This window comes from Trichomycterus rosablanca, chromosome 16 (assembly GCF_030014385.1).
Source record: "Trichomycterus rosablanca isolate fTriRos1 chromosome 16, fTriRos1.hap1, whole genome shotgun sequence".
Classification (NCBI taxonomy): domain Eukaryota; kingdom Metazoa; phylum Chordata; class Actinopteri; order Siluriformes; family Trichomycteridae; genus Trichomycterus; species Trichomycterus rosablanca.
Genome location: NC_086003.1, coordinates 5,126,254 through 5,255,409, shown reverse-complemented (window position 1 = coordinate 5,255,409; position 129,156 = coordinate 5,126,254). Strand labels below are relative to the sequence as shown.

The window sequence follows — 129,156 nt, the reverse complement described above, 5'->3', positions numbered from 1 at the left end:
CACTGGGCACCACTCAATATCATCTTATTATTCACTAAGGACAATTTGCTATTTTATTTAGTCAACCAGGCTGCCTCAATGCATTTCAGGGTTAAGATTGTGATAAATGGCACCAGTGGGCACCAATGGGAACCACTTGGCACCACATAGCCACTGTGATTACACTATTCGATTACGACGCGCCTTTGTTGCCCCAGAGGTGTTTTTGTACTAGCACTCATTGATCACTTTGTCAGGTACTGACCTTAGCTCCAGGCAACATCCAAAGTACTTCTATTAACTATAATATGCATTAACCATGTCCTTGTGCATAACTGGTACCACTGGGCAGCACTTAATAGCATCGTATTATTCACTAAGCACAATCTGGTATTTTATTCTGTACTGTGAGCCAACCAGAATGAAAGGCTGTCATAAATGGCACCAGTGGGCACCACCGGGAACCACTTGGCACTATATAGTCACTTGATTGTATTACATTATTCAATTACATTATCTTTAATTAAAGATTACATTCTTTAACCATGGTGTTTAACAACGTGTCTTCGTTGCCCCAGTGGCGGTTTGTGTACTAGCACTCATTGGCCTCACTAGCACACCTCGTCATCCTGTCCGTTAATGACTGTCCAGAATGTGGATTGCTGTCACTATGTATTCAACATGTAGCAACCTCCAGGCAACAGCCAAAGTAATTATATTATATTATTATTATTATTATTATTATTATATGCATTAACCATGTCCTTGTGCATATCTGGTACCACTGGGCAGCACTCAATAACATCTAAGGACATCTAAGGATCACTAAGGACAATTTGGTATTTATTCAGTACTGTAAGCTAACCCCAACGCATTTCAGGAATAAAGTCTGTGATGAACGGCACCAGTGGGCACCACCGGGAACCACTTGGCACTATACGGCCACTTGATTATATTATTTTATTCAATTACACAGTCTTAAATTAAATATTACATTCTTTATCCATGGTGTTTAACAACGTGTCTTTGTTGCCCCAGAGGCCTGCTTGCACAGACGCCCCATTTGGCTGGAACTTCAAGGTTTAAGGTTGTGCCAAGATTCTTTCATTTCAAAATGATTTAAAATCACTGTGGTTCTGGATACACTTAAAGCCTTGAATGTTAATGATATCCTTGCTCTGATCTATGGCTTTAATTGTGAAGATCTACAGACAGATCCTTGGTCTTCATGGCTTGTTTTGTGCTCTGACTTTGCAGTGTAAATTGTGGGTCATTATAGACTCAGGTTTGTGCCTTTCCAAAATATGCCCAACCAATTCAAACTGCAACAGATGGACTTCAATTGAGTTCTAGCCACTCAAGGATAATTAAAGCAAATATGAGACACCTGATGCCAATTAGAAGGTGTAAAACGGCAATTTTTTAAATATTGATTTAAACTAAAATCTACAATAGAATGAAGTGTGCAAAGGAAAAGGGGTCTGAATACTTTCTGAATCGACCGTACAGTGCATAGTATGACTGGAGGCATTGGACATTAAAAATGCACAGTTAATGTGATAAAACAGCTTGAGTAGAGAATATAAAAATAATAAATAGGTTCTTAAAAGAAAACCCTACACATAAGTTGAAGTTTAATTAACTAGCCCTGAGTAGATATCCATGTAAAAGCATTTTGGATTCTAATGAAAATATGAGTCTAATTAGAGAAAAGGAAAGAATAGCTCTTTAATCTTTTTTTATCTCCGAGTCTTTTTTCGTATTTAAGCCCTCGAGACACAAACACCCACTCAAGAATGCCGGCGTGATTACAGACGAGAGGTATTTCACTTTTCATTGTTCACTTTCTCTCTGCCGAAGAGATCAACTAAACAAACATCTCAAAAGGTCAAGAAGGCATTCGTGTAGCGATCTGGCTTTCTCAGCCCATACAGAAACATAATATGGTGCTGTCCATTCATATTGAATGATGTTCGTCAATGTTTACGGCTGTGAATATTAAATGTAATAAACTAACACTTTTCAAACACAGAAAAACTCAGTGGTATACCCAGTGGTATGTATTTGTACATTTAGAACGTATATTTTTTACTTACAAAGTAAAATATCTCTTACAGTAAAGCATTGTAGAAAGTTGAACCATTAGTGCAGCCAAGCAACCCAAAGCAATCATGGTGTAGTCACATGACATGACAAATTATATTTTATACATTTTTAAGATAACTAAGATAACTGAGATAGTTTATTTGGTGACAATTGGTGATGCTTAAAAGTCCATAATGTCATTTAACTTTGTAGCCTGGTCTCATAATTCCAGTTGATTATAACCAGTAACTTCTCTGTGACCATATGACTAGGGCTAATTTGATAGATTGATAAACTTCCACCTTTCCATTCTAGTATTTGTCTGGATGGTAAAATGTAATTTGTGAACCACCACATGAAGAGTTTTCACGAAGAGTAATCTTTCTTGCAAAGCAGCCTTTAAGTTCATATAAATGCAAAGCTTGCTTGACTGTGGACAAGGTCGCCCATGTTCTAATAGCCTCTAATCTTTAGAAAATCTGACCTGGCGGTTTTAATTAAAAGTTTAAAATGTGCATAGTCAAACTAATAATACATTTTAAATGCTACATTTTAAAGAGCATTGATCTGTCATCTTAGCCTTGTTTGCTGCTGTTCCAGCATGGAAATTTATTACATTAACTTGGACCGTCATTGATTTCAGATGCAGGTTGAAACCAGGTAATGAGTGTTCGGCAAATGAGAATCAATTATTTTCATGCGCTATATAGTTTAGCACCTTCCAAACGAAAGACAGCAAACATGATCAGCTAAATTCTTTGGCTAAACTTCCAATACTGATTTGAGAGTCTAATTTTAGTAAATAAGCATGGCTGTAACTTCATAAGTGTCTTCACTGGGTCTTCCGTGCCAAGAAATCAGTCATGTGGAGGAAAAACAATGGAACTCTATTTATCCTGTTTTAGGTTTTCCTACTTTTCCACCAACCTACTTTCCTAGTGATGTAGCCAGAATAATACATGAAACAGAAAGTACACACTTCATCATCATCATTAGATAGATAGATTAGATAGATTAGATAGATTAGATAGATAGATAGATAGATAGATAGATAGATAGATAGATAGATAGATAGATAGATAGATAGATAGATAGATAGATAGATAGATAGATAGATAGATAGATAGATAAGATAGATAAGATAGATAGATAAGATAGATAAAATAGATAGATTAGATAGATAGATTAGATAGATAGATAGATAGATAGATAGATAGATAGATAGATAGATAGATAGATAGATAGATAGATAGATAGATAGATAGATAGATAGATAGATAGATAGATAGATAGATAGATAGATAGATAGATAGATAGATAGATAGATAGATAGATAGATAGATAGATAAGATAGATAGATAGATAGATAGATAGATAGATAGATAGATAGATAGATAGATAGATAGATAGATAGATAGATAGATAGATAGATAGATAGATAGATAGATAGATAGATAGATAGATAGATAGATAGATAGATAGATAGATAGATAAGATAGATAAAATAGATAGATAAGATAGATAAGATAGATAGATAGATAGATAGATAGATAGATAGATAGATAGATAAGATAGATAGATAGATTAGATTAGATAAGATAGATAGATAGATAGATAGATAAGATAGATAAGATAGATAGATAGATAGATAGATAGATAGATAGATAGATAGATAGATAGATAGATAGATAGATAGATAGATAGATAGATAGATAAGATAGATAGATTAGATAAGATAGATAGATAGATAGATAGATAAGATAGATAGATAAGATAGATAAGATAGATAGATAGATAGATAGATAGATAGATAGATAGATAGATAGATAGATAGATAGATAGATAGATAGATAGATAGATAGATAGATAGATAGATACTTTATTGATCCCGAAGGAAATTAGAGTCAACATCAAAGCCTTCTAAGTCAACATCAAAGCCTTCTAAGCCTTTATAAAGAGATTATAAGAATTTTTTTTCAGAGACCTGAGGTGTACATCTCATTAGCCAGATAAATAAGCTGTTTTTTTCACAGACACCCTTGTCCATGAGTCACAGACACATCCACACACCTTCACTCTACGCATGATCATACGCCCAGTCACTTCAGATAAAATACTATAAAAATACAAGCTTTACTACTAAATTCTTCTAATGAATGACAAAATTCTTCGTCTGAATTACAGCTATTTTAGCTTAATACTGTTTAAGAATGTTAAATGTTAAAGTAAAATGCAATATTAAATTTTTATTTCAAGTTTAAAAGCTACATCAGCCATTTTATTAGGAACACCTACTCAAAAATATAATATACCACTAGCATTGGATCAAATCCACTATGCCACAGCCTATGCCAGTGTCAACCCATAAAAATGTATATGAAAAAAAGGTCTGTTACCCAAATAATAACTGATAAGCAGCCAAAAAGGAGGCAATCGAGAAAGGAAACAAGAAAAACACAAGTGAAAAAAGCAATGATAGAAGCAATACAGGGAGAATGCAGGGACAGAAGGACTACCTAACATCAAACATACATTGGCAAGCTTGATCATAAAACCATGTCTCTCTTAGCCTAAATAACAAACACATATAAAGACAACTGCTGCTTTTTAACCCTAAATGGCAGTAATAATAATAATAATAATAATAATAATAATAATAATAATAATAATAATACTGTAATGTAAGTATGTAATAACATACATAAAAGATGCAAAGCAGAAATGGCAAAGTAATTCATTTATTCATTCCTTGTTTTGTTTTACCATCTCTTTATCCTGGTCAGGGTTGCAGCAGGTTCATTGACTGCTTCACTGGGCGAAAGTCAGGAAACACCACAGACAGGTCACCCGTCTATCACAGGGTAGACACACCCACACTCACTTTTATGGCAATTTTTTGTGGCTCCAATAATAATAATAAAAATAATACTGTAATGATAATAATATAATAATAATAAAAATAATATTGTAATGATAATAACATAATATATAAAAAATATATACTAATGTAATAATAATATATAATAATATTATAATGATAATAATATATTTATAATAAAAATAATTTTGTAATGATAATAATATATTTATAATATAATAATAATATAATAATATTTGTCATTAATACACATATTACACACAATATACACATGCACAGTACAATAACATTCCAGCTTGTTTGGATTTCTGCAGCACCCCCAAAGCCATCAAAATTAAGGGCCTTGCTCAAGGGCCCAACAGATGCTGCACACCAAAGCCAGGATTCAAACCCACAACCATCCAATTGATAATCCAAAGCTTCACCCTCTAGGCATCCACTGCCTAGAAGCAAATAAAGAAGCAAATAAAGGCTTTATACATAAAATAAAGCAAGAAAGGACAGAATGAATTAAAGGGAAAAAGCAGCGAATAAAACCACAACGAAATGGTGAAGAAAAAGAGCCAAATATCCCTTTGTGGAAATTGTGCATGCATACAGACAGGCTTACAAATAATGTACCTAATAAAATGGCCCATTTATTCAGGCTTACCTAATAAACAGAAAATCTGTGTAATAAGCCCAACAAAACAAGTAAACGTTTTCTTAATATACTGAAGGCCACACTGGGGCCGGGCAGCCTCAGATCAGAGTACTCATTATATCATGTTCGAGTGCTCTGTACTATTAGAAAAGAGAACAGATTGGTGCAGCCAATCACAGCAGTCCCAGCTCCAAAGAGCACAATCTCCCATCTACTGTTCTTAATCTGACTGAAATAGACTTCTTCCACCCTACCAAACACAAAACACATCAGCCAGAGCAGAACACTGGATCAAATGCTGCTGTGAATAAAAGATTACTGTGATACAAAAATGCAAATGCACACCTGGGACAGAGCATTAAGAAAAGATGAATTATTAAAACAGCTGATTATTGGGGTGTGAAGAGAGTACTGCAGGAACTGTCTGTCTTCCTGTGATCAAAAACAAGTAAAAAGAGATCTCCTTCCTTAGTATTTCTTGTAGAAATAAAAATATAGTTCCTTCAAGACACCACTGAGCTAGATTAAACAAAAAAGACATTTTTACTTAGCAAAAAGATGCAGGTCATCCTAAAGGCACATTCACATGAGAACCATTTTGTTCAGCGCTTGGCTTGAGCAGTGGGGTAAAACGTCATCAAAGTGCGAATATGAGACAAATCTGCATTTGTGTGGATTGACTGTCAAATTCACTCTGAAAGCTCCACATGTATCTGTATTTTCTTCACTGTTTCACTTTTAAATTTGTGTTACAGCTCTGGGTGCTGAAAAATTGTGAGCATCAGCTTTTCAGAGAGTCTAAAACACTTATTGTTAAAAAAAAAAAAGCTTGATATGACCATGTATTAAAAGAAACACAGGAACAGTAAACCTCTCTTAATTATTACTGCTCATAACTTCTCTCCACTCATTGAATTCCTTGGTCTTTGTTTTAATACAATCTATCTATTCCCTCGGCTGCTCCCGTTAGGGGTCGCCGGTGGATCGTGATCCGCATTACTGATTTGGCACGGTTTTTACGCCGGATGCCCTTCCTGACACAACCCTCCTTATTTATCCGGGCTTGGGACCGGCACTACAATGCACTGGTTTATGCATCCTAGCGGCTGGTACCTATAGGACAATTCAGTGTCTCCAATTAGCCTGGCTGCATGTTTTTGGACTGTGGGAGGAAACCCACTCCACAAAGAAAGGACCCGGACCGCCCCACCTGGGAATCGAACCCAGGACCTTCTTGCTTTGAGGCGACAGTGCTACCCACTTAGCCACCGTGCCGCCCTTTTGTTTTAATACATTAAGTCACGTTAATCTTTGTTTCATGTTAAGCATTGTTCATACGGCCTGAGTCGCTTTTACCGCCTCATATTAAACAGTCCGTCTCATTGGAGGCGCTTTGAAAAGGTCAGTGGCAAACTGGGTCAAAGTTCAATCAGGTGAGCTTTGAGCATCACTATGGAGTCCAATGCAGCGGCCAGCTAAGCAGCACCGCCACAATCACATGTGAATGCGCCCTAAGTGTCAGAAGAGTTTGGAACAAAGTCTCAAATAAAGTTCAGATTAGCAACATAATCATTCTTATGTTTATCTACTAATGCAAAAAGTCAGACATGAACCCAAACATTACAAATGTGATGTTATGTCTACCGGAACTTTGATTAGAATCTGATCTATAATCTGAATTAAACACAGAGAAGAACCTCATTAAAATGGCATCATATGGTGGAGAATCAGTGAGACTCTTATTACTTTCTTCAAAAACCTAAGGAACATTGTTTTAATTCATGGCATTGTAGACTTCATGAAGCAACAGGCAGATAAAAAATTATTTTAATTATTCTCCAGGTCTCCCAATGAGAATGGAGGTCCCTGCTGAGTCTGGTTCCTCTCAAGGTTGTTCCTGTAATTGTAAAGGAGTTTTTCCTTGGCTTGCTCAACAGGGGTTTTTGGTCTGTCGGTCCAGGATGCTGTGACATTGCTTTGAGACAATGTCTATTGTAAACAGCACTACGTAAATAAATTTGACTTCACATGAGTTGTGGTACATCAGATGTTGTACCACATTAAGGTTGCTGGTAAGCTTCTGGTTCAAGCCAGAACTGTTGGGCCCTTGAGGAAGGCCCTTTACTCTTAATTGATTAAATAATATACTGTCATAGTACTGTAAGTCGCTTTGGATAAAAGCGTTTTCTAAATGCTGAAAATGAAATTGTAAGTGTTTGACATTAAACTTGTAAACTGATGAATCTTGTGTAACGAGTGACTACCTGTTCTGTCATGAAGGTAACCAAAGTGTAAAACATGTTAAAATCAATCAATCAAAATAAGGCCAGAGAAGCCAGAGAAAACCTACTCTTGAAAACTGTTCACAGACAGTGACTGGAGATAAGAACTTAACCCAGGTCCCCAGGACCCATGTTGTTTTGCAGCATTGCTCTCAGCACCCAGCCATTAGTACCTTATTTGAAGTATTTCACCCCTATCTGAACAAATGTGGTTACAAACGTTTCCCGAACCGAGAAGACATTTCCCCATCACGCTAAATGACTCTGACTCGAAACGACTCCATCAGTATCGTTACTACTGCAGTCCCAGCACTACCGGCATTAAAGTCATTACACGCAGGCCTATTGAATTAGCCTGCAGGAGAGAGAGGAAGACCTGGGCCCGTACGTGACGTCCATACCTACAGCCTCCTTGCCTCACCTTGCCTCCTCCTGCATGAGCAGCTGTAGGAGTCGCGGACGCGCCGCGGAGTGTGAGAGTAAAGTGCTAGCTGCTCGTATCTCGCTCGGATGACGTCAGCCCGGGGAGTGATGTATTACGCCTGCTGCCTATTACTTTCCCCTCATTCACCTCATTCCGCTCGGCTGTTGGCTGCAGATGCGTGGCCTGATTCCTGCGAGGGGGAAACGGGAGCCAACAGCTGACAAAGGAGGATACAGAGAAATGATTGGAAAAGATGGAGATAAAAGAAATACAAAGGTACAGGTGAAGTCAAAAATGCACAGCCGAGGCAGGCTGGGAATTTTAAGTAATTTTGAATAAATTGTATATATTTATACTGATCAACCATTACATTAAAACCACCTCCTTGTTTCTACACTCACTGTCCATTTTATCAGCTCCACTTGCCATATAGAAGCACTTTGTAGTTCTACAATTACTGACTGTAGTCCATCTGTTTCTCTACATACTTTTTTTTACCCCCTTTCACCCTGTTCTTCAATGGTCAGGACTCCCCACAGGACCACTACAGAGCAGGTATTATTTGGGTGTTGGGTCATTCTTAGCACTGCAGTGACACTGACATGGTGGTGGTGTGTTAGTGTGTGTTGTGCTGGTATGAGTGGATCAGACACAGCAGCACTGATGGAGTTTTTAAACACCTCACTGTCACTGCTGGACTGTAAATAGTCCACCAACCAAAAATATCCAGCCAACAGCGCCCCATCGGCAGCATCATGTGACCACTGATGAAGGTCCAGAAGATGACCGACTCAAACAGCAGCAATAGATGAGCGATCGTCTCTGACTTTACAACTACAAGGTGAACCAACTAGGTAGGTGTGTCTAATATAGAGTGCACAGTGAGTGGACACGGTGTTTAAACTCCAGCAGCACTGCTGTGTCTGATCCACTCATACCAGCACAACACACACTAACACACCACCACCATGTCAGTGTCACTGCAGTGCTGAGAACTATCCACCACCCAAATAATACCTGCTCTGTGGTGGTCCTGTCAGGGTCCTGACCATTGAAGAACAGGGTGAAAGGGGGCTAACAAATTATGCAGAGAAACAGATGGACTACAGTCAGTAATTGTAGAACTACAAAGTGCTTCTGTATGGTAAGTTGAGCTGATAAAATGGACAGTGAGTGTAGAAACAAGGAGGTGGTTTTAATGTTATGGCTGATTGGTGTAAATGTCATGTATCTGCAGAAGTATTACATTGTGAAATGAAGAGACGAAAACCAATAAAGTATAAATCATTAAGATAAAAAACAAGAACGTTGCAGATAAAGCAGGTTTTGTATAATAGGTAGAATATTACGAGGGAATACACAAAATAATAGACGGTTTGTTTATCTTGGCAGGTGAAGGTCAGTCATGTCCATGTATTACAGCTGCACTGCCGGCTTGAAGTGCAGCTTAATAGACCTTTGACATTTAAAAAATCAATGAAGCAAACTAGCAGCAGCCAGCTTGCATTAATATTCATGGCTGCTACATGCTAGAGACGAGTGTCTGAGAGTAGGAGTTACGTGCCTATAATAAAAAGATGTAAAATGATTGTGGGTTTTACTTGTCTGGTAAGTGATGGTGACAAATTAAAGAAAATTAAAGTTAATTAAAGACTCAGAGGGCTTCGAATTCTCTGCACTGCCCTTGTAATCTGTAATATCTGGAATAACTTTAGTAATAATATGAATGTATAAAACAAAATCTTGACCTGGGTTGAAGTAGGTTCATGGTTAATAAAAAGCATGACATATTGTACAATTAAAAATGATCTAATGTTTAAGGGAAACCATAAGCTTTACTGCGACGACAGACACTTAACAGGATCGCTGCGAAATGTCCCAAAAGTACAAGCCTTAAAATACCTCTTTCAGCCGCTCAGGTGGTGCAGCGGTAAAAACACACGCTGGAACCAGAGCTGGGATCTCTAATACATTGTATCGAGTCTCAGCTCTGCCTGCCGGGCTCTGGCACAAGTGGTGGAGGATTCACATGGGGCATAGCATGTCTCTCCACTGGAAGTACAATACACAGCAGAGTTGGCACCAGCTAGTTTAAGGTTCTTACAGTGAGGCATAAACGATAAAGGAACATGCTAAGCTCTCTGTATTCCTTCACCTCGCAGCAGCAAGGAGGTGATTCCTAAGAATTGACATCTGTTAAGCATCTGCCCAGTCCGAGAGCCTGAGACCCTTCTGTGTGGCCAAACAGATTTATTTAAATCGACTTATTTCCATTCTGCTGTAATACACAGTGTATCTCACTGTCAGTGCTCAGCGCCGAGACCTTTTAATATTTTGTCAGAAATACTATCCCAGACCTTCTTCATTTCAGTCTGACCTTAAGCACACGTCTACTCACTGACCTCACCCATTCCTAACCTAATCTAGTCAATCGGATTCTCATCTGTACTGATGTTCTGTCAGTGTACCGCGTCAGGACCGGGCCGTTCTGTCCGACTGTGACGACGCACTCAGGTCTGAGAGAGACGAACTGCAACTGTATGAAAGTCAGGCCGCTTTCCGAAATGATGACGGATGAATTATTGAGGCTGTTGCTATTTCATTCAGACTGGAGGGCAGGATGGTTCAGAGATGCGGTGCATCTGCCACCACACACCGAGCTTACCAGACTGAGACGAGAACAATAATGTAACGATTAGCATTAAAGCCAAGCAATCATTACTAGACATGATTATGGGTTTGAAAAACAGTTAACCCTTCAAACACTACATGTGATTAACACATTTTATACCTGAAGGCTTTTCGAGTATGAACTGATGAGCTAAACCACCAAAATGTGCATTAAAATATACTTAATAACATGTTGGGCTGGTGGTAATTACTCTTCATTTACATGTTGAATGTAGCAGATATGATCAGCTATGAAGACCTGAGTGAATCTGATAAGGGTCAGATCATTATGGTCAGATGACTGGGTTGAAGCATCTACAAAACAGTCACAAGGGCCTACAGCCACCCCCAAGCCAGGAACCGCTGGCAGGTTGTTGGGCAGCCAAAACCCAATGATGCCAGAGGACTTTAAGACTATGGTATCTGGTACAGGCCAACATAAAAGTGTTAGTGTGTCTCGTGCTGGTATGAGTGGATCAGACACAGCAATGCTGCTGGAGTTTTTATATACCGTGTCCACTCACGGTCCACTCTATTAGACACTCCTACCTAGTTGGTCCACCTTGTAGATGTAAAGTCAGAGACGATCGCTCATCTTTTGCTGCTGTTTGAGTTGGTCATCTTCAACACCTTCATCAGTGGTCACATGATGCTGCCCACGGGGCGCTGTTGGCTGGATATTTTTGGTTGGTGGACTATTCTCAGTCCAGCAGTGACAGTGAGGTGGTTAAAAACTCCAGCAGCGCTGCTGTGTCTGATCCACTCATACCAGCACAACACACACTAACACACCACCACCATGTCAGTGTCACTGCAGCGCTGAGAATGATCCACCACCTAAATAATACCTGCTCTGTAGTGGTCCTGTGGGGGTCCTGACCACTGAATAACAGCATGAAAGGGGGCTAAAAAGACATGTAGAGAAACAGATGGACTACAGTCAGTAATTGTAGAACTACAAAATGCTTCTATATGGTAAGTGGAGCTGATAAAATGGACAGTGAGTGTAGACACAAGGAGGTGGTTTTTAATGTTATGGCTGATCGGTGTATATTATATGGCCAAAAGTATGTGGATGCCCAGCCATAAGTTAAATTCCCCATTCTAATACCTGGGTGTTGATAATGCAGTAATAATCTAAAACCTTCAGGGAAGATTGTACACACGATTTCTGCCCATAAAGTCAAAGGAGCATTTATGTGGTATGTGAGATGTGAATACCAGATCCACAATCACACAGTTGATGTTTTCATTCATCCCAAGGGAGTTCGGTGGGGTTGAGTTTAAGGCTTTGCACTTTTCTCACTATGATTTTATTGACAATGCAATGTATCGTTTTATGGTAAAACGTAAAAAGGACTGTAAAACCTATAATCTATAATAAAATGATTTCTGGTATTAAAAAACTCCCATATTTAGTTCAGGTTGTGATGGAGCAGTGTGCTCCTTCGGCTAAGCGAGGTGTGATAGGAGCACTGCAGATATACTCTATGTTTCCTCTACAGACCAACGTCATGCCCCTGGTGACCCATCTTATCTAAAGACACAAGGCAGAGAAATGACAAAGGCCACAGTAATCACATTACATCTGGACCCCATTCACCCCAACATAAAGACCGGCATGTTTTCTTCTTTTCTCATATTTTTTTTGGCTAGTCCTTTCAGTCTCGTCTTTTCTGACGTCCTTTTCTCCCCGTCTGTAAACATCTGAAGTGGATGAGACGGCCAAAACAAACATGAGTACATCCAGTAACAAGCTTAAGATGCTAATCGAATGTGAGTACACTGATTTAAACTCAGTAACCTCGCGGGACATGAACGAAGGTCAACGAGAGAGATTCTACCCGTCAACAGTCAAGCCAACAGAGAGAACAAAATGCTAATCAAAAGTTATAAATATACACCCATCAGCCATAACATTAAAACCACCTCCTCGTTTCTACACTCACTGTCCATTCTATCAGCTCCACTTACCATATAGAAGCATTTTGTAGTTCTACAATTACTGACTGTAGTCCATCTGTTTCTCTGCATGCTTTGTTAGCCCCCTTTCATGCTGTTCTTCAATGGTCAGGACCCCCACAGGACCACCACAGAGCAGGTATTATTTAGGTGGTGGATCATTCTCAGCACTGCAGTGACACTGACATGGTGGTGGTGTGTTAGTGTGTGTTGTGCTGGTATGAGTGGATCAGACACAGCAGCGCTGCTGGAGTTTTTAAACACCTCACTGTCACTGCTGGACTGAGAATAGTCCACCAACCAAAAACATCCAGCCAACAGTGACCTGTGGGCAGCGCCCTGTGAACACTGATGAAGGTCTAGAAGATGACCAACTCAAACAGCAGCAATAGATGAGCGATCGTCTCTGGCTTTACATCTACAAGGTGGACCAACTAGGTAAGAGCACTACAAAGTGCTTCTATATGGTAAGTGGAGCTGATTAAATGGACAGTGAGTGTAGAAACAAGGAGGTGGTTTTAATGTTATGGCTGATCAGTGTATAAATATACATTGTCAAACGATTGCTACCAGCAGGCTGGGCGCCCATACAACCAGTGATTGGCTTGTTCATAGGCAGGCTGCCAGAAGGGATTCCTCATAACTGATGCAATTACGACCTCTGCTGGCTGATCGATGGAGGGATAATGGGATCAGTGAGTGACTCGGCTACTGCACACGTGTGTGTCAGTCACAGCTCTCCTCAGTCAGGAGTGGAGGTCAACATCAGTATAAAGGAAGCGTAATGCAATCAGGTAATTGGATACAGCTAGATTGAGAGGACAATCCACTGTACTGCACCAACACATTAAAACTCAAGCAGCAACTAACAGTAAACTGTCGACATCACACACAGTCATTACGTAAATCCAGCCTGCGTTTATAATCAAGCATAACGAGCAAATGACGTTATTCTTGTGTTGCATAACCATCAAACATAATTAAAAGCTTTGAAAACCCGACATCTCTTCATTTTAATTACTCCTTAACTAACTCACCTTCCGATCTAAGCCTGTGAGTAACCTGAAATATTTCCACAGGAACCTAAACGAATAGACGGCGGCGTAAGAATCATCCAATTAAAATGTGAAAGAAGTCTGATCGGATTGATTAGAACAGTTGAGGATAATTTCCTAGTTTTTTCTGGTGCTACAACGACTGAGAGAAAGAACTTTTACTGTGATTAATTACCTTAATCTTTCCAATAAATGTCTCAGTAATCTCATTTTTAATTAACATACATTTATAATTGATTGATTTATTTATATCATTTTACTAAGCGCTTTATCGTGCACTGGGTCTGGTGCTGCTCAGAAACACTGGGAAAACTATAGAAAAGACCATGCACGGCAACAAACTAATGCCAATTTAAAGTAGCCAGTTCAGTACCTATGCCTTGAATTTGCATGTTCTCCCTGTGTCTGTATGGGCTTCCTCCAGATGCTCCGTTTTCATCCCACTGTCCAAAGACATGTAGTCAGGTTCATTGGAGCTACTACAATTGTCCTAGGGGTGTATGAATGAATGTTTACCCTGTGATAGACTGGCAACCTGGCTGGGGTGTTTCCTATGTTTCGCCCAGTGGGTTGGACCCACCGCGACCCTAAATAGGAAAAAGCGGTGGTAAAACAGACAATGAAGGAATGTTATAGCACCAAATGAGAACCCAACTCCATATGAGTGCCCATGTTTATGGAATAAGATGTCCAACAAGCACATGGTTGATATACGTATGAGTGTCCACATGCTTTCGGTCGTGTGGTTAATAATATATTTAAATCATCTAGAAACTCTTTTCAGTTCATCAGACGAATATTTGCACTTTTAAAGGTGCTAAAACGTAACGATCATGTGATGTAACACTTTAGTTCGACCTGCGAACATCTGGGAGGAAAATAGACCTGATATGTCGTGGCTCTCACATGACGTGCAGGGTGTGAATAGAGTCACAGGTACAGCAGAACTTCTGAATGACGTGAATAACAATCAGTTCTAACCCAACAGCCTGAGACAGTCTCTAAAATATGTTTTAGTGTTCTTGATTTATTAAACACAGCCTGGTTAAAAGAGTTCAGTGGTTCTTTATACACCGTACAACCAAAAGTTGTATTTGGACGCTTGACCATGAGCTTGTTGGACATCCAAACACAATTCAAAAACAACTGGCATTAAAATAAAGTGACCTCTTAAAGTAAAGTGATCTTTTCAGCTATAAAAACATCTCTTCTAAGAGGACCTCTCACAAAACTTTAAAGTATGTCTGTGGGAATTTGTGCCCTCTCAGTCAAAAGAGTATTTGTATGGCTGGGCACCGATGTTGGTCAAGAAAGCCTCAATTGATGCTTCCACTTTTTCTGTACATATATATACAATATACAGTATATACAGTATATATATATATATATATATATATATATATATATATATATGTGTGTGTGTGTGTGTGTGTGTTTACACACATATATATGCATAATTATCTATCTCTGTAATATATATATATATATATATACACAGTATATATATATACAGTATATATATGTAAATACATATATGTACAATTATCTTCTTCTGTATTATATATATATAAATATATACTGTATATATATATATACACAAACACACACACATATATATATATATATATATACACAGTATATATACATACGTGTGTGTATATATACAACAGAAGATGATAATTATAACTTACTTAATATTTGTCGCCAGAAGTGTCACCCCAGTTTTAATTTGCATGCACTCTAGAGGATGCTCCTCAATTCTTACCAGTCTACCCATATCTGCCTCCGAGATGCATCCCATAACAAGATTCTACCACCACCACGTTTCACTGTACATATGGTATTAGCTAATCAGTGTGAGGTGTCTTTTTTTTACCACATACAGTGCTTGCTGTTCTGTCCACAGAGGCATGAGACATGCAGACATGTCCGTCCAACAGATTTCTGCATCTCTGCTCAGGACTAGTGGCTCTCAAGTTCTTTCTTCCCTCTCTGACCAGATCTTGCCCAGATGGCCAATTTGGCCAGACAGCCAAATTGAAAAAGGTTCAAAACAGAGCCTAGCCTCTTCAATTTAAAAATGATTGAGGCCACTGTCATCCAGGGAACACTCAAGGCCTTCTATACTGTTTTATATCCTTGCCTTGATCTATGCCCTGCCACCGTTTGATTGCAGAGATCCAGAGTTCCTTGGACTTTATGATACGGTTTTTATCCTGACAATACAATGTTAGTTCTGGGCTCTTATAGACCCGGGTGTGCACCTTTTCAGACTATGTCCAATCGATTAAGATTGCAGCAGGTGGACTTAAACACAAGGTAGCTGACCACAATGTGGAGCGCCATAGCAAGGGGTCTGGTTTTAAAGCACTGTAAGTGTGTGTAAAGAAATGCCTTGGACATCTGCGTAGCCTTTTTGGAATCATCAAAAATATTTGAATGGTTGTAAATGAAACATTCATCTACATTCATCTAAACATCCTGTTTTAATGGAAATGAGTAATAATCAATAAATCTGATTTATTTTCAGACGTTGGGCTCAACAGGTGGATTGCGTGCCAAGTCACATTATATGAAGCTTTAGAATCATGCTTCTCCTTCCTGTCTCCTCTTATTATCTCAGTTTGGCACATTTGCTATTTATAAAGGTTTCGTGTACGCACTTGTGCTCTCTGTGAATCTGATGTGACGTGACATTTTCCAGAAAACAGCTTGAAGACCCTCCAGTAAAGAATCTGAACTTATGCAGAGCAAAGAAATTAATTTGCTTTCTGTTTCTGAAACCTTTAAGTCTTGGATTTTGCATCAGGACTTTCTCTAGGATGAGGAAAAGGATCTGACTGTTTTTGGGAATATTGCAATGATTACATTGTGTATTATGGTTTGAATTTTTGTTCATGCTGAAAAGGTGTGGAATGGAAATGAGGGTAGAAACTAAAACTTATTTGTAGACTTTGACATCTTGGATATTTTGACTAAGCCATTACTAACCAAATTGCCGTAGGATTGCTAGGACCACCTTATACTGCAAATTAACCAGTAAACATGAGGCACAACAGTTAATACAGGTAAAATAAATCAATTATATAAAGGAATGGCATGCGTCTAACTTTACAGCAACAGTTTAGGGAAGGTTCTTTTCTGTTCCAGCATGACTGTGCACCTGTGCATAATGCAAGCCCTATAAAGACGTGAAGAAAAGCTCGGTTTAAAGAAACTCCAGTCTGCACAGAGCCCTGACTTCAGCCCCACTGATTAGCTTTGGAATGAACTGGAACATCAATTGAAGCTTTCTTGATTGACATCAATGTCCAGCCATACATATGCTCTTTTGACTGATTGGGCACAAATTCCCACAGAATTGGGAGATGGTACAGCATAAAAGATCACATTGAAATAGAATGTCCAACAAGTACATGGTCAGGAGTCCAAATACTTTCGGTCATATAGTGTATAAAGACTTTGGTATGTATTTATAGTAACAGTTGTAGGTGAGATAGGTACACTATATGGCCAAAAGTATGTGGACACTCCTTCTAACTACCGAGTTCTGGTGTTTCAACCACACATTATTAACAGGTGACTAAAATCAAGTATATAAAACATTTACATGTTCTTTTGTGGTAAATCAGAGAAGACTCTCTTATGTTCCAGCATGACTGTACCACTGTGCACAAAGTTAGGTCCATAAAGACATGATTTGACACTTTGAAACTTAACCCTACTGAACACCTTCTGCATGAAGTAATACATCCATTGTAAGCCAGGCCTTCTCATCCAAAATTAATTCTAATTCTTGAGGAAGCCATCCCAGTAGAATAGAGGCGGTCATACCAACAATGTGATGGCTGGGGTACTTTGTGTTGATTCACGTGGTTTTGCTGGGCAGTTGTAGCCTAGTGGTTAAGGAACTGGACTAATAATTGAAACCTCACCAGTTTAAGCCCCACCACTACCTGTTTGCCATTGTTGGGCTCTTGAGCAAGGCCCCCAACCCTCAATTGCTTTGAGTGTATACTGTCACAGTACTGTAAGTCGCTTTTTTGCTCATTTAAAGGTTTAGCCAAACACATCACACAGCATCTGTCACTGCCTTGTAGCGGTGATACAAAACCAAACTAAAAAAAGACACTGAACAAGTCTGGGCTCATCGAATAAATCAAGAATCATGTGTAAATGAGATTTTTCACCTGTTACTGTTATATATCGCTTAAGGGAATGTCAGGGTGACTCAGAGGATTGATCTTTCACAGCAAGTCCATCATCTATCACTCAACTACAGCCTTACATAAACACACAAACACAGATCGATTCCTCTTCTGTCAGAATGACCCAATTTTCCCCCTGAAGAATCATTTAATCATCTGGAATGTGTGATAAGAGTAGCAACCTTTAATGTGGTTGCTGGTTGTCGCTGTTCTAAAAACTTACACATTTCAGGCAAAATTAAGGATTTTATGTGGAACATTTATGTGGAACAGCAATCTAATACGCAACCCCACCACCTCTTAGATCAGAGTTTGGAACTCAGTAGTGCCGTTAGATGGTCACATGTAATCAAAAACTATTAAAACAGGTCTGCTGGAACATGGGTGACATGGGTGATTTCTAACGCAATAGGATTACATGCTGGGATGCTTTAACTGTATATTTTGTCATGTTTGGCTAATATAAAAAAAATACAGTAGATATTATGACTTAGACACTGAAATCAGTGTTATCTCTATTTGGAAACAAGCTAGTTTAATAGCTATTAGTTAGCTGAGTATATAAAGGCATTTTCAAAAAGATAATGTAAGATGACTGGATGTGCTAGACGGATACAGCTGGTCTGAGAGAAAGAAGACCGGATGGCAAATTACCACTTTGTGGGTGGTCAAGGTGCTGGAGTAGCAAGTGGTAAAGGAATATGGAAAGCATAGCACGATCCGTTGTACGTGTTAGGTAAAGGACACCACCACTGGACTCACAAGCATTAGCGATGTGTTTTTATGATTAAGGGGTATTTGACTGTGGGTGAATATTTATGATTAAGGGGAATTAGCAAAGATACTTCTAGCTGAGCAAAACTCAATATAATTATAGATATATTGCTAAGGGGTTAAGAAAAATGAAGAACGGTAGAAGAACCGGCTCTTGGTAACCACTTAATCTTTTTATTCATGTAGCAGGGTCTGTCTGTAGACCACAGGCCACAAAAGCACCATTGAGTTTCCATATATGGAAATAAAAGTGGCTCTTAATCAAAGTCCAGATTGTCAGTGTAGGCTGTGATCAGACTGTGCGAGCCTGATAAGTTAGTTTGCATAAACACCTCATTAAAAAGACAAATGCAGATTTGAAAGCATGATGATATATTCAACACATGTACTGTCTACAGAGAGGCAGAAACAAGTGATGTCCAGATGAGTCATCCTTCAGCGTATTAATGATACAGAACTGAATGCTTGACCTGTCACAAAGTATTTGGAACCCAATTTTACACACATTTGTGTAAATGTAATTTTTACCCATCAGTCTACACATGATCTCTTATAATGACAAAGTGAAAACCTGTTTTTGTCACTCCATAAATTAGGTATTTATGGTACAGAGTGGCATTCTGGAAGCCACTGTTGAGTAGATGCTATATGAAGGCATGTAAAGGCAAAAGATGAAAAATAAACTCCTCTGGCAGAACAGCAAGCACAAAGTCTGGATAAATACCTGATTAAGACTATCACTACAGTGAAACATGGTGGTGGCAGCATCATGCTATGGTGTGCTTCTAAGCAGGAGGGATAGGATGACTGGTCAGAATTCAGGAACGGATGAATGCAGCCAAATACAGAAAAATGCTTGAAAATAAGCTAATTCGCTTTTAACACAACCTGAAGCCTCCAGTTAAACAACAATAGAGCGGCTTCAAAGAGGCTCTGAATGTCCGTGAGTGGCACAGCAAAAGCCCAGTTGATAAACCTTATCAAACATCTGCAGACAGACTTCAAGATGGCAGTTTAAAGAGGATCTGCCATAAAGAATGGGATAAACTGCCTAAATCCAGATGTGCAAAACCTGTAGATGGATTCGAGAAGACAAGGGAACTTCTACAAAGTATTGAAAATGGTGTCTGAAGATGAAATAATATAAAAATGTTTTATAAATGATATATATACATAATTAATATATAATTTTTTTGTATATATAATACAAATATAATATATAAATATATTAGATGTGTTATATACTATTTATAATATATATATTCTTTGTTGTTTATTATGTGTGTATATATATATATATATATATATATATATATATATATATATATATATTTATATATAATTAATATATAAAATATTTTATATTATTTAAAATATTATTAAAAGAATATATATATATATATATATATATATATTATACTCACAATTTCTTAAATAATTAATATATTTATATAACTTATATTTATATATTATATTTGTATACCTACAAATACTTTAAGATATAAATAATGCATATATATAAAATATATATTTAAAATATTTAAAAAAGAATATTATATATATACATATCATAAATAATTTATATATTTGAAAATCTAAATATATTTGAAACAAATATTTTTATATATTAATAATGCATAATATATACACATCATATATCATTATTATATAAAATATTATTAAAAATAATGTATATATATAATTATATTTATAATTATATATAATACATTTATTTATATATATATATATATATATATATATATATATATATACTGTATATATATATATATATATATATATATATATAAATTTTATATACAAAATTTTTATAATATATACAATGATTTTTATATATTAACAATATAATTCTGCCAGGAACTTTATATCAAGTTGTATAAGGACATGAAAAAGCATCTCAGCGACCATATGTTGGGTTGTGACCCCAAGGTCAGACTGTAAAAATGCAGCAGCAATCACTTCAGAATTGTCTACAGTCGTCCACCAGTAATAACTCCACTCACAACCTACTTGGAAGTGTGAGTGTCCACGCAATGATCTATATTACTAATTTATCTCACAGAAACACAGCAAACACTTCACACATGAACATGAAACACACTAATCAGCTCGGGTGTATCAGCCATGCATTAAATTAAACATGTCCCGCCTTCCAAATCTCACACGCTGTAGTAAATCATAACCACGACACTCTGCATAAGCAGCTCTGATCAAAATGAGTGGGTGCACAGCAGACAGTGATTGAATCTCTCAGAGTTTCTATTAGGCAGCGTGCCCACTGCTTTTCAGAGGAACCCAGACATTCGTCTCCATAGCGCTGGGCTCACATGGCTCCTGGCGTCTGCTGTTACGACAGGTCAGGCAAGCAACAGTCTTCCATCATCCTGCTACACATTAAGAGTCCTGCTTAACTAGAATAAAAACAACTAAAGAGCCTGACTCTTAAATACACTGCATGGTCAAAAGTATCTGAACACCACTGATCTAATGAGGTGTTTGAGTCACACCTATTGGTAAAGGGTAATTAGTCTTACCTTGGTAGCAACAGTTTGGGGAAGGGTTTTTCTTGTTCCAGCATGACAGACCGATCTCAACCACAATTAAGACCTTTGGGATGACTTGGACTGCCAATTGCGAGCCTTCTCGTCCAGCATCACTGACCGACCTCTTCATTCAATGGGCACAAATTCCCACACAGTCAAAAATGTTGTGTAAACGATTACAAAAAAAATAATAAAGGCTGTTCTTTACACAAAAGGAGACGTTTAGATATGATATTAATGCATATGGGTTTGGAATGGAACGTCCAACAAGCTCACAGTCAGGTGTCCATATACTTTTGGCAACCGAGGCTATTTTAATTCACTGTATATAGTGTATAACAGTTTATCATTTGTATGAATACTGATCATAATAATAAAACCTTACATGAGTCAAAGTTCGTAAACATTCGTAAATATTGAAAGTTTTTTATTAGTAAATTAGTGTCTTACATACAGATAACAAAAGACAGATCACTGCTCTGGTAATCAAAAACGGCTGTTTGTCCATCGTGTGAACGTGAAATGTAAAGAATCTGCACACGAACAATCAGTGGTTACTTGGTGACCAACCTACTCTGCACAACAGAGCCGCTGGAAGACTTGTATTTTCAAAAAGAGTCGAGAATCTACAGGGACATGGAGGGATGTGACCGCAAGTAGTGCTAAGCTCGGCTAACATCTGGCCAGGCGCCTACATGGACAATGATTGGCTCGTCCGAGTGTAGAAGGACAATGAGGATTCCTCATGACTGCTGCATTTACGTCCAGTTGCTGGCTAATCAGTGGCACTGCACAGAGATGGAGGATAATGGAGATCAGTGCGTAACTCTCAGTGCATGATATGAGTCTCTATATAAACCAGCCTGGTGCAGAAAGAAGCCGTCAGTACTGCACACGTGTCGACTGGGAAGGAAATTGGGGGGAAATGCAATAGAACAGAATAGAACACAACAGAATAGAATACATTTACCAACAAATACAAAACAAACATGACATACATCAGACTGTTAGAATGTTTACATTAATTGGTAGAAATACTAAGGAATTGTAATTTCAGTGCTTTTATATTAACCCCTTGGTGCACCCCCTTAATGGTACATGAACTGGTGTTTTTTTTAAGTATAGATTTAAAAAACCATGCTTTAACCAAATATTATTATTCTGGTTAAAATAACTCATGATAACTTGTTTTTTTCCCCCATTTTTACCTGTTAAATGTTTTGGTGAGGTGGGAGGGAACTAAAGTACTCCTTCATCGTGTGGTACAGACACTCAACTTACCTGATAACACCAAGCTTGTTTGCAAAAACACAACAAATTGAACCTGAACTCATTTCCTCCAATTATACACTTCCTGTGCTTATATTATATGGTATGTGCTAACTGGGATGTTTCACTAACATTTCTAATCCCTTAAACTCTAGAAATGGGCCAAGTGACTCTTTACACTCCTCTCACTTCTACAAAATCTTCACACTACAAAGTGGCGTAAGTATTTAATTTAAGTTTTGCTACCCAGTACAAATTGCTGTGTAACACCTGATATTGGTACTAAACTCCCAGAAGGGAAATATATATACAGACAGACATGACCAGTATTAGGCTTGTGCACCAAGGGAAAAAGATGAATTAAGGCACCACGGCTCACAGGAATCACATAAATCCACCACAAACATTTACACAAATATATATAAAAAAATTGCATTGATCGACTTGCTTGCATTTGTATATGCAGGCAAATAATCCTTCACTTAATAATCAGATTCAATCCGACATTCAACAAGCTGCAGTCGGTTGAGATGAAATCAGTCTTCATTTGAACGCAGATATAAACTGGTTAACCAACCAGCAGCTGTAAACTGTGTGTTTGTGCTCTGAAATGCATATTGGCTGCACAGGTGACAACAAACATCTGTCATACACGTGGAGTGAGTGAATGTCTGGAATGCTGTTAAGTTTTGCATTTTTATATAATATGGGGGGCGCTGCAGAGGCACAGAGATCTATCACGCTAGGCCACTACCCCTTATTTGCATTATGACCTAGCAAAGGTTTTGTTGACTTTATTGGACAAAGACGTGTTTTTGCCTAAATCAGTTGCAAAAATCACCATAATCCCACGATTGCCATGACGTACACTCACCGAGCACTTTATTAGGTACACCTATCTGGTACGTACGCTCATTATCAGCCAATACTCATTTCCACAAAGATCATCTGTATAATAGGTAAAGCTTAATAATCAATAATCAATGCCTGTGTGCCCAGGCTCCTTGGTTCGAAACTCTGCGTTGCCACCGGTCGGCTGGGTGCCATCTAGCAGGCATAACTGGCAGTGCCTGCAGCAGACATGGTTCTGCTAGGGGGGGATGACCAGACCATGTGGGTGGGGACTTCTAATGCAGTGTAAGGTCCCTGATTGGCAGACAGAGAGGCGCAGGTGAAAAAGGGTTCCGCTAAGGGCTGTGTGCGGGTCGGAGGAGGCGTGAGCAGCAATAAACCCACCTCGACTGCAATCAGGGATCCCCCAGCAGTGGAAGACAAATTTACTACATTAAATTGGGAGAAAATGCAGAAATAAAACAGAAAATTATTATTTTTTAAAAGATAGGTGTACCTGCTTGGTGAGTGACCCTGACTGTATCTGAGTATTCTTAGTTGAATATTTATACTAAAATGGCAGGCAAAACAAAGTCTTGCCTCTTAAACCAGCCATCTGTTGTACGAGTACTTGGTGCTGATGCTCATAAATAAACGGCTCGGCACTGTTACACCATTACACAGTGCTGAGAGACTAATTGACTAATCTTGCTAAAATGTCAAACATATATTGGTCAGGGGACCAGGAAATGGGGGGGCTAAATTCAGTCTCTCATTAGTGCTTTAAGGCAGTGACGTGTTTACAATCCAGAGAATTGACATTCACATTAAACCTTTCAAGAGCATCACCTAGACTGGAAAAAGCAAATGTTGTTCCCAAATGGAATCTGAAACACGTCCATGTCTGTCTGTCAGTGCAGACTTAACAAAACCACAGTTAATAATCAAATCCAGATTGAGTAAAGGCTGCCGAACACTGATTTGTCCGCCAGAAGAGCCCCTGTGACTGGACAGAAAAGCAGCTCTTCTAATAACAGGTGCATTACAGAAGGTCAGTAATGGTCCATTTCTTGCCTGAGGTCAGGTTAAATCTCACAGTTCAAAGCAGGCTGGTCACTGCCCACGCACCTTTCTGGCTCTTACGTTTGGAGAGTAAGTCTGTGTAGGACTGTGTGGTGCCTGAGAGGAAGATTCAGGACCCAAATCTTCTAAATTATACTGACAGTTTCGAACTCTCTCCGGCTCTTCATCCTGAAAATGAGTGATTATTAGATTTTATGCTTAGTATAATCTGTATGTTAGTATTATGCAGACATACTAGCAACATGTCTGTCGTTAAGCTGTTGTAAAATGTTGTAAGCAGATAAGAAACAATGATTAGCACAGAATGGAGGTTCCAAAGTCCAACGCCCAAGTGTTGAAATTGTAATGTGACTAGAGCAATATAAAAAGAGGACCCACAGTTCTGTTCCTTGTTCTTCAGCGTACATATTGCTGTAAGAACCCACAATTGTGTTTGAATAAATCTTCTTCAATCCAGTCTGTTGGTACCGTTTGCTTCTTTTGAATTCTCACCATATTATCCGTGACATGGGTGTTAGTACATTTTATCAGCATTGCTCTGGTTTGTGACTTCAAACTAGCAGGAGTGCAAATCTTTGTCTGAAACAGCACCTTAGCTCAATTATATTTCAAAATGATTTTTTAGAATAAGAGCTTGCTGCTGTTTTAGTCACATCTACATAGAATTAGAGTTCAAAGCAGGCTGGTCACTACTTCATTTCTAACATTCTTCATTTTTAACATGTGCAATTTTAGAGTTAATGTGCAATTATTTGTAAATATTGTTTTTTTACTTTTCTTATTGATAATTGTCTATATTGTTATACATTTGTACTGTTTATTTGTCTATTTTTTTGTACTGAGTGCCTTGCTATCCCTTTGCTGCTGCAACACTGTGAATTTCCCCACTGTAGGACTAATAAAGGATTATTTTATCTTATCTTAGAGGAAGAGTAAAGCAATCAGAGACAAACACTGGCAGTCGAAATGCAATCTCCCAGGGTGTGATAGTTGTTATGCATTTAACATGCAAGATATGGTGGAGGAAGAATAAGTCTTGTCTTACTGCACACCTTACAATTTATACCAATTACATCTCCATATGTACCCACAGGCCCTGTTGTTGTAGTGTGTTGTTGTTATTGTGTAAGTACTTGTTTGTACACTGTGAATCTTTATAGTGCATACTATTACATTTGATGTACGTAACTAGCTACTGAGGCCTTAGTTGTCTTGGGGATTAATAAATTATATCGGTCTGTTTGTCTGTCTATCTATCTATCTGACTACCTATATACAGTAGTAGTGCAAGACATGTTGTGTGGGACTCACAGTATCAGCGGTGAGGTCCTCCTCTGTGTGCTCACTGTAGTGACTGGGAAACTCCATATCCGACAGAGCACTTCCCACCAGCTCCTCCTCATAATCCGTGTGATAGTCCGACTCCTCTATAAGGAGAAAAAAGAAGCAGAAAGGAAAAAGCTAAACCATCTAGCCAGCAATCTCTTTGTAAATAAAATCTTTATTTACTCCCAATCTCACTTCAGAGGAGTTTCATTTGCTGAGCAGTTTACTACCATTAGGAATTCATGCCAAAATCCCTAAAGCAGTCTATCGAAATGCCCCAGGAGTGCTTTAAAGCATATCTAATTAGTTAAAGGTCTCAATCTGTTTTTTCCCCCACTTACCATCCATGAGAGCTTGTTTGACAGGTTCAATACGGGAGACAATCTCTGCCAGGTCAGTAAAAGAGGCATTGGGACAGGTCACCATCTAAAACAAAAAAACAACAAAACAAAGACGGATCAGATTCCAGCTTCTGTTTTGGCTTAACCTCTTTTATAGCATATTTAAAATACACACCAGATCACATACAATCCCTATAAAAATAATCAAATCATGTCCAAATTCTTAGTGTTTATATACTGTATATATACATATACAAACAGCTACAGTAATATATGTGTATATACTGTATATATAAAAATGCTATAACCACAATATATAAATGATATCACCACATCAGGCTACTTGGCCCTCACCTGACATTAACTGTGTGGTTGACTACATTAAAAAGAAAACCAGCTGTTCCTTGAGGTTTCCACTACTAATAGTGCATGTTAATGCAAAAAATTCATCATGGTTAGAAAGGCACTTTCAAAAGGGATCAGAGATAAAAAGGTAGAAATGCACTAGTTAGACAGAGCAATAAAAGTGTTAATTAGGGAAGCTACCAATACCCCCCCTGACCAGACGACAGGGTTGAACAAGCAGCCATTATGGTACCTAACAACAACAGTCAGAGGGGGAACAAGCCACAAACTGCTGACAGGTTGTTGGACAGCCAAGATGCGTAGATGCCCAAAGACTCGAAGGCTATGGCACCTGGCACGGACCAACTGAAAGGCTACCTTGGCCAAAATTTGCAGGCCACTCAAAGTGTCCATGCCAAGTCCGGTCCCTGTGGCTTATTGGTGTATCTATGGGAAATGTGCACTAGAGGCAAAGCTGTAAAAGTGAAGCATTGTGTAATCGCTCACATTGTTGCTGTGGGTGTTGTGAAACTCCTCCTGACGTCTGTCCTTCAGCATCTTTTCCACCACCCCACTCCTGCACCACACGTCAAACACGGTCTTCCCATGCTGGTAGCCCACCTCCTGCCAACACAGGGAGCACAAGCACAAGATTGGTCTGCCACTAACACTGTGGCTAAGTTTATACACCTGTACAAAAAGTTTGTGAACCCCTCTTAATTACCTGGAAGTTTGTGTTGATTGCTTATTTTGAACAAATTAATTATTTATAGTGTAGGTTTAATTAGGGGCGCAAGGGTGGCGCATCAGTAAATCACTGAAACTCGGTGGTGGTATCTGTGCCTACACAAACGGCTGTGTCTGTAGGGGGGGAGGAAGAATAGTGGAAAACGGACTGCCCTGCTGGCCAGTCGGTGCGCCTGCACGAGAAGTGTTTGGTCGTGGATGTCAGGGTGTGGCTCTCTAGATACAATACTGCTAACAGAGGTTTAAGCAATTATTAAATATTAGGAATCACATACATTTAATATTCATTTAAAAACACATGAAAAGTAACATTATTTTTGTGAAGATGCTATGCAAAGGGACCACACCTGAAAACCATGACATTTTAAAGGGTTCACAAACTTTACTTAGCTAAAAAATTAAAAAAATGAAGAGGGTGAAACTAGAACCACACTCACAGCAATCTCATCAAACTTGCTGAACTCCAAAGTGCGGTATCGGTTGATGGGAGGTCTGATGTATTCACAGTAATTGCTGTTCTTGACTGATTCCAGCTGTCTTACGCAGCACACGTACGCCAATCGGGTCTGGATCTCAGCCATGTTCAACACCTAAACACACACACACAAAACATGTTCACATGGACAGAGAGTTCATCTCACTGTTATCTGACACGTGGCCGGAATGCAATTCTCCTTACTTTGACTTTCTCTGCCAAAGGGTTGAGTCGTTTCCATAGCAGCCACCAACCAGACAGGGCATCTCCGTAGTTGGTGAGATTGGTTTCGTCCTGGCTGCCCACATCGATGGCTATCACCACCTTAGCTCCCATGGAGCGTGCGACATCGGCTACAACGTGAGGAGAAATCAATAAGTTATACAGCTCGGCGTGAGGACGACGGTAGAGGACACCGCTTACTTTCACTCAAATTAAATAAACACCGAGTCTGAAAACTCGCAGTCGGTGACATATGACAAAGCATTAAGCTGTAACCGTCTAATTCAATTCCAGGTGCCAATTCTGTTTGCAGTTCTGCCAAGACAAAGTGGAGCTCTGGGAACTAACAGAATGATACTAAGACTTCTTGGCAAACACCTCTAAAGACTTCAAACATTTATAGACAATTTAATGATTTTGGCTCTGGTTACTATTCTGTGGCTGAACCCTGGAACACCTACTTTCTTTCATTCATTCATTCATTTTTTATGACCATTTTATCCTGGCCAGGGTTGCAGTGGGCCCAGCTTACTCGGAATCAGTGGGGACAATGCAGTAACACACCCTGGAGAGGACACCAATTCACCATTGAGCTTTGGCCATTCCCCTTGACAATATAATCTATATGTACCCTGTAGATATTTAACTACAGAAAAAGACTCAGCTGTTTGAACAGTCCAGGAAAGTTCAATCCTTGATGCTTGTCTTCCTTGAGTTCTGAGGTGTATTGAAACAAGCCAGATTTGTGGTTTGATGGGTAAATGATACAGACCAAGGTTTGAGAAGTGTGGACTCAACAGCGGAGAGAAACCTAACAGTGCAAAGTGTTTACCAGTATGCCTACATCAGCTGTGAAACTGTATGGCTGGGAGAGGTAGGACAGACCTGGTAGGTTGTTGATGTAGCCTCCATCCATGAGCAGGTGTCCATCTTTGGGGTCGCACAGAGGGGGGAGATAACCGGACAGGGACATGCTAGCACGAACGTACCTCCACAAAGAGCCTGAGTAATGACGAGAGTCTGATTAGGTTCAAGTCTCGGATTAAAGGTGGGTTGGAACAAACACTTACTATAAAATTGAATTGTATAAACCAATATATGCCTCCTTAAGGAGGATCTTAAAGTTACAAGAGCATTCAAAGCTGCTGTGTCTTAGATTGCACACTACTGTACTAAACAGTATGCACAATTAACGGACCTGAAATGGTTAAGCTACACGACATGTAGGACATAGGACGTGATTTGGGATGCAGCCAGGAAATCGCTTGTAAACTATAAATAGTAACATTACAGTAATTACATAGTAATAAAATAACATAGGGTATATTCGTCTGCCCCACGCCCCCTCCGAGACGTGTGCAGTCCCTCGACCCCTTCTTACTCGCCCGTGCTCGCACATGAGGCCGGATATAGCGCACGAAGAGACACACATCGATCTCCATGCTCCTACACTTTTGTACAGGCACCTTAGACTGCTAACCAGGGTCCGTACACAGCATTTGAAGACCCCGCCCACTTATTAGTTCGGTCTTTTCCCACCCAGCAGACTGATGGCCAATTTAGTCTGCTGCAGGCACTGCCGCCAGCCGACCAATAGCAGAGCTGAGAGTCGAACTGGGGAGTTCATCTGGGCACCATGAGTGTACATTTTTAAGGCTGGACTAGAACCCCTCTCAGATGTGTATAGACTACTAAAACAAGCAAACGAGAAAAGTTGGCCAACCAACCATCAGTGTGAACTCTCATGGTGGAAGCAGTGATGTCAGTGGTGATGTTGAAATAAGGAATCCAGAGATCCTAAAAAGAACCAAACAGAACAGTGATGTCAATATGCCTCCCTTTTCCAAGGTCTCTACATCTAGCTGGAAGCCCATCTGTACCTCAATCTGTTTATTCTTGAAGACAGCATTGATGCTGGAATTGAAGGCCGCGCCTGAGAACATGGAGGTGATGGGGTAGGTCAGATCCAGAATCTTCTTAAACACCGAGGTCATCTCCTGTGGTAGAACGTTGACAGAGTTACATCAGACATGGCTAAAGTATTGAAGTATACTGCGCTTGATTTTCGATTATGTAAAAGCAGACTGACCATGGCCCACTCTCGGGCCCGAATCCTCATTCTGCTGTAGCTGTGCTCCTCGGCATACAGAGCTCCCATCATCGCACCAATGGAGGTGCCTCCCACCAGGTCCACAGGGATCCCGGCTTCACTGAACGCTCGCAGTACGCCCACCTGAGAACAGCCCCTGACAAAAAACAAGATGTTCGATATTTATTACTCCACAAACAGTTGTATGCAGACGACTAAGCACCTCTGATATTTCATTTTAAGGGATATAAGTTATTTATTTATAAGGATTTTAACATCATGTTTTACACATGTTGGTTACATTCATGACAGGACAAAGTCATGGACAATTTTGTATCTCCAATTCACCTCACTTGCATGGTTTTGGACTGTGGGAGGTAACCAGAGCTCCCGGAGGAAACCCACACAGACACAGGGAGAACATGCAAACTCCACACAGAAAAGACCCGGACCGTTCCACCTGGGAATCGAACCCTGGACCTTCTTGCTGTGAGGCAACAGTGCTACCCACCGTGCCACCCATATTATTTTTCTGAGTTTTGAACATGTAATGTAGCTACACTGTATGGACAAAAGTATTGGGACAGCCCTTCTAATTACTGAGTTTAAATATTTCAAACACACCCATTCCAATCAGATGTATAAAATCAATTATGTAAAATAAATCATATGCCTCCAGTGTGAATGTTCCCCTGTGTGCAAAGCAAGGTCAATAAAGACGTGGTTTGACAAGATTGATGTGGAAAATTATACAGAGCCTGAATGGTAACCCTGTTAAAAACCACTGGGCTGATTTGGACAGTTGATTGCGAGCATGGTCCCATGTTTAACAGGCATACAACAGGTAACTTTACCCAAAGAAGTAAAGATTGTCAATGCCTTAAACAAGAGAGTGATGGTGCCACCATATTAAAGCCAATGGTTTTGGGATGGAGTGTCCAACAAGCTCATTGTAGGGTGTCCGTATACATTTGGCCATATAGTGTATGTATTAACATTGGCAGAAAACAAACACAATAAGTCGTTTGGTCAGGAGTGCTTAAACATTTGCATAGATTAATATAAATAATAGAAAGTTTATTTTCTGATCACTAAAGAACTAGTCATTAAGGTTTAAACCAACAAGCTACCTAACAAAGGGGCTAATATAAAAAAAGAATAGCAAACCAACCTGTAAGCAGCTTCTGGACAAGGTAAAGAGAGCCAGAAGAGAAGAATAAAGAGACTGTCAGTACGACACAGTGTTACAGTGAAAAAGTGGGTTAAAAGAAAGGCAGGCCTAGAGTGAAGTAAATGTCCAAATCAAAGGGGGGTAAGGGGAGCTTTGTAAGATGATGGGTCTTTTGAAAGAGACATGCTCAAACAGAAAGTACATCAAAAAGCACATTCATTTTAACACCCAATGCCCATTTCCATTCCATTTCCCCTTTTCCCTACCATACTCAGGTATATTTAGAGGTTGCCACAAGAAATTTTGTCTGCATATCCAACTTGGCACAGTTTTTACTGACCCTGTTTTTGCTATCCGGGCCTGGGACCAGCACTGAAAGCACACTGACAAGTGCACTTCTCAATGGCTGGGCCGCTTCGGCAACTTGTGCGACTGGCACAGGTAGGCAGAGTGCACAGGAGAATTAGGAGCATCCAAACTGAAACAATGTAAAAATTAAAGAAATAAGAAAAGAGGTGTAGAACATGCTGGTCATCTTTCAGACGTTCTTTATGTTCATAACAGAGCTCAGATCATGAATATGACTTGTGGATGTCTTTTGTCAGGAGAACGTGTGGGTCAAGTCAAATCTGGTCCTAAAGCACATTTGGACACTTTAATTTACACAAAACCGTTGCTTTAAACAACCTGACTATAAGCAGAATGGTATTTTAAAAAGGCGAGTACCTGGCCCCTCCTCCACCCAGTACCAAAGCGATGGCGTTGCCAGTCAGGACTCGTGCCAGGCGGGAGAAGTCCGAGTGCCGATCTGCAGGCTTTTGGAACACTCGCTGGTACATCTCTCTCTGAGGAGGAAAAAGAGGTCTGTTAAACATATGCCACGGTGCTTGTTTTGTTACTTGGCTATGTGGCTGCAAAACAATGGTGTGAGCCGACGCCAAGGCCTTTCAGCCAGCTGTTAGATTTAGGAGAAGGCGTGGCTTCATGTTTAAAAACCTGGTGGGAAGGACTGATGGATACAGACAAAACATACTGACAAAGGTTACTGTTAAGAATGCAGCTTGTTTATAATCTCTTGTTTAGTTGTTGAGATTAACTAAGCTTTGTGCTCAGCTTGTATTCTCTTGTAGAAACAGCTGGATTCACAAGACTGTATTGTATGACTACTTTTGTGGATTCTGAACAGGTGAGTAGGGGTGTGCCTATACATTATTACACCATGTAGGTACGGTAACATTTATGTGTTCTTGTAATGGCAAACAAAGCCCAGAAACTACTTGCGCAGCAGAAAAAGTGCTGGATGTCCAACAACACTGCTGATCGCCTACATGCTGGCAGCCAATATGAAGACGCACTACTGTAGAGGCACATTCAAAGTGTATGGGGTGCGTTTTTCAGGGGTTATAACTAGGGTCCTACTAAATTCACAGGAAAATGTGCTTAATTACACGGACCTTGTTCTTTTGAGGCGCAGCACAGACCACACAGAGAAGATCACGTGTGTAGAGAAGCACACTTTTCCACTGATTATGGAAAATCGTATTTTTAGGGACAAAATACACTCAATACGTCAACACACACATCTAACATTGTCAGCACACTAAAGCACAGAAAAGTCGGTTACACTAACTTGATCGCTGTATGATTGCTAGGGCCGCCTCATATTGCATATTGTGTGTCATATTTCATACGCCACACTAATGAAAAATGGTAAATCGTTAAACACAATCAAATTTCACAGTAAATTGCATATTACGGCTGTGAATTAGGTACGAGTTGGTTATGAGTTCAGATTGTAATGCTTACAACATTTACATTAATTGACTCGACAATGACGTGTGTCAATAGGCCAAACTGATCTGCTGTTTTTTAAATATCATCCAAGAGCTGAGAGCTTTACCAGTTTGGGCAGGCTCCGCTTGGAGAAAACCCGACGGGGGCAGGACAGGTGCAGGTGTCTGGAGATCCAGCTGCGCATGTTAAGCCACTCTGCAGTTCCTGTGGGCGGAGGTCCGTCCTCACGGTGCAGCAACACCAACTGTTTCTGAGCCCTGACAGCACTGCCCTCCAGCATTCGCTCCAGCTAGACATGAAAATCACAGAAAGGTCAGGTATTACACCAGGAGCTTGCAAATGACAGGGTTTCAGAGAGGTGGTTCAGACACACTGCCTCTTTTTAGTATCTGGTGTCTGTACTTTTTGTATTTTTCAAAAAAAGTGGCTGGGGGGGTGATCAGTCTATCCACAGAGCCGCAGTGAAAAACAAATTAATTTTCTTACTCGAGGTGTGATATCTGAGTCCAAACATCGATCTATGCTTCAGGCTTTTGTCCACAAAAGAGAACACCTGGTTCTGGTTTTCAATGGGTGCTTACTGATATGTATTTGCTCTACACCAGAGAGACTGAGAAAACCACATGGAATAAACTTTAATAAACAATTCATTCATTCATGAATTGTTTCAATATTGTGAAGTGAATGTTATCTGATGCATACAGTTTATGTCAAATATAAGTGTTATATAAGTGTAAAGGGCTGGAATGTCATGGGAACGTTGGGATTTTAATGATTTATCCAACTTTAGGTCCCAAGATCATCAGTATTTATTCATTTGTTAGGATTTATTGTCATGCTTTACACACTTTGGTTACATTCAGGACAGGACAGGTAGATTCATCAGTTCAAGTTTTTAATGTCAAACACAATCATGGACAATTTAGTATCTCAAATTCACCTCCCTTGCACGTCTTTGGACAGTAGGAGGAAACCGGAGCTCCTGGAGGAAACCCACACAAACACGGGGAGAACATGCAAACTCCACACAGAAAGGACCCAGACTGTTCCACCTGGGGATGAAACCCAGGGCCTTCCTGCTGGGAGGCGACAGTGCTACCCACCGAGCCATGAAAGCTCATCAGTACAAACAACTGTCTGTAAGTATCAAGTTCCTGTACAGGAACAGTGGTCTCTTCACCATAGTGATGAAAAAAATCTAAAACTGTTCCCTTATTCCAAGAGGACATTTGTCCACAGGGTCAGATCTAAGACTCTAATCTAAGATCTGATCTAAGAACCACCAAAAAAACTGATCTGCCCTTAGTTAGAATCTGCTGGAACACAGGTGCTACTGTCCATAGTCAAGTAGGCTTTACATCCCTGTGGGCTTAAAAGCGGCCAAGCAAAACTGAAAGCCCTGCTCCTAAATAAGCACCTTAAAGCTCGACTGAAGTTTGTTGCTGATCCCATTAATGATTAAAGAAGCCTCCCGGAGGAGCATTTTATGGTCACAAAAATGCCACAAAGCCACAATTACTAGAAGTATATTTGGAGTAGAAAAGGAAAGACATTCAAACCCAACAACACTGTATATACTGTTGTAGTGGTAATAAAACTTACTGAAGAACTCAAAACATTGTTGCTATGATTATTTGAAATACAATGAAATATGTGTTTTGTTTTTCATGTGTGTGTGTAAGCCTTTGCCATCAACTAGAATAATAAATATTGTTTCATGCTTCTGCTGTTGCTTATGTGTGTTTTAAACACCTTGTTCCATGAGGTCTTGATGGTGCTTCAACAAAACCCAAATCAACATCTTTAAAAACATTAATATTAAATTAAATACACACCTGTATTGAGTGTTCTCATCAGCCAATTGGACTTTAATTACTCCAATTTTAAAGAAATGATTATGCCAGTGGGTCACATATTTATTCCTAACAATCCTGATTGAGTAAGACATTCCATAATACCAATCAAACTTCATTGTCCTGATCATGCTTGCATTAGGTCCTGATACATTTTTCCTATTTGCAGTTTCCTCTTAAATAACACATTCACAACAGCAGCTGCTGAACTAGTGCTGCCAGTCACTTTGGGAAAACAAAGTAAGATATAATAAAACAGCTAAAATACAAACGAATCCCAAGTAATACTCAGAAGCAAATTCAGGGAACGTTTGTGACTGGCTTGTGTCTGGTTTGTACCTCCCCGACAGCAGGATCTTGCTCCCCCAGTCCTACAATGATGATGCAATCAGCCTGGCGGATGCAGCGCTGGGTCCAAGGTGTGAGAGAGCCGTCGGTCTGGTATAGGACGATACGGTGAATATCTTCCTGCTGGCCAAGCCAACTCGACAACCTGTATTCATGCACACTGGAAAGGAAAAGTATCTCAATCAAGTTTTCTTTATTAGGATTGTACTGTCCTGTTTTACACACTTACAGGGGTTGGACAATGAAACTGAAACACCTGGTTTTAGACCACAATAATTTATTAGTATGGTGTAGGGCCTCCTTTTGCGGCCAATACAGCGTCAATTCGTCTTGGAAATGACATATACAAGTCCTGCACAGTGGTCAGAGGGATTTTAAGCCATTCTTCTTGCAGGATAGTGGCCAGGTCACTACGTGATGCTGGTGGAGGAAAACGTTTCCTGACTCGCTTCTCCAAAACACCCCAAAGTGGCTCAATAATATTTAGATCTGGTGACTGTGCAGGCCATGGGAGATGTTCAACTTCACTTTCATGTTCATCAAACCAATCTTTCACCAGTCTTGCTGTGTGTATTGGTGCATTGTCATCCTGATACACGGCACCGCCTTCAGGATACAATGTTTGAACCATTGGATGCACATGGTCCTCCAGAATGGTTCGGTAGTCCTTGGCAGTGACGCGCCCATCTAGCACAAGTATTGGGCCAAGGGAATGCCATGATATGGCAGCCCAAACCATCACTGATCCACCCCCATGCTTCACTCTGGGCATGCAACAGTCTGGGTGGTACGCTTCTTTGGGGCTTCTCCACACCGTAACTCTCCCGGCTGTGGGGAAAACAGTAAAGGTGGACTCATCAGAGAACAATACATGTTTCACATTGTCCACAGCCCAAGATTTGCGCTCCTTGCACCATTGAAACCGACGTTTGGCATTGGCACGAGTGACCAAAGGTTTGGCTATAGCAGCCCGGCCGTGTATATTGACCCTGTGGAGCTCCCGACGGACAGTTCTGGTGGAAACAGGAGAGTTGAGGTGCACATTTAATTCTGCCGTGATTTGGGCAACCGTGGTTTTATGTTTTTTGGATACAATCCGGGTTAGCACCCGAACATCCCTTTCAGACAGCTTCCTCTTGCGTCCACAGTTAATCCTGTTGGATGTGGTTTGTCCTTCTTGGTGGTATGCTGACATTACCCTGGATACCGTGGCTCTTGATACATCACAAAGACTTGCTGTCTTGGTCACAGATGCGCCAGCAAGACGTGCACCAACAATTTGTCCTCTTTTGAACTCTGGTATGTCACCCATAATGTTGTGTGCATTGCAATATTTTGAGCAAAACTGTGCTCTTACCCTGCTAATTGAACCTTCACACTCTGCTCTTACTGGTGCAATGTGCAATTAATGAAGATTGGCCACCAGACTGGTCCAATTTAGCCATGAAACCTCCCACACTAAAATGACAGGTGTTTCAGTTTCATTGTCCAACCCCTGTAGGTTATATTCATGACAGGAAGGGTAATTACTCGCTACACACGATTCATCAGTTCAAGTCTTTAATGTTAAACATAGTCATGGACAATTTTGTGTCTCCAGGAAACACCCATACATCTAAATCACCCATTTTACATAAATAGACATGCATTGCCAAACCTGTCCAGTGCTGCAGATCCCAACCTCTGTTTGATGATATCACTGGTCAGGAGGAGAGTGGGACCTGGAGGAATAAAAACAGAAACAAGCACCCGTCTGCATTACTCATTCGGACAATGCACTCATTAAACGACTTATGCAACAGCATGGTATCAAACAGTGGAATGCAGACGGGGCACACGTGAAAAATGCCGGGACTAGAAGAGCCTCATTACATCTAAATGAAACACTGAAACATTAACACCAGTCGCAATCATGTCTGGCTCGATAAGTGGACTCTGAGGAATTCAAATGAGCAGGTCGGCCCTTACCGATGGCAATGAGGGCGTGCTGCAGCTCCAGGGTGAATGCGGTCAGTGGAACCTCCTCTGACACAGGCAGCACGGCCACGGTGGACAGGTTGGAGGCAGGATTACCAGCGTCCCATTTACTGCCAGGAGTGTGCAGAGCCAGATTACGAGCTGGAAAGGACACATGTTGATTTAAAGGACACACGTATTTGTTGATTGTTACAAGAACCCACTGGTTCCAGAGAAACCAGACCCACTGTGACCCTGACCATGTTAATACAACATGAAAATAAAAGAAATAAAACAAGCAGATGTTCTATATACATACCTGTCAGAGGCCCATTAACCTGCTGAAGGATCTTCTGCCCAAGCAGGTGAATCAGTCGTGTGACCACCTGCAAACCCCATATTGGGACGAAACATAAGAAACAAAAAAGTGACAGTGTGAGAACGATCGAATGAGACGTGCAAATGAGCTCAAGTTCCAAAATCTGAAGTGATTGAAGGATCGGGCACCTGAGGGAATTTTCTCTTGATGGAACTGAGCGCTCCTTCAGGCAGCTTAGCGAGTTCAGAGTCTCGTACCGCGTGCACTGTAGTGGCTCTGTTCTGATGAGTCAAAGCCTCAACCTGTATACACACAAACAATCCCTTACTTAAATATAAAATATACAGTATATTGCCAAATGTACGTATTGTATGTAGACACCTGACTTGGATGAGCATAATAAATTATAAGCATCGATATGCATTCTTTCTGTAAGATAAGATACCCCAGAGAGGATGCCAATTCATCGTGGGACGTCACCCATCCTCCCTTCTCAGACATAGCCAATGTCTGTAGGTATACGCCCAACTGGCTGATAGCACTGCTGTGATTTGAACGCTGAATTCCAGCGGTAGTGGGCTAACATAATTTACCACTATAATGCTATGATGAGCATTAATATGCATTCTTTCTGTAAGAATGCGCTGCTGGCTGGTGTAAAGAAGCTATCAGCTACAAACAAGTCTTAAAAGGTGTAGATGCAAGGTAGTCTGCGGTCCTTGTCGGCCAGTGGTTGTTGTGTTCGGTGGCGGTAGCGAGTGAAATAAAGCATTGGACGTGGTTGAATAGTGACCAGTGTGACTGTTTTAGTCAAGGCAGACACAGAGAACAAGTGTAAAAGTGCTGTAAAATACACTAAACAAAAGTAAAATATGGTAAACAGTAGGTAATTATTGTTTTATTATTGTTGCAGTGGGTCTGATTCTCTCAAAATCACTGGGCCCAATGAGATAACATGGATAACATCTCCCCTTCTCAGACATAACAAAAAAAGACATAATTCACCACTGTGCCACCCGAGCGCTGACCATCTGCTATAATGCCTACATTTATTTCAAGCATAATAAATAGGTGCAATATTAATAGATTGAATGAAAAAAGAGTACTAGGGTTTTTCAGCTATTGGTACCTTCTAGAAACTCTTTATAACAAAATATACCTGAAGCAGGTTCCTCAATATATTTCGAGTTTAACCACAGATGACTCAGAGTCGAAATTCCCTCAATGGGGATACAGGTAAAAACATGAATGAAACAAGGCAACGATTTTAAATAACAGCACACCTAAAATGCCCACGATTACTGTTCAGAGATAAAAAACTTAAAACCCCCAGAGCTGTAACGAACCTGCCAGAAGGAGAACCCAAGCAGATCTTCCCACACACAGCGAGGAGGACGGTCAAAGAGGCAAACATTTCTCCAAGGAGATTTGCAAAGATGGTAGCATTTCTATCATTAAATGCCACCTCCATGCGAACAAACTATTTGCAAAGCGTGTCAAGAGAAAGTCTTTTATTTAACCACAAATGTGCATGCCTAGAGTTCACTAAAACATATGTTGATTATGACTGAATCAACAGTGATATAATAACAGAGACTTTTAGAAAAATTATTTATTTATTTATTTTGGTTTCATTTTTCTTCCAATTTAGTGTAGCCAATCCACTGCTGGGGACCCCAACAGCATCCAAGGAGGGTTTATATATTCGCCTGCCACACTCTCCCTCCAATGTGTGTGTAGTCCAACAATCCTATCTTATTCACACATACTTTGGTGGATTTGCATGTAAGATCAGCTTCGCGTACGGAGAGCCACGCCCCGATCTCTGCGCTCCTCCACTTTCTGTACAGCCGCCCTGGCAACCAGGGTTCTTACACAGTGTTGATAACCCCACCTGTCTTTCCAACCCGGCATGTTTGACAAAACATCTACGCCAACCTTTGTAACATGTAACCATGGCATCGGCACGGACAGGTATTCTTAGCAGCATGGGCGTCACCACGGAGACGCACAAGGCTCCAGCCAATCAAGGTCTTGCTGGTATGAATAGCAATCTGGGGGGAAATCACCCAAGAGAGGAGCGTTTATCCGACGCCCAATCTAGCTGCTCTTTTCTGGGGCCACAGACACACAAACATCTTAAAAATACAGCCAGAGTAATGAGCAGTCCGTTTAGAAAACAACTCTGACCCTAACACTCCTAATATAAATGCATTTCTAGTGCTGAATGGTACCGGAACAAGAAATGATACCAGAACTCTAGGGCCAAAATTCCACCCAAACAAACCTAGACCAAATTAACTAACAATGTTGCAGACGTTTTACCCAAATAGTGAGGTCAAACACTGATGTTGGTCAATAATAGCTTCTTCAGCATTAAACCAGACAGAGAGCCTGCAAGTAAAGCCTTCCTGTTTCCAATGCAGGTCACTGCCAAATTTTGCAAAGACTTTCCCCATACATAACCTCAGTAGATAGCTGCATCCGTCAGACAAGGGCAAAAATATGGTATGTTGAGCAAAAATATGTAAGGTGCATGTGATGCTCACCACACCGATGAGATCTCCTCTGCCATACTCTCCTGTCAGCTCCTTCTTTCCATCCTCCTTCAAAATGACCGAACGTAAACGTCCACTCAGCACAATGAACGTACAGTCGGACTTGTCGCCTTGTCTGAGAAGGAATGAAATCTCAGCTCATTAAATGCACGTACATCAAATAAACAAAATGCTTATACATTTATTATCCGATCCTAACCATGGGGCGTAATTGGAAATGTCCGTTTCTGTGTTAACCATGCAGTCTGTTTATGCTGACGCTGTAATACAGACTTAATGCCTGTGAAGCAAGTCTTAACGTATTTTCACAACACAAATCACAGAAGTCTGACTACCTGCAATACCTGCAAAGCCTTTAAGAGTTTAAGAAGGCTTTAACTTGGCTGCTGTCACTATTACTTTCACCTAAACACTTATTTTAGTGAAGGTCAAAATCAGAAATGGAAGCAGAATCTGACCTCCTTTTTAAGGGATACATTTGGCCTTCCATTGGGGTGATTGGTTGGGGTACAAGGAGACACCCCATCTGACTTTCCCTTTCTCTCTCATGACCAGTTGTGTCTGTTAGGCACCTGGCCAGGTCAGTAGCACTGCTGAGATTTGAGCTCTGCAATGGTGCACTCAGGGGGTTCAGCGATAAAACTTCATTATTGCAGAGCTCAAATCTCAGAAGTGCTACTGACCTGGCCAGGTGCCTAACAGACAAAATTGGCCATGTGTGAGAAAGGAATGGTCAAATGGGGTTTCTCCTTGTTGATGCTGCAATATGCCAGTCTAGTCCAGATGATGGCATATCACAACAGCAGCGAGGAGGTCACACCCTTATTAATGCCCATGGTTACTGATTATTGTTTAATAGCATGTCAAACAAGCTCATGGCCAAGTACTTTTGGCCTTATAACGTAGGTACTGAGAACGTTTACCTGTAAACTGCACGGCCAGCCTCCACAGCCATCCAGTCGAGGGCAAAGTCGATCTGCCTGACAAATGAGGACATCCTGCGCACGACCGTGTGAGCTATATTCAGCACGACCGTGGGCTCTGCACGCATGATCCTGTTACACAAACAAGATTGCACTCATTACACTGCAAGCCTGTGGGCGCAACATTACTAAGCAGTGGTTTATTATGGCAGCCCTGGGATCCAGGGTTCAAATCCCCAGCAAAGGGTGCCATCGGCCATTCGGGCGTCTACCGAGTTGGCCCAGTGACGGACTGGCAACAAGTCTAGGGTGTGTTATTGCCATGTGGTCAGTGATCGGTACTTACTCATAAAAGTGGGTTTTGGAAATGGAAAGGAAGGTGCAGTCACGGTGGGCGCGCACGCTAAAGATGAGCGGTTCCCCCGTTAGCACAGCCAGCTGACCGACCAACTCTCCGGGATGAGCCACAAACAGACAGGTCTCCTCTTCACGGTCGATCATTCGCTGGTACACGTGCAACAGTCCCAAAATGACAAACTGCACACTCACGTCCTGCAGATCACACATACATGACGGGGCTTTACAGACAACTGGAATGACATATTATCAAATCAACAGAGGCATTACCCACAGACAGCGGTCCGAGAGAGGACAAGCCACAAAGTGACAACAGGTTGTTATTGGCTAAGACACAGATTGATGCTATAGGACATGCTATGGCGCCTGGTAGCAAATCACTTTAACACTGGTGATGATGTGACTACAGTATGTTACAACACACAATGCCAACACACAATCAAACCTTCGTGTGTACTAGGTTGCTTAGTCGCAGACCAGTCAAATTGCCTATGCCAAGTCCTGTCCACCAGCAAAAGCACCAACAATGAGTACGCTGGGATCCAAACTGCACATTAGGACAATAGAGGAAGGTCAGCTGGTCTGACAAATCCTGTTTTCTCCAAGATCACATGGACGCATGCATCATTTACCCATGGAGCAGGATGCAACCCAACATATAGAAGTTAAAGAAACTGCTGGTACTCCTACTCCATGTTTCCATAAATCAGAGTCGTTTTGACATATTAGGTGGGTGGATGGTCGTTCCCCGACCATCTGACAGCAAAGCTCAGTGATAGTAAGGTAGCATATTTTGCTGCTGCTGCACCACCCCAGCACCCAGAGACGAGTCTAGAATATTTTTTCCAGTATATGAAAATCTAATGTTTCATTCATTCAAATATCTAACCAACAGTGTATCCAGTTATTCACCAAAACTGTGTGGTTATGTTGCAGAAGGGTTTTACCTGGTCTCCTTGACGTGCCACTACAGATCCAGCCTTCACCTGGTGCAGAGTCACTCTACCCTCCAGCAGACTGGGGTCCTAAACACACATGAAAGTTATATAATTCCAGCCAAGTAAGTTCTATTAGCTGGACAGTAAGACACATTTTAGGGGCAGTGGTAGGTCAGCGGTTAGAGTACAGGACTAGTAATCAAAAGGTCCTTGGTTCAAGCCCCACTACTGCCAGGTTGCCACTGTTGGGTCCTTGAGCAAGGCCCTTCATGTTCAATTGCTTGGATTGTACTCAGTCACAATTGTAAGTCGCTTTGGGTACAGTGTCTGCTAATTGTAATGTACATTTTAAACACAGCAGGTGTTTATTTAAATAATAATTAATTGGGCACTCAGAGTCGCACAGTGGTGAATTAAACAAGCCCACTACCAAAGGGATCCAAGGTTCGAACCCACAGTGTTGCTATCAGCCAGTAGGGCATCTTCAGACATGACAGGCTTCGCTGAAAGTGATGACCAAGGTCCCACAATGGATTGGCATCCTGTTCGGGGTGTGTTTGGGGTGTGTTCGGGGTACTGCACCCAGTGATTCTGCAGAAACTGGACCCCTGTTTACCACCGCTGGTAAACATGAAAATGAAGTAAAATTAATAATTCACAGGGAACTACAAAGAGAAGTTGCACTCTCTCAACTCCACTTATCACTTACCTGCAGCTGAATAATCCCCAGCAGGTCTTTTTTAGCGGCCTGAAAGATGGCACCGACTTTACTGGGGTGAACATCAGAGCGCCCCACGCTGTCTGTGTAGTGATACACTGTAGACGGAACTTGCTGCATAGTTACGGTCTTTTTTAAAATAGACTAAAAACAAGAAAAGATAAAAGCTAGAATTACAGTGTAACTTTTCAATCAGTGTGATCTGATGAATTAATCACAGCAGCAGAACCTTGTGAACTGAGCTGGACGGAGGCTCCTCCATGGTCACTCGGGCTCGCTCGTATGCCATGCTCAGGTCATTACCTGTCATCCCTGCTTAGACAAACAATCAGGGTCAGAACTAGAACTGTAGCAGAGTTTAATCGAGTGCTAGTCTTAATATGCAGACAGGAATGCTTAGCAGTGCTGTATTTCCAGCTCTGTATAGACAATGCAATAAGCATTCATTAGCATCAGCTTCAGCATCATGAACTCTGGCATGCTGTGTGTCAGTGGTTAAAGAAGTGGACTGGTGATCGGAAGGTCACTGGTTCAAACCCCACACCTGTTAGGTTGTCACTAGCAGATTTTCAGTCAGCTTAATTTAGATTTACAGCATTTAGCAGGAACTTTTATCCAATCACCTAAAGTCTCTTGTTAAAACAAGTATTAACTGTTTGACTTAAATCATCTGCACCTCCATGCACCCTCTCGGCCTTAATGGCATGGCAACTGCTCATTTGCCGATTCGACATAACCAACCCTTGATGGGGACCAAGTGGTACAGTGGTAGCCTAGTGGGTAGAGCTTTGGGAGTACGAATCCCAGCTCGGCCATTCAGTCACTGTTGGGCCCTTGAGCAAGGCCCTTAACCCTGTCTGCTCCAGGGGCGCCGTACAATGGCTGACCCTGTGCTCTGATCCCAGCTTCCAAACATGCTGGGATATGCCGAAAAACAATTTCAATGTACTGTACACCTGTATAAGTATATATGACAAATAAAGGCATTCTATTCTATTCTATTCTACATTAAAGGACTGACACACAACACGCACTGCACAATGTAAAAGTGAATTTCGACCATAGATGTGTAAAGGGCAGTGATAGATGGAGTGTTACCTGCGCTGTCGACTGGTGCTGAGACAGATCGGGGTTTCCTAATAGCTGTTGACAAAATCTCAGAGGAACTCGTTTTTCCTCCCTCTGAACAAAAAAAGACAATCAGCAAAATAACGGAAATGAAACAGCCTTAGTCACATGGCTTTACTTTTACATTAGCAGCACTTGTAAGTGAAAACTCGCGGTATTGTTTTGATTTGATGTGTCACATTGCCATAATCCTGCATATTTTTGTGTGCATGTACCTGAGTCTGTAGACTCTACAGGTGCCTGGCTGTGCTCTTCATCTAAAGGGGTGTGAAAGTGGGGCCTGCGAGGGACACGGATAGGGCTTCCCTCGGCAATCACACTGTTGACTGCGGTCAGCGGCACTGCCTGCCTTTCCTGGCAACACAAAACACAACACAAACACAGTTCAAGCACCATGTATGTAGGTTAGTTAAAGTACTAAACTAGGGGGTGTTCCGGTGGCACAGGGGTACACAAGCTAGCCCATTAGTGCCGAGATCTTGAGTTCAAATCTCAGCTGTGCTATCAGCCGGCCTGACGCCAACACAGACACACAATTGGCTGTGTGCCTGTAGGGGGAGGGACGAAGGCTGAAAGAGGGTTCGTCATCGCTGAGGTTCCTCATATCTGTCTCGAATATGATCATTCTCGCCTATGTTTTGACACCACCCCTCTGCGTCCACAGAATTGGTTGGAAGTTTTCCGAACTCAGTTACCCGAGTCGTGTTTTTAGCTGCTTTACACTTCGACATCTTGGACATTTTGACTAAGTGATTGCTAACTGAATTGCCGTAGGACTGCTAGGACCGTCTTATAGCGCAAATTAACCTGTAAACGTAAGGCAAGGGGCATGAAGCGCTAAATCTCTAAACATAAACCTTAAAGTTTTGAATTTTACAACAAGTTGCATTTTACATTGGAAAAGGTTTATTTTATGTAGGGCCTTACATATGACCCAATGCATTTACAATATGCCTGAATCCAGATGTGATATGACAAGAACCAAGACAAGAACCCAGGTGTGGTGTGGAAAACTTTATCCTGCTTTCTAGTGTCAGAGAACCTAGTATTATCTCACAGTGAACGACCAAAACTGACTGAGCTAAAAAGCACTCGCAAGCAATCAGGAACACCAAGAAACACAGGAGCAGGAGTCAAATAGGACAAAACTTGTCCTCTGTCAAAAGTGCTCAGCACGGACTGAGCTTTTGTAGTTTCCTGGAATAAGTGGTGGAATGACCTATGATCCGAGTCACAGCTAAGGTGGTGAGAGAAATGACGGCGATTGATAGCCTGGAGGCCAGTAAAGACGGCGTCCAATAAATGAGGACTGAGGCCATATGATCAGTTTGGTTCGTTCTCACTGCACTTTATTGCTCTTAAAGTCAGAACGGATTATGATTCTGGAATTAATGTAGTGTGAAATTACTTTGAGGGTGTGTGTGTGTGTGTGTGTGTGTGTGTGTGTGTGTGTGCAGAGCATGAGTGTGATCGTGAGAGTGTGTGTGTGATTAACTGCAAACGTGTGCCTGTGTGACATTGAATGTGACTGTACAGTGTGTGTGTGTGTGTGTGTGTGTGTGTGTGTGTGTGTGTGTGTGTGTGTGTGTGTGTGCGTGTGCAATGAAACAGAATTACAGCTGAAGTCAAAAAATTACATTCACTAGAAAGAAACATGTACAATATTTGGCCAAAAGTATGTGGACACCTGACTATGAGCTTTCGGAACATCCCTCAAGTTGCCACCCCCTATACTGCCATAACAGCCTCTACTCTTGGAAAGGCTTTCAACAAGAATTTATGTGACCATGGGAATTTAATGCCATTCAGTCAAAGAAGCATCTAGGTTTTATGCACCTTAATTGGCACAGTCAACCTAGCCCTATTTATCTGGACACAGTTGAGTCACCAGCATAAATAATAATTATGAATGAATCATGAATTATGAGGCCAAGAACTCTCAGCAATGAATAATCAGCATATTAATTGCTGTATGTACATTTGACCCCAAAGATTTTTAGAAAACCCACAATAAACTTACAAAACTAATTCAGACTCGTCCCATTCAAGTGTATGTGAATTCTATTCTAAATATAAAGATGCTAATAATTTTATGCATTCCAGTTAAGTACATTTGGAACCGTTCCGTACTGCTTGTGTGCTTGTGTGTGTGTTTTCTCTTACTGGATTGAACAGTTCAGTTGTCAGTCCCAGGTAGTTATGCAAAGCGAGGAAGGTCACCCTCTGTAGCCGCACCATTATAATCTAAACAGGTAAAAACATACAAACCTTCAGGCTTTTAATGCCAGTGTGAAACACTTTATCACTGATAATGAAATAAAAAGAACATAGACATTACTGATTTTATTAAAGACATCTTCTTCATTTGTAGATTTAGCGTTTGAGCTACAAGGCTTGAGCGACATTAAGCTACAAGCTCAGACATTAGGTTAGGCACATATCAGCAGTGCACATGTGTGGTGCTCTCCCACCACTGCTGGGATCCGTGGACATGATTGGCAAAGACTGTCCTCAGGCTGGCCGAGATTGTTGGGTTGGCACCCGGCCTTCCACCAAATGATGAAAATGAAATGAAAGAACGTGCATTGGCAAATACACTGCATCTGGTGCCACATATACAAAACGCGTACCAACTAATTTCCACTGATGTTATGCTTACATTTAACTCTGTGGTTTTATCAAGCTGGTCTCGTTCACAGGCATTGGTGTTAATAAGGAGTCGGGCCGGCCTAATTAATTTCTCACTTAATGCTGGAATATGAATCTAAAATGGCTAGTGGTACAATACAGCATATATCCGAAAAGATTAAGTTCTATTTTTATACAGTGTGTGTTTAGAACTGCCTATGAACAGTCAATGATGTTCAAATCTGGTCATTAGGAAAGCCATGAAGGGAGCTTAATTTACAGTGTTTCTATACGCATTATTAGTCAGGAATACAGAAGCATTATTATGCACCAGGTCCTGAAAAACCACCTCATATATTTTGATGAGTTATACAGCTGTAAACACTGAATCTAACGATTTCCACATTACAGTCTATAGCACGATGGATGTGCCGTTCTGACCAGCTGACAGAATGCATTGTACAACCTATCCTGCCATGACATCACGACTTCCCTTTATAAAATAAATAATTAATCCTTTTTTAGAACGAATGGTCCTTTATCTTATTTGAACTGTCTGTGACGTCATGCTGCTTTGAAACCTCACATATCAAAGTGCTTATTTTAGGAATCCTTTATAGCAAACATGTGCTATTAGTGAACAATCAGCCTACAATAGAGCTCGGCTTTGTAGCAGTGGTTGTAATTGTCACTTCAAAGTCCGGCTCCTTTTAAATGTGCTTTTTCCATTATTTTATCCAGCATGTATTTATTTCCACTCCCTCATTTATTTACAACAAGTTCAAACACACCCATCAGTAGCTTACTACTCGCCCTGAGATAAAGTCTGCTCAAAAATGAATGAATATGATCTTGGAAGACACCTATGTTGTACTGAATTCTTGTCCTTGGCCTACAGTAGCAGCAAATAGATTCAAACCATTCTGCATCATCGCTTCTAAGTAGCTGTCAGTATGCCATTTTTTTTTTACTAAATATTAGAATACTGTCTGATCTCCAAAGAACCCAAAGGCATTCTCATGTCTCTTTAAAAATGTCAGTCTTTTCAGGAGTTTTATTTTTATATGCACATTAATCAGCGTCATTCCTGCTACTGTAATTTTAGAGGGCTAAAACGTGTTTCTATATCCATCAGTAGAAAATGCTGGGCAGCACTGTGTATGTTTCTCCAACCACTTGCTATCAGCCAGCCAGCCAGTCGTCTACACAGGCTATGTCTGAGGGAGGGGGAATGACAGAAGCTCTGGGATGGTGTGACGCCCTGTACACGGTGTTTTCAGGTAAAACCGTACCCGCCACAAGCCTGACAAGGCTAATACGACAGATAAGAATTCAATTAAACAAACAAATTCTTAGACTGCATTTACTTTACTAGCCAAGCGACGTTTGGTTTACATAGGTTTGGTACAGCCACAGGTACCAAACTGTATGACTGGGGGTCGAACACAGAAAGAATCGGATCCTTAATTCCACCCACTGAGAACAGCACCCATGTTCTTATTGCACCATGTTACTATGGCAGTGGTCCCCAACCACCGGGCCACACAGAAAGAATAAATGATTAGAGATCGCTACAAGAGCAATTAAATTTCCAATACTCTTCGGGTGTTATAGTCCCCAGTCACCACTAGGTGGGAGCAGCATCTCGTTACAGCAAAAAAGCTCAGGATTCGCACTGACTTTCTATTCTATAATAATTCTATTTTAAATCACCCCGCCCCCACTGGTCCATGAAATTATATCTTATATGAAACCGGTCCGTTGTGCAAAAAAGGTTGGGGACCAATGCACTATGGTATATAAAAGCCTCCAAATAACACTGCATTATCAGACACAAAAACAAGTCCAAGGGACTGTTTGTGGATCTCTGCTACCTAATTCTATCAAAGCATAGATCAGAGCAAGAATATGTGACTGAGTGATCAGAGTGGCCTTAATAATTTTGTAATGGAAGAAGCATGGTACAAGCTTGAACCTTACTAGAATTGGCTGTTCAGCTAATCTGGGCATCCGGACATATCTGGACAAGGGCCTGGGTGAGGGTGAAGGAGGTTTTACAATTTCCAAGTCATTGATATTCCAAAACTGCCTTGACAATCAAGCCTCTATGGTAAACATAAATGTTTTCAAGCATTTCTTGCTTTAGTGTGGATCAGTCCATTACCTGTATGACTCTCACTAATGTTTCTGGGTATTTCTCGAACACTGACTGGAAGGCCGAGGCTGGCAGGCGCAGGATGGTGGAACGCACCGCTGCTCGAGCAGCCACAGTCTTGTACGGAGCGGGATAACCCTGGGGAACACAGAAGTAATGGAGGAGAATGAAAAAGAGGAAAGAAGAGCATTAACCGGTGTGTGTTGGAGCAAGATGAAGGACGAAGAGAGCATAACAGAGACTCACTGTGATGATGTCTAGAATGCTGAGCAGGCTGTGAACGCTGTCTCCGGGCAGTACCTCCTTCACTACAGGATCTGTGCCATCCTAGGATTCATAATAAGGCAAATATTTAAAAAACAAGTGATTCCTCAGTCTGTGTGTAAGAGTGCGTATGAACGAGTAACCTTGCTGCAGGATATTGTTTTATTATCTATGAAAGTTTCATGACCTCTGTGTGTTTAATTTATGTATTATTGTAGAGCAGTTGTAGCCTAGTGGTTAAGGTGCTGGACTAGCAATCAAAAGGTTGCTGGTTCAAGCCCCACCACTGCCAGGTTGCCACTGTTGGGCCCTTGTGCAAGGCTCTTAACCCTCAAATGCTTAGACAATCACACATACTGTCACAGTACTGCTAAATGTCAAAAATGTAAATATAAATGACCATACAAATGCTTTAACAGGGCAGTTGTAGCCTAGCAGTTAAGGTACTGGACTAGTAAGCAAAAGGTTGCTGGTTCAACTTCCAGGTTGCCACTGTTGGGCCCTTGAGCAAGGCCCTTAACCCTCAATTGATTGGACTGTATACTGTAAGTCGCTTTGGATAAAAGAGCCTGTAAATGCCAAAAATGTAAATGTATTAGAATTTTATTGTCATGTATTACTACTGGTTCCCTGGTTCCAATTCACCTCACTTCAGCTCCCGAAGGAAACCCACGCAGACACGGGAAGAACATACAAACTCCACACATAAAGGACCCGGACCGCTTCACCTGGGAATCAAACCCAGGATCTTCTTGCTGTAACCGAGTGCTACCTACCGAGTCACTGTGTGTGTTCTAAAACAACTAGTATTTCCAGCTGTCTGAGTCTGAAAGCTTATGAAACACATCCCCTGCCGTCTGTCCTCACATTTTCATGGATGCAGAGCTCTAGTCTTCCATCCTGCACCACGTAGATGCTGTCATCGTCGTCCCCCGGCTTGAAGAGCCCCTCTCCCTCCTGCAGCTCGATAAACACCATGTGTCGACAAAGCTCCAAGAAAAGAGGCTTCTCAAAGTGACCCAGCACTCTGGTACAAACACACACAAACAAAACCTTACAGTTAAATTACTCTCTTAACAAGTGCATTTACATGTACAGAATAACCCTGCATGACTTCAAACAACAAGTGTGCAGCATTTAAGTAATAAAATAAATAACTGGAATTCTTAGAGGCTCGCGTGTCGACCTGTGCTGAAGTTGCACTGAAGTAACACCACTTTCAATAGAACTAAAGTCATTTGAATACACTATTTTGTTCTGTTAGCTCACTGAAAATCGACTACATTTTCACTTAAAACTAATCAGCACTTAACTTTGGCTGTATAGATGCTTGTTTTGGAGTCCCTATAGTGGCAAATAGCATATTCTGTATGTCATGTATGTGTATAGTGATATGCAACATGACGATATTCAGGTGCTTTACAAATAACAAGTATAAACAGAAGTAATAAAATTATAATAACAGTAATTCCAAATAGAACAGATAAGATCCTGGGTTCACTCTCAGGCATCAACATATATCTAAGATATAGATATATCAGATATATCTAAGGAGGGATGGGGGGACCGAGACCCTGCAATGGACTGGCATTCTGCCTGGGGTGTGTTGCTGAGTGGACCGGACCTATTGTGACCCTGACCAGGGTAAAGCAGGGTTAAAACATGAATAAAAGGTCGCTCAGGTGGCGCAGCGGTAAAAACACACGCCGGAGCTGGCATCTCGAATACATCGTATCAAATCTCAGCTCTGCCGGCCGGCTGGGCTGAGTGACCACATGAACAACAATTGGCCTGTTGTTCAGATATGGGCGGGACTAAGCCGAATGGGGTCGCTCTCTCTTATAACTAATGCAATTATGACCTCTGCTGGCTGATTGATGGCGCCCGCACATAGACGGGGAAAAGAATGCTCTCAGGGTGTGTCTCTCCGTACACAGTGCTGAGCTGCACTGCACTCGTCAAAGTGTAGGTGATAAGATGCATACAGCATGCTGCCCATGTGTCGGAGGGGGCGTGGGTTAGCTTTGTTCTCCTCAATCAGAGCAGGGATAGGCATTGGTGGAGAGGAAGCATGATGCAATCGGGCAATTGGACGCGCTTAAAAAGGGTGAAAAGGGGAGAAAATGCATAAATAAATTTTTTTTTTTAACATAAAAAAAAATGACTTATATAACTAAAGTGCATTTAACTACTATTCCAGTTATGTTCATGTCACATCTATAATCACTGATTGTGAAAGCAACCTGCTCTGTCCCACCTCTTGTATGTCAGCAGTGTTTGTTGTTAGACAGCGCAAACCAATCTCACTAATCTGTCCAAACTGCAGAAGTACCAACCTGACATTCTTAAGCATGTAAAGCACCTCAGAGGGCAAGTTAGAGTTCTGCACATCAAACTCAGTGAGGTCTGCCTCCAGCAGAGATGGAGGAGGCTCCTTAGGCTGCAGGGTTGGGGGCTCCTTCTTTATCCGCAATATCCTGCAAAACAACCAGGACCAAAAGAAAATCAAAGCTTACAGAAAACAATGGTTCATGTCTTATTTTTGCTTCCAGCTATGTAATTGTTTTCTCCTGAGATTTAAATACTGAGAGACTATGATTCAATCCTAACAAAGAGCAAATAATGATCAGGGGTTGACGATTATGAGGACTGAGAAAAGACTTCAAATGAATACCTGCGAGCTATACTCAAAACTTTGGGTCTTTTTCTAGGACGGTGTTTAGAAACTGATGTGGAGGACGGTGTGGAGGACAGGGTCTGGACCTGATCGAGAACGGATTTAAGCAAATTAAACAAGCAGTAAAGTACATGCAGTCTGTGAAAGCTTCTATTGCTAGCACGGTAAACAATGACCCCTAGTGGACTAAAAGTTTAGACTGGAAATAACACGTTCTAATGCTTTATCATCAATTCATTTTCTTTAATAATTTCTTAAATATTAAATACACATAATAAAACACATGGTTTAAATAAGGGATGTTTAAGTGTATTCTTTACTTTCTGAGACAAAGTCCCATACATAACTGTACATGTGTAAGCGAGGTCTGACCTTTCTCATGATTTTCCTGCCATAGAACAGAACCTTGTCTCTTTTTCTGAAGCGGTACCGAGGGGTACCCATCTGCTGACCTTTAAAACACAAAACACAGCAAAAAGTGACATATTAATAAAAGTGTGGACTTTTTGAGTCCTTCTAAACATGTTTTATGTATATACATTTTTAATTCTTTTATATTTAAGAGAAATCCTGTTTAAAGCGATGTTTGGATGTTTAGATCGAGTGAACAGAGACTACATTCAATAACATGCATTGTTTACGTTCTAGAATTACACGGGGCAAAAACTTACTTGATAATCTGTATCTGCGATAGAGAAAGAGAACAGTGATGCCTATCAGAAACATGGCGACCACAGCCCCGATCAACATGCCTGTTAGCTGTAACACAGAGAAAAAGTTACATGGTACATGGTCCAGTTAAAGCAGCAGATGAAGACGTCAATTTGTACCAAAGCATCCACCTGCTCCTAAAAAGACAACAAGCAAACTAAACTCTACCTTTGTCTTAAATAAATAATAAATAAATGTACCATGGTCGTCTGCATCCTTTCTTCGAGAAAGTGCTGAAATCGGGCACGAAAGTCAGTTCCAGGCGGCATAACCTAGAGCAAAACAACACCCACATACGTGAACAATTTTTAAGTCATACTACGTTTACATATATGCCAAAGAGACTTACAATTGTGACAGATACAATTCACTTCATATCAGTGAACTAGTGTCTTTCTAATTACTAATCTAGTTAAATCTATTTACAGAATATCCTTATTTTAATAGATCAAAAAACCTTACCACATCAACATATCAGCCAGTTCTGTTTAGGATTTCCTTACTAGACTTCCACATTTTAAAGTCTGAACAATCTTTCAAGCCGAGCAACAGCTGACTTTGGAAAAAAAACGACTGCTTACTTGAATGTTTTCCTTCCTTTTTGCCCCAGAGGTTCTGCAATGCTTTTCTAAAAAATCAGCTTCTTAAATGATGTAAAGTTCAAACATAAAATGTTTTATGTAATCCTGATATTTTTGGTGTATGGGTCTGTTAATAAGCTGTATTGGGGGCATTTGTAGCACACTGTATCTGTCTTTAAAATCAATGTTTTGTAAATTTGGAGATACTTTTTCATCAGCCATTCCTACAAACAGAAAAACCATTCACATAAATGTCATGTCTTTTGCTACATTACCAAACCCAGAATAACACTCCTATCTGTTAATAGTGTGGGTTAACATACATCTCGAGCTCTTCCTAAAATACATGTGAATTAGGTAAATATTCAGACCCTTTTTGCAGACTTTGTGTTATGGCTTTGATTTGGACTGGATTTTACAAAATCAGTCTACATATACTGTATAAGTTTTTCAACATTCACAAACTGAACACAAAGATTTGGTTTTTTAATCCCATTTAAAAGATGTTCGATGGGATTGAAATCTGGGCTTTGCCTGGGCCACTATAGAATACTGCAAACTTTTGTGTGTTTGTGACTGGCCAACTGTAGGAAGGTCCAAAGTTTTGCCAAGCTTCTTTCATTTAATGGTGGTTAAAATATGTCCACCAGTAGAGATTTGGCTCTAGTGTTTACACTACAGGATAGCAAAGCTATGAAATATAGTAAGAACCAGCAGATGGGCTACTGTGGCTCAAACTGCTGATCATTTAAAAACTGGCGATGCTGGGCGGCTTGTCCCCACGCAAAAACATGTGGCACCAGAGCTGGTAATACCAACCACCTCACAATGTACAGGTGTGGCATGGTACATGGTCCAGAGTCCATGTCTTAAGTATGTCCGAGTGGTCATAATATGCAGTAATAGGCAGTTGTAGCCTAGTGGTTAAGGTACTGGACTAGTAATCAGAAGGTTGCTGGTTCAAACCCCACCACTGCCAGGTTGCCCCTGTTAAGCCATTGCTTAGACAGTAATGTAAATGTAAAATGTATTTCTGCTCCTAAGTGTACATTTCAAGCTTCATCTTACATCCTTACACAAGTCCTTTAAACCATGTTCAACAAGTTGGTTACAGTATGCATATGTTCTAATATATAGTTTGAACAAACTGAAGTTTAAAGCACATTAATAGCGGGTATAAGTTGAATAGTTGTTCATTATTTGAGGTACCTGAGGTGAACCGAGATAAAGTAGCCACGTAACTGTCAGCTAAAACTAACACATATTATCTCGCGTACGTTAACTTAGCGATAAACATTAAAACTTTGACAGTAGGGCTAAAATTATTCACATATTAATGCAAAAACTTTACAGACATTTATTTATACTTAACAATTAATTACTTACTTGTCGACACACTTTTCCACACAAACGCTACTTTACTTCAGATAACATACCTGCTGTTTTTCTCAGCACCAGGAACTCATGCAGCATTCTCTCTCCCTATTGGTTAGTTCCGTGTACACCAGCCAATCCAGCACGACGTTGTTGGTCTGTGGATACCAATTGTTAAAGGAAGTTTTTTTTCTCCCCACACCAATCTGTAACGCACCAGCCAATCCTAGCAAAACAGGCGGGGTTTCTGAATACGGGTGTGAATTTTTTGCTAGCAATCAATAAATAGCAGAAACAAATTTGTTAGTTTTTTGTCGAACAAATTAAAAGCTTCGTAACGATTATTGTGAAATAAACTACTATGATAACATTAAATAAGTTACACTATTAATACTGCTTACCAGACAAACTAAAATTAAATAAAGAGCAGACAGAGCAGTTTTTGACATGGCTAATTTTTTTTTTTTTATGAACTTTATTGAACAACAAATATATTACAAAAGAATACATCAATCACAGCCAAGATGTAACATACACAATAAAAATTTGACAATTATTAACTGAAAATTGCTCGAGGTTATAGAAATAGAAGTGAAAAACTATAAATAAAATTAGCTAAGGCAGAAGTTTATAAATAATAATATTTAATGATTTTTTTTAAAGACCTTAAGGGATAGAGAAGTTTTCTAGCAGTGTTAAAGTATGTCTTGAGTTTTAATGTATTAATGTACGATATAAAGGATGCCTTAAAAGTGTTGAAATTTGGTCTATCATTAATAAATTTACAACAATGAATGTGATATTTGGATAATATTAAGAGAAGGTTGACAATATAAGTCTCATCTGAATTCAATATGTCACTTTTAGTTATTCCAAATAGAATAAATTCAGTTTTCAATTTAAAGTTATAGCTCATTTTTCTGTTAATAAAATTATTTAAATCAGTCCAAAAAACTGAGCAAAATGAGCAATCCCAAAATAAGTGAATAAGGGATTCTTCATATTTGTGACAAAATGAACATTCAGTATTTATATCTTTTTTAAATTTAGCAATAGTTTTATTGATTGGGTAACATATATGCAGAATCCTTAGAGTTACTTCCCTTACCTTATTTGTGATAAAAAAAATTTTTTTGGTAAAAGCCATGTTATTTTCCAATCTAATATAAGTTATTCCAAAGGAATACTGCAGCTGGTTTAGAGACATGGCTAATTTCTGTTTGTGGTACTGGTTAAATAAATAACATGCATTCATGTATTTTTGTGTTTAGTTTCCAATATTTTCCCTTTTTTATTAACTTTATCATGTCTTACTGAAAGACCTGCTGGCCCAGACCAAAATGTCATTGGAATATCTTGGCTAACTTTATGTGAAGACACTATAAATACATTAAAATACCCTTTGTTTTAAAAGTACAAAATTGGCAGCTGTCGTAAACTCCCAAATAAAACTAAAGCTAAAACTTTACATACACTTGTAATATGTCCCATAGGTTAACCCAAATGGCAACGAAAACCTGCCAGACTTCTCACAGACTGCACCCGTAGCTCCTCTTACAGTGATGAAAATAAGTGACCTAGTTTAAATATAATAATTGTGTGATTACACTAATTAAAGACTTACAGACTAGTCACACCGTTTTCAATTTACAGACATTTATTTGTTTCAAAAACAAGGTTGAGGATTGCAATACAAATCTGTAATGTCACTCTAAATCATCTACTAAATGATTTTATTGAAGCAAATGATATAGTAGCATTAAAAAAACAATAACACAAAAGGCACAACATATAATAATGATAAATAAAAGCAGGCAGTAAATGCTCACAATGTACATTGTGGTAAATTTGTACAAACAGAGCCTCCACCCACAAACCACACATGATTTGCTTCCCCCAACTTAGAATTATTTAGGTTACTTTATGTAGGCCTAGATTTCTGTTTTTCACAACTTTTTTCCCCCATTCTCAATCTACTTGTTCAGATATTTGGCTACCGAGTAGTAAGCCAGCAAGATCTCTGCATCATTAGGGCATGTGTAGCGGAACTCATCCTGCTGGTAGGTTTTTTCCAGATACCTTGTCAATGCAGTGAGGGCGTTAGGGATCGTGAAGTTACGGTATTTCTTACAAACAACCTGAAGAGAGAGTAAGAGAAAAAAATATATATTACTGTGCAATCCAAAACCAACAGGAGAGACTGGTGTAACAGCATTTCCAGGAAACTGGTTGCTCTGAAAATGTTTACGTTGTCACATACTGCATTACAGTTTAAGTTATGATAAAGATGTAGTTTTGAAAAAAGTGTTAAAAACCTTGACAATATGTATCTTAGGAAGAAGGTTACAGTCAGCAAGAGTGAGCGCATCTCCATCCAGGTAGCTTCTGGCTGAATGAGCTGCATTCGGGTTTTTATCCAACTCGTGTGGAAGAGGAGTGAGCAAGTACTGATCCAGCTTCATCAGACTCTTCAAGAATTTCTTTTCCAGCACTGGAAAAAATACAGTACAGTCCTGTCAGCTTTTTATGAATAAGAAGAAACACATGCAAATCAATCCCATGCAAGATCGGTTCTCACTCTCGTTAAGTCCGGGATTTGGGTTTTTGATGTAAGCCGAGAACTTGTGGAAGATATCATCTCCGGCACTGTTGGATTCCTTGTAGCGACAGCACAGTTTGGGATACCTGCAATAAAAAAGCCAAGTCAAATATATTTGTATGGTGCTTTTTGAAAAGAACATAACAAAGCCTATGGTGACAGTGGACATTGGAGATGATAATGTAATGATCATATCTCTTATCAAGGAAATAATAGAAGCTAGCTTTTTCAAAGCAGACTGGCTGTTTGAGGAATTTTTCTGGTTATTATGTCTTTGTAGAAAATGCACCTGCTAAAGCAATCTAAAATCTAATCAAACTGAGTATTTGTTTTTGCCACGTGCCATACGTTTTTGCAAGGGGATTGTACTTCATTTACTCCCAGTTTAGTTGTTGCCAATTTCCACACTCTCAATTGCATAACAGCAACCAACCAGGAAGAATGAGGGCTAACAGGTGCTTCCTCCAAGACTCACAAAACCAGCTACTACATCTTCTAAAAGTGCAGCTCATGCAAGGAAGGTCTTGTTCGGGGGAGATATCTGCCCCCTTCCAAACAAATGAGCTTGAGATGCCTAAGGGTAGGTTGCTTTGATCAGGACTTCCATGCAGATACCAAAAAAACAGGACCAATTATGCTGTTTTGGCTTCCTGATTACAGATGACTATGTTCTTGTTAGGTAAGCTAACTCCAAAAGAGTTGATGTAAGATGAAGACTTTTCAATTTCACCACTTAGTAGCTTTACTACATATACACTATACTATAGTAGATATCCTTTTGCATGCTGTTGAATAAAGAACAACAAAGAATCTAAGTAAAGTCATCATTAGAGTACAAGAAATTCACTCACTGTGGTGGTGTCAATGTCTCCTCCAGAAACTCCTCAATCTTGTTGGTGTCGGTCCGTACCTCCCCGTTATAGAGAAGGAATGGGGGCTGAGAACCCGGAGCAAGGTCTTTCAGAACCTCTGGAGCTCTAGAGGAAAACAAAATGAGAAAATATAATTTTGTGAAAAAGTGATCATTAGCTGTTAGAGGTATCATTTTCTGCAGAACTTAGCTCCAGCTCATATTTAACACAGTTGCTCCAGACTCAGATTTATTGGAATAGAGCTCAATAATATACACCATGGAGACCCAACCTATTGCCTGGATGAATATTTTCCTACAGAATTCAGTTTGCTTAAAATATTTAGTCTACCTATATAAAATTGATGGAATAAAGGCTAGGAGTAAACCCTGTAAGAAGGGCGATATTTAAAATCCATGGTAGCTACTATTGGGTTACACATACTACAGAGGCCAAACCAAGTCCTGAGGAACTACCCTAGGATATATCTACAAAACTGTGTTTGCTCAGGATCATGAGTGTACTTGATTACCTAGATCAGCACTTTTTGACTGAAGTGCTCTGAATGAACAGTTAGCTTCCAGGCCACTGGGACTTCTTAGTTAAAACTTCTTAGCTACAGATCATCAGTCTGGTTGATTAACAGATCAGATCTGTTGGGCTAGCAGAAATAAACTCTCTAGGAAGGTAGATTAAGATACATAATTGAAAACCACCATTGTCTACCACAAAGAACCATATCAGTTCCTAAAGATCTGGCTTCTTATAGAATGGTTTGGTTTGTCTACTTGATTAGCTGTATCAGACCCACTGGACCAAGGTCATTAAAATATACAGAAAATGGACAGAAAATCCAATTTTATTAGTCAAGTCGGTTGGATGAATCAGATCTTTTGGCTTAAAACTGGTAAATTATACCCTTTTTGTCATTTGGCTTCACCTTTAAGGGTGCACATTTTGTACTTTTAATTTGATTTGTATTTTTAAATGAGTTTTATGTAATTTCTTATGTAAAAAAATACACAAACCCAAGGTAAAGAAGATGCACCCTTAAGTGTATCCCCTGAAAAGAGGGTAAACTTTAGTACTTCTGCTTCTGTGAGTGGGAAATGGACTCAAAACACTCAAATTAGTTCCTGAAAACCTGCCTTTCTGTATAATTCAGTCTACTCTGAATAACCAGTATAAGATCTGAGGAATTAGAGCTTGTGTGTGTTATTCAGCAACTGGGCTGGTGTTTTTAATGTACACTATAAAGACCCAGTCTAATTCCTATAGATACTGTAACACATGGCTCACATATGGGTCTAAATTTTAGAAACAATTACTATCAGGTGTGTTAGCTAGAATTATACTTAGCTATGATGTGCACTAATGATCCATCATTACTCTTACCTCTTCATGTCCACGGTGGTAAGGGTAAAATTGACCCCTTTCAGCCAGAGGATCATAAAAAGTCGCTGACAGAATGGACAGTTGCCAACACCTTCACCATCATCACTTGCCTGTGGGAAGACGGACAGAGTCTCCTAAAATCTGAACTTGTGAAGGAAGTTTGAGGGGTGAAATCAACCCAGAAATAAAGAGACAATTTCAAAAGATCTTTGGATTTAAAGTGTATCCAATATTCATGACCTTACAACATTGACTACTGCATTTAAATCAAATGCTCATTCTAGGCTTGTAGATTGGACTTTATATCTATTGAAGCAGTAATAAATATGTCATCTACATTCACACAAAATAATGAAGTATGAAACTGTGTAGTTCTATTTTATACAGCACTCTCATTCCAGAAGCTTCTCTACATTATTAGGATTTCAGCACAGGCCTGTCAGGAAGTGCAGGCATTTAAACCACCTCCCTGAGCTAAACAAGCATCAAACTTATTTTAAAAGCAGATAGTACATTCATCAAATCTCTTTAACATTGACCCGACCTGCACAACATTTACGACAAACCAACCTATGATGATTTATACAAGTAAATCCCCCCAAAAACTAAAAAAAAAACATGTTTAAAGTCTGACCTTAATAAAGAGCTCCACCTTCGGTGCCTCCGCCATTATAGGTCCTCTTATCTCGGGTTTTTAATTGTCAAACCTCAAGCTCAATCATGAAAGTTGTTTACATCACTCTTTTCAACAATGTCCAATTATTAGCTGTTAGTACTGGTACTGGTAGTCCTTGGTAGCAAAAAAAATGAGCCTACAAGAAGAAAAATGAGCGTTTTCTCAATTCCCAGTCCACTTGTTGCCGTCTCTTTTGCCTTGACAGTTTCTATCTGTGTTTCCTGCTGCTGTCTCACCACACCCGATGAGCATTCAGAATACCTGCCCACTGGAATGACCTGTCCAACCTGTCTTGTGTCTCATTTCCTCACTCTGCACTCGCTAACTTGCCTCAAGACATATCACTACTCAGTTACTGTTGCACTCTCATGGATCTGCACCAGTCACAACACTAGTAAACAAATCATGTGGTCTGGAGAAGCCTAATTTGCGTTTTTACTGGTGTTAATTGTAGCCCTGCTACAAATCTGTACATTTTTTGATGTCAGTGAAATACATAAAGGATATGATAGTCATTGTAGCTGTCGTAATACATCAATGCCTTTCTGTTGGAGTTAAAGCAAGTAGAAGTATGTTGGTTTAGGCTCATAGCATTAGGCATATTTTGGCTGATAGCATCAAGTGTAATCTGATACTAAACTGTGGGCCAGTGGCCCATTTGAACCACATTTAGAGTTTTACTTTAAAGCTAATCATATTTTTTCAGATAATTTCAGATAAGATAGATGACTTTATTGATACCAGAGGAGGATTTGTGAATAATAATGTAAAAAAAATTAAAAAGAACATAAAACAGAATAGCTAGAAATACATTAAAAACAAGTGTATTACACCCATCAACCATAACATTAAAACCACCTTCTTGGTACTGCACTTACTGTCCATTTTATCAGCTCCACTTACTATATAACGTCAGAGACAATCGCTCATCTATTGCTGCTGTTTGAGTTTGTTATCTTCAAGACCTTCATCAGTGGTCACGGGGCGCTGTTAGCTGGATATTTTTGGTTGGTGGACTATTCTCAGTCCAGCAGTGACAGTAAGGTGTTTAAAAACTCCAGCAGCATTGCTGTGTCTTATCCACTCATACCAGCACAACACACACTAACACACCACCACGTTAGCAGTTACATTACAATATATTATATATAGGACAGTTGTAGCCCAGCAGGCAGGGTACTGGACTAGTATTTGAAAGGTTGCTGGTTAAAGCTCCACTACTGCCAGGTTGCCACTTAACACTTAATTGCTTAGACAATTGAGGTCGCTTTGGATTAAAAGCATCTGCTAAATGCAGATATGTAAATATTACAGCAATTAGTTTGGGGAAGGGCCTGTACCAGCTGGATGTGCTCCTGTGAGCAAAGCAAGTTCCATAAAAAAGACGAGTTTGACATGGTTTGAAGAAACTCCAGTGGCCTGAACCTCCACACTAAACGCCTTTGCTGACCTTCAAGGATGAGCCAGGTTTACCTGTCCTGCAACTTTGCCCAATCATATCATTATGTAAGTCCCTACAGACTCTCAAAATCTAATAAAAGGGCTTACAAGAAGAGTGGATGCTGTCTGTTATAGCTGCAAAGTGGGCCAAATTCATATAGTTTTGAAACAAAATGTCTAACATTCTGAGACGCTGAGAACAAATACCCAACAGTAGCTCTGTTTTTTCAGGGCACCACTTTGCAGTTGGGTTGTAAAGTTCCCACTTTTCATTTCAGAGGTGATTTTGTGACATTTGACCATTTGATTTCTATCCATCAATATTAAACATTATTGAAAAAAGACTATAACATAAAGTCCCTACACAACACTGCAAATGTCAGAATTAGGGGTCATAACAACATGTGACCGTGCGGTTGTGCTTGCTGGAAGGATCAGGGTTGCAATGTATTACGTCCATAGTTTCGAAATTGGATGTCTAACATACTGTATCTAACCATATACTGTACAGATGCTCAAACTGGAGTGTACCTCACCTAGCATTAATGCAGCGCCAAGTGGAAAAAAATAGCTTTTTAATATTTCCTAAACCAGAAGAAAACATGAGCCAGGTAGGCGGGGGGTGATTCAGAGCCACAAGGTGTGACAGCCCTGACAAGAGACTCATTATTACCATGTTTACTTTGTGCAATCTGAAGCGAAACAAGCATGAACATGTACAATCTAAATTTTCCACTGACAGAGGTGAAGTGGTCCCGTGTAACCAAAATATTGAATATTAAAAGCATAGCTTAATCACCTACTTGTTACAGTCATGTACCTCCCACCTGAATGTACCCCATCTAGCTTTACACACATAGTCCTGGGGTCTTAAAAACTGTCTGCATTTGCTCTTTTACTATGGCTGAATATTTGGAACATATAGCTGGAACACACATACAGCAGTTTGATGGTGTAAAACTTAAATAACATAAATAATATTATATGGTTATAATTTACCATAGCTGGTGAGTACTCTGTTGTGGTATACACAGGGCGGGTAGTAAGATGGAATCCAAGATTAACCAAAAACAGGTCTGCCCAGAATTGGATGCAGTTAAAGCACTCTCCCAAGTTTCTCCCAATTTACATATATCCACATATATTACTCTAGTCCGGGGTTTTTCAAACCCTGGGTCGTGACCCTTGGGTGGGTTGCGAGCCAAAAAAATGGGTCACAGAGATTATAATAATGATTAAATGAACAAAGTTTCACAGGCACAAAAACACGAAATGAACTTTTACATGAACGCCCCCTTGTGGAGGCTTTACGTCACATCTTGTAAACCACAGTGTGACCAGATTGCCACCATTTTTATTAATTAAGTATTTTGCGTTTTGTGTTTCGTTTGGATGCATTGTTTGTGTTGCATGGGTCGCAGTAAAAATCAGGGACAAAATGTGGGTCGCTTGGAAAAACCCCTCCTGCTTGCTGTACAACCTTATTTTCAGCTCTGCTACTGGCAGCCTGGGCGCCTACACAAACAATGATTGGCTCGTTCGCAGGGAGGGTGCCGGAGAAGATTCCTCATAGCTGGTGCAATTACGACGTCTGCTGGCTGATTGATGGTGCCTGCAGAGATGAGGGATAATGGGATCAGTGCATGACTCTTAAAGCTGATCCACATATTAACTCGCCTCGTGCAGGTGAAAAGATGTAGTCGGCTACTGCACACATGTCGGAGGGGGCGTGTGTTAGTCACGGCTCTCCTCAGTCAGGAGTGGAGGTCAGCATCAGTAGAGAAGAAGCGTAATGCAATCGGGTAATTGGACGACGTCTAGATTGGGTTGGATTGAGTTTTTTTCCATTAGCGGCTGAATAACATGGACAGATAATAGTTATTGAGCATGAAGGATGTAAAGAGTTTCCATACTAGAGTGCTTTAATGCTATTTTTCCATTGCTGGGTATTAAACAGTTCAACTGGATGAGCATTTCAATCTAAAACTTTATTGCACCATGCTTGATGTGCTACTCTGAGCTTCCAATTGCGCAACAGTTGAGTACTGGTGAAAGAAAAAAGCGTTTGCTGAAAGTGAGACCTCATCAGCATTGTCCATGAGACGCTGAGAACAAATACCCAACTAATGTCTATCCATCATTATCAAACATTATAAACTTTAAGACTATAAAAAGTTCCAACACAACATTGCAAATGTCAAAATTAGAGGTCGTAAGAACACCGTGACCTTGTGGTTGTGCTTGCTGGGAGGATCAGTGCTGCAACGTGAAGGTTCACGTGAATAAACTGTCAGCACAATAATCAAAATCCTGTTTTTTACAGAGTGCATACCAAACCCCATCATGAAATATTGGGTTTTAATATATAAAGCTGATGCATCAGGCTGCACATAGAGCAGATATGACACTGCTTTGGTTAGCGAGCTGGAGGGCTGTTTCACAATCAGAACACAATATCCTGCTCACTGTGCTCGTAATAGTGTTGAGCAACAAGAAAGGACGGCCTCTGTAAGGGAAGGCTAAAAAATAAGACTTTTGTACTTCTCAATTGCCAAAACTATTTTGTATCCTTGAAATATGTTTATTTTAATTATATTTTTTAAATCTTCAGTAATTGTTTTTCATATTTTTAGTTTAAGATTGAAGTAATAAAGCAAAAAGCTTTTTTTCTATTTAATAATGCATTTTCTCCCATTTTCTCCCAATTTAGTGTAGTCATTTTGTCTTTTGATGCTGGAGGATCCCTGATTGCAGTTGAGGTGGGTATATTTCCTGCTCATACCTCCTCTGACCAAATGCAGCCCCTCGCAGAACCCTTTTTTCACTCTCTATCTGCTAATCAGGGTCCTTACACAGCGTTTGATGATTCCATCCTCATAGTCCGGTCATCCCGCTCTAGCAGAAACATGTCTGCTGTAGGCACTGCCAATTATGCTCGCTAGATGGTGCCCAGGCGACCGCTGGCAACGCCGAGTTTCGAACCGAAGAGTTCAGAATCTCAGCGCTGGTGTGCTAGTGGAATATCCCGCTGCGCCACCTGGGCACCCTTTATTTTTTAGGTTATTATGTACTGTTATTTTTACTAACCTTCACTAAGGCTGCCAATAAGCTAGCTGTACTTGTGACTAAACTATATAAGCAATCTGTAATAAGTATCTGGACACCTGACAATGAGCTTGTTGTATTTCCCGTCCTAAAATCATGGACATGTACACATAATCGATCCCTCTTTTCTTTGTAGCTTTGGGAATTTGTGAATATTCAGTCAATAGAGTCAGTGAGGTCAGGAAGAGAGGGTCTGGCTGAGACTGGGTTGAGACCAGGGCTCCGTATAGGCAACTGGAGCTCCTTTACAAACAATCCTTATAGACCTTGCTTTGTGCTCAGGGATATAATCATGCTGAAAGAGAAAATGGATTTCCCCAAACTTTACCTAAGAAGGATCTTAAAAAAGTTTCAGCACCTTTATATTTTGGTTGTATGCGGTGAGGGCGGGACAGAGACTGAGAGACGCTTATAGTCTGGATTTAGCACCATCTGATTTCCACCTTTTTGGACGTTCAAAGAAGCTTTAAGGGGAAGAAGATTTTCATGTGATGGTGATGTGAAAGCGGCGCTGCATCAGTGACTACGTGCACAACCAAAAACATTTTTTGCTGATGGCATTAAAAGGTTGGTACGATGCTGGAAAAATGCATCAGAAGGTGAGTGTGTAGAAAAGTGTGTTTGTTTTTGAAATTTCTAATAAATAAAATTTTTACAAGTGAGGAAACTTTTTGAAGAACGTTCGTATGTAATATGTATACACCTGTTAGCAATGGATGTGGGAGAAACAACTAAATTCAGACATTAGGAGGGATGTCTGCACACTTTTGGCTATGCAATGTACATATCAGCCAGCCTTACAATTTCTCAATTTTTCATTGCGTATAAAAATAACTAATGAGAATTGTCTGCATCACCACCGACAGGTTTAGTTTCATATCTGTGCTTCCTCAACCCACAAACCACTTCTACCACAGCAGAGATCACATCCGGCCTACAAACCGGGTGCAGAAAGGGTGAGCCCTGGCACCTTTTAAAAACGGTCACAGAAATCTCACATCACAAACCTGGTGTACACGGGGTATAGAAATAGTAAGTAGGGGAGGAGAACTAAAACCAAAAAGCAATAACAGGAAATGCTTATCTCTGTATCGGTCTTAGTGTGTGACAGCTCAGTCCTTCACCTCGCTTCTCCATGAATCTGTTGAAATCAGCATTCGAAACCTCAAACAGCATCTGCACACCACTGTCTATCTGAGGTAAATTCACTTCACACATTGTTTTATAGTTGAGGGTAAAAGTTTACATAGTTTTATGTCATGGCTGTTAATGGATTTTAATAATTTCTGCAATGGTTCTTTTTCTCTGACCAAATGATTAGAACATGATTAGAACAATAATTCTAACATCCTGTGCATATAAGAAATAAGATTATACTTGATATTTGATGGTGTTGGATATTCTACGTATATTGTCATTAATCTTTGTAGCACAGCCTCCTAATTCCTTCTTAATGATAATGATTAACTACAGTTGTTACATTTGTTCTGTGGTCATATATACACCGATCAGGCAAAACATTATGACCACCTTCCTAATATTGTGTTGGTCCCCCTTTTGCTGCCAAAACAGCCCTGCAAATGTGCTGCACTGTGTATTCTGACACTTTTCTATCAGAACCAGCATTAAGTTCTTCAGCAATTTGAGCTTCAGTAGCTCCAGCCTTTGCTCCTCACGTGCATCAATGTGCCTTAGCTGCCCATGACCCTGTCGCCAGTTTACCACTGCTCCTTCCTTGGACCACTTTTGATAGATGCTGACCACTGCAGACTGGAAACACCCCACAAGAGCTGCAGTTTTGGAGATGCTCTGACCCAGTCGTCCAGCCAACACAATTTGGTCCTTGTCAAACTTGCTTAAATCCTCACGCTCGCCCATTTTTCCTGCTTCTAACATCAACTTTGAGGATCAAATGTTCACTTGCTGTCTAATATATCCCACCCACTAACAGGTGCCGTGATGAAGAGATAATCAGTGTTATTCACTTCTCAGTGGTCATAATGTTATGCCTGGTTGGTGTACAGGGCTGCATAGCCAGGAAAGCTTAAAAAAAAATCTAAATTGTCACCTCAGAGCTTGACTGTGGTCATAATGTTATGCCTGATCGGTGTATATGTAGGCAATATCAAGTAAATTGTACTTGATTGATGGAGTCATTTCTAATAAACATATCCAATATATTTTTAAGCAATCAGATACATTGATGAACATGCTAACACTCATTTCTTTCTACAGAAATGACACTATGCTGGAGATTTACCCGAAGGCTGACCATCACGCCTGTCCTCATGCCCCTTGTCGTCGCCAGTATTATTTTAAGCTTTATAAGGATGCCTCAAATTCAAATCTCCAGTAGTGGTGGTAGCACAGTGAACATCACCATCCTACTGTGGTACTGGCCTTTTCACAAGAATTACAGTTTGAAGGGTGACGTCTGTCTACAGAGTTACGGGATCATTAATTGTCATTTGGTGGATAATCGGTCACTCTATTCCAGTGCTGATATCGTGGTCTTTCATCACAAAGAGCTTCAATATCACAGACAGAAGCTTCCGCTCCACCTCCCTCGCCCTGACCAACAAAGGTGGCTCTGGATGTCCTTGGAAGCTCCGGAAAACACAGGCAATCTGGACAAGTACGCCGGGATCTTCAACTTGACCATGTCGTACCGGTCGGATGCAGATGTTACCGTGCCATATGGAAAGCTTGTACGTAAGCGGAGAGATCTGAGCTCATTCGTATTGAAGCATAAGACCCATTTGGCATGTTGGGTGGTTAGCAACTACAGAGCAAAGCACAGGATTCAAGTGTACCAGGAGCTCAAAAGAATCATCCCTGTACAGGTGTACGGTCGAGCGGTTAAAAAGCCACTAACTGAAAGTGCACTGCTGCCCACGATTTCCAACTGCTTTTTTTACCTAGCCTTCGAGAACACTAAGTCTGCTCAGTACATCACAGAGAAGCTGTGGCGGAACTCTTTTCAGGCGGGCACAGTTCCTGTAGTACTGGGCCCTCCAAGAAGTGACTATGAAGCTGTAGCGCCACCTCATTCTTTTATTCACGTTGATGATTTTGATTCCATAGATTCCCTGGGACATTTTCTGCAGGAAGTAGCTAAAGACGAAAAACGCTACATGTCATACTTCAACTGGCACAGGGACAACAGCATTAAACTGTACACAGACTGGAGAGAAAGGCTTTGCACTATCTGCCAAGTTTATGACAAACTCCCCATCTATAATATATATCACAACTTGAGTTTTTCAGCATAATGGACTTACAATGCATTACAAAGTATTTAAACCCCAAAATGCACTTTTAACTTTCATTATTTAATAAAAAATCATACACAAGCAGCAATATTGCACAGTACAGGAGTGGAATAGTGTAATTAATTGTTTTTTTATATATATAAACAATAAATCATTTGAATAATAACTAGTTCTGTATGTTTTTGGATGTTCATTCATTTTCAATAAATGCTTCATCCTGATCATGGTCGTGGTGAATCCACCACCCAGAAACAATGGGCACAGAGCAAGAATACAGCTTAAACAGGGTGCCAATATTTCACAGGGCAAGATGTTTGTTTGTTTGTTTATTAGGATTTTAATGTCATGTTTTACACTTTGGTTACATTCATGACAGGAACGGTAGTTACTCATTACACAAGATTCATCAGTGCACAAGGTTATATCAAACACAGTCTAGTGTCTCCAATTTACCTCACTTGCATGTCTTTGGACTGTGGGAGGAAACCGGAGCACCCGGAGTAAACCCACGCAGACACAAAAATAAACATGCCAATAAACTCCACACAGAAAGGACCCGGACCCGGACCACCCCACCTGTTGATCGAACCCAGGACCTTCTTGCTGAGGCGACAGTGCTACCCACTTAGCCACCGTGCCGCCCTCACAAGGCAAGACACATTCACTCACTTGCACTTAAAGTCAATTTAGTTACTTAGGATTTAAATATCAGTCACTACCTGTAAGATGTTTGAATGTCCTCATTGTGTCTACAGAACATCTGTTTTGTTCCTACCACACAAAATATGCAGATGATGGACTAGCTGCTCTTCAGTAATTGCGTGAGCAAATGGGATGATGTGTACTGCCATGTGATGAACTGGCATCCTGTTCAGGATGTGTTCCCGTCTTGTGTAAAACTATTGAAGTGGGTTATGATTATACTGTACAGACTCTATTTCCACCACAGTTCATTCATAACCCCCAACTATTCACAGTTAAACATTCATATCTGCTTATAAGGGGCATACATGTACAAGTTAAGGTGTTTTAGCAATTGCAACCATAAAGCAAGGTCCACAAAGACCGAGTCCAAACTTAAGTGGCATGCACAGTTAAAGTTGTAATCTAGTGTGGGTTACGAATCAAAAGGTTCTGGGATTGAATTCTTTTTTTTGTCGGATTAATTGGAATATAAACTTCTGTATATATACATACAGTATATATTTTTTTAAAAACATGATGTTTTTCTTAAATTAGTGAGCCTTCTAAAATTATGGACACACCGCTTATTACCATTAAATTGTGAGGCCAGACATCGATTTTCCATTTAATCCAAAAGGTGTTTCAGGGGTTGAGGAACAGGGCTGTGCACAAGAAAATTTAATTAGACCAAACACTGTACTTGTATGTTGACTGGCCTTGACAAATACCACAACAAATCAGTCCCAACTTAGAGAACATAATAAACTACACTTGGGGTTGCAGACACCGTTCCAAATTTCTGACCTATGACTAACAAACACTCCCTTACCTGGAAAGTCTTATTAGTAATGAGATGTACTGCAATGAAGCATGAGTATTGGTGTGAAATCAGGATTATGGCCCTTCCCTTAACCTGACCAGTTAAGCAAACCTGTTATTAAGCAAACAGTCCTAAAATGACTTTTTGTTTTATAAAAACATTTTATAAGTAATGTTCAGGTTCATTTGTGCTACCAGATCATAAAGTATAGCTAGCTTTATATAGTTCTACAGTAAAGGAACTAATATCTAACTCTGGCAACAATAACTCAGTAGCAATAATTTACTTTCTAACCAGGATGTAAGACAAATAAAAGCATTTTAAGGACGACACAAAACTGAAGTGGCGAAGGAACAGTGGTTTAATTGCTAACATTCAACTAAGGGAAACGCAGGTCATCGATCACAGCAACATTCCAATAAATTATCAAAATTTGACAAGATTTACAGTGTTGTATAAGAATGCACGTGATCAACAAATAAGGCACATTATCTCAGCTGAAGATTTTAAGGTGGGCATTTAACATAAAAAACTAAAATTGGCTAGTGTGGGTTTTATGGGCACTTTGAATTTACACATGTATCAGTAGGCCATGAAAGAACAGTATTCGATGCCCTCGGATGACTACTTTTAACAGCCCCCCACCCCCAAAAGTGTCACTGCTATTCATTTAATCACCATTATTCAGAAAATCTGAATGTAAGCAAGCTGACAATCTCAAAGTTCATCCAAACCATTCCAAAATATTTAAAATACTGCATATTTGCTCATATTACAAAAAATAGAGATGAAAGGATTATATACAGTCTGAAGGAAACATTAAAACATTAAAAATCTTTTGTAAACTCATGCTTTAAAACCATGACTTGTGCAAATGTATCTCATAACCAAGCAGTTCACATTCCAAGACACGCAGACTGGGAAACCAAGCTTCCCTGTAGTGTTCATTTCTGAAATAAAACGCTCAGATTTCACCGACTTTGCATCTTCTAGACCAGCAAAGCACGTTGGAAGCAACATTGGAAAAAGAAGAAGAAAAAAAAAAAAAGTAAAAAGAGTAAAAGCAGAAGCAGACTGTAACTTCGAGTACCAGCAGCTTCACTTGACGTATTGCCCCATACCCTGTGTAAGATGAAAGGGTAAAACCTAGATTCAGTCAGATTAGCTGGACAGGTGACCCACTAGTCCAGGATGCAAGGCTTGTTTGAAGACATCCGGTCTGTGAAGCTGCGGCACATACAGTGTCGGCATGCCACCTGCATGAGCCACTCCCGGGTACACCTGACCTGGATGGGTCACACCACCCATGGGCTGAGGCGGTGTCTGGCTTTGTTCGTAGTATTGACCCTCTATGCCCTCCTCGTCGAACGGCAGAGCCAGGCGCTTGCCTTTCTGTCTGCGGTTACAGAACCACACACGAACCACCTACGACAGAAACAAATACGTTACAAAAAAGAAAGCGCTTAAGCAAGTGTTTAAATCGAATTTAAACGTGGTTTACGTTTACATACGTCTCTCTCCAAACCGAGGTCGTCGGATATGTGAGTTATTTCCAGCGTGTTGGGCTTAGGGCACTTGAGAAAGTAGGACTCCAGAGCGGTGCGAACCGAACCCTCTAAGCTGGTCCGTCGTTTTCTCTTCCTCGTGTCAACAAAAACTCGCTCAACCTTGTACATCTAAAATAGACACAAACATGTGGAATTTGACTTTCAATTCAACTTGCAGACAGACGATCATTGTGCCACCAAAACATTGAAAAGAATGCTTGAAATTTTTGGGTTACAATATTTCCTACTTACATCTTGAGGGTTTTCTGAGGTTTCAGCTTCGTTTAACCATTTCTGAAGCAGAGGCTTTAACTTGCACATGTTCTTAAAGCTGAGCTGTAAAGCTTCAAAGCGACAGATGGTCGTCTGACTGAACATCTTTCCTGCAAACAGCATTTAGGAGGAAAGCTTATTAAAAAAAAAAGTCCGATTACAGTACACATAGCTCAAATAGTAACACACCAAAGATTTAGGTCTGGCATGAAATCAAAACTGTTTGGAAATGGGTAACTGGTCGTAGTCAAGAGTTTTATTTAATGCCAGGCTTACAAAGCGATTATCTTCACAGCAGGAAAGGTGGGTAGTTCTCAGATTTTGGTTTATAGTCCTTGAGGACTGTTTTCATTTTGGCTTGATTCAAGGTTTTCCTCATAGTCTTTGGTATTGTAATAGATTGTCTCAAGAGTTTTACATTACCACATGTTTAAATGTTACCACACACAATACTGATGTACAAAAAACAGGCAAGTGCAAATGCATCACATATAGACAGCTTAGAATTCATGACAGACCTACATCTAATCATGCCAACATATTCCTATAGAATAAAGTCTTAAAGAAAAAAAACCTGAACTCATACTATACTGAAAGTAATACACTAACTCTACTAGGCACAGCTATGGGAGTCAGCTTATTGTAGCTACAAATAAATTAGGCACATATGCCACAAAGAAGGGATCGTAAACTTTTCTATACCAAATTAACAATCTTATATGCCGTATACCAACAATAAACCCATTATTCCTCAAAATGTATGTAATTGTGTTTGAATTTACTGTATTATACTGCATGGGAAGCTTTTTAAGACAAGACAGAGTGCCCACTTTCGTTTCCTTTAAGGTGTTGCTACGGTTCATGTACCTTTAGGATGTACAAAATTATTTTAAGGTCAGAAGGAAACTTGTGTTTTAGCTTACATATGCATTTAATTATTTATAGTAAACATACAACATGAAAACTGATCAACTGACACCAATGTCTATCATGCAGTGGAAACACAAGTCCCTAGAGTCAATATTGAGGCTATTAGGTGTGTAAAACAAAACAGTGGAGTCTGGGGAATATAGTGAAATGCTTCCCCTTTTCATAGACAAAAATGCCAATTTTGCTAAGGCTTTGCACAGTTCCTGAACTATATATACAGAACATACAGCCTAAATTACTCACCATAAGTCTGGATAGCTTGTTAAACAGAACATTAACATGGTGACCACAAACCAACTCGATGCATTTTGTCTTCCTTTACATGACCCATGGCCCAATATTTAGAGAATGTAGCTTAATGTACTAAACTAAATGGATTAACTAGTCATGTAATGTAACCAAAGGTTTACATTGCAGCATTTTGCCAGCTGGCACTAATGCAACACACAAGAACCTCTGGATTCAACACTGGCCCAGGGAACTCACCGTATAGGTTTCCAAGAGCAAGTCCAACATCTGCTTGAGTAAAGCCTAAGGTGATGCGCTTGTGCTTCAGCTCTTTGGCAAACTGCTCCAACTCCTCTGTGGTCAAGTTTTCCTGAAAACAAATACAAAAGACATTAGCACAAGCAACATAATGAAAAATCTGATGGGGAAAAAAAAGCAGATACTTCGATTAAACTGATTAGAAGTAATAACATTAACTTGAAGACACCAATGGGCAAAATGTTTGTGGTCACAAGGGGGGTTAAAAAGAAATCTAATGGAAGATGCCATTTAAATGGGTATCCAAAAAAAGTTACAATTGTTTAAATTAAAAAAAGAACCTTAATTCTCTTATTTCTTAAGTACATTTAGTGGTTTAAGTACATTTTGTGGTTTTTGTAATAACTAAATGAAGGCATTGCTTTTATATATTAGACTAATAAATAGTGAGTACAGCAAATAAAAAAAACCCTGTTGATTAAATGTGTGTTTACCTCCTCCTCAGAGTCGCTGCAGCCGCCGCTAGACGAGCCGCTACTGCGGGCGGTGTTTTGCGCCTGAGTCGCGGCCGGGAGCTGCACTGCGGCCGCGCTGTAAAAGCCGGGACTACCGAACCCGTTCCCGGGAGGAGAAGGAGATAAAGACGGCGATGAAGCAGAGGGAGTCGGCGGGGCTTGCGCGACATTATTGGGAGCTGTGATGTGAGGCAGACCGGTCCAGAAGGCTGGAGCCCATGGTGCCGGAGCGGAGTAGTACACCCCGGCGGGCACTGAGCTCCCAGGGCCTGGGAACTGCGGGTGAAGTTTAGTCTCCAAACCTCCGTAGTCTTCATTTTCGTCTTTCTCGGTCTTCACCTCGGGCATCTTGATTTGCTCGCGGGTCTCGGCGATAGGAGGGCTAAGGTTGGTGGGCTGTGTAACATTGGTGACCCCAGCCACCTGCCCGGTGTACTCCGGGGCCGTGAAGGGGTACCAGTGTTTGGGCTGGGTGAAGTCACCCACCTGGGCGTCGTTAGACCTGAAGTCTCCACCGACCGGCGGAAAAGAAAAGAAGCTTTGAGTCGGAGCACCGTTGAGCCCGTTAAAGGGCGTCTTGTTGAAGAGTAGGCTCGGGTCCTGGAGCATGCTGTGCGGGAACTGAAGGCCTTCAGGCCCTCCTGAGTACGAGCTCATAAACCTGGACAGATCGTACGCCCGGTTATTGCAGTCTGTTGGAGGACTTTCTGGTCGATCAGACATCTTCCTGGATTAAAACACGAGTTCCAAGCAAGCTTCTCTCAAAGATAGGTCAAAAGCAGGTCCATAATAATAAAAAAGAGCCAAACTTGTTAAATCCTTCTTGGCTGAATCTGCAAGATGGTTCCACTAGAGTCGCAAGCTGCTGAAAACGTTCACAACACTCAACTGAGGGTCAAGTGGTCTTCAATTAACTTCCTCTCGCCTTTTACCACCACCCACCTGGACAAGCTCAAACTTACAAGTGTGGTCTGCCTCCGAGCGCCAGGTTTTCCTAATCAATCCATGTTGGAGGCTGGGGTCCTAATGATCTCACCTCCCATTGGTCACCTCACACAATAGAATTCAGCTGAAGAAGCATTTGTAAATGAACTTGATTTTAAGGACGTGTCCCTAAATGGCTCCCTATTGGAAACATGTTCCACTAGTTAGGCTGCCTAAGTCTTCATGTTTACACCCTACATAACGCTCTTAGGTAGATTATTTTCAAAATATGCGACGTGTATGTATGTATGTATTCATGTTTTTAAACGCCATCTAAATATATACCCACTAATACATCTTATCCTGGAAATACAACATTGGTTTAGTGGAATGGTTGGTCAATTGAGTCAGTGTGTTTAATCAACAAGTTTAAACTAGAACCAATTCATGAAGGGCTGCAACCCACCTCCGTGCATTCAGTGTATTTATAATGCAAACTACTCCTGCTTATACAGAGGCCGTGTTTAACATGCACCACACATGACTTTGTCTCAATAATTTCCTTTTAATGAGCTGGCCTTCATATTCTAATGTTACATCCTATATAAAGAACAGAGTTAATGCGGTACATGGATTACACAAAAATTCAGATCATTACAAGCAGTTAATGTTCTTTAAAGAATAAACATTTCTAAGAAAGTCTGTTTGTGACCAGATTTTTGAAACTTAAATCTTAGATGCCAATATATCCCTGCAGTTTGGAGGTCATTTTTACTAAAGGATGAAAAATAACCAATAGGTGGATTTGCGGATAAACGCTGTTCATATAAAGATGCGCAAATAAACCATGTTACACTTGTCCAAATAAATTAAAAAGTCGTTTGTTGGAAAAGGAAAGGGGAAAATATGTTGCAATAAATTTATTTCTATATAATCAAGTGCAATTTAGTTGCATCTAGCTTCGTGATTACAGTATTAATACTATACAATAAAATACTCAGAAAAAAGTGTCAAAAAGTGAAAAACGTTTTATGTTATCTATTATATATTTATAAATATATAAATATATATATATTATCCAACAAGTTAATATGTGGCACATTTATATAAAGTATTATGGGTTTTTTTTAAACCTGTTTTGAACCTCCATTTCTCTGTAAGACTTAATTTAAAAGTAATATCATGTTGATCTTATTTTAAGATTCTTAAATTTTTATTTAATATTTTTTTTATGTATACAATTCTAGCACATTAAAAACATCTCTATGGGAAAACTTCTTATGTTGTTATGTCTTCTTATGTCTGATAAGTTAACTTTTAAAGTAGGTCTACTACTAAGGACTTTTTTTTAATCTATAACACCAATACTACTAGTACGTGAATGTACTTTTTATTTGGGAAAAAACGCACAAATCCAATTGATGTATAGGCTAATAAAAAGTCTTCTTTAAACTTCTTTAAACAGTTTTTAATACTTACTAATTATGTAGTTTTTACCTATTACTTACTAAAACAATCTATTTTTTTAATTTAAAAAAACGTGTATGGGATCCCTAGCATATTAAAATGTAATCATACAATGTATAGGCTACGTGATCTTTAGATAATGCCAACTTATAAAAGATACCATAAGATTACCTTTATTTTCAACCTGTTTATTTGTATGAACCACATTTTGAAAGTGTACAATAGTTGGTGGGTGTGAGTGCATCACAGTTTGGTGAGATAAACACTAGAATTAATAAAAGGTGAAAAGTTTGTGTTGGAGGGATCAGGTTGGACTGATGGAGTTTCGGAGCTGAAGTGTCGCGTCTCGCACTGAAACACACAAACTCTCAGTGGAACCTGGAGATAAATCTACTGAAGCCAGCAGCACTTATCAGATTGAAACTTATCAGTCAGACATCAGACATCACACAAGTACACATGGAATAACGTGAATGATACTGACATGTGTAAACTTTCTGAATAATGCATTAAGTTGCATGAGTTGGGATGCACAGTTTCTAGTTAAATGTGCACCATCCACCAACAGTGCAGTTTATAAAGAACCAGAGAGGTAAATAGTGTAAATATCAGCATAAAGGGGTAGTATGATATTGCAGAGAGGGGCAGGAAGCCGCACCGCGGGGTCGTTAGGGGGGGTGGGGGTGATCCCCATAGACCCCGGACGCCCCGCCGTGTCATGGTGCAGCTCGTGGATGGGCGACCATTAGCTGCTTTTCAGCCCCGACAATAAAGACGCTAGCCTTTGATTTCGATCCGCCCCCCCATCCCCTCCGCCCCCCCCCCTCTCCCCCCTTCTCCCCCCTTCTCCCGAAACAAACACCAGCCAGTTTCCAGCAGCTGAATGGTGGCGGAATGTTCCAGTTGGAGCCGCTTTTCCTTGTACTGTAGGTACACAGTAGTCCAACTGCTCTCACATGAGAGAGATAAAACAATAATCGATCAAATAATGTTTTTAGAATTGTAGTAAATTAAATGCAATAGGAACATGTTTTGAATTTAGACCATTTTCACAACAGTGGCTATTTCTAATAGCCAAATAATACAACACTTATTTGCTGATTAATAACCTTATTTCACCTAATCATTTGTCAGTGGTGTTACCTGTCAATAGTGTATGACAATGTCCTTTGGAGCAATTAGTAATTATTAAGTAAGGACTTTTTTGTTGTTGATGTTGTTTAAACAACCCAGAGAATAAAATTACATGTTTGTCAGATTAAAGCAATTCAAGCACTGGTATGTAACACCAATTTTTGTCATCTGTGGTGTTACCAAACAGATAATGTCTCAGAGTTTTTCACATCTTTTTAGGACCCACCTGGGTGTTCTCTTCTCATATTATTTGGTAAAAAAGTCACTTAAACTAAAAAGAAGTGACATGTAATTGTTTGTTTTGATCTGTGGTGTTACAAAACAGGCCATGTCTCCTTTAAAAATAAGTAGGAATATATGCTTAAAAAAATATATAAAAGTGCCACCCTTTTAAAAATAAGTAGGAATACATATTAAAAATAGCACCCACAATATTTGAAAGTGCCACTCCCTTGAATAATAAGTAGGGATATATACAGTATATTAAAAATAGCACCCACAATATGGGTGCCACTCCCTTTTAAAAATTATTAAAAATAGGACCCACCATATTTGAAAGTGCCACACCTTTTAAATAGAAGTATATGTATTTAAAATGGGACCCACCATATTTAAAAGTGCTCCCCTTTTAAAATAAGTAGGACTATATATTAAAAATGGGACCCACCATATTTAAAGGTGCCCCCCCCCCTTTTAAAATAAGTAGGAATATATATATATATATATATATATATATATATATGTATATATATATATATATATATATATATATACATATTAAAAATGGGACCCACCAAAAGTGCCACCTATTTTTTAAAGGCAGACTTGCCATTTTTTAAAGTGTCTGGAGAAAATATGGTGACTGACCACTGCTTTTGTCCTTGGTGTTACCAAAAAGATAACATGTCTTTTGTAAAACTTGATGTTTACAGATGTTATACTTTATGTTTAGAGTAGAAATAATCAAAACCTTGTCAATTGTCTATGGAAATTGGTTTAGCTGATATGCATATGCTAAATGATAAAAACAAATTAACAGCCAACAACAAATGTGCACAATTTTATAATTCGCTTCAATCAGCAACACCAAATAAATTCCTGTTCTATCATGATTGTGATACCTCAAAAGAAACTCCACATGCCTGACGAAAGCCCTGACCTCAGCCTCACTGAACACCTGATAAAACCGGCCCACCCCAAAACAAGCCACTAATCTACCTCAAATTAATAATGCCACCAATCCACCCCAAAACCAGAATAAGCCTCCAATCCACCTCAAACTGGAAACCACCAGCTGTAAACTACAAATAGACTGCAGCATGAAAATCTGTGGACACAGCACCCAGGAGCCCTGCCAGGACCAGTCAAAGCTTTAAAAGACATCAAACCTTAGCTGTAGGCATTGTAGTGGCCCATGGCCTTGGGAGAGGGATTGTCATGCAAAGCGCAGACAGTAGAGGAGAAAGTGGAGCGAGTGGACCTTCAGAAGGCCGTCAGAGAGCAAAAAGCACCGAGGGCTCCAGCGAGGGGGTGACTAGGGATTAACCTCCCAAAGCACCCAGATGGCTTTTTTCAGATCTTGTCTTTTTAAGCAGCCTTTAAATCTAAAGTTTCTACACAGACTATTTCTGATAACTCACATCAAAGAGCTTTCACAATATCAGCCAGTTCCCTACAGAGAAGTGATGACATTACACATAATGAAACTCAGGCTGAAGACCAAACCTCAAGTTAGATTCTTTTACACTGACATTTTATAAAAATCATGTTTCATTATGACGTTTGGTACAAAAGAGTTTAAATTTAATGGGAAAACGTTTTAGTTAATTATAACATAAAAAACACAATGTGCTATTTCACTGTTAGGTAATGTAACAGAATGTCTTCACAAAAAGAGAAGAGGTATAAAAATCACACTTACAAAATCTTCTTTTGGAAAGAATTGTGCAAACGCTAACACTGCTTTATGCAACACTCATGTTAAAGTAATGTAAAGTTTGGAAGATTTGACATCATAACCATACTGCCTAAATATTACTTGTTAAATATTATGTGAACTGAATTTAAGGATGTATTGAATTTACATTCACATTTTTAGCATTCAGCAGACACTTTTACCCACAGCGACTTACAGTACTGTGACCGTATACAGTCTAAGCAATTGAGGGTTAAGGGCCTTGCTGAAGGACCCAGCAGTTTGCAACCTGGCAGTGGTGGGGCTTGAACCAGCGACCTTTTGATTACTAGTCCAGTACTTCAACCACTAGGCTAAAACTGCCCTTGACTGTAAAAAAAAAAAAAAATTGTGTGGGGGTCTGAATATAAGCTAGGTGAAATACACATATATTCAATATACACATACAGCAACTTACATTTGGGGGATTTCAATTTTAAATGATGCTTATTGGTGATTTAAGTGAATTGCATCCCATTAAAACATATGGAACGGTCACTTTAGGGTTCTCTACAGTTGTAAAAATTAGTAAAATCCCTGGATTGCATTTACATAGATGCTCCATACAAGTATATGGGATTTTTTTTTTTTTTACATTGACTGTATATTGTCAAGGGTGTATTACCACTTTGAGCCCAGTGTTTCCGTAATCCTGACCAGTATATAGGTGGGGTTTACTATTTTTAGGCTTACTAAAGTATCTATTTTCACAAAAGTTTTCACATTTTATATTTTACATTTACATCAGTGAACTAACATATCTGTGGATAGTATAATAATTATAACTATAGCTATTTACATATATGGTGTTAGGTCTATACTGATATTAGGTCATATATAATATTATGTCTAATTGGCCTTACATAATTAGAGTAACACATGACCAATGTCCCTATATGTCCAGCTGTGTGTATTTTAAATCTGCCATGCTAAATCACCATTGTTTGCTATATTTGAGGGTTTTTTTTATTCAGATCAGGACAGTCCAAGTCGATGGTGAAGCCTAGTTGTTTTTTATCTTGTTGCAGGATGTATATTTTATTTCCAACATCCACAAATGTATTCCCTTGTTAATAAACTAAACTAAATAAATCTAGGGATGAACAGGACCACAAACTGTGCCCGATCTTGACCCGAGCATACAACGCTGGAGACTGCAATCTCCCCTCCTGATATGACTGCTGTGATGGTCTTTTGATAGCTTTGACACCCAGTTGATGACCACCGTCCCTCTCTCCCCACATATTTTGACTGGGGGGCCTACGGCTGCCTTCCTTACCATTCACACTGACAATGGCCTTTAACGGCCCCCCTGACGATGCGCTGCCTCTCAGCCACACCTTAAGAGGCCCTTAAGTGGCCCATTGCAGTCCTCCGGTGGGGGTAGCTGCTCTGCTATTGCTCTCTCTGTGGTAGAAATAGAAAAACAGGTTAAACATGCAGCTCCTCCAACACAACCTTAGTAATAAAAATCTGTTTATTTTCTTTATTTCCAACCAGAGAATTATAAGCAGACTGGTGACTGATGGGTAGTTTAGATGCTGGAGTTTACACGGCAATGATTGAACAGATATGAAAGAAATAATATAATATCCAAATCTATTACTTAATTGTTATCAGTCACAGCATACAACCAAGTATACAAAATTAAGTACATGCTTTTAAATTTGCTGGGAATTCAAACATTGAATATTGATTATGACATAAATAAATATAAGACAAGGACTGTTCCAGTTTATTTGTAGAGAATTGCACCGGCACATGGCATTTGTTGTTTTAGCATTTTTCTTTATACAAATCCTGCATTTTTGTGTTACCAACATCAAATGCAGCTATATTTTAGCAATGACAAAGTCTTTCAATTTGTAACACTATGACCCGCAAATTTGCACATAATTAACCCAACTACAAATTACTTAATAAACACAGCAGCACGATTCACCATCAAAAGCCTTTATTTAATGTTTTATGATGTGTACATTTAATTTATGGTCATATTTTCTACTGCTGTTGTTCCAGCTACACCTATTACAACAGGCATAGGCTATAAAACCAGTTATAGGCTTCCAACATTATAGCAGCAGTTTGAAAAAGGCCCTTTTCTATTCCAGCATGGTAGTGTACAAAACAAGGTCCAGTTTGGTATGGAAAAATCCAAGTGACCTGATCTTACAAGTGCCACACATTTACACAAAAGTGGGGTAACTTCATATTCATGCCCATCATTTTTTGAAAGGAGTGTTCAACAAGCTCATGGTTGGATGTACATCGAGGGTCTACTTTGACCATACAGTGCAGCTAAGCTTTCTAAGTTACTGAAACAGACGAGGCACCTCATTCGGTCCTCCAAACTGATTCACATATATTGAATTTATTCTACAACCCCTGGCAAAAATTATGGAATCACCACTCTTGGAAGATGTTCTTTCAATTGTTTAATTTTGTAGAAAAAAAAGAAATCACAGACATGCCACAAAACTATCATTTCTCAAACTGTCAACCCTCTGGCATTAAGAAACAATAAAAAAAGAAACAAATATAATAGTTGTGGTCAGTCACAATTGCTTTTTTTTTAGATCAAGTAGAGGAAAAAAATATAGAATCACTCAAATCTGAGGAAAAAATTATGGAATCATTAGAAAACACTGCACCATTATTACTTTGTTGCACCACCTCTGGCTTTTATAATGGTTTAAACTCTATGAGGCATGGAGTTAACTAATGACAAACAGTATTCTTCATCAATCTGCCTTCAACTGTCTCTTGCTGTTGCCAGATCAGCTTTGCAGGTTGGAACCTTGTCATTGACAATTTTCTTCAATTTCCACCAGAGATTTTCAAATGGATTGAGATCCGGACTATTTGCAGGCCATGCCATTGACATTATATGTTTTCTTGAAGGAAAGTTTTCACGTCCTTTGCCCTATGGCAAGATGCATTATCATCTTGAAAAATGAAGTCATCATCACCAAACATCCTTTCAACTGATGGAATAAGAAAAGCGTCCAAAATTTCAATGTGGACTTTGGCATTTATTGAAGACCATCTCCCCTGTGCCTTTACCCGACATGCAGGCCCATATCATCAACAACTGTGGAAATTAACATGTTTTCTTTAGGCAGTTATCTTCATAAATTTCATTGGACAGACACCAAACAAAAGTTCCAGCATCATCACCTTGCCCAATGCAGATTCGCGATTCATCACTGAAGATCACTTTTATCCAGTCACCCACAGTCCACGATTGCTTTTCTTTAGCCTACTTTAACCTTGTTCTTTTCTTTTTAGGTGTTAATGGTGGCTTTTGTTTGGCTTTTCTGTATGTAAATCCCATTTCTTTTAGGTGATTTCTTACAGTTCAGTCACAGACATTGACTCCACTTTCCGGCCACTTGTTTCTCATTTGTTTTGTTGTGCATTTTCTGTTTTCAAGACATATTGCTTTGTTTTCTATCTTGATGCTTTGATGTCTTACTTGGTCTACCAGTATTCTTCCCTTTTACAACCTTCCCATTTTGTTTGTACTTGGTCCAGATTTTAAACACAGCTTACTGGGAACAACCAACATCTTTTGTGACATTCCACAATGATTTATCTTCTTGAAGGAGTTTTATAATCCTCTCATTTGTTTCAACTGACATATCTTGTGTTGGAACCATGATTCATGACAATCTGCTTTGTGCAACAGCTCTCCGAGGTGTAAGCACTCTTTTTAAACTGAAGAATAATTAGCAAATCTAATCTGCTGCAGATGTTTTGTTTTTAAACTGCAAATTACAGAGTGTTTCCATAATTTTTTCCTCAGATTTGAGTGATTCCATATTTTTTTCCTCTACTTGATCTAAAAAAAGCAATTGTGACTGACCACAACTATTATATTTGTTTCTTTTTTTTTATTGTTTCTTAATGCCAGAAGGTTGACATTTTGAAAAATGATAGTTTTGTGGCATGTTTTATTTTTTTTCTACAAAATTAAACAATTGACAGAACATCTTCCAAGAGTGGTGATTCCATAATTTTTGCCAGGGGTTGTATAAGCTAAACCTAAACGAAATTCCTGATTTAAGGTTTAAATTGTAATGTGTCTTGTCTGATAATATGTTAGATAATAAACTAGTTTCATTTAAAAACTGTCCAGATTAAAAAAGTTTTTAAATAAATGTATTATACTAAAGTGACTTGGCTACACATCTGGGCAATTTCTATAAATAAAATGTTAATTATTTATTTTGAATAGTAGTCTATATGGTAAAAGGGCAGATGAAAACAGCACAGAGAAAAAAATGTGAGAAAAATACGTACATTTGAAGCAAGGTTTGTGTTTAAAAGCCTCCAAATACCTCAGATTAGCGTTAGTGATAGCATTTAAGAAGCAGCAAACCCTAAAGCAAAAACAGATTTAAAAACATAAATAAAGCTAGGATTATATGTGAAAAAGGTTTTATCAGTGGAGTCTAGGTGTGCAGTATGTACTCATTTAACATGCTTACTGAACCGTAATCACGTCTGAATAGGAGCTTTGAGTGACAGGAGGAAACAAATGATGTTAAGACTTTAGCAAACTGAAAGAAACATTTATGTGGGAAGTGAACAAAAAAGGAAGATTAACAACAATTATTTCGAGTCTTGGCAGTGTCACCGACCAGGCCGGATGGGGTGTGGCCTACTGGGGCTGCAACAATGACTCCTACTGTCTACAACACACACACACACACACACATTATACAGACAAAAGTGGACACCCCTTCTATTTCTTTTATTCATGTGTTTCAGCCAGAACAATTGCTAACAGTTATAATTGCTAATATATAACAAACTATATATATATTTCCATCTTAGTAGCAACAGTTTAGGGAGGGCTCTTTCCTGTTACAGCAGACCTGCACAGAGCCCTGACCTCAGCCCCACTTAACATCAGTGCCCAGCCATACAAATGCTCTTTTGAATGAATTGGCACAAATCCCCACAGACATACTTCAAAGTCTTACAGTAGCCTCTTCAGAAGAGTGGCTGTTATTATAGCTGAAAATATCACACAGATGTCACTCCATTTGGTCAGGTGTGCAATACTTATACATACATAAAGTGTTTTACATTTTTTTCCTTCATGTTCTTCAGATTTAAGAAAGAAAGAGAAGTGGTAAAAGTGTGTAAAGTGGATTTAAAAATATAATAATATAATATATTCATAACAGTAAGCCAACAAAAAGACAAAGTGTGTTTTAAAGCAGCAGTGAGGACCATGAGGAAAACCCCATCGAGAGCAGACTGTCTGGGTGCAAAATGTTTATCAAAAGTCTTCACAAAAGTGCAGTGTATCAATATTTTATTTGAGCCCATTCTTTATTCTTTTAAAGTTTTATAAAGGTCCTCTGTATGGAGTTTGTTCTGATGGGCTAGTCTAATAAAGAATACAGAATCTGATTAGACTGTGTCTATCTATGCATGATAATCAAAGGTCATGTGACTAATAGTGTACAAGACTTCAGGATTAATTAGTCAGTGTGCAGATCAGCCTTATTCTTTGTGATTCCTCCCCTTTTGTAAAGTTGTGTCATCAAACAGTGGATTCTTTACTTCCATCTCGCCAGTCTACAAAAAAACAGAGATGCAAAGAAATATATGGAAAAAAATACAAATATAAGAGACTTAATTTGCACTCAGGGCTTCAACACGCATAAGCTACACTTGGGCAGGGATCCCAAATATCTTTGGAATTTTGGGCAAATTTTGCATTGACTATAAACCAGTAAGTAGTTAAACGTAGAAGTGTGTAAAGCCCTAGAATGGACTGGTACCCTGTCAGAGGTGTATTTCTGCCTCGGGTCCAGTTCCACCAGGAAACACTGGGCGCAAGGCAGGAGTACCCTGGACTGTGTCTATCTATCTATCTATCTATCTATCTATCTATCTATCTATCTATCTATCTATCTATCTATCTATCAGGAAACACTGGGCGCAAGGCAGGAGTACCCTGGACTGTGTCTGTCTGTCTATCTATCTATCTATCTATCTATCTATCTATCTATCTATCTATCTATCTATCTATCTATCTATCAAGAAACACTGTGAGCAAGGCAGGAATACCCTTGACTGTGTGTCTGTCTGTCTGTCTATCTATCTATCTATCTATCTATCTATCTATCAGAAAACACTGGGCGCAAGGTAGGAATACCCTGGACTGGGTGTCTGTCTGTCTGTCTGTCTATCTATCAGGAGGGCTCATTTAAACTCACCGGAGCAAGTCCTGGACACTCATATACAGTAAAGTCTCCTTCTTCTGTCTCCTCATCTGATGCGGCTCTGTTTTCAGAGACTTTAGGTTCAGCTTTGTGTCTGTAAGTCAACACAGAACAAAGTGAGAAATGACTTAAATGTGTTAAACTGAATGTATAGGCAGTCAAATACTGCAGCTTCCAAACATACAAGCAGCAAAAAGCATTCAGCAGGAGTTTGTGTGTTCAAGTAAGAGTCAGCGAAGCTTCATCAGACTTCAGTGCATATTTATTTACTTACAATGTACATACATATGTCACGTCTTAGTTTAAGCATTTTTTTTATTTAAACTTATAAGAGAAAGTCATAAGTCATTGGATAAAATTTAAAAGAAAAGAACTAAAATGATCTAAAATAACAAAAACTAAAGTCAATTATCTCCCCGGACTGTAGGAGGCTTTTACCGTTCCATTGAGAGCATCTGCTGTTTCTGATGCTGGTAGTGATACATCTGGGCACAGTGAGCCAGCTTTTTGTCCCCGGACTAAAACAAAGCCACAGAAGAAAGAAGGACAGTTAGAAAGGGACAATCCAAATCCAATACAAGAAATTAAGTTAGAGAAAGAAAGAGAGTGTGAAAGTCTTAACAGATGTAGCAAACATAATCCCTTAAGCAACAATCTGTACACGTTCCTCTTTCCAAATGCAGCCGATCAACCAAGGCATGATCACTGTGAAACATGTAGTCCATTAATAGGCTCTACCAAGGAGGATTATTCTAATACTGTGGCAGTTATAAAATAATTTGCATTTTCTTTACATTTTTACAAAATTAATAATTTATTTATTTTACTTCCCATATTTCCAACATCTAGCATGCTTCAGCACTGATATCTATTGAAGCAACAGAACACGACAGGGAGTGTGTAAACACAATAACATCAAGAAAGTATTTTAGTTGCAGATAATTGCAGGTTATTGATGCTAACAGTTGTAATGTTATCCGTGTTAATTCACAATATTGAGCATTTAAATGCTTTTAAACAACAGTTGTGCCAAGTAAAGAAAAGAATATGCCAAATAAATGACAGTAGTTTTTAAAATATCCGGTATAAACTACAAATATTAAAGTGTAGTTCGGCAAAGACTCATTGATGTTGTTACGGACCAACAGAAGGGCTTAAGTGGCTCATATTCTGTGGCAGAATATTTTAATACTGGTGATGATTTTTGGGGTCTTTGTCCTGTTGTAGAAGTCAGTCTCCTTTCAGCTTTAGCTATCTGACTGACTGTGTCAAAAACTGTTTGCTTACAGAATGAGCTAATTTGTACTGTAACCCGTTCTACAGTACTATCTACCTATGCAAAGATTCCTGTGCCACTGGTTGCCAGACAATACAAAAACACATTGATACACCTTCATGCTAAACAGTAAGCAAGTTGCTTCATTTTTACTTCACCAATCTAAAGAACTTGTTTCTGAAATGTATTTAAGGTAGCAGGTAAGGTTTCTATATTATGAATTTTAGAAGTGATTATGTTTGTGTCACTCAGCTGAGTCTTCACCTGCATTGTATCAATTGTATCAGCATTAAATCCTCAGTTGGCTACTTAGATGAGGTCAGGGTTATAAATGAAGTCACTCACAATAATCAGAAACTTTCATGCTGGCTTGGGACTGCCACTGGGACTGCCAAGAGCACAACCTAATGGCTAAGCTATTGCCCGCCCCCAAGACATAGCCAATCATGTCTGTTTAGATGCCCGACCAGCCATCAGCACAGATTCAAACCCCGGATCTTTGCAGTGGTGTGCTAACGTAATTTATACTATTTATACTATACCACCATTCAGCATCTTGCCTACCTAACAAAGCTTTTTCAAAATGTAATTCTTTTATTTGCTTAATAAATGTTTGCTTACTGAGTTGCTGCTGGAGGAACTGCTTCCAACCGGATAAAATGCAGGATAGTCGACTTTCTCAGCCAAACGTCTTTCTCTCTGCATCCTAAAAGGACAAAATGACACCAGTAATGTTACACATGTCCTACACTGAGGGATAAATATTTTCACTACCATACAATAAAGAAAGGTTTGCGGCGGGTGCAGTTTTACTTGAAATTATTGGAATAACCCCCACAAAGCAGAAATAAGCGTAATAGACCGCGGGGCTACCCGAGCATCCTTAAACATGAACATCACACAAGAAGGACTCTGTCTTACCAGATACAGTAGACACCAGCCAGGATCAGGGCCAGAGTCCCCATGAGGACGCATGTGGACATCAGGACTGCTCAAAGTGAGAAACATTAAGAAGAGTAAGGACTTTAAACTTTCAGACAGTGTGACATTTCTGAAGCTGCTTTATCCATTTGGTGCTTAAATAAGCCAATTCACAGCAACGGCTGTTAGGAATTAAAACGTGCGTGGCGATGTTCTGCTGATTTGACTTAACAGATCTCTGAGTTTAGAGAGCTTCTAATCTAGGGTTAATGAGAAGTCCTAATATTGCAAGACTCATTCTCATTCATTTACTGATTCAACCAGGTTAAGGTGGCTATGGGTCCAGTGCCACCCAGGAAACACTGGGAGCAGGGCAGAACGCTAGTCCAAGGTCAGGACGCTAATCCATTGTGGCAGTAATGCATTTAACATTCACTGACCCAGCCCACGGCACAGTGGCTTAGTGGGATCCCCAGGCGGGGCGGTCCGGGTCCTTTCTGTGTGGAGTTTTGCATGCTCTCCCCGTGTCTGCGTGGGTTTCCTCCGGGAGCTCCGGTTTCCTCCCACAGTCCAAAAACATGCAGTCAGGTTAATTGGAGACACTGAATTGGTCTATAGGTGAATGGGTGTTTGTTTTTGTGCGTACGTGTTTCTGCCCTGCGATGGTCTGGCGCCCCGTCCAGGGTTAAAGCCTGGTCACTTTCAGACCTCAACCAAGAGCATCTACATCAGCATCTACAAGTCTGTCAATTCAGTATTTTACATCAGGGTAAGGAACAGATACATATACGTACTAACGAGCAGGCTGTCACTGGGGAAGATCACGCCGAAGGGTTTGGAAATTCGAGAAGCACTGGTGTGAGTCTCAGGGTGTTTAGAGGTCGTGATGGCAGGCTTGTGAGTAGCAGACTGTACTGTAGTAAAATTAGATGCATTCTTTAGGTGGGGTTGAGTCTTGGTTGTAGCTGATTTCAAGGCTGTGAAAGGGAAACAATGGTGAGAACACTAGTTGAGACACTATGATGAACTTCAGCATAAGTCAAGCAATTTTCAGCTGAAAATCTTCAAGCTTTCATGAACGTGCTTGTGTATATTTAATATGAGCATAAATAGATACTCTGTTGCTTTTTACTTAAGCTATAAAAGCTGGCAGAATTTAAAGTTGAATCATTATAAGTTACATTGACATTTTTAGCATTTAACAGATGCTTTTTATCCAAAGCGACATACAGTACTGTGACAGTATATACTGTCTAAGCAATTGAGGGTTAAGGGTGTTGCTCAAGTGCCCAACAGTGACAACCTAGCATTGGTGGGGCTTGAACCAGCGATTTTTGATTACTAGTCCAGTACCTTAACTGCTAGTCTACAACTGCCCTTTATATAAAAATATAACTATAGTTATGCTGTATAAAATATAACCCACCAGCATTTTTATGGCATTTAGGACACAAGTAAAAATGCATTAATAAGTCGTGCTGATACAAAAATGCAACACAAACCTGTAGGTTGGATATTTGAAACTTGCTGCTTGGCTATAACTGAAGACAGGAAGTCAATTTCATCATCAATGTCAGGAAGGGAGGTTTCTTTGCCTGAGGAACACAAGTGTGCAAAATCAAGACACAAGCTATTTATTTATTTATTTTTTATAAGGTTTTAAACGTCTTGTTTTACACATTTGGGGTACATTCATGACAGGACAGGTTGATACTGGTTACACAAGATGCATCAGTTCAAGTCTTTTGATGTCAAACACAGTCGTGGACAATTTAGTGTCTCCAATTTACCTCACTTGCACGTCTTTGGACTGTGGGAGGGAACCGGAGCTCCCGGAGGAAATCCATGCAGACACGGGGAGAACATGCAAACTCCACACAGAAAGGACCCGGATCGCTCCAGAGCTTTTTTGGAGGCTATTTGGATAGTATTACAGTTTGCACAGTGTCCAAGGGTTTGCATAGATAGGATGGGAATTAAACTCCTTGCAGTTGCAACAGTGACACCTACAGTCTGCTTAAGGCACCGGCACAAGTGGTAAAGGAATGCAGAGAGAGGACCCCTAACATCCAGGACACCACCTATTTAATAAATTAGCAAGTAATATGGTTATAGGTCCATCACCTCCACCTCCAGATCTATCAAGTCACGAGTGGTGGAGGAAACATCCAGGCAACCACTTATTCATTAAACTGCCATTATAGAAGTGCTACAGATTCATTAACTGTCCAGCCCAGTGTTACCTACAGATATTGTTGCACAGTACAGTTTGTACAGTGTGATGCGGGGTTTGTATCACTCATCACTACACCGGCTGTGCTGTGACTGAAAAACATTCAAGTAATTGATCCTTGCTCAGGGGCCCAAACAGACCAGTACCTCAACCACTCAGCTACCACTACCGATCATCACCAGTTGTCTGGAACAGCTTATTGTCTTGGTCTACTCTCTGTCCTAAGTCCCAGTTCTGCTACATATTTATAGAAAATCCCTCAGTACATGAACGATTCTCCTCTGAACTTTGGCTGTGGGTAATGTGGCTGTAATCAGAGCATGCAGAAACTCATGCACCGATGTCGCAATCTGTGGAATTGAAAGACAATGTGCAGGGACTGGTTTTGGAGTGTGTGTGAGTGAGTGTCCCGGGGGAATGAGAGTGTGCCGCTGTGCTGTTCGCTTGAGACACCGTGAAAGGCAAACAATAGAAGCGCATCATTTAATGGTGCTGTTGGCCAGACAGTAATCTGCATTCCAAGACTATGGAAGATCTCCTCCTAGCAACCAGCAGGAGAGTATGTGTGGCCAAGCAGAGGGACACCACAGGGGGGGAAAGACCTTCACACCAACATTACCCCCCACATGCTGCTTCAACAAGAGAACATCTCAGGACTGCATGTACTAAGCTTTACTACGGTCATTTTAAGCCATAATTTGGCACAACTACCCAGTGATTATATTATTTGCATCTATGCACAGTATTGCATTTTTTGCACCTTACTCTTTAATATATGGGCAGTTGTAGCCCAGCGGTTAAGGTACTGGACTAGTAAGTAGAAGGTCACTGGTTCAAACCCCACCACTGCCAGGTTGCCACTGTTGAGCCCTTGAGCAAGGCCCTTAACCCTCTTACTGCTTACTGTATATCAGAACACGTTTGTTACCTCACTTATCATTTACTCAGTACCATGTACTGGCCAACACTACACTTGTCTTTGGTCCCGCCCCCCTTAATTCCTTTGGATTAGAAATGCCTCTTATATTTATTGTAGGTCTTCGTATTTATTGTACTGTTTTATCTGCACTGTGTATTGTATTGTCTTGCACTTGTATTGTGTTCTGTGTTGCACCCTGGTCCTGGAGGAACGATGTTTTATTTCAATATATACATGCATATACAGTAGCTGTAACCCCCCCCCCCCCCCCGATTGAGAGGGTTCAGAGGGTTATTTGGCAGCCTACATTTGTGATTAGATGCTCTAAATTAGGAAACCAAAAGTTGATTTGTGTGCACTTAGCTTTTTACACAAAATGGGCCAAGCACAAATCAGAAATGTGCAAACATTTACAGTATGCATTTATCTGGGTTTTAATGCCATGTTTAACACATGTGGCATTTAACGGCAAAACAGATATTATGTTTATGTCTATTTATTGAATCTATATAATTGGTTCATTTTATATTTTTATTTTTATGGCTGTGAGGTAAATTAAAACTGTTCTTGTCTTGTCTTGTGTAAGAAATTTTTTTTATGGTTTCAGTCATGTGTATCTGTTGTTTTTCCTTGGTGTATTTGGGGCATTCTATTAGGATGTTTATTTTTATTTATTAGGATTTGAACGTCATGTTTTACACTTGGGTTACATTCATGACAGGACACGTAGTTACTCGTTACACAAGATTCATCAGTTCACAAGTTTTAATGTCAAACACAGTCATGGACAATTTAGTGTCTCCAATTCACCTCTATTGCATGTCTTTGGACTGTGGGAGGAAACCAGAGTTCCCGGAGGAAACCCACACAGACACGGGGAGAACATGCAAACTCCACACAGAAAGGACCCGGACCGCCATACCTGGGGATCCAACCCTGGACCTTCTTCCTGTGAGGCGACAGTGCTACCCACGAGCCACCGTTCTGCCCCTATTAGGATGTGTTTTATCATAATAGGTGTTTGGCAGAGTTCACAGTTATGGGGATTTTCTCCTTTTATCAGGTGTTGGTGGGTTATTCGGGTGTGGCCGATTCTGCACCTTGTGTGTATGACTTCTAACATTCTAACATTTACAGCATTTAGCAGATGCTTTTATCCAAGGCGACTTACAGTTACGACAGTATACAATCTAAGCAATTGAGGGTTAAGGCCTTGCTCAAGGGCCCAACACTAGCAACCTAGATGTGGTGGGGCTTGAACTGGCAACCTTCTAATTACTAGTCCAGTACATTAACCACTAGGCTACGAAGACTTGGTCTATGCGTCGTCCTTGGTGTGTTCTTGGTTTAACATTGATGTTTGGGTGTATTTTCACATTCCATTCAGTTAAACATGATAACAGTTCTACATTCACACTCATTGTGACTATCTGACCACCTTCCTGTAAAACAAACACATTTTCTAACATCAATTTGCTTAATTTATGCATTACCACGGTTATGCACTTGCTGCATGATGTTGCTAAATATTGCACTGTTGCAGTGAGAAACCACTATCCAGAACCACTGTCCAGAAACAACACCGGACACGATACACTGTCACCACAGGATGAAACTAGGACAGTTTCACTCCAGAAGGACAGCCATCTGGCTCCTATAACATGCCTGATTTGGTGCCACAGCACTTTCACTGTCTGTTTTGTGATGTTGCGACCCCCCTCCGTCCAGGCTGTATAGTGTACTCCACAGCAGGTGTCAAAGGAGGTGGGCCAGGCCATCTGTACTACAGGAAAGTGAAATAAAGCACTAAGGAGAAGCTTAATGGACGTGTGCAATGACAAGCCTAAAACCTAGTGCAAAGTCTCTTAACGTTTACATCATGATTAACCTGTTTATTGCCACAGTGGATAAAAGCCAACAGAAAACCCCTCTGATTTATATATTTCTTTATTAGGGTTTTAACGTCATGTTTTACACACTTTGGTTACATTAATGCCAGGACAAGATTCATCAGTTCAAGTCTTTAATGTCAAACACAGTCACAGACAGTTTTGTTTATCCAATTCACCTCACTTGCACGTCTTTGGACTGTAGGAGGAAACCAGAGCTCCCGGAGGAAACCAACACAGACACGGGGAGAACATGCAAACTCCACACAGAAAGGACCCGGACAACCCCACCTGGAATCAGGTGGGGTGTGATTTGTGCGTCAGTGCTACCCACCGAGCCACCGTGACGCCCACTGCTGATTTAAAACCAGAAAAACAATAAAACAAATCTTCAGTAATTAAACCAACACATACAGTAGAATATATGACAAAAAATCTGTGGTCACTTAATAGATAATAATTAAGTTTTTAATGTATTAAGTGTAAAATCTTTATTCCTTTCGTCTGCTCCCATATTTAGGGGTCACCAGAGAGGATCCACATACTGGCTTTGGCACACAGCACGCTGGAAAGTTAGTGCACCTTTCAATGGCTTGGCTGTTTGGCCACCCCACTTAGATACAGCCAATCATGCCAATCATGCCCCCCCAACGACACAGAAATATAAAATCAATGAAACAGAATAAAGTAAAATTGTGGCACTAGTTGGAGAAACCCCTTTCCTGTTCTAGCATGACCGTGCCCTGATGCAACAGGCAGGTCCTGAAAGAAACATTTAGACGAGTTGTGTGTGACACGGCTAGGCTGTTTGGCCACCCCAACACCCACACCACCCCACTTAGATATAGCCAATTATGCCTGTACCAGTCTATAGCACCTCAGATTCAAACCCGGGATCTCAGTGACATTAGGCTAGAGCGATTTTCCCCTTGCTTCCTGAGTGACCTAGAAGTATAAAATCAATGCCATAAAATAGAGTAAATGTGTTTTAAATTGTGGCACTAGTTTCCTGTTCTAGCATGATCGTGCCCTGAAGCACCATGCAGGTCCTGAAAGAAACAGTTAGACAAGTTTTGTGTGACATGACCTCAACCAAAACTGAACACATGATGATGATTTAAGTTGATGTGCCTTAAATTGTCCAAATTTAATATACGTTCCTTTATTAACATTTACTATGACTTTTGTCATAACCTGGTGAATCCATCCTGTCACTCTGGGCCAAATATCATGAAGATTAAAAAGCCAAACTGAAATAATAAAATGCAACTAATCATTTGGGTTTAATGTATAAAGTTGTTATTTAAAATAGGACATGATACATAATACTTGATCTTTTACCAGGATAACCTGCTTTTACTTCTAATAACCAGTAGTAGTTTTTTTATTGGACTATATATATATATATATGTATATATATATGGAAGTGGAAAACATCTACAGATCCACTCTAATTTCCTGATTTGGTAAAGTTCTACATTTTATTCTCAGCTCTACGAAGCAGTAAAAGTCTGATGTTTAGATCAGCACAACTGCTCATGAGTCAGAACAATAGTGATCTTACAGTAAGCATCTAGCGCCGACTAGTGGACATACTTGGAACTACAAGCAGAACTTACAGCAAGATTTTCATCAAGTTACATTTGGTTTCAGATTGTTTCAGTGTCAGACCGTTTTAGTTTTTGACCCTAACTGACCCTATAACACACACACAGTCGGAGCCACAATTTGAAACCACTAATATTACAGCTTCTGCTTATGTTTTCTTTAATTTAATACAATGTTTCTCCATTACAAATTTTAAACCTTTAAGCTTTGCAACAACAACTTGATGAAAGACGTACAAACTGGGCCAAGTCTGGTATGTGGACCAAAGATCCGCTTTGGCTACCCCATAATAAATCAGGTTGAGAGGGTACCTCAGAATCTGCAGTACACAGCCCTAACACCAGATGGCAGCAAACAGTCATATTAAGTGTCACCATTCACTCACTCACTTTCTTAACCGCTTATCCAATTAGGGTAGCTATCCCAGCTTTTCAATGGGCACAAGGCACACAGTAACAGTATCGCAGGGCGGACACACATATACGCACACATACACACACACACACACACATTCACCTATATACACACACCCATGAACCTACATGTTTTTGGACTGTGGGAGGAAACCGGAGCTCCCAGAGGAAACCCACGCAGACACGGGGAGAACATGCAAACTCAGCACAGAAAGGACCCAGACCGCCCTGGCTGGGGATCAAACCCAGGACCAGTGAGGCGACAGTGCTACCCACCGAGACACAGTGCCGCCCTACGTACATTCATTTATTATTATTATTACTATACAGACGTATTTACAGAACGTACAATTACTTACTTTATCCCACCTGTTGCTCTGTTTGCTTTGTCACACCTCTGTACCCCATTTATCAACTGAAATGAAACGCTATATGCCCCCCACTGGCTAGATTATGTTTGGGTGGTGGACCTTTTAGTGCCTGATAGCACAGATTATAGGAGTAAAAACTTGAGCAGTAATACTCCTGTAGTCTCAGTACTGTACACGTTTGAAACCAGGCCTTTTTGTCCAAAATCAGAGCCTAAACTCTGAGGACTAAATGGCCACCAATTCCTAAAAACACACTCTAAAACTTGTGGAAAGCATTTACAGAAAAATGGTGGCTACTATAGCCAGACAACCGCCCTATTAATGGCCATGGTTTTGGACTAGAATGCCCAACAAGCTTCGTCAAGTGTCCACTTACTTTCGGCCATCAAGTGTATTTATAATCAGAACAGAGACGCATAGCAACCGTGACTGACTAAAAGTTGAAAATGTGTGCGTGTGTGTGACATACCCCCCACTGGGCCACCCACCTCCAGTTGGTTAAACTGTGTGCCACCCTGTGCCAGGATAAGAAAGGTGTACGGTCGATCACATAACCATCTTCAGTACCAGGCTGTACACTCATCATGTGGCAGTGACCTTTACACAGCTTCAATGGTCAGGAATTACTCATCCTCACATAATCACTGCACTGACAGAAAACAATGCTGCACGACCCCGTCTGCTCTCATCATCCTCTCTTCACTATCACTGATTCATGTGCAGCAGCGCTGTGTTCCTTTGATCATCCAGATCACAGGAACACAAACCTATTACACAACAAAGAGGTCAGTGTGATCAAAGTCAAACATTATGGACCTCATTTATGATTTACAATATTTGGCCAAAAGTATTTGGACAAAAACTTGAACATAAATGTATTGTAAGAGCTACACCAATCACTTAGATCTAGGGATGTAACGATACACTCTACACACTCTGATGCGATTCACGATACGATTTTTTCTCGATTTTTTAAACTGAAATTAAAGACAAATTAAGTTTCCTTTTATTTTTTCTCACAAAAAAGCACTGTATTTGTGATAATCTTTTATTTATCTAAACAATGAATGCCCTTTTATTTCTGAGGTAGGTACAAACTATGCAAAACAATTTTGAATGAAGCCCAATTTGGCTGAAAAAACCCGAATTAGGCAACCAGGCATATAGCGCCAGTGACGTCAACCAGGCGAGGTGTATAGCGCCCTCTGCTGTTTAAAGTGAATATCGATTCATTTTATATGTCAAATCGATTTGAATCGTGGAATTTTTTAATCGGTTATTAACTGTCTTGTGGTGAATCGTTACATCCCTACTTAGATCAGTCAATTAGTTGTGTCAGTGGGTCTGTCTGAAATCTAATGAGCTTATTTTAGCTCATTAGGCGCATTTTACATCATCCGACGCTCCAGAGAAGAAGGTTTGTCCAAATTCTTAGATGCCTTAAAATGCTGCCTACTAGGGTGACTTAATTTAAAGCAATTATCTGACTGAATAACGAGGGAGCATCCGGTGCTTCCTTAGCAGTGAAGGCAATCCCAGCATTCAGTGCGTTAGTTTGAATGGCCTAAGGCTAACCACTAGCTTCGTAAACTAAAACTGCGGTGACGTAATTGCCGTCAAAATAGTGCGCCTAAATAATCTGCCTTAGGAGTTCGATGTTTTATTAGAATCCTCTGTTTAGGCAGCTGCCTCAGTAAGTAGTAGGCAGCTAGATTTTGAACAGACACAATGTATTAATGTAAAGGGACATGGTGGTGGTGTGTTAGTGTGTGTTGTGCTGGTATGAGTGGATCAGACACAGCAGCACTGATGGAGTTTTTAAACACCTCACTGTCCCTGCTGGACTGAGAATAGTCCACCAAACAAATATTTCCAGCCAACAGCACCCCGTGGGCAGCGTCCTGTGACCACTCATGAAGGTCTAGAAGATGACCAACTCAACCAGCAGCAATAGATGAGCGATCGTCTCTGACTTTACATCTACAAGCTGAACCAACTAGGTAGGAGTGTCTAATAGAGTGGACAGTGAGTGGACACAGTGTTTAAACTCTAGCAGCACTGCTGTGTCTGATCCACTCATACCAGCACAACACACACTAACACACCACCACCATGTCAGTGTCACTGCAGTGCTGAGAATAATCCACCACCTAAATAATACCTGCTCTGTGGTGGTCCTGATCATTGAAGAACAGGGTGAAAGCAGGCTAAAAAGATATGTAGAAAAATAGATGGACTACAGTCAGTAATTGTAATAAGTGCTTCTATATGGTAAGTGGAGCTGATAAAATGGACAGTGAGTGTAAAAACAAGGAGGTGGTTTTAATGTTATGGCTGATCAGTGTATAGTAAATCATGAGAAGCAAGACTGTTTATATTGAAGCTGAAGCCCCTTTCCTGTTTTAATGTTTTAATTAATCTGATGAATAAATTCTGGTTTAAAAGTGCAGTGCTGACAGATAACGGGCGGGAAATTGTGTCCTATTGTGAGGGTTTCCTGTCTTTCCTTTCCTACAGGAATGCAATCAGCCTTTCCATGAAGCATACACATAAACGCTGTAACAGAGGAGTACACACAGCCTCACAGCAGTTGTACAGTTCTCATGCTATCTGACACAGACCTTGATAATTGTCAGCTTTCAGCGTCTCCAGAATTTCTATTTGTTTATCTGTTACGTCCACTGTTCATTAACCTGCTGGGAAATAAGTCTGATAGATCAGGTGTCGCAAACTTCCACTACACGAGTGAGCCTCAAGTGGGTTTTTAAAATGAGAAACTTCTTTACTACAGGATAGATCTAACAGGTAACATTTACCATTAAGTTGCACAAACACATTCTTGAAAAAGTTGGGACAGTAGGTTTGTTTGTTTGGATCTTAACGCCAGGTTTAACACATATTTGTAATCTGGGTCCATTTTCATTTTTATGGCTGCAAGGTAGGATAAAACTGTTCTTGTGTTGTCTTGTGTAAGAATTTGGGATGGTAGGTAAGATGCAAATTTGCAAAAGATGAAAATTTAAGGCTCCAAAATTTCCAAAAAAGTTGGGACATCTACAATAAAAACAAGAAACCGTGACTTGTTCATTTTCTTGAAACTTTATTCTACTGACAAAAGTGCAAAGAAATGGTTTTAAATGTTTTGCCTAACCAACTTGATTGCATATTGAATATAAATAAATTTGAAATGAATGCCTGCAACACACAAAAAGTTGGGACAGAGGCAAATAAAAGTGAAAAGTTTATAGAATATTCAAGTTACAGCATTTCACAAAAAGCTTGTGAATTGGTAACAGGTTAGGGGATCATGACTGGGTATGGAAGGACAGTGGGTCATGGCTCACCACTTTGTCCCATTCATGATTCATGAGAGAATTGTCAATCAGGTTAAAATGAACATTTTTCAATGCAAGATTGCAACTCATTTAGACATTTTACCATCTACTGTACATAATATTGTGTAAAGATTCAGAGATTCCAAAAAATCTAATTTGTTGTGGGGCAAGGCCGAAAACCAGTTTTTAATGTGTGTGATAAATAAAGCCACATTGACTCGGAAGTACTTTGGGAAACCATTTTTTTTTTTTTTTTTTTTTCCCCCGAATTTTCTCCCCAAGTTTTCTCCCAATTTTTAGCGCTTCCAATCTGTCTTCCGCTGCTAACAGGCACACCAGACCTGCATCCAAGGAGAGCACGCCGCTGCCCCACGCCTTCTTTACACGTGTACAGCCCTCCTCTTCTCGTCCGTGCATTCTGCACGGGCGTCTCTTCTGCAAATCAGGGTCCTTACACAGCGCATGAAGACCCACCCACCCACATATAGTCCGGTCCCCCACCCTGCAGGCACTGCCAATTATGCCCGCCAGATGGCGCCCAGCCGACCGGTGGCAACACCGAGCCTCGAACCGGGAGGTTCAGAAACTCGGTGCTGGTGCGTCAGCGGAATATCCCTGGGAAACCATTTTTACTTAATACTGTCAGCCGCTACATCAAAAATGCAACCTGGAACTCTATTATGCAAAGAGAAAGCTATACAACAATTCTATGCAGAAACACTGCCATGTTCCCTGGGCTTAAGACCATCTCAGATGGACCAAGTGGAAACGTGTGCTGTGTTCAGACAAAACACAAGGTATTATGCTCTCTTTGCCAAAGACAAACGATTGCTTTTTTAAAGTTAAATGTCCTATCTGTACTTAAAAGGATGTGCAAATCATTGCCCCTTGTTTTTTATTTACATTTATATTTACATACATGCGGAAAGTCAGAAGGAAGTAAATCATAAAAAACAGCTGTAATGGGTGACAGAATACCAGTTGACCACTGGTTCATATTTAAATGCAAATCACACCATGAACCTGGTTGTAACTTAATCATACACCTACTCACTCACGATTAGTGGGCAGTATTTAGTTTCACTAGGCAGAGCACTGCATAAGTGGTATTGTAGATGCAGTGGGTCAGACCACCTCTCCTAAAGAGACATGTCATTCTGTCCACCATACTTTACATTTTACATTTTCAGCATTTAGCAGACGCTTTTATCCAAAGCCACTTACACAATGAGCAATTGAGGGTTAAGGGCCTTGCTCAAGGACCCAACAGTGGCAACTTGGTGGTGGCGGGGCTTGAACCGGCAACCTTCTGTTTACTAGTCCAGTACCTTAACCACTGAGCTATCACTGGCCCATCAAAAAGCTTTGAATCAAGCTTTATCAAGTAAGAATTTGGAAATGAATGGGAGAAAGTGGTGAACCATGACCCACTGTCCTTCCATACCCAGTCATGATCCCCTAACCTGTTACCAATTCACAAGCTTTTTGTGAAATGCTGTAACTTGAATATTCTATAAACTTTTCACTTTTATTTGCCTCTGTCCCAACTTTTTGTGTGTTGCAGGCATTCATTTCAAATTTATTTATATTTACAAAATGCAATCAAGTTGGTTAGGCAAAACATTTAAAACCATTTCTTTGCACTTTTGTCAGTAGAATAAAGTTTCAAGAAAATGAACAAGTCACGGTTTCTTGTTTTTATTGTAGATGTCCCAATTTTTTTGGAAATTTTGGAACCTTAAATTTTCATCTTTTGCAAATTTGCATCTTACCTACCATCCCAAATTCTTTTTGAAGAAAAGCTTTATCAAGCTTTTCTTTATTTAGAAAAGTTGGATTATATCTGAAGTATATTATACAGGTTGTTATATAAGGATGCAAATTATTTTAATTGAAAACTGATTGCCGTTAATCAAAAGACGACCTTGTAACTGACAACCCTGTAGCCTCCCATTCAATATTAAACACGTCAATTTCCTGTTTGAGTTTCATGTCAAAAGACCATGACAGAGAGCTCTTCAGACAGGGGATGAACATTTCAGTTACTTGCGCCACCTCCCCGCTGACCGAGGAAAGACACAGACTAGCACACGGCTATTTTTCCACCTGCCAGAGACAGACTGTATCCCAAAGAGCTGTATCACAAAACACTTTGTCATCTGTAACCCCCCTTTCCCCATATCACTCGTGCAGGTTTATCAACCAGCCAGAACTGAAGCGGCAGTGAGGAAGCCAGTCAACCTTCCTCCATCAGGAAGAGCCTATTGGGTCTGTTAGATGCCCGGCCAGGTCGGTAGCTAGCACATTATACTGTTGTGCCAAAATGTAGTCAAATTTGAACAGAGACAGAATTCCCTCTCAGTGGTAGTTGGCAGTATAAAAGATCTCCAGCTCTGCTTCTCACTTAAATATTAACAGCGAGCTGTAGGAAATCAATTTCATTGACCTTGATTTTTGTCTGTTATTAATAATTTATCATTCCTGTTATTAAATTAGAACAGAATCATGATACATGAATAAAATTCATTTAAGAAGCAAAGCAGAACAATGATGTTCATTCAGGCATCCATATGAGCTACTGAACTACAAAGAGAACCAGCTAACAAGAATGACAACCTAGTTCTACCTGGTCAAGAATAATGCTGTTAGGTTGAGCAGTGAAAACCCATCCACCCACTGTGACTGGGGGCCCAAGGAACAGGTCACAGGCACAGTCAAAGCCCTAAATACAATTATGATATCCTACGTATATTTGCTTATACCTAAAACTTTAGATCACAAGTTACAAATTCAAGTAAAAAAATGAATTAATAACCAAATGAAGACGTATCAACCCATCAGCAAATAATCAAGAATGAACAAATGGTTTATACTTAAACTGAAGAAACCAACCATCAGTGGGCATAGTCATTTATAATTCAGGAAAAATAACATTGCATTGAACATACGTACATCTTAGCATTAATGTGTATACTTTGCTTTAGCACCGATGTGTCTGCTTTAAAGATGTAAATCATTAAAACTGTCACACAATAAGCATTAGACATAAATAAGGAAGCAAGTGACAAAACGGCTCCAATAGCAGGTCATTTTAAGGCTTCTGTTTGCAGAGCAGCTCCAGTCTGTACACAAAGAAAACCTGTTTCAGATCACATGAATTCCTGAGTACACTTTATTTCTACCCTTTGCTCAGGGAGTTTTCATCAAATGTACTCTTAAGTAACCTGGCACTGGATTGGTTTCAGGTGTAATTTCCTGAAACCAAATGTGGCAATTTGCTGCCAACAATAATGACCACAAAAGCTTTCAAAGGACAGGACATTAATCATTAATCATTAAAAATATCCAATTCCAGTCTTGACACATATTGAACTGTCCCAGCACTCAGAGACACTAACCCACTACCACAGAACGAGCTTGCAAGTATGAATCTAAGTGGTGCTACCAGCCTGTCCAAAATACTTTATATATAGTTATAACACATACTGGTAATTAGTACAGGATGATTAAGTGGCTTATACTTAGTGATTTTTGTGCAATAGTTAACAATTTACCTAATAACTTGTAATGTTGTTCAGAAGTACTGAGCACCATGAGCACAGGTTTAGATCACAGCAATAATCAAAAGAAGTTAATAAAAAAAAAAAAAATAAATAAAGTGCCTGATACACGACAGGCTGGTTGTAAGATCATCTACATTCTGCTGCAGTAAAACATTGGGTCATTTAAAAAGGGCACAACTCAATAGTCAATAAGGGATGTCCAGAACCTCATTTATCAAAAAATTTGCTCATCATTTACATTTTCGGTATTTAGCAGATGACTTACAATACACAGTCTAAGCAATTGAGGGTTAAGGGCCTTGCTCAAGGGCCCAACAGTGCAACCTGGCAGTGGTGGGGCTTGAACAAGGAATATTCTGATTACTAGTCCAGTATCTTAACTCAGTGGTCCCCAACCACCGGGCCGTGGGCCGCTACCAGTCCGTGGGCTATTTATTACCGGGCCGCACAGGAAGAATGAATAATTAGAAATTGCTAAAAAAGCAGTTTTTACTGCTTCTATTTCGGGTGTTATTGTCTTTTTGTCACCCCTAGGTAGGAGCAGCGTCTCGTTGCAGTGAAAAAAGCCGGTCCGTGAAATGATATCTTATATGAAACCGGTCCGTGGTGCAAAAAAAATTGGAAAACGCTGCCTTAACTGCTAGGCTACAACTGCCTTTTTATCAATTGTTTAATTGTTTTTGGATAAATATACACTATTTCTGAAACTATTAGGTGTAACTCATACAGGAGATGCAATCATGTTTTAATATAAAAATGCACACACAAAGTCAATGTCCGGTTCCACAGCCTGTCTGCCCATTGTAGGATTGATAGTCATCAGTTCCAAGAAGTTCTCAACATGGTTTATTAAAAGATGTTCTTCCAGCAAAAGACAAAATAAACCTATAAAATGAAGTCATCTTATCAATGTCAATGTGTATTCAATTGCTCATATAAACACTAGTGGTGTGTACTTAGTGACTGTAGCATATGGGTGGATGTTTGCTGTTTTATTTGAATGTTTGAAACTGTGTTAAGGAGATCTATCTGCGTATGTTTAAAGATCAGCAGTAATAAAAAAAAAAAAATGAGTGATAGCTCAGTGGCGAAGGTACTGGACTGACCAGAAGGTTGCAGGTTTAATCACCACTACCACCAAGTTGCCACTGTTGCGCCCCTGAGCAAGACACTTAATCCTGAACCACTTGCATGGTATTTAGTCACAATTGTAAGCTGCTTTGGATAAATAAGTCTACCAAATGCTGTAAATGTGAAATGATTATGTACAAGGATACACACGCTCTAATTTCCCATGTTCCATATGGCAAGCATACGCGCTGCTCTGGAGTCTGTCCTAAAATGCAGTAAGTCAATGTTTGACTCTATAGTCAAACACTAGCACTATAAAGCAGCTTAAGGGATGGGTATGAGTACTCAAATATCCATGTCATCAATTACTGATCCTAAAATATGTGTTGGAATGCTTGGATTTTGCTAATGTAGCCTGAAGGTTCGACGCTGCCATGCCAATAATGAACCTGTAGTGACTACACTCACAATGTCCAGAACTCACCAACAGACACAATTCTACCACAGACAAACTAAAATTTTACTTGTTATAACTTTTGCTGGAAATGTAACGTAAATGAGGTAAACTGAAGATACAAAATTGTCCATAACGGTGTTTGACATTGAACTGATGAACCAGAGCTTTTTACTCCTATGTGTTAAGACACTGGATGGTGCAAAGAACCACCCGGCAGCATCAAACATAATGAGAGATAGGTGCTAGTCTGCAGCCCTTATCGGCCAGCAAGAGTGTTAAGCTAGCAGTAGTGCATAGTAGAATGTACCCAAATAAAGGAAATGTATAAAGTAACTCTACAGTATGGATCAAGAGGACAATTCGATAACCATGCAAAAACGCACATTAGCCAACCAAATTGTAAAGAAATTAAGCAAAGCCAAAATAAACAGCAGGGCACAGCGAGTCCTGCCGATGCTTCTCTGCCCCCAAAGAATAACAGATCTATTCTTATTAAGGTTAATCTCATTTCACATCAGTTTTATGGCTACATTCAATAAATGGGAATGAAAAACAGACAGATGGTGCAGAGGAAGCACGGGGGAGATCATGAAAGGGCATAGCAGTGTGCCCAGCTGTTTAAAATCATAGAGATTAAAGAAATAGAGAGCACATATATGAGACAAAAATCCAGAACAGCTTAGGATAATCTCTGCTTTTAATCTTTCATTACTCACTATTATTAAATGCAAGCACAAATGCAAGTACTTTCGTTATTATACGAGCTGAAGTCACAAGTGTTGAACGCTTATTAGGGCAGACTAGAGATTTTAATAATTTCTGCAACTGTTCATAGTTCTTTGTAAATAAATAAATAACTGGGACACATCAACTGAATTAGAGAAAATTCATGAAAAAATTTTGATTAAAGTAAAACAAATAGTTGATAAATTTATTAAGGTCACAATAATGCCATGACAAACACATCCGTCAGTAACGTACATGAACTTCAGACCTAACTGTATAAAAAGTATAAAGCCATCCACCTTCCTGTGAATTTAATCAAACTAGTAGTGCAAACATGTAAATTATGTACGATCATTATTTATTAACGTCATGTTTTACACTTTGGTTACGTTCATGACAGGAACGGTTGTTACTCATTACACAAGATTCATCAGTTCACAAGGAACACAGTCTTGGACAATTTAGTGTCGCCAGTTCACCTCACTTGCACGTCTTTGGACTGTGGGAGGAAACCGGAGCACCCGGAGTAAACCCACGCAGACACGGGGAGAACATGCAAACTCCACACAGAAAGGACCCGGGCCACTCCACCTGGGGATCGAACCCAGGACCTTCTTGCTGTGAGGCAACAGTGCTACCCACTTGCATGTCTTTGGACTGTGGGAGGAAACCGGAGCTCCCAGAGGAAACCCAAGCAAACACAAGGAGAACATGCCACGCAACTCCACACAGACAGGACCTGGACCGCTCCACCTGTGAATCGAACTTGGGACAGGCGACAGTGCTACCCACAGAGCCACCCGATCATGTTTATGTTTAGGCTGAAGTGTAAAATCTGTACATTTTATTTATAGCTAAACATGTTTAAAATGAATGGGCTGGTTTTGTTTTGAGTTTCTCTCTACTGTTTGTACATATGAACACTTTAGCAGGGGAATCTGCCATGTTGACATTTGTCAGCAGTAAAGCTGGGGGTAAAGCAGGCATTTCCATAAAGTGACTGGCACAAGGAATGTAAACAAGCCACAAAGAGCTCTATTTTTCAACTTATAAAATACTTGCTTTAGTCACATTGCTTCAATAATTGTACTGCATCTTGTTTCCAGATATTTCCACCATATTTGTAATGTAAAGAAATGAAAATACTGACCACTGCAGCTTCAAACACACTAATTCTATCAACAATTGTGGATTATGTTCTTATTTTCTGGTCCTAAACATTGCAGTAACTAAAGCCAAGTGTGTTAAAAGTATTATTTTAAAGAAACTTTACTCGTGTAACCTGGTTAAATGTACCATATGTCACAAATGCACCTTATCAGCAGCGGTCCACGCAGGCTGAGTTACCTGGAGCACTGGCGCCGACGACGGTCACAACACACAGCAGCAGCCCGAGGGAAAACTTAAACCGCCACCGCCGCGACCTCCATATTCCCACTCTGGGAGAGAAAAACAGCATCCTGGAGCCCGCTTCTCACATGGACGGGAGAAGACGAGAAGTAAAACATGTTATTTCGCCATTTTTTATTAGACTTTACCGCACCAGAGCGCATTAGCCGATAACGGTTCCTCACAACGCAACAGTCACTCTAGCGCGAGGACAGGTGGGCGGAGTCACAGTCACAGGTTGGTGAGGAGTCGTTTGCTGTATCGGCTCATTGAGTCGGCTCCATGAGTCAGTTTCTCCAGGTGAGTTGCTGGAGCCGAGTCTTACTAGAATGTGTCTCTTTTGTCATTGTTTGTTTATTAGGATTTTAACGTCATGTTTTACACTTTGGTTACATTCATGACAGGAACTGTAGTTACTCATTACACAAGATTCATCAGTTCATAAGGTGATATCGAACACAGTCATGGACAATTTAGTGTCTCCAATTCACCTCACTTGCACGTCTTTGGACTGTGGGAGGAAACCGGAGCTTACGGATGAAACCCACGCAGATACGAAGAGAACATGCAAACTCCACACAGAAAGGACCCGGACCGCCCCACCTGGGGATCGAACCCAGGACCTTCTTGCTGTGACTCGACAGCGCTACCCACTTAGCCACCGTGCCGCCCTCTTTTGTCATTGTAGCCTGCAGAATGCCTGCCAAAATGAAAAGCAAAGCATAATATGTTGTGTGTTCTGCGTTAAAATACGCAAAAACGATCTTTTTAGACAACAGGTAAATAAAAGTAAACTAAAAATCCAATATTGCCTCCGACCTACCACTTGAGAAAATGTGAATGCAGCATAACCAGGTGAGACGTGTATAACATCCTCTAGTGAGGATTAAGGATGAAGATGAATAAATTGAGGTACATGGTAAACAGCGAAACTGTGGCGTTCAAACTATGCTTGAGTGGTATTCACCCTTCACCTTCCACCATTAAACCATTATCACCAGCCTCGAGTGTTGACACAAGGCAGGCTAGGAACACAGGTTCATGCTGTTACCTCTAAATAAAGATTGACTGTTCTTTTCAGTGTACTACCACCTTGGGTTGTGTTCTCATGATAATTTGCAACATGGGTCCTGGAAACCTAGGTTTGATTATCATCTCTTATCATTGTGAGAAATTTGGCAGTTTCCTCATGTATCTAATGTGGTTATCTCTGGGTACTCCACAGTCCTTCCACCAAAACATGCAAGTGTGTGGGGGTTATGTCTCAAATCAAACCCGAAAGGACGCTGAGATTAGAGTTCAAATGTAACCACTGCGTATGAATCTACTGTATATAAAAGCAGCTCAGTGAGGAGATTTACCAGTTAGCAGAATGTAATCCCCCATTCTGACATGTCCTGGATTCTGGCAGCATTTTAAACACACTAAACATTATGACAGCTATAACAGATATGCCCGATACAAGGCAGTTAATTTTATACAAACTGTTCCGGATGTCAGAGATACAGAGCCATACGATTTTAGAGCAGAGGTCAGTATTAAATGATTCCCAGCTATATGAGACAGTTTGACCTTCAGAGGCAAAAGATTAAGGTCGGTATATCTTTTACTTGTGCTGTTTCCACTTCTTTTCATTTAGCAGCACAGACTCATGTGATATCTACAAATTAATGTGTAAGTAGTCCCGGCAATCAACAGTGAGCGACCTCAGCTGTTACAATCTACACCATATGACCTAAAGTACTGTATATGGACACCTGACCATGAAATCGCTAGACATCACATTCCAAAACCATGGGCATTAGAATAAAGCTGACCCGTTTCACTATTTTGGAGGTGTCTGTGGAAAACATTTGTAAGGTCACCCACTGATGTTAAACATAAAGGTCAGGCTTGAAGTTGACATTATGAACAATCCCAAACATGCTTCTGTGAAGGCCTCTGAAGTTGCTGAGTACTAAACTCGTCTAATTTTCAGTTTGCGCACAGTCTGAAACAGGAGGGGTCTCTTCCTCAAACCACTGCCACAAAGTTGGAGGAATATAATATATAATTTATTTAATATAACAGAATTAATTTAACATGATAGAATCATGTCTGTATGAAGACAGCCGACCAGCCGATAGCACAGCTGTGAACTGGAACCCTGGATCCTAGCTGTAGTGGGCTAGCACAATTTAATGCTGCGCCATGTGAGCACCTTGGAATCATGCTTGCTCTCCACAAATGCCGATCCCCGCTCTGATTGAGGAGAACGAAGCTAACCCACGCCCCCTCCGACACGTGGGCAGCAGCCGTATGCATCTCGTCACCTACACTTTGATGAGTGCAATGCGGATCAGCACTGTGTACGGAGAGACACACCCTGACAGCACTCTTTTCCCGTCTCTGTGCAGGCGCTATCGATCAGCCAGCAGAGGTCGTAATTGCATTAGTTATTAGAGATACAATGTATTCGAGATCCCAGCTCTGGTTCCAGCGTGTGTTTTTACCGCTGCGCCACCTGAGCGGCCCTCACTTTTGATGTCACATCCCATGAACACGAGAGTAAAAGTGAGTGAAAATCTTAGGTGTGAAAGAAATACACATTAAATGTCAAAATAAAAAATGAAATAAATATTACAAGTAAGATTTAATAATTCAATTAGATTTATTGATGACAAGACATCTTACTTTCTTCAGGTACAACAGTACAGTCATCAGCTCACACAATGTGTACATGTGAATCGTTTAGAGCTGTTGATCACATCACCAAAAATTCACTGTACCATCAAATTCAATCCATCAACGGCAAATACAGTCGCAGGTAGGCTATATAAAATATATTAAATAAATAGAATTTCATTTCATCTGTATTGTGTCCGACTGAAGTAGTAAAATAGTCTTTAGTAAGCCCTTTATAGAACAGGTCGACATCCTATTGAGAAGCTGAGAAACAGACAGCTATTCATGAGAGTATTGTGAATGATGAATAATGAATAGAATTTTTTTATTCATAAAAATCTCTTTATAATTTATGAAAACCAGAAAAAAACATTCAAAATGAGAATATGTAGGGGTCAAAAATATTAATCAAATATATTATACTCAAATATAAACGTACAGCAATTTGTATCAATTTGGTGCGATAAAAACTTTGTTAATTCACTTGTCACATCACCTCTTAATATCTTGTTAATAAGTAAGACTGACTGCAGCTGGTGATTTCTTTGTGTCCCTATAAATAGGGCAAATTTAACTGCTAACATTAAAATGAACAAGGAACAGTGGTCTCACGCCAGGATTGTAAAGATTTTGTTTGTTTATTAGGATTTTAACGTCATGTTTTACACTTTTGGTTACATTCATGACAGGAACGGTAGATACTCATTACACAAGGTTCATCAGTGCACAAGGTTATATCAAACACAGTCATGGACAATTTAGTATCTCCAATTCACCTCACTTGCACGTCTTTGGACTGTGGGAGGAAACCGGAGCACCCGGAGGAAACCCACGCGGACACGGGGAGAACATGCAAACTCCACACAAAAAGGACCCAGACCGCCCCACCTGGGGATCGAACCCAGGACCTTCTTGCTGTGAGGTGACAGTGCTACCCACTTAGCCACCGTGCCGTGCCGCCTGGGATTGTAAAGAAAAGCCGGTAACATTAGGCTGAAGGAATTTGAGTGGATGCTCAGCCACTAAAAACAGGTCTGCTATTAATCATGGATGACACTGTACAGTCAAGAGAGCCTTAAATTAAAATGGGATTAGACGTTACCACCCAAGAATAAAGCCCATCACTTAAAATTGGTACACTGAACCTCGACTAAAGTATTTTTGCACGACAAGGTTTGTTTAACTGTGACAAAAGCCCTTATGTTCCAGCAGCCAATTCATGGTGAACTTGTTTGCTTGGTTGTTCTTGGACAACATTCAACAATCCAGACAAATTTACACTCAGTTTGAGTTTTCTTTTGTTGACAAGCTTGGTAAAAGAACTCTTTTCATGTATTTTTATTAAGTCAAACTTGTCCAATCAATAGGGGCACAGAGAAGTCACCAGCAATTGTTGATCAATGATAATCATTACAAAAAGTTTAAAGATTAGATTAAAATCCTAATTGCATATCCTGTTCTGAACATCTGGGTGGAAAAAATGCAAAGACCCAAGATAAATTTATTTCAAGAACCAGGTACGTTTAGGTCATTAAGAAAACAGGTGTAGAAATCATTGAAATATAAGGTCTGCTACAGAAAACATGTCTCTCATGAGTGCATGTATATGCTAGATACAGTGGGGCCAAAAAGTATTTAGTCAGCCACTGATTGTGCAGGTTCTCCTACTTAGAAAGATGAGAGAGGTCTGTAATTTTCATCATAGCTACACACTTCAATTATGAGAGACAAAATGAGAAAAAAAAATCCAGGAAATCACATTGTAGGATTTTTGAAGAATTTATTTGTAAATTATGGTGGAAAATAAGTATTTGGTCAATGACAAAAGTTCAAATCAATACTTTGTAACATAACCTTTATTGGCAATGACAGAGGTCAAACGTTTCCTGTAAGTCTTCACCAGGTTTGCACACACTGTAGCTGGTATTTTGGCCCATTCCTCCATGCAGATCTCCTCTAGAGCAGTGATGTTTTGGGGCTGTCGCTTGGCAACACGGACTTTCAACTCCCTCCACAAATTTTCTATGGGGTTGAGGTCTGGAGACTGGCTAGGCCACTCCAGGACCTTGAAATGCTTTTTACGGAGCCACTCCTTCGTCGCCCGAGCGGTGTGTTTGGGATCCATCTTCAATGCTCTCACTGATGGAAGGAGGTTTTGGCTTAAAATCTCACGATACAAGGCCCCGTTCATTCTTCCTTTAACACGGATCAGTCGTCCTGTCCCCTTTGCAGAAAAACAGCCCCAAAGCATGATGTTTCCACCCCCATGCTTCACAGTAGGTATGGTGTTCTTGGGTTATTCTTCTTCCTCCAAACACGACGAGTTGAGTTTTTACCAAAAAGTTCCATTTTGGTTTCATCTGACCACATGATATTCTCCCAATCCTCTTCTGGATCATCCATATGCTCTCTGACAAACTTCAGATGGGCCTGGACATGTACTGGCTTAAGCAGGGGGACACGCCTGGCACTGCAGGATTTGAGTCCCTCTCGGCGGTGTGTGTTACTGATGGTAGCCTTGTTACTTTGGTCCCAGCTCTCTGCAGGTCATTCATCAGGTCCCTCCGTGTAGTTCTGGGATTTTTGCTCACCGTTCTCATGATCATTTTGACCCCACGGGATGAGATCTCGCGTGGGGCCCCAGGTCGAGGGAGATTATCAATGGTCTTGTATGTCTTCCATTTTCTTACAATTGCTCCCACAGTTGATTTATTCACACCAACCTGCTTGCCTATTGTAGATTCACTCTTCCCAGCCTGGTGCAGGTCTACAATTTTCTTTCTGGTGTCCTTCGACAGCTCTTTGGTCTTGGCCATGGTTGAGTTTGGAGTCTGACTGTTTGAGGCTGTGGACAGGTGTCTTTTATACAGATAACGAGGTCAAACAGGTGCCATTAATACAGGTAACGAGTGGAGGACAGGAGAGCTTCTTAAAGAAGAAGTTACAGGTCTGTGAGAGCCAGAAATCTTGCTTGTTTGTTATTGACCAAATACTTATTTTCCACCATAATCTACAAATAAATTCTTTAAAAATCCTACAATGTGATTTCCTGGATTTTTTTTTCTCATTTTGTCTCTCATAGTTGAAGTGTACCTATGATGAAAATTACAGACCTCTCTCATCTTTCTAAGTAGGAGAACTTGCACAATCAGTGGCTGACTAAATACTTTTTGACCCCACTGTATCTAGTCAAGTGTAATAAAAGATAAAAATCATCAGTAATTAATGCGATGACTGAACACCAGACAATATTTTTATCAAGTAGATTTTCCATTGCACCAATGCCCTGCGTTCTCAGTCCTGCACACCTTCCACAAATGTGCACTTTGGTGACATCACAGAGGTGCTACAATGCTTAATGCTTTAAGACGCGAGTGTGTAAAAGTACTTAGCGCAGTGCCAGATCAGAACAAGGCATTGTTCCATTTTACACCCAGTACGTACTAGTACTTGCTTTCTGATTTTTTTTTTTTTTGCTATTGGTGCCAAATACTAAGGAATGTAAATTTTTCAACAATTCAGCTTTTTACTTAAATTGTTACACTGATTATATGATTTGAAGAAAATGTAAAATTAGAGCATTTGTACCTTAGTCAGACTTTTGGCCCCACTCTATGTAATTATAGACCCAATCTAAGTGTAATAATAAACAACAAATTAACAAAAAACTTTTTACCAGTTAAAGCCAATGGCCAATCAAGAAGAAAACAAACCCATTTGAGCGCTATCAGAAGCCTACTAGGTCATTTGTGCACTAGGCAAGTACAACTTTATGTTTTAGTTAATAGTAGTGAGCTAGTGTGAATAGAAATCTATAAATCTAGACAAATTTTGCTCTGCCTTGCCACAAGAGGTAGCAATTTCCACCACAGAGACAAGTTTTTTGTAATGCAAATGAAGCAGATCACAGAGAGTACTCATTTACATCCACAAAGTGCAATCTAACAAGTGAGCTACTGTTCGATTATACACTGACTGTAGAAAAATATCTGTGGACACAGCTAAGTCTGCCTCCATGAAGAAATTGTGAATTGTTTATGCCAGGCTCTATGAATTTCCTTACTGGCTTCTGAACGTCTGAATAACTTATTTCCAGCTACTGAACTAAACAACCTAAACGTGAATTTAGTGTGAATGAAAAACATAAAGTAAACAAACAAATAACCTACACATTGAAACTAAAGCTTGCTGAAAAACTAAGGACCAGTAGTGTTTACCTGCATATCAAAAATGTCCAATGAGACTGGTCATCATCTAACAACATTAACATTAGATTACATTTTTGGCACCAGATCATAATCTAAGAACAATAAAGCCTTTCTTTTACAGATTGACACTTATAACAAATGTACACACATGTTCAAGTGTTCATTTCCCTGATCAATCAAATCCATCAAAGAGAAACTTGGTAAAGGTTGAGTTTACCACGCTGGCACTTTTGCTGTATAACCGTTCTCAAAATAGACAATACTGATCAGGTTTGGTCATAGTTGTGAACTCATTTCTCACCTAACCAAGGTGACTTCAAACCTCTGGAGACGATGAAACGAGTGTGAATAACTTGTGCTGTTGCTACAATGCCAATGTACCTTCAGCTGGCAGAGGATTGATTTAAATATAAAGTAAAAACGGAATAAATAGAGCTGGGTGATAATCAAACTGATCTGATAGGATATATGGCAAATTCCCTTAAAAAGAGACACTTTGTTTGGCAATCAAAGGTCAATCAGAATGAGCCTGGGATCCAAAACAATTGTGACGATTAAGTGTAATTAGACACTAAGAAGTACTACATCAAATCCCACAGACAGATTGGTCAGCAACCTGCCAACCGCCATTGTGCCATTGGCTGCTATTTATTTTGAATGTAATGTTCACGTTTTACCACTGCTTTATTCTGGTCAGGGTTGTGGTGGGTCCGTCTTCACTAGACGAGACGCCAGTCCATCATGAGACCTCTGTCATGGTTTACATTTTGATTTCTTAAAATATTGCATTAATCAGCCCAGCTTTAATAATAAAACCGACAGTATAAAGTGTCATGGCGTGAAATGTCCTGATGCCCCTTTGACACAAAAAAAAAAAAAAAAAAATCCCAACCACCAGCACATGTAAGTCAAGTTATTTAGTAGGAAGTAAGACTTTAGGATTCACACACTTTTCCTACAAATAAATACACAGTCCCCAAAACTACAGACTAACCATGCTCCGAGCTCCATCAGTTCAGTTCGGGTCTGAATGACACGAGAGCATTTCCACCCTTCTGATCCTGGATCAGCTGCAAGCCAGCAGCAGCAGACTGGGAATGAGAGGAGAAGCCGAGGCACCGATCGTGTTCCAGTATCATGGCGTGCTTGTGGAATCTTTCTTATCTGAACTGCACGACTCCTGGTTTTCCCCTGCAGAGGGAGCTGTGCAGTGGGACTTGGATGCAGCCTCGACCGTCCTGCCTTCACTCTCCGGCTGTACCTCTCCTTCCAGCACCAGCCGGATGGTATGTCTCTCTGACTCGGTTTCCTCCAGTTCGTTCTCTTTGGCGAGTCGGAACTTGATGTTCAGCTTGTCTTTCTTTTCTGTGCAAATGGATCAAGATATAAAAGCAAAAGGACAAAAAGACAGACAGATAACATTAGATACATATAATATCAATTTAAACAGCCAAACCCATTTCTAATAGCCTCAAAATATCGAGCATTCAGTTTTTCAGTCTTTCTAAGACAGACATTTGAATTAGAACAGGTCATAATAAAGAGCTTAGCAATTGTTTTGAATCAGTCAGGGTCACATTGTCATCCAAAGATAGCCAGTTTAAGCCTAGAGGAAGCCCTGGGAACTGGAAACTGATTGGCCCTGCTTTGTAGAAAGGAGGGACTGGTTTAATGTCTCCTGATTATTTAAAAAACATTTGCTCCCTTCTTGAAATGCCCAATAAAATTGCATGACATAAGGCAAGCTGTAGCCTAGTGGTTAAGGTACTGAACTAGTCATTAGAGGGTCGCTGGTTCAAGCCCCACCACTGCCAGGCTGCTGTTGTTGGGCCCTTGAGCAAGACTCTTAAGCCTCAATTGCTCAGACTGTACACTATAATGTAAGACGCGTTAGATAAAGGCGTCTGCAAAATGCATGAGCCACAGATAGTAAATGAGTGAATGAATGATTTCACTTGTCTCAGAGGAAGCACATGTTACCCTTTCCCTTTTAGACTGTGAGTCTAAATATGGCATAAACCTTATACACTATAAGGAAAAAAGGATGTGGACACCTGACCATGAGCTTGTTGGAGATCCCATTCCAAAACATGGGCATATATACAGTATTAGCAACTGCTCCCACGTTCCTTTTTAGCTTTTATATCATCCACTGTTTTAGGAAGCCTTACTACAAGACTTGTGTGTCTGTGGGAATTTGTGCTCATTCGTGCTCATTCAGTCATTAGAGTCTGTGAGGTTTAATTCATTCCCAATGTGTTCAGTTGGATTAGGACCAGGGCTCTGCACACCACTAGTCAAACTGTGCTCAGGGGTATAACCATGCTGAAAGAGAAAAGGGATTTCCCCAAACTGTTGCCACAGTGTTAAAAGCATATCATTTACCTTAAATTATTTTACTACACCTGTTAGCAATGGAAGTGGCGGAAACAACTAAATCCAATCATTAGGAGGGGTGTCCACATATTTTGGCAATTTAGTTCATACAAGAACAGGCCATACAAAGTAGGATTAGATCACCACCAAAACATCTGTCCCATGGTACAACTCTATTAAGCTTTAATTATGGTTGCAGTGTTTTTGGGAAGAACATCTGGCTAAGATTGGGATGACAGACAATATTTGGACTAGTACTATAATGTCTGGACTAGTACTCATAAGGTCACTGGTTCAAGCCCCACCACTGACAGATTGCTGCTCTTGGGCCCTTGAGCAAGACTCTTAACCCTCAATTGCTTAGACAGTATACTGTCACAGTACTGTAAGTCGCTTTGGATAAAGGCATCTGCTAAATGCTGAAAATGTAAGTATCAAATGTTTTAAATTCCTCATGCTTAGTACCTTTTCCCAGCTCTCTCTCTTTAGGCAGCAGCAGGACGTCCACATTTTGGGTTTCCTCCAGAGCAGCAGTAAGAATAGTCCCTTCTTTGCTGAACAGGAAGACCAGCGGTATTGTGATGTCCTCTGTCGTCTCTCCATCACCCACCATCTGGAACAGAGGGGTCTCGGCACTGCTGCTGTCCTCCGTTTGGTCTGTAAGACAAAAATAAATAAAGAATCTTATTCAAAGATGACAGTAGGCATCGGGAGATAGGAGGATCCCAGGTCTGACCTCCCATCCAGAGACACGCCCAATCTCAGAGGTGGCGTGTTAGAGCTATGACAGCTATACACCGACCAGGCATAACATTATGACCCCTGACAGGTGAAGTGAATAACACTGATTATCTCTTCATCACGGCACCTGTTAGTACCCTGTTTCCCCGAAAATAAGACAGTGTCTTATATAAATTTTTGCTCCCAAAGATGCACTAGGTCTTATTTTCAGGGGATGTCTTATTTTTCCATGAAGAAGAATTCACATTTATTGTTGAACAAAAAAAAAAAGAACATTTATGTATATATTTATATTAGGGCTGTCGAAGTTAACGCGATAATAACGCATTAACGCAATCTCAATTTAACGCGATTAAAACAAATAGTGCCGTTAACGCAAATTCTATTTGGCCCTGCGAGTCATCCGTAGTTCATGTTGAGACTTACCAGCGTTTTTCATTTGCGGTTTGTTATCATAATGTAACCGAGCGTTGTAGTGATGCACTCGCTTAATAAAGAAATAAATACACGCTATATTCACAAGTTGTCGGGAGCAGAAAACTTTTATTACTTTTTCTGTTACGGTACCGGACAGCTGGAGTCATCGCGTTAGCCAAGCATGCTAGTCCATGAACTATGGAAGCCCCAAAGGGTCAAAACACACTCACTTCGTGTAGAAACGTCCATCAAATGTCACGATACAAGCACAGAAAAGTCTGTTACAATAACTACGCCTTATCCCACCTAAAGCACCGCTGATCTACAATATTTGGAGAAATTCTAACCTACAATCTGACATATATATGAAGTCAGGGGTCTCTGCTGGATAGTATTTCTGCCTAGTATGTGAGTGAATTACAGTTTTCTCTTGTCCCAGCAGTTTTTAACATCAGTACATTTAGCATAAAATGTGTTCACCATTTTAATTGTAACATTTCACTTAAAAAACCTTGTTTTCTTCTTTTTTTTAAAAAATGTGATTAACTATATGAAATTCTGAGATTAATCGCGATTAAAATTTTTAATCGTTTGACAGCCCTAATATATATATATATATATATATATATATATATATATATATATATATATATATATATATATATACTGAGCCACTTGTACAGCAGGGACGGTATTGCAGCTTCCAGCCACCAGGGGGAGCTCACCACAGCACACTCGTACAGCACAGCAGGGACAGCGTACGGTCCAAACAAAAACTTTGCTAGGTCTTACTTTCGGGGGAGGCCTTATATTTAGCAATTCAACAAAACCTCTACTAGGTCTTATTTTCGGGGAAACACGGTAGGTGGGATGTATTAGGCAGCAAGAGAACATTTTATCCTCAAAGTTGAGGTTAGAAGCAGAAAAATGAACAAGCGTAAGGATTTAAGCGAGGGCCAAATTGTGATGGCTAGACAACTGGGTCAGAGCATCTCCAAAACTGCAGCTCTTGTGGGGTGTTCCCGGTCTGCAGTGGTCAGTATCTATCAAAAGTGGTCCAGGGAAGAAACAGTGGCGGCCACGGCTCATTGATGCACGTGGGAAGCGAAGGCTGTCCCGTGTGGTCTGATCCAACAGACGAGTTACTGAAGCTCAAATTGCTAAAGAAGTTCATGCTGGTTCTGATAGAAAGGTGTCAGAATACACAGGGCAGCACGGTTTGTTGTGTATGGGGCAGCAAAAGGGTGACCAACACAATATTAGAATATTCTTCTTACACCTCTTACAAGCATGGGCGCTTACCAATAAAAATGACACCAATGGCTCCTGCGTCCTGTAGTCGACGAGCTTTAGCAGCGAACATGCAGTCTCCTCTCAGAGCCATGGCTACGTGACCGTGCAGCTCTTCAGCATTCTCGATGTTCCCACACGCTGTGTACGGAACACTCTTCACTATACTACCCTTAACCTGAGGAAGATAAAAAGAACAGAGACAGAGATGAGTTTTTTTGGATTTCCTTGCCGAGATTGTTTCCCCTCCTCAAATAATTCCTGAATTCGCTCACCCCGTGCTCCTGCTTAGTGAGGTCCATCCCGAATTTAGCTGGCCCCGCTGTCAGGACTGTTCTACCCAAAAATGGTGGGGAGATGAGTTGGACGATGTGTGGCACCACCTCTTCTTCTTCAGATGTCTGGCTGACCTCAGCTACCAGCTTGACTCTGAACACGCCTTTCTCAGTGTCCTTTAAGTCCAGAGGATATTATATGTAATCCATGATTAAACGAGACAATTAAAAACACTGAAGCCAATGGGAAAAGCAAGAACTTTTGGAAATTACCTGGGTGACAGAGCTGCTTCCAGCTGTTACCATATCTGACAAAGAGATGCCCATGCTTTTTAAGAACTCCATTGGCTCGATGCCAGTGTCATGAAAAGGCAGTTCAATCCCCCTGGACATTAAAAAGATACAGATGCATTTTTTTTTTAACCAATTGATGTTTGTTTTGTTTATTTATTGGTTTAACACCTTATCAACACACAGGTTACATTCATGGCAGGATCATTGAATTCTTATTTATTTATTTTTTAAATCAAGTCATAGTCATTTTGTTCATATGTGAGTCCTCAGTTTTATATTCGTGAAGAGTTTGAGCACAGAGGGGGGTTGCCACAGCAAATATTCACAAGGGACCCCAATAGTCAGCGGCTCTGTTTGATTAGGAAGAGGGTCTGCAAAGGCGGAGGTCGTTACACTTGGGGAAACGGATATGACTAGCTTGGAAGGGAAAAAAGAAACAATTCTATACAAAACAGACCTACCTGATGGGAGAGGTATAGGGTGGTCTGCCCACCCCGGTGAGGTATTTACAGCTGTCCCTGATTGTCTTGGCAAAGGAAGGGTTGTTAGGGAACAGGGTTTGAGCACTAGGACAGGAATATGTAAACAGGTCCACCTCATCAGCGGTGTCACGGCCCTTAAAGCATAAAACGAGCATAGTCAAAGACAAAAAAGATATGTTTCTCTCAAGGTTGTATCACTGACACTGATCAACACACTGCTAAGAGAAGGAAATAAACAGCAGTCAGTATATCAGTCTATGTAAACCCTTAGGTTGGCAACGTACCGTGCTGTTGCCTTTACATGGACTCCGTGTAGTGGACAGAGAAACGGGAAGCAAATGGGCCTCAGTGGTAAAAACGTAGTCATCTATATCGAAAGGCAAATGGCTCTTCTCGGAGAAGAGGAGGTAGAGGTATTTGAACATCTCAGCCAAGAAAAAGGAGTCCATCCTAAAAATACAAAACACGCTCATAATTAAATACAGCTCTGAGTCTTGTGATATCTGGTACCAGGACATTCCAAACAGGTCCTTCAACATCTGTAGATTGTCAGGTGGATTGCTCTACAGTCTATTGGGCTTGGTACAGTCTTGGTGCCGTCTCTTTAGCCAGTAAACAACACACCCATACCGGCCAGTCTATATGATCTTAAAGAAAACAGAATTCATCTGACCAGATGACCTCATTCCGTTGCTCCAATGTCTAGTTGCGATACCTGCATGGCTGTTACAAGTGCCTTCGATTCTAGGCAGGAGTTAAACCTCTACCTCATACACATTGCCATGGTGCCACCAATGAACCCCCAACCCCCACTTCCTCTTGTTTGAAAACCAAAATATGGTCACCCTAGTTAACAAAGTATGAAATATATTTCAAAAAAGTCAGCGAATGTCCAATATAAAACGAACTTTACCACTGTTTAATATCTTCACACATCTTACAATACACCACTGCCTGTTTTTAGTTTTTATGTAACCCTCCTCTATTCATAACTCACCTGTATGCATAAACCCACCTCTATACCACACAACGTTGTGGTTATGGTGATTATGAATACAGGTGGGTTACGTACACATTAATACTACAGCTTTCACACATCTTGACCAGAGCCTAAGGAAGGGAAGGTAGGAAAGTGCCGTACCCACCTTAATGCCACAAATCTATATAATTACAATAATAACATGATTGAATAATTCTATGTCTGTATATTTTAACCATATAACGTTGTATGTAAACAGCAGGTAGAACACAACAGTAACAGATGAACTAGCCTGAGAGACCCAGGTGCGACAGAGCTCTTATTGTTATTGCTGCTGAAATTCCTCTGAGAGGCTGTCTGTTCCTCACCTGTCCTCATGTGTTCCTGTCCTTACATCCTGCACTGCAGCAAAGCCACAGGGGACACGGGCGTGTGTGTTCAGCTTCTCCACTATAGACTGCCCCACCTTGAGGTAATGCGGGTCGCCTGTAGCCTGAGGGTGTGGGGTAAAATGATAACAAATTTGAAGTTACTTAATATGATACATACATTTAGCAGATACTTTTATCCATATTATTTAAGGGGTTAAGGGCCTTGTTCAGGGTCCCAACAGTGTCAACATGCTGAAGATGGGGCTTGAACCAGCAACCGTGAACCAGCAAAGTTAATCCAACACCCATACCCCCCTTCTGAAGAAGTAAATCACTCTTAACCTCACAACAGACATTAAAGGAATTTTATTCACTATTCTATGCAAAACTGCTTTAAATCAGACACACTGCTGGGTCTTTAAACAGTTCAGCTACAGCATTTCTAAACAAAACTGGCCACAGGCGTTCACATGGCAAAGTGGTCCATTACACTAGCCCACTACCGCTGAGACCCTGGTCTGTCCAGAGTATTCCTACTTTGCGGCCAGTGTTTCCTATGGTACTCTTCATAGCAGAAAAACAGAAAAAAATCAGTGACATGCTTTATGTACCTTGTAAAGAAAGTAAGTGCTCTCAGCAAACTCTGGCCGCAGTGGGTGTTGACCCCAGTGGACTCTGAACTCTGTGGTGAAAGCCTGGCAGAAAAGGAAAGCAGAGAAGACATACAGTATGAGGAAAACACACCGTGTACTAAGTGATAGCTTAATATATACTGTGATCACAATGTGGCCTGACGGTTGACACAGGTCTATGATTATTGAAGTAATTAAGTTAAAATTAAATAAATAAATAAATAAAGTTAAATAATTTCATATAAAGTTAAAGCTGAATGTTGTATAGTATTCTGTAGGATAGTGTCATATAATTCTAGCACTTACACATATATTCATTAACATGTTTAATTGATTATCCTAAAAAAGGGTTTTCCCCTAGCGGTTCCCACAAGTGAAAACACATATCATTTATTTAATTGATTTAATACTAGTAAAACATGCTAGCCCACTACCAGTGCTATTAGCCGATCGGATGTCTACACAGACATGGGGGTTGATCTACAAACAGCCTAACCATTGAGCCCTGCTGGTAAAGAAGCAAATGAAAGCAGAAACCCAGGTTACTAATGTTACCCAGGTGTGTTTCTTCAAGTGGATAGAGGCATCACGTGTGCAGAAGAAGCTGTGTGCTAGCTTGCGGCCCTACTTGGCCAGCGTAGGCTGTGTGAATGTAAAATAGGGAACAGAATATGACTAAACTGGCAGAAAAAGATGTGGGGCAGTGACACTGTGTGGCCAGCTCTGAAAGTCTTTTTCGTCTGGCCCAATTTTCCCTCTATCAACTGAGAGATTAGGTTAGATTAAACTTTGTCACTGTGCAGAGTACAAGTACAGAGCCAATGAAATGCAGTAGCATCTATTTACATATTATTTACATATTTTACACCTGATAGCTACCTCAGGAAGAAACTTGTGCTGTTTGGTCACTTGGTAGAGCATCTCATGGGTCTCTATGGCAGGTTTTAGGTCGCCCCTTAGGACCTGAGCCCAAAAACAAGAAGAAAAATAAGAAACCAAGCAGCACACATGCATATCAAATTGTGTTGAATATATAATTATATATCAATAAAAATCTTTTTGATAAAGCTTTGGGTGAGCATGCAGACCTGCAGTCCAGGAAAGAAAGCCTGCAGGGAGTCCATCCAGCTGCGCACGTTTACTGTGGGGTTGTGCATGTGCACGTTCAGCAGCAGAGGTGGCTGGCTAATATACTTCATAATGGCACTGTAGTGCTGTTACACACACACACACACACACACACACACAAATAGTGATACTTGATTTACAAACACACATGCAATAAAATAATATTTGAACGTGATACACAGAACACATGATGCTTACTGTATTGAATCTTTCGAGGTACACGTTGTCTCCTAGCAGAATGTAGGCCTTCATTAAGTACTCATAATAAGAGTCGATTCCAGCACCAACACCACTGTCTGTAAGAACAAGAGTGAGACAAGATAATAAAGTTTGTGTTTGTGTTAAAGTTTTCCCTTTTTCTCCTGATTTAGCGTAGCCATTTAGTCTTCCGCTGCTGGCGATACCAATTGTGTTAGAGGAGGGTATATTCACCTGCTCCACACCCCCTCTGACGTGTGTGCAGTCCGTCAAACCCTTCTTTTTTGCTCGTGCCTCTGTGAATTCGCACATGAGGTTCCTCCACTTGATCACAAGCCCCTCGGGCTGCTAACCACAAAGTGATTGTCCTTACACAGCGTTTGAAGACCCCACCCACTTTATTAGTCCGGTCTTTTCCCACAAAGTACAATGGCCAATTTTTCTGCAGACACTGCCAATAGTGCCTACTAGATGGTGCCCAGCCGACCGGTGGCAGAGCTAAGATTCGAACCAGGGTAGTTATTGGCCACACAAGATTCATCAGTTCAAATTTTAATGTCAAACACAGTCACGGACAATTTTGTATCTCCAGTTCAACCCACTTGCATGTATTTGGACTGTGGGAGGAAACTGGAGCTTCTGGAGGAAACCCAAGCAGACACGAGGAGAACATGCAAACTCCACACAGAAAGGACCTGGACCGCTCCACCTGGGGATCGAACCCAGGACCTTCTTGCTGTGAGGTGACAGTGCTACCCAACCGAGCCACCATATTTATGACTACGTAGAATCAAGTAAAACAGACACTTATGCAAACTTACCCCTACGGACCCAGTCTCCATTATGGATGTTGATGACTGTGCCCACGAGGTTGCTTCCTCTTTGCCTCTTCTCCCAGAGGACATCCAGAGCTTTGCGAGCATGTTCCTGATGAGAGCAGAAAAAAGTGTTAGAACTAAAGCTGCTTAGCAGAGATGGAATGATGGGATTTCAGGGCTCGTTAAGTTTGCTTAACTCGAGCTTTGTACCTCAAACACAGAATCCCCTGAGAGTCGACTGAGTGCTGCAAACTCCAGGATCATGGTGCCGGCGCAGGCTGTGCAGGTGTCTGTCTCCTGGCCTGTTCGAGATAGAGGGTTTAAAACCCCATAGCGGAGGTTCACCTAAACAAAAAAAAGACATACCGTATTAGATGAAAAAATATTTTGAGCCCACGAGTGGCAATGTTGTCTTACGTGCTGGCACAACAATGCGAGGTGTTCAAACTTCCACGTTTGAATCTCAGCAGAGCCTCCGACCTATCTAGGTGTCCATACAAACACAACTGGCCGTGTTTAAGGAAGGATAGATTGGACATTCCACCGTCAATGAGATTTGATAAAAAGCAGACACGAGTCAAATGGGCGGGGGGATTTACAATTGGGAATTGGAAATGACCAGATTATAGGGGGCTGAATAAAACACATGATTGATTCTATTATGCATGTATTAACCCTTACAAAGGTGAGTGAATGAGCTCTACTGACACATTTTCTTCTACTTCCGTTATTTATTAATAATATAGTCAGTAGTTTTGTGGTAGTCATTACCCTTGGATAAGGAAGGCCACTGGTGGTGTTAAAGGCAGGCAGTAGGCGATGGCCGAGATCTTTGGCCATGTGAAGCAGCTCATCTCTGTACCACTGCATCCTGTCTCCTCGCTGCTTAAGTAAATCAGCCATCACGTGTGCCCCCAGCAATCCCCTAAAAACAAGAAAATGAAAAGACATGCATCTCAGGTTTGCATATACAGTAATTAATTAGATACAGGTATATAGAGATATATATGGCCAAATTGTATGTAGACACCCCACCCTATTACTGAGTACATGTAGTTCAGCCACACCATTTAGAAAAACAATGGGTGTTAACAGCAACGATCTATTATTAATTCTTCCAAATTTAGAGAGATAATTTGATTTGAGTTTAAGCATGACAGTGCCTCAAAGCACAAAGCAAGGTCCATAAATACATGGCTTGCTTGGAAAAACCCCAGTGAACTGCACAAAGCCCTGACCTCAACCCATTAGACACCTCCCGAATGAATCGAAATGATGACGAGCCAATCCTTCTTGTCTAACACAAAATTTAGACTGAATAAACTCAAATTCCCATATTTACTCAATATTGTGGAAAGCCTTCCCAAATTAACGAGGATTGTTTAAGGCTTAAGCAAGGGGAGAGGGTATAGTAGGGTATCCACATACTTTTGGCAATTTAGTGTACATCATATCTGCCTTGCAAAAGATATGGCATGAGGGCAATCGTACCCCAGCACACGGATATTGGTCTCAAAGACAGACACAACCACGTCGTTGTCCAGTCTAACATCTGCAAGAGTCTTTTTCACAGCCTCCTCAAAGTCCTCCAGTCTATTCAGCAGCTGCAAATGAGAAACAAACAAAAACAAGAAAATACAGTTATGCTCAAAGCAAGAATTCTGACAGAAATGGGACCAAACTGATGCAAATCTCACGTTGTGAATAATCAGAATGACTGGTACTACTCACCACTAGTGTATCTAAGGTGTCAATCAGCGTCAGAGAAAACCTGACAGAAAGAGAGAGAGAGAGAGAGAGAGAGAGAGAGAGAGAGAGAGAGAGAGAGAGAGAGAGAGAGAGAGAGAGAGAGAGAGAGAGAGAGAGAGAGAGAGAGAGAGAGAATGCATTAAAATGCTGCTCAATTTGCTATTTAAAGCTTCAGTTCGACAACAATGTACAACACAGCTGATAGCAAGCAACGAACTACACAGAGGTGATGCCTAAAATGCTGTCAAAACAGCAAAACCTGGCGTGACAGGGGCTCCACTTGACACCTGACAGTCCTGTAGTGCTGGGTACCAAAACATTAGCAGCAGATCCTTCAAATTCTGCACTTTGTAAGGTGGATCATCCTGCAGTACATACTGGTGCCGTCTCTTCACACGTACCCAGCCAATCACACGATCCTTGCTCCTATGTCCACTAATGTGAACGTATTTCCTAACATTAGCTTTATTGTGATGTCTCGTTGTTATGGTTATTTCCTTCTAACTGAACTGTACGTTATTGCTTGTTTTGCTGTGTGTGTTAAGATTGATAATATGACAGGCAGTGAGACCTACTTTCCCAGAGAGTCATCGATGTCTCCACGATTGGGTTCGAGGTCCCGAACTCTCCCCCTGCAGCTCAGCGGCATCAGCTCATCTGCTGGGTATGCATATTTCTGTAACAGAGGGCCAGCAAACACAAATTAAGCAATAAACAACAACTAATGATAAAATATGAGAAGCATATCAGATGAACAGTAAATATGATCTCCACTTTGACTTACCATGTAACTGCCATAAGCATGATCAAACATCTCCAAAATTTGTTCCCTAGAAAACAGAACAATTGATCAATATTATCCTATTTATTTACACCATAACACTTCATTCCCTGTTACATTAGAACTAGGAGTTTATTTTCCTAGAAGTTATACAGCTTTGCCTTATTTTACATTTTACACATGCGGCTTTTACTTATTTAAAGCTCATTTGCTGAGTTGCATTCACAAGTGTTATAAAAATCCTATTAAAACATAAATCCATGAGTCTGACACAATGGATGTTAAAACAGGTCAGTATTATATTTAAAAGCTTTACTTTATCTACTTTATGCCTCGTTTTTAAAGTGATTTCAAGGCTGCATGGCACTACAGCAGTGGCTTTTCCTATTTTTTCTTTAAGGTCTCCCAGTGCCCAAAACAATATTGAAGGATGTTCTAGGCAGGCTATGATATACAGTGTATCACAAAAGTGAGTACACCCCTCACATTTCTGCAAATATTTCATTATATCTTTTCATGGAACAACACTATAGACATGAAACTTGGATATAACTTAGAGTAGTCAGTGTACAGCTTGTATAGCAGTGTAGATTTACTGTCTTCTGAAAATAACTCAACACACAGCCATTAATGTCTAAATAGATGGCAACATAAGTGAGTACACCCCACAGTGAACATGTCCAAATTGTGCCCAAATGTGTCGTTGTCCCTCCCTGGTGTCATGTGTCAAGATCCCAGGTGTAAATGGGGAGCAGGGCTGTTAAATTTGGTGTTTTGGGTACAATTCTCTCATACTGGCCACTGGATATTCAACATGGCACCTCATGGCAAAGAACTCTCTGAGGATGTGAGAAATAGAATTGTTGCTCTCCACAAAGATGGCCTGGGCTATAAGAAGATTGCTAACACCCTGAAACTGAGCTACAGCATGGTGGCCACGGTCATACAGCGGTTTTCCAGGACAGGTTCCACTCGGAACAGGCTTCGCCAGGGTCGACCAAAGAAGTTGAGTCCACGTGTTCGGCGTCATATCCAGAGGTTGGCTTTAAAAAATAGACACATGAGTGCTGCCAGCATTGCTGCAGAGGTTGAAGACGTGGGAGGTCAGCCTGTCAGTGCTCAGACCATACGCCGCACACTGCATCAACTCGGTCTGCATGGTCGTCATCCCAGAAGGAAGCTGACGCACAAGAAAGCCCGCAAACAGTTTGCTGAAGACAAGCAGTCCAAGAACATGGATTACTGGAATGCCCTGTGGTCTGACGAGACCAAGATAAACTTGTTTGACTCAGATGGTGTCCAGCATGTGTGTCGCCGCCCTGGTGAGAAGTACCAAGACAACTGTATCTTGCCTACAGTCAAGCATGGTGGTGGTAGCATCATGGTCTTGGGCTGCATGAGTGTTGCTGGCACTGGGGAGCTGCAGTTCATTGAGGGAAACATGAATTCCAACATGTACTGTGACATTCTAAAACAGAGCATGATCCCCTCCCTTCGAAAACTGGGCCTCATGGCAGTTTTCCAACAGGATAACGACCCCAAACACAACCTCCAAGATGACAACTGCCTTGCTGAGGAAGCTGAAGGTAAAGGTGATGGACTAAACCCAATTGAGCACCTGTGGCACATCCTCAAGTGGAAGGTGGAGGAGTTCAAGGTGTCTAACATCCACCAGCTCCGTGATGTCATCATGGAGGAGTGGAAGAGGATTCCAGTAGCAACCTGTGCAGCTCTGGTGAATTCCATGCCCAGGAGGGTTAAGGCAGTGCTGGATAATAATGGTGGTCACACAAAATATTGACACTTTGGGCACAATTTGGAAATGTTCACTGTGGGGTGTACTCACTTATGTTGCCAGCCATTTAGACATTAATGGCTGTGTGTTGAGTTATTTTCAGAAGACAGTAAATCTACACTGCTATACAAGTTGTACACTGACTACTCTAAGTTATATCCAAGTTTTATTTCTATAGTGTTGTCCCATGAAAAGATATAATAAAATATTTGCAGAAATGTGAGGGGTGTACTCACTTTTGTGATACACTGTACATATACACCTTTAAAATATCTGGAGTGCTTTTATACTCAAACCTATCCCAATCCATGTCTGGTAAAAGGGGTTCAAGTGGATCAGTCTGCAATCACATGATGCATGACAAAACAGCTATGACTATGCCTTTGTTTCATATGGACTGAGATGGTGCAGCTTACCTCCACTGCAGATTCACTGCTTTGACGTTCAGTTGTTACAGCTTGCCGCTGCGCTCAAAGTTTAATCTGACTGAACCTCTTCACTTAAATAGAAGCTAACCTTGAGTGTCTCTTTATTTTAAAAAAACACACGTTTTTAGACTTATATTTTCATTATACACAGTGTTTAATGGCAGCATTTCTGTAAGTTGCTCTGGATAAGATAATTTGCTAATGTACATTTAAATTAAATAAAGATTCCCATAATGATAAACACTGGTTGTAACCTGATGGATAGTAGAAATAGAAGAAACCACTGTGGTTATGTAGTCAGAATGCTGTTAAGTGCACAGGTGGTTGTGGTTTGCAGCTTGAGTGAAAACTGCAATGCACAGCACACACGTGCATAAACCGATATTGGAGGGCAGGTGAGGTAAGCTGCATCTTCTGTTAGAAGTCTGTTTCTAACGGGTCTTGGAAATTTGCTCTTACAAGTCAGATAGTAATTCATCTCATGATTTAATTATAAAAAATGGTTCATAATAGCACTGAACACAATTATTTACTGATAAATATGCCATACTTTGGCAACCTTTCACAAACAATTTTTAATTCGGGAAACTAACATTGTGCATTAATATTTTGCAAATGTTTCTTTCAGATAGAAAAATGTTATTTTTGACTCAGATAATGTTCATGTTAAAAGTATGTATATACATGAATAATTGTAATTACTAGTTACATAAAGCCACAAAAGTGATTTTAGTGATGTAATGTGGGTTCTCAATCCAAGGAATTACATTGCTTGGCTAGTGTAATATATTTATTTATTTATTAGGATTTTAATGTCTTACACACTTTAATGTTTTACACACTTTGGGCACGTTCATGACAGGACAGGTAGTTACTGGTTACACAAGATTCATCAGTTCAAATTTAATGTCAGACTTAATTGTCAGTCATGGACAATTTAGTATCTCCAATTCACCTCACTGTGGGAGGAAACCGGAACTCCCGGAGGAAAGCTACGCATACACGGGGAGAACACGCAAACTCCACCTGGGGATCGAACCCAGGACCTTCTTGCTGTGAGGCGACAGTGCTACCCACTGAGCCGCCGTGCTGCTGATTAGTGTAATCTTTAAATTACTGCCTTAAACAGACATGGTATGTCATGTCTGGCTGATATTCTAACCCTAACCCACATGTGGCTGGTACAGACTGTTATGTCAACTATTAATAAGTCTACAACAAACAAGACAAACAGAAAGGCTATCCTAAAGCTCAACTGAAGTTTGTTGCTTACAATATGAACAAAAAAAGCTTTCTAGACAATTACCAGGCTTATGTTTTGGAGAAAAAAAGTAAAACATTTAAACCCCAAATATGATGGTGATAGTGTTATGCTCTTTGAGATTGTTTCGCTCAGTGGAACTTTTCTATTGCAACCAAGCATTGAAATTAAAACTGTTAAGCGGCACGATAACCTCACAGCATGAAGGTCCTGGGTTCTTTTCCCAAGTGGAGCAGTCTGAGTACTTTCTGTGTGGAGTTTGCATGTTCTCCACGTGTCTGTGTGGGTTTGCCAAGGGAATGCCATGATATGGCAGCCCAAACCATCACTGATCCACCCCCATGCTTTACTCTGGGCATGCAACAGTCTGGGTGGTACGCTTCTTTGGGGCTTCTCCACACCGTAACTCTCCCGGATGTGGGGAAAACAGTAAAGGTGGACTCATCAGAGAACAATACATGTTTCACATTGTCCACAGCCCAAGATTTGCGCTCCTTGCACCATTGAAACCGACGTTTGGCATCGGCACGAGTGACCAAAGGTTTGGCTATAGCAGCCCGGCCGTGTATATCGACCCTGTGGAGCTCCCGACGGACAGTTCTGGTGGAAACAGGAGAGTTGAGGTGCACATTTAATTCTGCCGTGATTTGGGCAGCCGTGGTTTTATGTTTTTTGGATACAATCCGGGTTAGCACCCGAACATCCCTTTCAGACAGCTTCCTCTTGCGTCCTGTTGGATGTGGTTTGTCCTTCTTGGTGGTATGCTGACATTACCCTGGATACCGTGGCTCTTGATACATCACAAAGACTTGCTGTCTTGGTCACAGATGCGCCAGCAAGACGTGCACCAACAATTTGTCCTCTTTTGAACTCTGGTATGTCACCCATAATGTTGTGTGCATTGCAATATTTTGAGCAAAACTGTGCTCTTACCCTGCTAATTGAACCTTCACACTCTGCTCTTACTGGTGCAATGTGCAATTAATGAAGATTGGCCACCAGACTGGTCCAATTTAGCCATGAAACCTCCCACACTAAAATGACAGGTGTTTCAGTTTCATTGTCCAACCCCTGTACATGTC

General features: G+C 40.2%; 6 protein-coding genes across 7 annotated transcripts in view; 1 reads left to right on the top strand and 5 right to left on the bottom strand.

Moving 5' to 3' along the window:
* Window positions 1–21,931: 21,931 nt before the first annotated feature.
* pnpla7a (patatin-like phospholipase domain containing 7a) lies at window positions 21,932–54,775 on the bottom strand. The gene is made up of 35 exons (XM_063011293.1): window positions 54,715–54,775; window positions 52,948–53,019; window positions 52,708–52,795; window positions 52,409–52,488; window positions 52,034–52,122; window positions 51,696–51,836; window positions 50,227–50,386; window positions 49,342–49,422; window positions 49,105–49,233; window positions 46,476–46,556; window positions 44,528–44,666; window positions 44,283–44,366; window positions 43,414–43,496; window positions 43,176–43,328; window positions 42,476–42,553; window positions 41,518–41,723; window positions 41,172–41,303; window positions 40,240–40,363; window positions 37,879–37,992; window positions 37,691–37,757; window positions 37,384–37,533; window positions 37,073–37,136; window positions 35,407–35,575; window positions 33,321–33,503; window positions 32,147–32,265; window positions 30,250–30,406; window positions 30,041–30,157; window positions 29,888–29,957; window positions 29,046–29,162; window positions 28,143–28,291; window positions 27,901–28,053; window positions 27,224–27,340; window positions 26,372–26,456; window positions 26,016–26,131; window positions 21,932–24,872 (listed from the first exon to the last, which is right to left on the bottom strand). The coding sequence occupies exons 2-35, from the start codon at window positions 53,014–53,016 to the stop codon at window positions 24,735–24,737; spliced, it is 4,002 nt and encodes a 1,333-aa protein (XP_062867363.1). The 5' UTR covers window positions 53,017–53,019; window positions 54,715–54,775; the 3' UTR covers window positions 21,932–24,734.
* A 1,638-nt stretch (window positions 54,776–56,413) lies between these two features.
* clic3 (chloride intracellular channel 3) lies at window positions 56,414–60,388 on the bottom strand. Its single transcript, XM_063011507.1, has 6 exons — window positions 60,182–60,388; window positions 59,548–59,657; window positions 58,153–58,278; window positions 57,281–57,387; window positions 57,018–57,193; window positions 56,414–56,840 (listed from the first exon to the last, which is right to left on the bottom strand). Exons 1-6 carry the CDS (start codon window positions 60,215–60,217, stop codon window positions 56,676–56,678), a joined length of 720 nt encoding a protein of 239 aa, XP_062867577.1. The 5' UTR covers window positions 60,218–60,388; the 3' UTR covers window positions 56,414–56,675.
* A 5,498-nt stretch (window positions 60,389–65,886) lies between these two features.
* On the top strand, window positions 65,887–68,143 carry LOC134330632 (fucosyltransferase 7 (alpha (1,3) fucosyltransferase)). Its single transcript, XM_063011834.1, has 2 exons — window positions 65,887–65,967; window positions 67,004–68,143. Exon 2 carries the CDS (start codon window positions 67,006–67,008, stop codon window positions 68,038–68,040), a length of 1,035 nt encoding a protein of 344 aa, XP_062867904.1. The 5' UTR covers window positions 65,887–65,967; window positions 67,004–67,005; the 3' UTR covers window positions 68,041–68,143.
* Window positions 68,144–69,894: 1,751 nt separating this feature from the next.
* Window positions 69,895–74,018, bottom strand: pou5f3 (POU domain, class 5, transcription factor 3). Its single transcript, XM_063011472.1, has 5 exons — window positions 73,275–74,018; window positions 72,781–72,892; window positions 71,344–71,474; window positions 71,056–71,220; window positions 69,895–70,969 (listed from the first exon to the last, which is right to left on the bottom strand). Exons 1-5 carry the CDS (start codon window positions 74,016–74,018, stop codon window positions 70,706–70,708), a joined length of 1,416 nt encoding a protein of 471 aa, XP_062867542.1. The 3' UTR covers window positions 69,895–70,705.
* A 9,340-nt stretch (window positions 74,019–83,358) lies between these two features.
* On the bottom strand, window positions 83,359–105,388 carry npdc1a (neural proliferation, differentiation and control, 1a). 2 transcript variants are annotated; one of them, XM_063011491.1, is made up of 8 exons: window positions 105,146–105,388; window positions 88,716–88,808; window positions 88,008–88,190; window positions 87,214–87,280; window positions 86,914–86,998; window positions 85,455–85,534; window positions 85,011–85,110; window positions 83,359–83,468 (listed from the first exon to the last, which is right to left on the bottom strand). In XM_063011491.1, the coding sequence occupies exons 1-8, from the start codon at window positions 105,255–105,257 to the stop codon at window positions 83,379–83,381; spliced, it is 810 nt and encodes a 269-aa protein (XP_062867561.1). In that variant the 5' UTR covers window positions 105,258–105,388; the 3' UTR covers window positions 83,359–83,378. The 2 variants fall into 2 exon arrangements, with proteins under 2 accessions (XP_062867561.1, XP_062867562.1); XM_063011492.1 differs by lacking the exon at window positions 83,359–83,468 and adding an exon at window positions 83,495–84,366.
* A 7,336-nt stretch (window positions 105,389–112,724) lies between these two features.
* si:ch211-282j22.3 (ER degradation-enhancing alpha-mannosidase-like protein 3) overlaps window positions 112,725–129,156 on the bottom strand; it is a 16,625-nt gene continuing 193 nt past the window's right edge. The window contains exons 2-20 of the mRNA XM_063011087.1: window positions 124,594–124,639; window positions 124,385–124,485; window positions 123,792–123,831; window positions 123,552–123,664; window positions 122,832–122,985; window positions 122,271–122,405; window positions 122,064–122,169; window positions 121,243–121,340; window positions 121,005–121,130; window positions 120,796–120,879; window positions 119,896–119,979; window positions 119,282–119,406; window positions 118,219–118,384; window positions 117,914–118,068; window positions 117,432–117,543; window positions 117,159–117,335; window positions 116,896–117,061; window positions 114,901–115,092; window positions 112,725–113,424 (exon numbers count right to left, since the gene is read on the bottom strand). Coding sequence (XP_062867157.1) covers window positions 113,195–113,424; window positions 114,901–115,092; window positions 116,896–117,061; window positions 117,159–117,335; window positions 117,432–117,543; window positions 117,914–118,068; window positions 118,219–118,384; window positions 119,282–119,406; window positions 119,896–119,979; window positions 120,796–120,879; window positions 121,005–121,130; window positions 121,243–121,340; window positions 122,064–122,169; window positions 122,271–122,405; window positions 122,832–122,985; window positions 123,552–123,664; window positions 123,792–123,831; window positions 124,385–124,485; window positions 124,594–124,639 — 2,410 coding nt within the window. The 3' untranslated portion in view covers window positions 112,725–113,194. The remainder of the gene's footprint in view (window positions 113,425–114,900; window positions 115,093–116,895; window positions 117,062–117,158; window positions 117,336–117,431; window positions 117,544–117,913; window positions 118,069–118,218; window positions 118,385–119,281; window positions 119,407–119,895; window positions 119,980–120,795; window positions 120,880–121,004; window positions 121,131–121,242; window positions 121,341–122,063; window positions 122,170–122,270; window positions 122,406–122,831; window positions 122,986–123,551; window positions 123,665–123,791; window positions 123,832–124,384; window positions 124,486–124,593; window positions 124,640–129,156) is intronic.

Excerpts from the sequence above, each read along its gene's own strand:
- npdc1a (XM_063011491.1), bottom strand. The coding sequence starts at position 105,257 with ATGCTGTTTTTCTCTCCCAGAGTGGGAATATGGAGGTCGCGGCGGTGG. Across the intron at positions 88,809-105,145 it reads CGTCGGCGCCAGTGCTCCAG|GCAAAGAAACCTCCCTTCCT; the intron begins GTAACTCAGCCT and ends TGTGTTCCTCAG. Across the intron at positions 83,469-85,010 it reads AGTGTCCAGGACTTGCTCCG|ACAGTAGGAGTCATTGTTGC; the intron begins GTGAGTTTAAAT and ends TGTGTGTTGTAG.
- pnpla7a (XM_063011293.1), bottom strand. The coding sequence starts at position 53,016 with ATGCCGCCTGGAACTGACTTTCGTGCCCGATTTCAGCACTTTCTCGAA. Across the intron at positions 41,304-41,517 it reads TCCAAAACCCACTTTTATGA|GATCATGCGTGCAGAGCCCA; the intron begins GTAAGTACCGAT and ends TTTGTGTAACAG. Across the intron at positions 30,158-30,249 it reads GGGCCCGAGAGTGGGCCATG|GAGATGACCTCGGTGTTTAA; the intron begins GTCAGTCTGCTT and ends GTTCTACCACAG.
- pou5f3 (XM_063011472.1), bottom strand. The coding sequence starts at position 74,018 with ATGTCTGATCGACCAGAAAGTCCTCCAACAGACTGCAATAACCGGGCG. Across the intron at positions 72,893-73,274 it reads GCAGCGACTCTGAGGAGGAG|GAAAACTTGACCACAGAGGA; the intron begins GTAAACACACAT and ends ATTTGTTTTCAG. Across the intron at positions 71,221-71,343 it reads CCTCAGAAAACCCTCAAGAT|ATGTACAAGGTTGAGCGAGT; the intron begins GTAAGTAGGAAA and ends TGTCTATTTTAG.
- clic3 (XM_063011507.1), bottom strand. The coding sequence starts at position 60,217 with ATGGCGGAGGCACCGAAGGTGGAGCTCTTTATTAAG. Across the intron at positions 58,279-59,547 it reads ACCACCGTGGACATGAAGAG|AGCTCCAGAGGTTCTGAAAG; the intron begins GTAAGAGTAATG and ends GTTTTCCTCTAG. Across the intron at positions 56,841-57,017 it reads CTAAGATACATATTGTCAAG|GTTGTTTGTAAGAAATACCG; the intron begins GTTTTTAACACT and ends CTCTCTCTTCAG.
- LOC134330632 (XM_063011834.1), top strand. The coding sequence starts at position 67,006 with ATGACACTATGCTGGAGATTTACCCGAAGGCTGACCATCACGCCTGTC.